Source organism: Capricornis sumatraensis, chromosome X (assembly GCF_032405125.1).
Source record: "Capricornis sumatraensis isolate serow.1 chromosome X, serow.2, whole genome shotgun sequence".
In the NCBI taxonomy this organism is placed as follows: domain Eukaryota; kingdom Metazoa; phylum Chordata; class Mammalia; order Artiodactyla; family Bovidae; genus Capricornis; species Capricornis sumatraensis.
The window spans coordinates 27,269,395-27,413,573 of NC_091092.1; the positions used below are offsets into that span (position 1 = coordinate 27,269,395).

At 43.9% G+C, this 144,179-nt stretch overlaps 3 protein-coding genes and 1 non-coding gene across 4 annotated transcripts; 3 read left to right on the plus strand and 1 right to left on the minus strand.

The window, feature by feature from the left end:
- Window positions 1-33,755: 33,755 nt before the first annotated feature.
- On the minus strand, window positions 33,756-34,154 carry LOC138071591 (protein FAM209-like). The gene has a single exon (XM_068963104.1). The coding sequence runs from the start codon at window positions 34,152-34,154 to the stop codon at window positions 33,756-33,758; it is 399 nt and encodes a 132-aa protein (XP_068819205.1).
- A 15,318-nt stretch (window positions 34,155-49,472) lies between these two features.
- SLC25A43 (solute carrier family 25 member 43) lies at window positions 49,473-91,850 on the plus strand. The gene is made up of 5 exons (XM_068962899.1): window positions 49,473-49,747; window positions 56,917-57,158; window positions 62,185-62,357; window positions 89,416-89,550; window positions 90,382-91,850. The coding sequence occupies exons 1-5, from the start codon at window positions 49,473-49,475 to the stop codon at window positions 90,580-90,582; spliced, it is 1,026 nt and encodes a 341-aa protein (XP_068819000.1). The 3' UTR covers window positions 90,583-91,850.
- Window positions 76,223-76,295, plus strand: TRNAE-UUC (transfer RNA glutamic acid (anticodon UUC)). The gene has a single exon. It is a non-coding gene; the product is annotated as a tRNA-Glu (tRNA).
- Window positions 91,851-102,046: 10,196 nt separating the features above from the next.
- SLC25A5 (solute carrier family 25 member 5) lies at window positions 102,047-104,775 on the plus strand. The gene is made up of 4 exons (XM_068962469.1): window positions 102,047-102,209; window positions 103,189-103,675; window positions 103,854-103,994; window positions 104,392-104,775. Exons 1-4 carry the CDS (start codon window positions 102,099-102,101, stop codon window positions 104,547-104,549), a joined length of 897 nt encoding a protein of 298 aa, XP_068818570.1. The 5' UTR covers window positions 102,047-102,098; the 3' UTR covers window positions 104,550-104,775.
- Window positions 104,776-144,179: the final 39,404 nt, after the last annotated feature.

Genomic DNA, 144,179 nt, shown 5'->3' on the forward strand with positions numbered 1-144,179 from the left:
TTGGGTTTCAGGAAAATACACCATATTCTCATAGCTAAAGTTAGCTCCTTTACTAGCAGCTAAAAATCCTTAATTCATTAGTCATTTAGAAACACATGAAGCTAGATCCTTATCTCACCTCCTACACAAAAATACATTCCAGATGGAGTTAAGATTTCAATTTAAAAATAAAATACCAGGAGTAAAATAAAATATAAGAATATTTTTACAACCTGGGAATCCAGAAATCAAAAAGGAAAAAATAGTTAAACATTTGGCTGTAAACAATTTTACGTATGTAAACAGCCAAAACATCGTCAACACACCCAAAAGGCACAAAATTGGGGGAAATCTGTGCAAAAAATGTAAAAAGCAAAGGACTAATATTAGTAATATACAAATAACTGCTATAAGTCAGTAAGAGAAGACAAAACAAAAGTAGACAAATTGGTAAAGAACAAAAATTGGTAAAGCACAGAAAACCAATTATAAACAGCCAACAAACAAATGCAAAGATGCTCAACCTCTTACTTCAGAAATAGATGAAAATTATAGATCAGCAAATATTTAAAAGATTCATAACCCTAGTGTTGACAAGCTTTTGAAAAAACACACACTCTCTTTTACCATTGGGAATGTAGTTTGGCAACGTCAATCAAAATTCTAAATGCACAAAACCATTTGACACCAGCAAATCTACTACTAGGAATTTACCCTACAAAACTATTTACATAATTCATGTAACACTATTTATGTTTATTATAAATGGTTTATAAAATATGCACATACCCAAATACCTATCACAGAGCATTGAATTTTAAAAACATACATATATATATATATATATATATATATATATATATATATATATATATATATAGAGAGAGAGAGAGAGAGAGAGAGAGAGAGAATATCCACAGAGTGTAATGTGCTGCAGAAATTAAAAAAGACTGAAGCAGGGACTTCCCTGGTGGCACAGTGGGTAAGAATCCGCCTGCCAATGCAGGGGACATGAGTTCAGTCTCTAGTCCGGGAGGATTCCACACGCTGTGGAGCAACAAAGCCCAGGCACCACAACTGCTGAGCCTGTGTGTCACAACTCCTGAAGCCCAAGTGCACTAGAGTTTGTGCTCCCGAACAAGAGAAGCCACCACAATGAGAAGCCTGCACACCACAGCAAAGAGTAGCCCCTGCTCATCACAACTAGAAAAAGTCTGCACACAGCAACAAAGACCCAGTTCAGCCAAAGATAAATAAATAAAAATTAAAAAAAGAAGTCCACATGTCTAAAAACATGATTGAGGAAGCATTGTATATGCTGACACAAAAAGTTACTCCAGAGATATTTACAGTGGAAAAGGTAAATTTCAGATCACAGGAAAAGCATGATCTTACATTTTTAAAGGGGAAAGTGAGGGGTGGGGGATAAATTAGGAGTGTGGGATTAACAGATACAAACTACTATACATAAAATAGATAAGCAATAAGGATTTACTGTAGAGAACAGGGAACAGCATTCAGTATTTTGTAATAACCTATAAAGGAAAATAATCTGAATTATATATATAACTGAATCCATTTGCTAGACACCTGAAACTATCATATTGTTAGCTAGCTATACTCCAATACAAAATAAAAAGTTTTAAAAAGAGGAGGGACTTATTTCAGTCTGTGTAATAGGCTCTAGGTTCATCCACCTCATTAGGACCTATTCAAATGTGTTCTTTTTTATAGCTGAGTGATAGTCCATTGCATATATGTACCACAATTTCTGTATGCATTCATCTGTTAAGAATCAATATGATATTATAAAGCAATTATCCTCCAGTTAAAAAAAAATCAAAACGTGGAGGGAGGGGAGGCTAAAACACCATGACCTAGTACCAGTGGTCACCTATGGGCAGTGGGAACGGGGCAGGTGCTGGGGACAAGCTTTTAACTTTTACTTTATACAGTTCTAAGCAGTTTAAACTGTCTGCAACAGACATTCATTCACTTTGCAATGTTTTAATAAAATATTTTTAGAAATCTTAGACAAAACCTTAAATAGAAAGGCATACCATGTTTTCAAATAGGAAGACACAACATCAAAACATGCCCATCCTTTCTTAACTTTACTTACAGATTTAACACGATCCCAGGAAAACTGCAGGGCTTCCCTGGAGGCTCAGTGGTAAAGAACCCACCTGTCAATGTTGGAGCTGCAGGAGATGATGCTCCCTGGGTCGGGAAGATCCCCTGGAGGAGGTTGTGGCAAGCCACTCCAGTATTCTTGCCTGGAGAATCCCATGGACAGAGGAGCCTGGTGGGCTACAGTCCATAGGGTCTCAAAGAGTTGGACATGACTGACGTGACTTAGTACACATACATGCAGTAAAACTGCTTACTTTGGGGGCTGGAGAAGCTTATTTAATATTCATATGGAAAAATAAACAAGGAAGAGTAACCAGAAAACTGCTGAAAGGGAAGAATAATGGGACAGAGGGGACTTGTCTTACTAGATATTAAACCATATGCAATATATATAAATAGCAAGGATATTTATTATGGCAATGTTTGTATTAGACACAAACTGTGAACCACTGAAATACTTACCAAATAAGACTAGCTAAAACATAGTATATCAACGTTATGGAGTACTAATTCTGTTCAGTTCAGTCACTCAGTCGTGTCCGAATCTTTGCCACTCCATGGACTGTGGCACGCCAGGCTTCCCTGTCCATCACCAACTCCCAGAGCTTGCTCAAACTCATGTCCATCGAGTCAGTGATGCCATCCAACCATCTCATCCTCTGTCGTCCCCTTCTCCTCCTGCCTTCAATTTTTCCCAGCATCAGGGTCTTTTCCAATGAGTCAGTTCTTCGCATTAGGTGGCCAAAGTATTGGAGCTTCGGCTTCAGCATCTGTCCTTCCAATGAATATTCAGGACTGATTTCCTTTAGGATAGACTGGTTGGATCTCCTGGCAGTCCAAGGGACTCTCAAGAGTCTTCTCCAACACCACAGTACAAAAGCATCAATTCTTTGATGCTCAGCTTTCTTTATGGTCCAACTCTCATGTCCATACATGACTACTGGAAAAATCACAGTTTTGTCTAGATGGACCTTTGTCAGCAAAGTAATATCTCTGCTTTTTAATATGCCGTCTAGGTTTGTCATAGCTTTTCTTCCAAGGAGCAAGCATCTTTTGAATTTCATGGTTGTAGTCACCATCTGCAATGATTTTCGAGCCCAAGAAAACAAAGTCTCTCACTGTTTCCATTGCTTCCCCATCTATTTGCCATGAAGTGATGGGACCAGATGCCATAATCTTAGTTTTCTGAATGTTGAGTTTTAAGCTAACTTTTTCACTCTCCTCTTTCACTTTCATCAAGAGACTCCTTAGTTCTTCTTTACTTTCTGCCATAAGGGTGGTGTCATCTGCATATCTGAGGTTACTGATATTCCTCCTGGCAATCTTGATTTCAGTTTGTGCTTCATCCATCCCAGCGTTTCTCATGTTGTACTCTGCATATAAGTTAAATAAGCAGTGTGACAATATACAGCCTTGATGTACTCCTTTCTCAATTTGGAATCAGTATGCTGTGTCCAATTTGAACTGTTGCTTCTTGACCTGCATACAGATTTCTCAGGAGGCAGGTCAGGTGATCTGGTATTCCCATCTCTTTAAGAATTTTCCACAGTTTTTTTGTGATCCACATAGTCAAAGGCTTTGGCATAATCAATAAAGCAGAAGTAGATGTTTTTCTGGAACTCCATTGCTTTTTCTATGGATCCAACAGATAATGGCAATTTGACCTCTGGTTCCTCTGCCTTTTCTAAATCCAACTTGAACATCTGAAAGTTTTCAGTTCACTACTGTTGAAGCATTGCTTGGAGAATTTTGAGCATTGCTTTGCTAGCGTGTGAGATGAGTGCAATTGTGTGGTAGTTTGAACATTCTTTGGTATTGCCTTTCTTTTAGATTTGAATGAAAAGTGACCTTTTCCAGTCCTGTGGCCACTGCTGAGTTTTCCAAATTTGCTGGCATATTGAGTGCAACACTTTAACAGCATCCTCTTTTAGGATGATCCTAAAAGATAAAAGATGGAGTACTAAGCAGTCATTAAAAATAATGAAGTAGATGTCTCGATGTGGAAACATGCTCAAAATATGTTGCTAAATCCAAAAAACAAGTTGCAAAACAGTAGACATAATGGAATCCCATTTATAAAAAGGAGGAAAGTCATATGCTTATAACAATACCCATTCTTCACATATATGTAAATATATGGAAAGTAGGTGGGAATTATGCCCACTGAACTGGTAACAGTGGTTACCTCTAATGGGGGGAACTGGGATTCAGATAGTGGCAGGGAAAGTAACAGGGACTTTTATTCTGTATACTTCTGGAATGTTTGAGTCTATTTTTAGAAAAGATTATTTATTTGGCTGTGCTGGGTCTTCATTGCTGCACGCAGGCTTTCCTCTAGTTGCAGTGAGTGGTGGCTACTCTTGGTTGCGGTTCACAGGCTTCTCATTGCGGTGGCCTCTCTTGCTGCAGAGCACAGGCTCTAGGCGGGTGAGCTTCAGTAGTTGTGATGCATGGGCTCAGTAGTTGTTGTCCACTGGCTTAGTTGCTCTGGGGCATGTGGGATCATCAAGGACCAGAGAATGAACCCATTCCCCTACATTGGCAGGTGGATTCTTAACCACTAGACCACCAGGGAAGCCCCTAGAATGTTTGACTCTTTTTTGATGAGAATATATTCGTGTAGTACCTGTGTCATTTTTTTTCAAAAGATGCCCAAAACTTTACTGTAAGAGCAGTTACAACCTGCCTTCTTGTGATACTTAGGCATATTGGACCACAAGCAAAGTTTATAAATGAATCTTCAGGGATTCATTCAATCACGTGTTCATTTCCTCATTCATTCAACATATATTAAAGTTCCTGTTATGTGCCAGGCACCTGCTGGGATCCAAAGCAGCTCACTTACCTGGTGATGGCTGAAGGCAGCTGTCACACAAAATGACTGAGACACAGCAGCAATTAACATGGCCCGGACCAAGTGTGGATGATGAATGGCACCAATAAAATAAGAAGTTAATGCCTATCACAAGACTGTCCAACAGTGAAACTGAACATGACAAAGGTGAAAAATTTGTATCTAATGATGCCAAAAGGAAGCAACTTTGAAAAATTCTAACATGTTTCTCATAAAACTTTTGCCTAAAGACTTTCTGGCTTTTGGAACCGACTATGGAATTGACTCTGCTCTTCCTTGTGCTTTGGGGGCTGCCAAAGTGGAAACGCTCCCTTAGCACTTGCATTTTTCTTCTGCATCATCACAGATTCATGGAGGAGAGAGTGGCAGAGTCTGGCCAGGGCAGCTGTGCGGACCTCAGAAACCCCAGATTTGTGGCTAAACATCTGAATCTTCCCTTCCTGGGGAGGATTGGATTTTATGGGGCCAGAACCAGAGTGTGAGGCTTCTAGCAGACACTGCCAGGCACCGGAAGACTGGGTCAAGTCAAAGACCATAGGAGAGAGCTGAGGTCTGATCACCAGGATGACCTCACACATGCCCAGATCCAAAGAGTCAGAAGCAGGAGTCCCACTGAGCCAGGCATTTGACATCACATCTCCCCTCAGCTCTCCGGCCCAGTCCCTCTGAGCTACCAAACTCCCTCCTCATATTCCCCTTCCTGTCCTCCCACAGCCTTTGGACTTAACGCACGGTTTGGACTCTCCTGCCAGAACCTTGGCTCTTCTCCACGTGATGCCTGGCTCTCTGCCTCAGGCTGCAGAAAAGTCCTGAGACAACCCAGATCCTGGGACCCTAATACCAGAAGTCAAGCCTGTGCCAGCACTCCCACCCACCCTATGTGCCCTGGCCTCTTTTTGGAGGGGGACCAGGACCCACATTGCGGGCAGGAGAATCTCACCAAAGGACCCCTGGGAAGGCATTGCCTGAGCAGCTGTCCCTTTCCAACCAACTCTCTTGGCAATATTTGCAATGCTTGGCAGGCATATTTCTCAGTGTAAGTTCCCAGATTGGTATTCTGGATTAGCAATCAACCTTTTGTAGATTTACACAAGGGAATTCTGACCCAGACCTGAACACTCCTGAGGATGCCAACAAGACAAAGTTTCGGAGTCCTCGAATTTGAGAAATGGATCCTAGGCCTCTGGAGGCCCTGCTCATACCGTCAGCTGGTTTCTTTCTTTATCACCTCATCATGACAACAGGCAGAGTCCAAGAGATGTTTCTGAAATGCAGGGCCCATGCTGGGAAGGTGGGTTTAAGGAGGACCTCCAGGAGGGCCTTTGGGCAAAGTCTAGAAGATATGCAAGCATATGGTGGTGGGGAAAGGTTGATGTTCAGAAGGGAGGTGCAAAGTAGCTAAGTAGTTAAGAATGTAGCCTCTGCCTATGTTTGCATCTCAGCCTGGCCACTTGCAAGCTGTGAGACTTGTTATTCGGTCACTAAGTCATGTCCTACTCTTTGCAATCCCATGAACTGCAACACACCAGGGTTCCCTGTCCTTCACCATCTCCTGGAGTTTGCTCAAATTTATATCCATTGAGTCAGTGATGCCATCCAACCATCTCATCCTCTGTCACCTCCTTCTCCTCCTGCCCTCAATCTTTCCCAGCATCAGGGTCTTTTCCAATGAGTCAGCTCTTCGTATCAGATGTAGGTACAGTGAATCTTCAGTTCCAAGGTTGATTTGTTTCCATTTCTTTGAGGCCAGTTCTCAGAACTGTGGCAGCTTATGTCATGGCTACAGTCTGGGCATCATGTAGTTAACTTAATCCATCTGGTAAGGGTTTCAATATCTATAAGGTATGGCTCAGAATATTACCTACAGATCTTGAGGAGGAACTAAAGGTCCTTGACTATGTTTAATGACTAAACTATTATTATTTGGTCTCCTTTGACTATTATGGTTTCTACATTTTCTCACTTCTCTGATGAAACTTATTCTTTGGCTAAAGTTTTTCCACAGACAAAAGGGCAAGCAGAGAATACAGAGGTGGGGGGAAGGATTATAGAGTCCAGCTCCACTTCATTTCTTGGGTTTAGGTTGCTAAGTTGAAAGTGGAGCTATTTGTTGTTAAATATAGTGTATTTAATCAGGGTGTCTGGAAGGTGGTCTTAGTCTATATGTGTTTTCTCTGAAATGGAACTAAGAGTAGCTGAAAATTATAACCTCAAGGAAACCATAAAGTTTAGAGTGCCTTCATTTTTTAACATTTCCAATAAGATGTTTTAATACATGCTTTTGTTAAAGAAAGAAAGATGGAAAGAAACACACAGGGAGAAGGCAGCCATGCAATGATGAGGCAGAGATTGGATTAATGCATCTATAAACCAAGAACACCAACCAGCTGTCAACTGCCAGCAAAAGACAGAAGCTAGAGAGAGGGGGAAGGAAGGATTCTTCCTTACAGGTTTCAAAAGGAGTATGGCCCTGCTGACAACTTGACTTCAGACTGCTAGCCTCCAGAACTGTCAGAGAATAAATTCCTGTTGCTTTAAGCTGCCCAGTTTGTGGTACTTTGCTGTAGCAGCCCAAGGAAACTACTCCAGAAAGTTCTCCCAAGCATGTCTATCTTGTGCTATCAAACCACTGTTTCCAAGGGTCCTGCCCACTTTCCTATTTCTATTTCTAATTAAAGAAAGCTTAAGCACAGCATTCTAAATTCCTAATTTAGTAATTTCATTAAATGATAAAAATGAATGCATGATATACCAGATATTCAGAAAATGTAAATTACTAGAAGATTGTTATAGCAACATCCATATTAATTAACATGTCTCAAGAAAGGCCATGCATGTTTCTCAACTAATTAGAATCACACAATCAAAAAAATAAAGAAGACTTCCTTGGGGATATAAAATAAATAAATAACCACAATATTTTCATTAAATAGCTGGCAATGTTCCTTTGAACCTATTTGAGTGTTAGAAATTGATGTATAAGTGAAATGCTTTTCTAGTTCAGATTTTATATTTAGAAGAGGCTTAGGCCATTAGAGAAAATTGTTTTAAAATGTTATCATATGTTTGAGAAAAGCTATCATGCTTATCATGCTATGTGAAGAAAATAAATGGTAACATTTCAAATCTTGAAGAAGAAAATGTTTTAGATATTTCCATACTCTTATGAGATCTGAAACATTATCAAAAGTTCAGAGGATTTGATTTAAAAACACACCAATTCCTAGATCATGGATTGCCAAGTATAACCCACAAGCCAAAATTCACCCCACCACTGGTTTGTATATAACCCATGAGCTAGGAATGACTTTTCTATATGTAAATGGTGGGGAAAAAAACTAAAGAAAAATATTTTGTGACACATGAAAATTACATGAAATTGGAACAACCTCCCATGCTCATTCATTTGTGCATTATCTCTGGCTACTTGTATTCATTGTGTATGGTTGTATGACAAAGTCTCACAAACTTAGTGGCTTTAAACAACACCATTTGATAACCTCACAGTTCCTGTAGGTCAGAAGTCTGGGCAGGACTTAGTTGGTTCCCATTCAAGGTCTCCCAAGGCTGAACTGAAGGGATTGGCTAGGGTGGCAGCCTCATCTGAGGCTCAAAGTCTTCTATCAAGTGGTTGTTGACAGAACTGTTCCTTACAGCTGTAAAACTGAGGCTGCTCTCAGTTCCTACAGGTCACCCACATTCCTTGTCACATGGCCCTCCTACCTCCAAAGCCAACAACAGGGACTCTCCCTCACAGTTGAGTCTCTTCTCTTATCTGATGGTTAAGCCTATCAGGGATAGTTTTAAAGTCAACTGATTTGGGACCTGATTTACATATCCAGAATTCTTTCACAGCAGCACCTAGATCAGTGTTTAGTTGAATAACTGGGATAAAGTGCATGTACATTAGGGCCAGGAAGCTTGAGGGCCATCTTAGAATTCTGCCCACCCCATTGCTTTCCATTGCTTTTTCCACAAAACTGAAAATATTTACGAGCTAGGCCCTAACAGAAAAAGTTGGCTGACTCCTGTCCCAAATGAAGCTGAGGTTCAAGTTCAAGAACTGTGTGATTCCCCATTCAGCAAATAATTCTGAAGCTGGATTGTATAAACAGAAAGAGGAGGCCATGAAGGTGGGAAAATAGTAGCATTAGCAAACTGGTTAAGCAGTTAACTCACACGTACCCAAACACAGATGATACTGAGCTAATGGTAATTTCTTCAAATGAATCATTTCAAGCACATACTAAGGGAATAATGAAGTTATTATTCATGTTGTATCATGATATTATCACTACCCACACATCTTTATCAAATTTTAATATATTTGTTTCTTATTAAAGTAACAAACCACTGAGAGTTGAAGCCTCCTGTTGTACCCTCTCCTAATCCCACGCCACTCCCTCCCACTTCAGAGTGAACCACTACCCTTTGACCACATGTCCATCTATTCATAGACAACATACAGCACAGTTTATCATATTTTGAAACTTTACATAAATGGAATTATATAACATGTATGCTGCAGTTTGCTAATTTTGCTCTCTGTGTTTATGAGATTCACCCACAATGATGTGTGCATACAGTTGTTCTCCCATATCTATAGGGAACTGGTTCCAGGACCTCCAATAAATATCAAAATCCATGGATGCTCAAGTGTTTTATATAAAATAGAGTAGTACTTGCATATAACCTACACACATCCTCCCCTGTACTTCAAATCATTTAAGTCCAAAATACTTAATATATTATAAATGCTATATGTGTCTCTGTTTGCTCAGTTGCTTTAGTCATGTCCAACTCTTTGTGACCTATGGACTGGAGCCCATCAGGCTCCTCAGTGCAAGGGATACTCCAAGCAAGAATACTGGAGTGGGTTGCCATTTCCTTCTCCAGGGAATCTTCCAGACCCAGGGATTGAACCCGCAGCTCCTGAGACTCCTGCATTGCAGGCAGACTCTTTACCCATTGAGCCACCAGGGAAGCCTTCAAATGCTATATACATAACTGTAAATACAATGTAAGTACTTTGCAAATAGTTGCTAGTGTGCAGCAAATTCAAGTTTTGCTTTTTGGAACTTTCTGAAATTTCATTTTGAATATTTTCAATCCAAGGTTGGTTGAATCTGTGAATGCAGAATCCTCAGTTATGGAGGGCCAGCTATAATTTGTTTATAGCTATAGACTATAGCTATTAGTTCAGCTCAGTTCACTTCAGTCACTCAGTCGTGTCCGACTCTTTGCGACCCCATGAATCGCAGCACCCCAGGCCTCCCTGTCCATCACCATCTCCCGGAGTTCACTCAGAATCATGTCCATCGAGTCCATGATGCCATCCAGCCATCTCATCCTCGGCTGTCCCCTTCTCCTCCTGCGCCCAATCCCTCCAAGCATCAGGGTCTTTTCCAATGAGTCAACTCTTCGCATGAGGTGCCCAAAGTACTGGAGCTTCAGCTTTAGCATCATTCCTTTCAAAGAAATCCCAGGGCTGATCTCCTTCAGAATGGACTGGTTGGATCTCCTTGCAGTCCAAGGGACTCTCAAGAGTCTTCTCCAACACCACACTTCAAAAGCATCAATTCTTCGGCACTCAGCCTTCTTCACAGTCCAACTCTCACATCCATACATGACCACTGGAAAAACCATAGCCTTGACTAGACGGACCATAGTCGGCAAAGTAATGTCTCTGCTTTTGAATATACTATCTAGGGTGGTCATAACTTTTCTTCCAAGGAGTAAGCATCTTTTAATTTCATGGCTGCAGTCACCATCTGCAGTGATTTTGGAGCCCAAAAAAATAAAGTCTGACACTGTTTCTACTGTTTCCCCATCTATTTCCCATGAAGTGATGGGACCAGATGCCATGATCTTCATTTTCTGAATGTTGAGCTTTAAGCCAACTTTTTCTCTCTCCTCTTTCACTTTCATCAAGAGGCTTTTTAGCTCCTCTTCACTTTCTGCCATAAGGGTGGTGTCATCTGCATATCTGAGGTGATTGATATTTCTCCCAGCAATCTTGATTCCAGCTTGTGTTTCTTCCAGTCCAGCCTTTCTCATGATATACTCTTATGGGACTATAAGTTAAATAAGCAGGGTGACAATATACAGCCTTGACGTACTCCTTTTCTTATTTGGAACCAGTCTGTTGTTCCATGTGCAGTTCTAACCATTCAATATCACAGTTATCCAAGTCTATGCCCCAACCAGTAACGCTGAAGAAACTGAAGTTGAACAGTTCTATGAAGACCTACAAGACCTTTTAGAGCTAACACCCAAAAAAGATGTCCTTTTCATTATAGGGGACTGGAATGCAAAAGTAGGAAGTCAAGAAACACCTGGAGTAACAGGCAAATTTGGCCTTGGAATGTGGAATGAAGCAGGGAAAAGACTAATAGAGTTTTGCCAAGAAAATGCACTGGTCATAGCAAACACCCTCTTCCAACAGCACAAGAGGAGACTCTACACATGGACATCACCAGATGGTCAACACCAAAATCAGATTGATTATAGTCTTTGCAGCCAAAGATGGAGAAGCTCTATACAGTCAACAAAAACAAGACCAGGAGCTGACTGTGGCTCAGATCATGAACTCCTTATTGCCAAATTCAGACTTAAATTGAAGAAAGTAGGGAAAACCGCTAGACCATTCAGGTATGACCTAAATCAAATCCCTTATGATTATACAGTGGAAGTGAGAAATAGATTTAAGGGACTAGATCTGATAGACAAAGTGCCTGATGAACTATGGACAGAGGTTTGGGACATTGTACAGAAGACAGGGATCAAGACCATCCCCATGGAAAAGAAATGCAAAACAGCAAAATGGCTGTCTGGGGAGGCCTTACAAATAGCTGTGAAAAGAAGAGAGGCGAAAAGCAAAGGAGAAAAGGAAAGATAAAAGCATCTGAATGTAGAGTTCCAAAGAATAGCAAGAAGAGATAAGAAAGCCTTCTTCAGCGATCAATGCAAAGAAATAGAGGAAAAGAACAAAATGGGAAAGACTAGAGATCTGTTCAAGAAAATTAGAGACACCAAGGGAACATTTCATGCAAAGATGGGCTCGATAAAGGACAGAAATGGTCTGGAACTAACAGAAGCAGAAGATATTAAGAAGAGGTGGCAAGAATACATGGAAGAACTGTACAAAAAAGATCTTCACGACCCAGATAATCATGATGCTGTGATCACTAATCTAGAGCCAGACATCTTGGAATGTGAAGTCAAGGGGGCCTTAGAAAGCATCACTAGGAACAAAGCTAGTGGAGGTGAAGGAATTCCAGTTGAGCTCTTTCAAATCCTGAAAGATGATGCTGTGAAAGTGCTGCACTCAATATGCCAGCAAGTTTGGAAAACTCAGCAGTGGCCACAGGACTGGAAAAGATCAGTTTTCATTCCAATTCCAAAGAAAGGCAATGCAGAAGAATGCTGAAACTATGGCACAATTGCACTCATCTCACACACTAGTAAAGTAATGCTCAAAATTCTCCAAGCCAGGATTCAGCAATATGTGAACCGTGAACTCCCTGATGTTCAAGCTGGTTTTAGAAAAGGCAGAGGAACCAGAGACCAAATTGCCAACATCCGCTGGATCATGGAAAAAGCAAGAGAGTTCCAGAAAAACATCTATTTCTGCTTTATTGAGTATGCCAAAGCCTTTGACTGTGTGGATCACAATAAACTGTGGAAAATTCTGAAAGAGATGGGAATACCAGACCACCTAACCTGCCTCTTGAGAAATAGACTATAGCTATAGCAATTTTTTATTGCTATAGACTATCCCATTTTATGACTACACCATGGTTTGTCTAGTCTACTGGTGGTATACATTTGGTTTATATCCAGTTGTTTGCTATTAAAACAATGCTACTATAAACATTCTTGTGTAGTCACTTGACTCAAATATTAAAAAGTACCTCTAACATGTTTATTTGGAAGTAGAATTTCTGGGTCTTAGGGTAAGTGCATGTGTTTGATTATTAGATATTTCCAAATTCTCCTCCAGGATGGTTGTGCCAATTTATGCTCCAACTAACAGTGAACAGAGTTCCTTTTTCCTTGACTCCTTCTTGACAATCTATTGAAAATCATTGAATTAGAATTTAATTAAATCTCTCAGCAGATTTAGGGAGACTTGACACCATTACTCACTAAGTTTCCATATGGGCAATATCAGACTTCTAATTTTTGCTAGTCTCTTGTGTGAAGTCATCGTTTAACTTTACATTTCCCTGATCGCAAATGATATTAAATCTCTTTCCATATTCTTATTGTCCCTTTAGGTGTCTTCTTCTGTGACCTGCCTATTCATAGACCTAAATAATTTTTCTATTGAGCCATGTGTTCAAAGTTTTCTCATGGATCTGTAGTTCTTTACGTATTCTGAATGCTAATCCCTTACCATCTATATTCATTTATTATCCACTCGAAAAGTACATATTAGTATACATCATGTGCTAGACATTGTTTGAGTGCTGAGAAATATGACAGCAAAACAAAGTCGCTGCTCTCAAGGAGTAGAGAGATGAGTAATAAATAAGTGAGCAAATAGACATAGAGTATCAGGTCGCAGTAAGTGCTATGAAGAGAAAACAGAGGAAGAAGGTGAAGCGACAGAGGTGTTATTTTCAATAGGGTGGACAGCAAGGCCTCTCTGAGGAGGTGACATGGGAACAGAGGCATTACTGAATTGACGGAGAGAGTGAAACCTGTATTTGGATGACGCTTGTTCCAGGCAGAGGATGATCAGGTGCCAGGGGTCTGAGGCAGGAGCAAGTGTATAGCAAATATCATTTCCTAGTCTGTGGCTTGGTTATTTTTCGTTGTTGTTGTTGTTCATTTTGTTCATGATTTATTTCTTTATACACAAATGTTTAAATTTCAATGTAGAAAAATTTTTCAAGTTTTTACTTATGGTTTATTTCTGCATTTTAAGAAATTCTTCCCTACCACAAGATCATAAAGGTATTTGCCTGTATTATCATCATCCAAAAGTTTAGAAGTACATGTCACATTTAAGTCATTAAACCTCTTTGAATCTGTTTTTGTATACAATGTACAATTGGGATCTAATTTAACTTTTTTTCATATGGTTAACCAATGGTTCCAGTAGCATCTGTTAAATAATTCTTCCTTTCCACACTGTTATATATCAAGTTTCCATTTATGCCTGGGTCTGTTTCTGGGTTCTCTGTAATATTCCACAGATCTAGTTCTTCTTCTCTGTACCATCCTAATTACTATAGCTTATAAGAAGTGTTGACATCTGGTAGGGTAGTTTGTGCTGCTTAATATTGTCTTTGCTCTTCCTGTTCCTATTTAGAATTTTAATTAGAATTTAATTAAACCTCTAAGTGAATTTAGGGAGACTTAACACCATTACTCACTAACTTTTCCTGTACATGAGCACAGTTATGTCCCTCCATTAACTCAGGTTTTCTTTAATGTCATTCGATAAAGATTTCTATTTTTCTCCACAGAGGTCTCACACATCTTTTATTAGATTTATTCCTGAGTGTCTTTTAGTTTTTGTTGCTACTGTAAGCTCTAACTGCTGCACTACTGATTTTTTTATAATTGCTCTTATATCCTCAAACCTTGCTAACTATTCTTACTTGTTTCAATAGCTTGCATCAGTTCAGTTCAGTCGCTCAGTCATGTCCAACTTTGTGACTGCAGCATGCCAGGCTTCCCTGTCCATCACCAACTCCCAGAGCTTACTCAAACTCATGTCCATCGAGTCGATGATGCCATCCAACCATCTCATCCTCTGTCGTCCCCTTCTCCTCCTGCCTTCAATCTTTCTCTTTTCCAATGAGTCAACTCTTCGCATGAGGTGGCCAAAGTACTGGAGCTTCAGCTTTAGCATCATTCCTTCCAAAGAAATCCCAGGGCTGATCTCCTTCAGAATGGACTGGTTGGATCTTCTTGCAGTCCAAGGGACTCTCAAGAGTCTTCTCCAACTCCACAGTTCAAAAGCATCAGTTCTTCGGCACTCAGCTTTCTTTATAGTCCAACTCTCACATCCATACATGACTACTGGAAAAACCATAGCTTTGACTAGACAGACCTTTGTTGGCAAAGTAATGTCTCTGCTTTTTAATATGCTAATGTCTCTGCTTTGTAATATGCTGTCTAGGTTAGTCCTAGCTTTTCTTCCAAGGAGCAAGCGTTTTTTAATTTCATGGCTGCAGTCACCATCAGCAGTGATTTTGGAGCCCCCAAAAATAAAGTATCTCACTGTTTCCATTGTTTCCCCATCTATTTGCCAGGAAATGATAGGACTGGATGCCATGATCTTAGTTTTCTGAATGTTGACTTTTAAGCCAACTTTTTCATTCTCCTCTTGCATAGTCTCTTGTATTTTCTATATAGACTATCATGTCACCTGTTAATAATCTTTGTTTCATCTTTGATATTTTTTATTTATTTTCTTTTTATTATGATACTGACTGGGACCCACAGTACAAGGTTGAATAGAAGTGCTAGTCTTGCCCCTTTATTCTACGATAGTGGTGATTTAGTAGATTTTTCTGATCCTAAAACATTCATACTCCTGAGATAAATGCAACTTGGCCATAATGCATTTTTAATACATTATTGCTTCTGATTTCTAGTAGTTTGTTTTGGATTTTTGCATGTATATTCATAAGTGAAGTTAGCCTGTAATTTTCCTTTCTCAATAGCCTTGTCTGGTTTGGTATCGAGATTATGCTAGCCTTGTAAAATGAGTTGGAGAGTATTTACTGCCACAGTCTATGTAGTATTGAGATGCTCTGCTCCTTGTATGTGCGTTGGAACTCACCCATACAGCCAGCTATTTCCTGGGACTGTGGTGATTTGTGTATGTGCTTCTTTGTTGGTTGCTTGATAGATTTTAATGACTGTTTCAATCTCATTAATAATCATAAGTCTGCTCAGTTTTCCCATTTCTTCCTGTGTCAGTTATGGCAAATTATATTGATAGTTTTATACGAAGTTGTCCATTTCATTTAAGTTTTCAAATTCACTGGCATAAAGCTGTTCATAACGATCTCTTATTGTTGTGTCAATATCCTATCTACTGTGTCAGTTGCCTTACACCCCATTCATTTTTATTACTTGTGCCTTCTCTCCTTTTTTCCAGATAATTGTCTGTTTTATTCACCTAGCTAGAGAATTGTGTGTTTTATTCATTTTTTTCAAACAACCAGGTGTTCATTTATTTCTCACTTGTAAATGCATTTACAAGAGAGACTTATGAAGGCTGAGTCATTTAATTCTCTATTTAATCAATAACATTTTTGAATAAAATTACATGAGAAGAAATACAAACTTTAACAAGAATAATTATCTGTTAATGTAACAGTTAACCATGTGAGATCAAGCCCTATCCTGGCACATTCAGCATGTATATTTGTCATGTTTATATTCATATAAAAAAACTGGAGTTTTATTTTGTTGTTCCTCTTGATTTGGCTTATTGTTCTATTTTATTAATTGCTGCTCTTACCATTTTGAAATTCTTTCCTTCTACTTTCTCATTTTCTTTCTAACTTCTTGGGTTACTTTTTAGCCTTTCACCTTTTCTAAGAATTTGAAGCTATATGTTTTCCTCTCAGGACCACCTTAGTTGCACCCTCACAAGCTCTGATATTTTGCATTTTTATTATCATTCAGTTCTAATATTTTCTAGTTTCCAGTACAATTTCTTCTCTGACCCATATGATATGTGATTATAAATATCCAAGTATCTGTGGCTTTAAAATTATCCTCTTGTTTATTATTTCTATATAATTTCACTGTGATCAAAGACTGATTTCCATGATAAATATTCATTGGTGTTTGTTATTTAGTTTGCAAGTTAAGGATCAATTTTTAAACTATTATATTTCTTGAAAAGAATATGTGTTACCTAATTGATAAATGCAAGGTTCTATATATGTCTAGGAGAGAAAGCCTTTTAATTGTACTTTTAAATCATTTATACACTACTAATTTCTTGTCTGCATAATCTCTCAAATACAAACAGAAGTATGTTAAAATTTCTCCTATTTGAGTGTACTTTTCCTTTTCTCTTTGTAATTTTGTCCATTTTTGCTTTTTTACAACAATATAATTAGATTACATACAGGCTTAGAATTTCTTTAACTTTTTCTTTTGTAATGGGTCATAGCCAACTGAGCTTCCCAGGTGCACTAGTGGTAAAGAACCTGCTTGCCAATGCAGGAGACATAAGAGACGCACATTCACTCCCTAGGTCGGGAAGATCCCCTGGGAAGAGGGTATGCCAATCCACCCCAGTACTCTTGCCTGGAGAATCCCATGGGTAGAGGAGCCTGTGGGCTACAGTCTGTAGGGTCACAAAGAGTCTGACACAACTGAAATGACTTAGCATAGCCAGTTAAGAACGTTGAGCTAGTTTCTGGTGAACATCAAAGGGACTCAGCCATACATATATGTGTATCCATTCTCCCCAAACTCCCCTCCCATCCAGGCTGCCACATAATATTGAGCAGAGTTCCCTGTGCTATACAGAAGGTCCTTGTTGGTTATCCATTTTAAATATAGCAGTGTGTACATGTCCATCCCACACTCCCTGACTATCCCTTCCCTGCATCCTTCCCCCTGGCAACCATAAGTTCATTCTCTAAGTCTGAGTCTCTTTCTGTTTTGCAAGTTCATTTGTACCATTTCTTTATAGATTATACATATAACGGGTATCATATGATATTTCTCTTTCTCTGACTTACTTCACTCAGTATGATAATCTCTAAGTCCATCCATGTTGCTGCAAGTGGCATTATTTTATTTTTCAATGGCTGCATAAAATTTTATTATGTATATGTATCACATTTTCTTTATCCATACCTCTGTTGCTGGACATTTAGTTTAGGTTGTTTCCATGTCTTGGCTGTTATAAACAGTGCTGCAGTGAATATTGCAGTGCATGTATCCTTTCGGATCATGGTTTTCTCCAGATATATGCCCAAGAGTGGGATTGCAGGGTCATATGGCAGTCTATTTTTAGTTTTTTAAGCAACCTCCATACTGTTCTCCACAGTGGCTGTACCAATTTACATTCCTACCAACAGTGTAGCAGGGTTCCCATCTCTCCACACCCTCTCCAGCATTTGTTGTTTCTGGATACTTTTTGATGATAGGCATTCTGACCGGTGTGAGGTGATATCTCATACTTGTGATTTGCATTTCTCTAACAGCTAGCGATGTTAAACATCTTTTCACATATCTATTGGCCATCTGTATATCTTCTTTGAAGAAATGTCTATTCAGGTCTCCCACCCATTTTTTGAGTGGTTGTTTGTTTTGATGATATTAAGCATCATAAGCTGTTTGCAAATTTTGGAGACTAATCCCTTATCAGTCTCATCATTTGCAAATATTTTCTCCCCACCTGTGGGTTGTCTTTTCATTTTGTTTATTGTTTCCTTTGCTGTGCAAAAAGCTTTTGGGTTTAAGTAGGCCCCATTTGTTTATTTTTGTTTTTATTTCCATTATTCTGGGAGACAGATCGAAAATGATATTGCTACGATTTATGTCAGGGAGTGTTCTGCCTATATTTTCCTCTAGGAGTTCTGTAGTGTCTGGTCTCACATTTAGGACCTTAATCCACTTCAGGTTTAGAATTTTTATATCTTCCCGATGGATTGTTCCCTTCATCATTATATAGTGACCATATTTATGCCTAATGTTTTCTACCATAAAGTTTATTTTTGTCTGATATTAACACGGTACCAGTTTTCTTTTGGTTATAATTTTCTGGGTATATTTTCTTCTGTCTTTTTCTTTCAAACTTTCTGTGTCTTTATATTTTAGGTATATCTCTTATAAACAGCATAGTTAGATCTTTAAAAACACAGTTTTTCAGGAATTCCCTGGTGGCCCAGTGGCTAAGACTCCATGCTCCTAAGGCAGGGGGCCTGTGTTTGATCCCTGGTCAGGGAACTAGAATCTGCAACTAAAGATCCTGCATGCCACAACTAAGACCCAGCACAGCCAAATAAAAATAAATACCAAAAAAATACAATTTTTCAGTATACGTTGTTTAACTTGTACATTTCATCTGTTTATACTTGTCATTGCTAGTTTATTGGATTTCCTTTTACTACTTGAATTTGTGCTTTCTACGTATTCTATTTTTTCTTTTTTGCGATTTATTTGCGCTTGAAGTATTAGTGTTATTTTTAATCTATAGCTGGGTTTGTGGGGAGGTTGAGCAGATGGGTATTTATTTTGCTTGTACAGGAATCATTTAATTCTATTTTTACATTTTGCAAGGGTTAAATTAAAATAAGATCATGTTATTCATGAATTCACTTAATTTGACATAGTGAATGGCAAAACCTTGCAATACACTAGAAGTAAAAGAATGAGTATGACACCACTGCCAAACCCTCTGGGTTGTGAAACTCCCATTCTTTTTTCAAGACATCTACTTTGTATCCTATGTCTGACACCTGTTGTCAGGCATAAGACTATGTCAGCATGCTCATGATGTCAATCCACAGGTTAAAAATCAATATCTTACTTCCTGGTTTAAAAATAAAAGTAGCTATTCTCATATTTTCATCCTCCTCTTCAAAAGGGTTGGAGTTAAGGGTTGAATCATAGCCCCTCAAAAGGTTTGTTGAAATCTTAACCCCCAGTACCTCCGAATGTGACCTTATTTGGAAGTAGGGTCTTTACAGAGGTAATCAAGGTAAAAATGAGGTCATTAGGATGGGCCTTAGTCTAATATAACTGGCATCCTTAAAAAGGGGTTGGGAGGTGGAATTTGGACACAACAGAAGGAGACTGAGGAAAAACGCCACGTAAGGATTAAGGCAGAGACTGGAGCAGCGGACCTCCAAGCCAAAGAACAGCAAAGAGTGCCAACAAACTGCCAGAGCTAGATGGAGGCGCTCAGCCGTGTCCGACTCTGCGACCCCATGGACTATAGCCCACCAGGCTCCTCCAGCCATGGGATTCTCCAGGCAAGAGTACTAAGAGACAGGCAATTCTGTCTCACGGCCCTCAGAAGAAATCAAATCTGCTGACACCTGATCTCAGCCTTCTAGCCTCTAGGACTGTAAGACAATAAATGTCTGCACCCAGACCCTGGTACTTTGTTACTGCTGTTGTTAGTGATGTTAATACTATCAATACAGTTGAGAAGCTTTGACCATGTCCACCATATTACTGGAGCTGGATGTCCTTAAGGACATTTCTCTATTTCCCCAATCCACAGTTTTAAAAAATGATTTTATTCAGTGACAGAAGACAACAAATTGTTGGAAATAATTTTAATACATTTCTTCATCTGATAAATATTGCACACTTGCTATATGGCACTTACTGGGGATACAGTAGGGAACATAGCAAGTTGGCTCCTCTCATGATGGTGCTTACACGCTAGTGAGGGAGAAAGACATAAATAAATATATAAGGACAAAAAATGATACAAAGGAAATATAGGGCACTATGAGAGAGTATACTCAAATACTTTGGCCACCTGACATGAAGAGCTGACACATTGGAAAAGACTCTGATGCTGGGAAAGATTGAGGGCAGGATGAGAAAGGGGTGACAGAGGATGAGGTGGCTGGATGGCATCACCGACTCAATGGACATGAGTCTGAGCAAACTCTGGGAGAAAGTGAAGGACAGGGAAGCCTGGTGTGCTGCAGTTCATGGGGTTGCAAAGAATCGAACATGACTGAGTGACTGAACAAGGAGTATAAGAGAGTGTTTGCAATAGTCCTCTCTGGAGAGAGAATCTTTAGGCTGAGAGTGAAGTAGAAGGATATACCTGACAGAGAAAGATCACTTCTGATAGAGGGAACTGCATATGGAAACACCTTGGCATATCTGAAGAACAGAAAGGATAGCAGAATTTATTAAGAAATAGATACTCATGGGAAATAAGGAAGAAGAGACAAAAATGGCATGGAAACTGGGTGAACAGTGAGAGCTATTTACTGAGATGAGGGAGACCTTAGGAAGAATAGATTGGATTAGGGTCAGAATCAAGTGTTCCATTTTGGACCTGTTGAATTAGAAATATACCAAGTTTTCAAGTGGAGACATCAATTGAATATTCAAGTTGGGAGCTCAGGGGAAGGTCTGGGCTCGATTTTTTTTGTTGTTTTTTGAGTCATCAGTTTAGTTCAATTCAGTTCAGTCGCTCAGTCATGTCCAACTCTTTGCAACCCCATGAACCGCAGCATGCCAGGCCTCCCTGTCTATCACCAACTTCCAGAGTTCACCCAAACTCATGAGCATCGAGTCAGTGATGCCATCCAGCCATCTCACCCTCTGTCATCCCCTTCTCCCCCTGGCCCCAATCCCTCCCAGCATCAGGGTCTTTTCCAATGAGTCAACTCTTCGCATAAGGTGGCCAAAGATTTGGAGTTTCAGCCTCAGCATCAGTCCTTCCAATGAACACCCAGGACTGGTCTCCTTAAGGATGGACTGGTTGGATCTCCTTGCTGTCCAAGGGACTCTCAAGAGTCTTCTCCAACACCACAGTTCAAAAGCATCAATTCTTCGGCACTCAGCTTTCTTCACAGTCCAACGCTCACATCTATACATGACCACTGGAAAAACCATAGCCTTAACTAGACGGACCTTTGTTGGCAAAGTAATATCTCTGCTTTTTAATATGCTACCTAGGTCGGTCATAACTTTCTTCCAAGGAGTAAGTATCTTTTAATTTCATGGCTGCAATCACCATCTGCAGTGATTTTGGAGTCCAAAAAAATTAGTCTGACACGGTTTCCACTGCTTCCCCATCTATTTGCCATGAAGTGATGGGACCAGATGCCATGATCTTCGTTTTCTGAATATTGAGCTTTAAGCTAACTTTTTCACTTTCCTCTTTCACTTTCACCAAGAAGCTTTTTAGTTCCTCTTCACTTTCTGCCATAAGGGTGGTATCATCTGCATATCTGAGGTTATTGATATTTCTCCCAGCAATCTTGATTCCAGCTTGTGCTTCTTCCAGCCCAGTGTTTCTCATGATGTACTCTGCATATAAGTTAAATAAGCAGGGTGACAATATACAGCCTTGACATACTCCTTTTCCTATTTGGAACCAGTCTGTTGTTCCATGTCCAGTTCTAACTGGTGCTTCCTGACCTGCATACAGGTTTCTCAAAAGGCAGGTCAGGGGGTCTGGGATTCCCATCTCTTTCAGAATTTTCCACAGTTTATCATGATCCACACAGTCAAAGGCTTTGGCATAGTCAGTAAAGCAGAAATAGATGTTTTTCTGGAACTCTCTTGCCTTTTCCATGATCCAGCCGATTTTGGCAATTTGATCTCTGGTTCCTCTGTCTTTTCTAAAACCAGTTTGAACATCTGGAAGTTCATGGTTCACGTATTGCTGAAGCCTAGCTTGGAGAATTTTGAGCATTTCTTTACTAGCGTGTGAGATGAGTGCAATTGTGTGGTAGTTTGAGCATTTTTGGCATTGTCTTTCTTTAGGATTGGAATGAAAACTGACATTTTCCAGTCCTGTGGTCATTGCTGAGTTTTCCAAATTTGCTGGCATATTGAGTGCAGCACTTTCACAGCGTCATCTTTCAGGATTTGAAATAGCTCAACTGGAATTCCATCACCTCCACTAGCTTTGTTCGTAGTGATGCTTCCTAAGGCCCACTTGACTTCACATTCCAGGATGTCTGGCTCTAGGTGAGTGATCACACCATCGTGACTATCTGGGTCGTGAAGATCTTTTTTGTACAGCTCTTCCATGTATTCTTGCCACCTCTTCTTAATATCTTCTGCTTCTGTTAGGTCCAGACCATTTCTGTCCTTTATCGAGCCCATCTTTGCATGAAATGTTCCCTTGGTATCTCTAATTTTCTTGAAGAGATCTCTAGTCTTTCCCATTCTGTTTTTTTCCTCTATTGCTTTGCATTGATCACTGAGGAAGGCTTGCTTATCTCTCCTTGCTGTTCTTTGGAACTAGGCATTCAAATGGGTATATCTTTCCTTTTCTCCTTTGCTTTTCGCTTCTCTTCTTTTCACAGCTATTTGTAAGGCCTCCTCAGACAGCCATTTTGCTTTTTTGCATTTCTTTTCCATGGGAATGGTCTTGATCCCTGTCTCCTGTACAATGTCACAAACCGCTGTCCATAGTTCATCTGGCACTTTGTCTATCAGATCTAGTCCCGTAAATCTATTTCTCACTTCCACTGTATAATCATAAGGGATTTGATTTAGGGCATACCTGAATGGTCTAGTGGTTTTCCCCACTTTCTTCAATTTCAGTCTGAATTTGGCAATAAGGAGTTCATGATCTGAGCCACAGTCAGCTCCCGGTCTTGTTTTTGTTGACTGTATAGAGCTTCTCCATCTTTGGCTGCAAAGACTATAATCAATCTGATTTTGGTGTTGACCATCTGGTGATGTCCATGTGTAGAGTCTTCTCTTGCGTTGTTGGAAGAGGGTGTTTGCTATGACCAGTGTGTTGGCAAAACTCTATTAGCCTTTGCCCTGCTTCATTCTGTACTCCAAGGCCAAATTTGCCTGTTACTCCAGGTGTTTCTTGACTTCCTACTTTTGCATTCCAGTCCCCTATAATGAAAAGGACATCTTTTTTGGGTGTTAGTTCTAAAAGGTCTTGTAGGTCTTCATAGAACTGTTCAACTTCAGCTTCTTCAGTGTTACTGGTTGGGGCATAGGCTTGGATCACTGTGATATTGAATGGTTTGCCTTGGAAATGAACAGAGATCATTCTGTCTTTTTTGAGATTGCATCCAAGTACTGCATTTCAGACTCTTTTCTTGACCATGACGGCTACTCCATTTCTTCTAAGGGATTCTTGCCCACAGTAGTAGATATAATGGTCATCTGAGTTAAATTCACCCATTCCAGTCCATTTTAGTTCGCTGATTCCTAGAATGTCGATGTTCACTCTTGCCATCTCCTGTTTGACCACTTCCAGTTTGCCTTGATTCATGGATCTGACATTCCAGGTTCCTATGCAATATTGCTCTTTACAGCATTGGACCTTGCTTCTATCACCAGTCACATCCACAACTGGGTATTGTTTTTGCTTTGGCTCCATCCCTTCATTCTTTCTGGAGTTATTTCTCCACTGATCTCCAGTAGTATATTGGGCACCTACTGACCTGGGGAGTTCCTCTTTCAGTATCCTATCATTTTGCCTTTTCATACTATTCATGGGGTTCTCAAGGCAAGAATACTGAAATGTTTTGCCTTTCCCTTTTCCAGTGGGCCACATTCTGTCAAACCTCTCTACCATGACCTTCCCATCTTGGGTGGCCCCACACGGCATGGCTTAGTTTCATTGAGTTGGACAAGGCTGTGGTCCATGTGATCAGATTGGCTAGTTTTCTGTGATTATGGTTTCAGTGTGTCTGCCCTCTGATGCCCTCTCTCAACACCTACCGTCTTACTTGGGTTTCTCTTACCTTGGACGTGAGGTATCTCTTCATGGCTGCCCCAGCAAAGCACAGCCGCTGCGCCTTACCTTGGATGAGATTGCCCCCTCCTGACCTTGAAAATGGAGTAGCTCCTCTCAGCCCTCTTGAGCCCACGCAGCCGCCACTCCTTGGACATGGGGTAGAGGTGGTATTTAAAGCCATGGGAATGGAAGAGATTATCAAGGGAGTAAGTTAAGCAGGAGGAAAGACTTGGACCAAGGACTGAGTCCTGGAGCATTCTAACATTTTTGAGATTAGACTGTCAGATCTGCCTTGTAATCTGAGACTCACCCTTCTCAATTCTCCTATTTAGTTTCTCTCTGTTCACAAGTGTCAGGTCTGCATTATGGCCTGTGGCATTTCCTGCCCAATCCTGTTTCTTCCCCTCTCGTATTTCACAGCTGCTACTGCTAAGTTGCTTCAGTCGTGTCCGACTCTGTGCGACCCCATAGACGGCAGCCCACCAGGCTCCCCGGTCCCTGGGATTCTCCAGGCAGGAACATTGGAGTGGGTTGCCATTTCATTCTCCAATGCATGAAAGTGAAAAGTGAAAGTGAAGTCACTCAGTCGTGTTTGACTCCTATCGACCCCATGGACTGCAGCCCACCAGGCTCCTCTGTCCATGGGATTTTCCAGGCAAGAGTACTGGAGTGGGTTGCCATTGCCTTCTCCGATTTCACAGCTAGTACCCCCAATAAACCTCTTGCACTCCAAACTCTCATATCTGCTTCCCAGAGGACCTGAACTGGCAACAACTGGTACTAGGATTGATCTGAGGAAGCAGCGGTAAGGTGGGGCTTTGGGACTGGATCACTTACTACGTGAAATGAAATGAGGACCTCATCCCAGCTGGTATGTGGGCCTAGGATAGTCCCTGGCACAAGATGGCCCAATTGCTAAAATGTTCACTAGTAGTGAGTTGACAGAATGCTCTGGTGAGAGAAAATGCTCTTGCAGATGCAATGAAAAGACGTGGATAATGTTGTTTACAAGGACAGTGGAATTGCCTGGCTGTTATTATTAATAAATTGCTTTGAAACCCTATGGAGGAATAATAAAATTCCTGAGGACAATTAACAACTGAAAACTAAGTGAATAGCCCAAGGGTAAACAGATTGATGCAGCTTCCCAGGTGGCTCTAGCAGTAAAGAACCCACCTGCCAATGCAGAAGACGTTAAGAGATGCAGGTTCAATCCCTGGGTTGGGAAGATCCCCTGAAGGAGGGCATGGCAACCCACTCCAATAATCTTGCCTGGAGAATCTCATGAACAGGGGAGCCCTGACGGGGTAGGAGGGGTGCTATAGTCCATAGGGTCACAAAGAGTTGGACACAACTGAAGTGACTTAGCATGCACGGATACAAACAGACAGCCAATAAGGATGTTGTTTAACAATACGATTTTTAAAAAGCAGCATGACCCAGCAATCCCACTGCTGGGCATACACACTGAGGAAACCAGAATTGAAAGAGACACATGTACCCCAATGTTCATTGCAGCACTGTTTATAATAGCCAGGACATGGAAACAACCTAGATGTCCATCAGCAGATGAATGGATAAGAAAGCTGTGGTACATATACACAATGGAGTATTACTCAGCCATTAAAAGGAATAAGTTTGAATCAGTTCTAATGAGATGGATGAATCTGGAGCTGATTATACAGAGTGAAATAAGCCAGAAAGAAAAACACCAATACAGTATACTGACACATATATATGGAATTTAGAAAGATGGTAATGATGACCCTGTATGCAAGACAGCAAAAGAGACACAGATGTATAGAACAGACTTTTCGACTGTGAGGGAGAAGGAGAGAGTGGGATGATTTGGGAGAATGGCATTGAAACATGTATACTATCATGTAAGGAATGAAGCGTCAGTCTATGTTCGATACAGGATACAGGATGTTTGGGGCTGGTGCACAGGGATGATCCAGAGAGATGATATGGGGTGGGAGGTGGGAGGGGAAATCAGGACTGGGAGCTCGTATACACCCGTAGCGGATTCATGTCAAGGTATGGCAAAACCAATACAGTATTGTAAAGTAAAATAAAGTAAAAATAAAATTTTTTTAAAAGCAGCAATAGAAAAGAGGCCAGGAGTTAACACCCCAATAAAAAGCCATGATACCCTACCCAGTTCCTGGACCTGAGTCAGTTTTCAGACCCAGAACCCCCTGGCTGAAGAAATGGCTAGGCCCCCAGGAGGAAGAACAATGCATCACCATGGCAATTACATACCATAATAATAGTTCCAGTCCTTTCCTGAAGGGATGTGTGGCCATTGACTTGGGTGACTCTATGCTAGGGAAAGGGGAGACATTTAGAGGATCACTGGACATTAATACCCAGAGACCTAAAGTGTCTCTCTAGTAAGGGGTTCCAGGTAATAAATAGGGAGGCAGAACACAGATTTGGATAAAAGATAGTTTATAAATATAGGAGTTTTCTTCTGGAATACAGGATTTAACACCCTGGCAAGGACCCTGAAAGATGATAGAAACACACATAGAAGGTTGGATCCTAGAAGCATGAAAAACATGTTGGTTGATATTAACTTTGCCTGAAATTAATAAATTAAAAATGCTCCAGTTGCCACAACAGTGATGAGAAGGCTCAGGAAGGTGGGCATGCTGGCATGGATGTGTTATCTGAGGTCAGAATACCCACTGCAGGATTATACTGTACAGAACAGCTCAGGGAACACACTGTTCATCAAGGCCATGTGGAATGTGCTGGTGAGAGCACCAGCGTCACTGAGAAGTGAAAGGGTAAGAGGCAGGAAGGCTAGGGGTCCCCAAACAGAGGAAACAGACTGCAAGTGTCAGATTCATTTCATCTATCTCTTAAGCGGCAGGAGGAAACAAACTACAAGTGTCAGATTTTTTCCCCTTCTCTATACAAAATTAAAAAGAGGTTTCTTTTAAAATTCTGTATTGCCATGACAACACCTGGTTCCACCTGAACTTAACTTTCCTCAAACCTTGATCTAACCAATGCATTTTTCTTATGGAAATGTTCTCTTAAGCTATGTTCATGAGACTATGTATTTGCTTGGAAACCTGCCTTTCTTCAAGATTCATGTCAATCGTTTTATGGCCTGGGATGACTCACTTTATGCCAATGTTATCTCAAAATGCATGCTGTGGGTGAGCGGCTCGGTGCCACTCTCTGAGTTTTGAAACTTTTCCTTTCTCTAATTAGCAGCCTGCTAGTAGGTATATAACTTCCTGCTAAAGACTAGCAGGGGGGCACTCTTTCTCCCCTCTTCTGATGTCTGTCAGAAGCTTTCTCTATTTCTTTTATACTTTAATAAAACTTTATTACACAAAAGCTCTGAGCAATCAAGCCTCGTCACTGGCCCCAGATTGAATTCTTCTCCTCCAGAGGCCAAGAATCCTGGCATCTTTCACGGCTCAGCAACAACCTTTCAGAAGTTCATGTGGCTCTCCTCTGCAGGCCAGGGCCAACAGTAGGCAGGGCAAACCCAGAACTGGGCTTATAACTAGCAAAAGGGATAACAGGGCCTCTTCCATTTAGGAAGGACCAGAAATTCACTCAGAGAAATGGAAATTTACTCTGGGTGTGGTTTTGCCTTAACTGCCCATAGATCCTCAGCCAGCACCACTTTATCTAGGGACTTAAGGAGTACCTGACCATTCACACCATGGAATAGCAACTAACCAAGGACTTGCTTCAAGGAAAGTGCGGGAGTGTGCCGTGACCACAGGACCCCCTGGCATGTTACCTTCCACACCATTCAGAAGATGCTGACCTCATAGAGCAATGGAATGGCCTGCTAAAGGTGCAGCTGAAGCACCAGCTCAGAAGCCATACTCTACAAGGATGTGGTACCATCCTCCAGTATATGATGTAAATGCTAAATCCAAGACCTTTCTATGGCTCCATATTCCCCAGAGGAAAAATACATGGGTGAACGAACCAAGGAAAGGAAGCAGAAGTGACCACGTACACAGTCATTCCCAATAACCTACTAGTAGGGAGACATTAGGCTTCCCAGGTGGCTCAGTGGGTGAAGAATCCACCTGCAATGCAAGAGATGCAGGCAGATGTGGAATCAATCCCTGGGGAAGATCCCCTGGAGAAGGGTACGGCAACCCACTCCAGTGTTCTTGCCTGGAGAATCCCATGGGCAGAGGAGCCCTGAAGGGTAGAGTCCATGGGGTTACAAAGAGTTGGACATGACTGAAGTGGCTGAGCACATATGCACACAGAGAGACATTGTGCTTTCAGTCCCCCATAGTTTTGAGCTCTACAGTGTAAGAGGTACTGGTACCCAGAGGGCACACTCTTACCAGGGGCATAGCAAGAGTCCCGTTGAACTATAAGCTGCCAGCAATGTCTTTGGACACCAGAGGGATGGGAGATGTGAATCAAAAATACTCTGTTATTCATATAACCACCTGTATTACACATAGGCTGCTGCTGCTAAATCACTTCAGTCGTGTCCGACTCTGTGTGACTCCACAGACGACAGCCCACCACGCTCCCCCGTCCCTGGGATTCTCCAGGCAAGAACACTGGAGTGGGTTGCCATTTCCTTCTCCAATGCATGAGAGTGAAAAGTGAAACTGAAGTCACTCAGTCGTGTCTGACTCTTAGCGACCCCATGGACTGCAGCCTACTAGGCTCCTATGTCCATGGGATTTTCCAGGCAAGAGTACTGGAGTGGGGTGCCATTGCCTTCTCCACACATAAGGCAGTATGGTATTATTTGAAGATGGACTTATATTAGTTTAAAATGTATATTGTAACTCTAGGGCAACAATTATAATCATGATACTAATAGAGGGGTAAAAAGGTGAAAAGCACACAGTAGAACTGTTATACTAAGAAAGAATTGGTATACTAAGAAAGGAAATAAAATGGAATCATATAAAAAGCTCAATTAAAGTCATAGAACACAGAAAAAGAGGTTGAGGAGGAAACAGAACAAATGCAACAAATAGATAACAGTTAGAAAGGTGATAGATATTAATCTAACTATATCAACAATCACTTTAAACACAAATGGTCTAAATGCACCAATTAGAAGACAGAAATTGTTAGAGTGGATTTTAAAAAGACCCAATTATAAAGACAGGTAGGTTAAAAAAAAAAAAAAGGATAGACAGAAATATACCAAAAAAACACTAACCAAAAGAAAGCTAGAGTAGCTACATTTTTATCAGACAAAGGAGGCTTCAGAACAATGAATACTATCAAGAATAAAGAGGAGCATTACATAATGATCAAGTGGTCAATTCTCAGGAAGACATAACAATCCTTAATGTATATGTACCTGACAACACAGAATCAAAATAAGTGAGACAAAAACAGACAAAACCAGGGACTTCCCTGGTGGTCCAGTGGTTAGGACTCTATGTTTCCACTGCAGTGGGCATGGGTTCGATCCTTGGTCAGGAAACTAAGATTTCATCCAAAAAAAAGAAAAAAAAACTGACAAACTGAAAGGAAAAATAGATATACCCAACTATCAGAATTTGAGATTTCAGCATCCTTTTGTTAGTAATTGATAGATCCAGAAGACAGAAAATCAATATGAATGGAGAAGGGAGAAGACGAGAATCAGTGGAAGCCCTGAGACAATTGCAGCAAGGTCTGTCCAGACTCTTCTTCTGTTTCCCCTCAGATACAGAGGCTCACAGAAATATTGTGCAGGTTTGGAGAAATGAATCAATGCAATGCAAAGGGAAGGCTGGGCAGGCATGGACGTGCATGGCTTAGATCACCTTTCAAGAAAGAATTTGCCATATATCTGTAAGGAGTGAAGTTAGCTGACAGGCTCAAACTACACTGTCTTCCAAGATCAGCTGCAGTATTCTTGACAAACCCATACTTTCCCTTGGAAGATTCCAGCCAACAACCTGGAATGGTGGTGATACTAGGGCCTGGCCATTTCTCTCCAACTTCGGACTCTTCTAACAGGCGATCTTTCCTCCAGAACTCTCCACTGGGTTGACCAAGACCTTGTCACATCTGTCTTGCAGCCTAAGGCATCTCTTCCCAATTTCCCTCCCTCCCTCGACCCTTTCACATGTGTTAGATCCACATTATGGCCCGTTAACCTAGTCTTGTTCCCTGCCCTTTTATCTTTCACAGGCTTTATCTCCAATTAACATCTTGCATTCCTAACTCCATATTAGCATCTGCTTCCCAGAGGACCCAAATTAACGCAATTAAGCATTCACCACTGCCATCCACTTTGAGAAACTCTGCAGGAGACACTTAATCAAGCATTTCAAGAGTCTCTCTGTTATGATCAACATGTTTTCAGCAAGTTCCTCAGTTTACTTCACAGCTAGGTAATTCAGACAATGAAAATCATTTACTACCCCAAACTCACAATCTCCATCAAAAGTCTATGTGCTACAGCTACAGTTTTTCCCATCACTGCATTCAGTCTCTCTTGCATGGTACCATAATGATGAAGCTCATCATAAAAGCATAAATTTGGGTTGTTCAAAGTCAATCTGAGCCATGCTTATAAATCATTCAAATTGAGGGGGTTTTTTTCACAGAAAGACACAGATTTTTCTTGAAACTCAAATAATCAAGTGATGACTTTTCCTTATGAAAGTCAGTGACTTTCTTGAGCAAAAGTCATAAAGCTGAGGGAAAAAACCCTTAACAGAACTGACAAGCATTAAGTGCTTCTCTTGCATCTCCATGTGTAGCTCCAGTGGAAAGAGTCTTCCTATGGACAGCGGTGTGTAGACAGACATGTTTGTCAGGGTAGGTTAGACTCTGCTGTAATAATAAACAAACCCTGAAATTTCACTGGCTTAATACAGAGATTTTTTTCTCACTCACACAAAGTCCTATGAGATGGTTCCTGTCTGAACAACTATTCTAGATAGGTTTCCTTTAAGTGGTGAAAGGAGATCAGTCCTGGGTGTTCATTGGAAGGACTGATGGTGAAGCTGAAACTCCAATACTTTGGCCACCTGATGCGAAGAGCTGACTCATTGGAAAAGACCCTGATGCTGGGAAAGATTGAGAGCAGGAGGAGAAGGGGACGACAGAGGATGAGATGGTTGGATGGCATCACCGACACAATGGATATGAGTTTGGGTGAACTCCAGGAGTTGGTGATGGACAGGGAAGCCTGGCGTGCTGCGGTCCATGGGCTCACAAAGAGTTGGACACAATTGAGCGAGTGAACTGAAGTGGTGAACTCAAGGATCCAGGTTTTTTGCATCATGCTATGCCATCTCAATTCCTTTGCTTCCAGCTGCATCAACATCAGAGTTTCAGCATGAAAAATTATGAGGGCTATTGAATGGGCCAGGCCTGAAGTGGCAGTTATCAATCCCATCATCCACTTCCATTGGTCATATCAAACCACATGATCCCACTTGGCTAAATGGAAAACCATAGGAAAATATAGAGGACCACATGAATACCGGTGTACAGTCTCTGCCATAGTAGACTTTGCTTTTGGTATAACAGTTTGAATACTTGAAACAAGCCCTCCAGTTGGATTTACTACAGTTTTAACATTCTTCATCTGGCGGCTCAGAGGGTAAATAACCTGCCTGCAATGCAGGAGGCCCAGGTTCAATCCCTGGGTCAGGAATCCCCTGGAGAAGGGAATGGTTACCCACTCCAGTATTCTCACCTGGAGAATTCCATGGACAGAGAAGGCTGGTGGGCTGCAGTTCATGGGGTTGCAAAGAGTCAGACACAACTGAGCGACTAACACTTTCCCTTCTCACTTTAACATCCTTCATACTACATACTTATACATTAATTCTAGTCTAAATTATTCTCATGATATCCTTCCCTATCTCTGTTAATTGCCGCGCTATCTACCCATTTCCTCCTTCCTTGCAAGTGTGCTCAGTTGTGTCCAATTCTTTGTGACCCCATGGACTATATGCAGCCCACCAGACTCCTCTGTCCATGGAATTTTCTAGGCAGAAATACTGGAGTGGGTTGCCATTTCCTACTCCAGAGGATCTTCCCAACCCAGGGATCGAACCCAGGTCTCCTGCATATCCTGCTTTGGTATGCAGTGCTTTACCACTGGGCCACCAGGGAAGCCTCTCTATCCATTTATAAGTCCAAAATTTAGAAGTTACCTTTGTTTCCTCTACATGGAAACTAGAAAAAAGAGAGCCAATGCATGGGTGATTCCAAAGCACCTTCCATGAATATTATGGTCTAATAGGAAGGCCAAAGAGTTGATGCCTTCGAACTGTGTGCTGGAGAAGACGTCTGAAAGTCCCTTGGACAACAAGGAGATCAAACCAGTCAATCTTAAGGAAGATCAACCCTGAATATTCACTGGAAGGACTGATGATGATGCTGAAGCTCCAGTATTTTGGTAAATCTGATGCAAACAGCTGACTCATTGGGAAAGTTCCTGATGCTGGGAAAGATTGAGGGCAGAAGAAGAAGAGGGTGTCAGAGGATGAGATGGCTGGATGGCATCACTGATGCCATGAACACGGACATGAACTTGGGCAAACTCCAGGAGATGGTGAGGGACAGGGAGGCCTGGTGTGCTGCAGTCCATGTGGTTGCAAAGAGTCAGAGACGACTGGGTGACTGAACAACAATGACAGTGAGATATAGAAATGTTACTCCTGTACAGTTCCATCTCCTCTTCCATTTTTTGTATTGTTTGCTCAGCAGCAAAACCTGCACTTCTTTACAGCATCCTTAAACTTGAACTTCCTCAGTCTCTATTCCAAATAAAGTTAGTCTCTTCAGGAGAGCTACATACCTCTGTTCATATGGCCTGACTCTCTCCCTCTGCAGAATTTCTGTGCTACTGCTCCAGAGATGGATCAGGAACTTTTATTCTATCAATGCCATTCTCATATAAGCAAGACTCTAGCCTGGGGGACAGGAGGGGATGGGGCATTGCTGGTCTTCTTGGCTTGTCTCTCCCAGTACGGAATCTCAGCTCTACAGGGAACCTGGTTTGAAGATTATTGAAGCCTAGTATTCTCAGCTTACTATGTCTGGAGTAGAGTTTCTGTCCTATGGATGTGAGCTGGGCGGAGGAAATGTCCTTTAATAGCTGAATGGATAAACAAACTATGGTACATCAATATAACAGAATATTATTCAAGAATAAAAAGAAATGAGCTATCAGATCACAGAAAGAAATGGATGAAACCTGAATGAATGTTATTAAGTAAATAAGCTAGTCTGGAAAAGGTTATACACTGCATGATGCCAATTATACAACATTCTGGAAAAGGTAAAACTTAGAGCAAATAAACAATTTCAGAGACTATTTTCTTTTACTTCAGAATAGTTTTATTAGTTTGGATACAGTATGTCAACGCTCAACAATTCCTCTCCTACTCTGACACACAAATCCACTCAATCAGAGTCTTCGTTGCCCCATAGCTCATATACTGTAATGTTACTGTGTGTGTCTGCAGGAACCTCAACACTGGGAGGGTCGCCGGTTGCCATGGCGAGTTTCAGATTATGCACCCTGGACACAAATTTCACAAGGTCCATCTCGAGCAGGGTTAAGGTATCAAACATATAGTCTTTGTCGGGGGAAGCCTTTTTCTCTTTCTTTCCCGGAGAGCCAGAGGAATCGCCCTGATGGGAAGGAGGAGTCTGCACATTACTCTCAGCACTCTCTCCTGCCAACTTCACTGACTCGTACAGCAGCACAATGAAGAAAAGCCAGAGCAACGTGATCTCAAGCCAATCTTGGGCATACTCCGGTAGATTCTGCCAAATTAGAAAGTGTCCTCCACAGAGCATCTTCCCCTGGAGTTCTTCAGCTTTCTTTCTCTGAGAAGTAAACAACACTGATAACACCCATGGATAAGCACAGGAACCATTTGAGGGACCACATGATGTGCCGAGAGGAAATGGCCCCTGGTGTTCTAGTCTGCCCTGGCACCTGGAGAGTGAGGACCAAGCAAGGTTGGGCCCTTGGTAACAGCATAGAGGGCCCCGCCCCAGCCAGAACCCATGTGGCCATTGTGATGACTTCAGGGCAGAGGATAAGGAGGCTTGCAGGGGCCAACTGGGAGTAGGGCTTAAAGGGAAATGGTGACATTTCCAGCAGGCAATCAAAAAAGAGGTGGGGAGTGACAGAATGCCATCTCCTTGCCAGTGTATTCTTTCTGAACCTGATGCTCTACTGAGAGAGGGGTTCAGTCTTCTATTTTTATTTTTCCATTTGTTAAATCCAGACACTGTGCTAAGCAGAGCAGACATGGGCATGTGGGCATGTGCCCCTGTGGAGCAGACAGCCAAGTGGGAAAGAAACATATTAAACCAGAGGCCACAAACTAGGAGCCACTGATGTATTTTGTGTGGCCTACACTGTTCCTAAAAATGACTGTGCTCAGTCACTAAGTCATATTTGACTCTTTAAGACCTCATGGACTGTAGCCCTCCAGGCTCCTCTGTCCTTGGGATTTCCCAGGCAAGAATACTTCTCCAAGCATAGAGGATGTTTTAGGGCAGTGAAACTATTCTGTATGATGTTATGGTAAATACATGATCCTACATATTTGTTAAAACCCATAGAACTTTACATACAGCACAAAAAGTGAATCAATGTATGCATATTAAAAAAATTTTTGATATCAAGAATGGAATGCAGAATTTGACTGAACAATCTAGTTATATTACAACTGTATGAAACCACCTCACTAAGATTCCCTGACTTAAATAACTTTAGAAATCTAGTTTGCAAGACTAAAAGCAAAAGATAAAAACACTGTAATCTAGTTGATAGTGTTCTTTCTTGTATGGGTATAGGTTAATAATCCTGATACGTTTATACATGTATGCTTGAATTGAACAGTTAAATAAATGGCACATGTGTATACATACATATATTTCTTTGTCTTGTTAGCTGAAAGGGTCTAAGAGAAATGATACTCCCAAAATCTGAAAGAAACAAATGTAGAAATAAGCACAGATCTTGGTTCCCAATACTATTTTCCAATAAAGGAACCAGGCTTCTTGGAGAAATTACTGATTGTAGGGCTCAGAGAGGAAATATAGAAGAGGAGGCTGAAAGATCTTATTGTGTCAGAAGGGAAGTGCTAAAAAATAAAAAAGCCCCGTGGAAATGGGGTTACATCAAAGAAGACAGGAATGAGCTCCCAATGGCCAAAGCTGTAACAAGATGAGCAAATAAATTAAGTAAGTAACCTTTTGGTACTATACCCCAAAGTATAAAATAAATATCTATGGGTCAAAACTGATATAAATAAACAATTGGATACATGTGAGAGAATACACCAATTTCCCATGCAGAAGAATTTCAGATATGTGACATAGGTAATTCGGCTCTCAGAGAGGTGGAGTGTAACTCCCTATCCCTGAAGAGTGAGTTACACGTAGTGAATTCCTTCCAAAAAAAATACAACAATATGGAATGAGAGAAAAAGAGTAACTTGACAGTGGAATAACTTGACAAACACTACTTCAGCTATGTGGTCAACATCAACATTAACAGGGATAAGGCATGTTGACAGTATCACACAATGAAAGGGATACTCAACCTCTGCAGTCTTCCTCCCCCAAAATCCATAGTCCCAGGCTAATAGGAAAAACATCAGACAAATCCAAGTTGAGGAACATTTTATAAAATACTTGACTAGTACTCCTCAAAACTATCAAGGTCATAAAAAATAAGGGAAGTCTGAGAAATTGTCACATCCAAGAAGTGCCTCAAGAGACACGGCTACTACATGCAATGTGGGATCAGGGATGGGTTCCTGGAACAGAAAAAGAACATTGGGTACAAAGAAAATCTTAGTAGAAAAAAATCTTAGAAATACAGTAAGCACTCTAGTTAATAACAATATGTGTGATATTTGGGAACTTTCTGATATACGGAAACTACCTTTGCTTTTTTGTAAATCTGAAATTGTTCTAAGATTTTTTAAAGTTTATCTTTAAAACATAGGGCAATAGAGGCAACATTATTTGCTGATGACATAATTGTATATCTGGAGACTTCAAGAGAAAAGTTCTATATACAGTCAGCCTTTCCTATCCATGGGTTTCACACCCAAGGATTCAACTAACTCTGGATTTAAAATATTTATTTTAATTAGCCTCCAATTAAATAAATTTATATTTAAAAAAATAAAAACTAAAAAAAAAAAAAAAACTCCAGAAAGTTCCAAAAAGCAAAATTCAAATTTACCATGTGCTGGCAACTACTTACATAGCATTTACATTGTATTTACAACTATTTATGAATCATTCACATTGTATTAGGTATTATAAGTAATCTAGAGATGATTTAAGGTATATGAGAAGATGTGTGTAGTTTATATGTAAACACTAAAATGCTACACTACTTTTTATAAGGGACTTGAACATCCATGCATTTGGGTATCTGATGGTTGGCGGTGGTGTCCTAGAACCAGTCTCCCACAGATATCAAGGGACAGCTGTACCTTAAGGGAATTGAGGTAGATGGCTGAATAAAAATAATAATATATAAACAAGTGTTCCTATACACTAACAACCAATTACATTTAGAATAGAAGACACTATTTATAATAGCTACAAACAGATAATTACTTAAGAATATATTTTAAAATAAATATGCAATAGCTATTTTAAGAAAATGCTGAAATGCTACTGAAAAACACAATGTAACGCCCGATGAAATGGAAAGATATCTATTTTGGGGGGGTATGAAAAATTTTATACAGATATCAATTTTCCTCAAATTATTCTATAATTGTGATAAGATCTCAACAAAAATACTAATATGATTGGTGTAGGAAATAAGCTAATTCTAAAATATACGTGGAAAAATAAACATGTAACAAGAGGCAGGACATTTCTGAAAAAGAAGACAAATGAGCATGGAAGGCAGTCCTTACTAGCTTTTAAAGCATATAGTTAAGACTACATAGTTACATAGAGAAGTACTGGTATAGGATTAGTACTGGTACATGGTTAGACTTACCGTTCGCTAGGTAAGAAGAGAATACAAAAATCAACCACACACACACGCATACACACAGAGCTTTTGTCTGAATGTGTTTCCCCCAAAATTCATGTCGAAAACCTAATGTCCAGTGTGATTGATATTACAAGGTAGGCCTTTGGGAGATAATTAGATCATGAGGGTGGAGTCCCCAAGAATGAGGATTAATGCTCGTACAATGAGAACTCACAGAGCTCCCTAGCTCCTTTTGCCTTGTCAGAATACACTAAGTCCCTTACACAGGAATCTTCAAATTGCAAACTTTCAAAGCTTAGAACTTGCATTCCCATTTGCAGTCACACAATTTGGTTCACGTGTCTGGTGGACATTGTCACATGCATCCATCCTCTACAAGTGGTTGTGCTTTTGCGTACTTTACTGCATAGTACAGCATAGAGCACATTAGTACAGTCTCTTTATTTCTAGCCCAGGATGTCCCAAAGCAAGTGTAAAAGCAGTAGTAAATAGCCAATTCTGTTAGTTGGGTACTAAGGCTAAGTTTTTTGGACTCACGTACAAATTGGGCTTACAAGCACACTTTCAAAATGGAACTCATTCATATGCAGAAGACTTCCTATAGGAGAGAAGTCTGCAACTCAGAAAAGGGCCTTCATCTGGCCATACTGGTACCTGATCTTGTACCTCTAGCCTTCAGAACTGTGAGAAGTAAATTTCTGTTGTTCACGAGCCCCTCTGTGCTTGGTATTTTGTTATAGCAGCCCAAATGGACACACATACACATTAAGAGTATGATAAAGGTAGAAGGTGTCATTTGACACTGGGAGAAGAAAGTTTGTTCAACAAATTGTGATGCAATTACATAGCAACCTTCTGAAAAAAATATAAACTTGAAGAATTCTTTTTCTATACCCCATAATTCACATATAAGTTCCCTACCTGAAATGTGTTTTATCTATCTTTGGCAATGCCCACTTGTCCTTCAAAATTCAATTCAAGACACCCCCCCCTTCTCCTTCTGTCTCTTGCTGAGTAAGTCATCATAAAGCAATTAGGTGAGATCAATCAAGACAAGCATCCATGACAGGGCAACATGGAGCTGACTCATTTGAAAAGACCCTGATGTTGGGAAACATTGAAGGCAGGAGGAGAAGGGGACGACAGAGGATGAGATGGTTAGATGGCATCACTGACTCAATGGATATGAGTTTGGGTAAACTCCGGGGGTTGGTGATGGACAAGGAGGCCTGGCGTGCTACAGTCCATGGGGTCACAAAGAGTCGAACATGACTGAGCGACTAAACTGAAATGAACTGAACCGAACCTGTAAAGAGTATCCTAATATTTCCCTAACTTCTCACTGTAGTGTGATAGCCCATTAAGACTTCCCTAAAGGGAAGAGGGTACCCTGAATATCTGATGTGAGTATTCAGATCTGCTTAGCAGTCATACTTCTCACAGCCAATTAAGAGACAGACATTCTGCTGATACTGATACATATATATCAGATATGAGTTATGAGTTGGTTCATTCATTCAACAAACATGTAATGAGTGCTTACTAACCTACTCTGTGCCACAACACTGTCTTAAGTGCCACAAATATAAAAGTATTCAAAATAAACAAAACTCCTGCCCTCATGGAGTTTACATTCTAGTGGGCTAAAGGTTTTTAAGGAAAATACATAGTATGTCAGATAGTGATAAACTCTAAAGACAAAAAGAAAGCAGGGAAGGGGACAGTGGTGGGCCTGTTAGGAGGAAATTCCGATAATGGAAGGGAGAGAGGATACATTTTAAAGAGAAAAATGAGTGTCAGATATAAGATTTTTGGCCTGAATTACAAAATAAAACAACAACAACAAAGAAGTTTTCATTTACTGACATGGGGACAACAAGGGGAGGAAAGGATTTGGTGGGGAAGACCAAGGGTTTGGTTTGAAGTACATTAGGCTTGAGATGCCCATTAGATGTCCTAGTAGAGCTAGATTCTCTAACTCTAGTAGAGAATCTAGAGTTCAAGGGGGCATTCCAAGCTGGAGATACCTATTTGAGAGTCATCAGGACAGAGATGGTATTTAAAGCCACAAGACTAGATCAATCACCATGGAAATTAGTTTAAACATAGAAGAGACTCAAGGACTGAGCCTAGAGCACTCCAATATTTAGAGATTGTGGGGATGAGGAAGAACCAGCAAAGGAGACTGAGAAGTGACCAGTAGTTATCAAGAGCTGGCCCCCAGGGACTTCCCGGGCAGTCCAGTGGTTAAGAGGCCACCTGCCAATGCAGGAAATGAGGGTTCGATCCCTGGTCCAGGAAAATTCCACATGCCTCAGGGCAACTAAGCCTGTGTTACAACTATGGAGCCTGAGCTTTAGAGCCCATGAGCTGCAACAAGTGAGCCTGCCTGCCCTAGAGTCCCTGCTCTGCAACAAGAGAAGCCACCACAATGAGAAGCCCTCGCACCCCAACTAGAGAGTAACCCCTGCTCGCTGCAACTAGAGAAAAGCCTGCACACGGCAACAAAGGCCCAGTACAACCAAAAATAATTAATTTTTTAAAAAAGAGTCAGCCCCCGGAATGAGCTTACCACAGGGTACACTGATAACACCGAATTTCTGGATCCACAAAGCTAAGGAATAGATAGCAGGGACCCCTACCAAGGTACTACTGTCCTGTGAAATCTGGCTGATTAGTCAGCCAGTTTTTCCCTTTGACATCTTTGAAATGCAACTAACCTCATGCAAATTACATGCAAAATAGCAGTAGCATGGCAATACTGTGGGAGATGTGGCTAGACTCTGGATGGGGACACTGAACACCAGAACTGTGGCTGCCAAACTTGCAAGAGGAGCTGAGCCCTGTGACCCTCCAACCAGGCCTTCAGGCTCAATCTTGAAGAACATCCAGAGAGACATTGAAAACCACTACCAGTGCCCTAAGGGCAAAGGGCTACAATGCTCATTGTAGCCAGTTGCTGCTATTTTCATTGCTGTTGCCAGCACCAGCTGATCTACACTTGATCTTAACCAAAAGGCCAAGAAGCAATCCAGCAGTTCTAGAAGTAAAGGAACACTCCATGACATCAGCTGAATCTCATCAGTACGTTAGGGTGAAGATGAGGGTTAAGTGGGTGTTAGGACTGGATTAAGGTTAGAACTTCCAGTCTATGATGGGCCAAGTCCAAGGAGGGGCTTCCCTGGTGGCTCAGTGGCAAAGAACCTGCCTGCCAACGCAGGAGATGCAAGTTTGATCCCTGGGTGGGGAAGATCCCCTGGAGGAGGAAATGGCAACCCACTCCAGTATTCTTACCTGGAGAATCCCATGGACAGAGGAGCCTGGCAGACCACAGTCCATGGGGTCACACAGATTGAGACATGACTTAGTGACTAAACAACAACAGGTCCCAATAGCCTTGAACCTCTCCTCAGGACGTTCCCTCCACATCCTACTGTAATTGAATCTTTCACTGTCTGATGACACCTCTAAAGCACAGGCTGTTTATTCTCTCGTCTCCCCATAGCTAAATTCCTTAGAGAGTGCCAAGTGATAGAGTTGGAACTCTCCTTGCACCCCAAGGCCATTTTCTGATTTTTGTTCCTCCCACTCTTGAGAAGTCTCTGGCTCCTCCTCCTTTCACACCTTCCTGTTATTTCACCCTCTACCCACCCTGGTGGTAGTCTTCTATAACCTTCCTGGTGATTGCCCTCATTCATATAGGCTTTCAGTTCAGTTCAGTTCAGCCACTCAGTCGTGTCTGACTCTTTGTGACCCCATGGACTGCAGCATGCCAGGCTTCTTTGTCCATCACCAACTGTCAGAGTTTGCTCAAACTCATGTCCATCGAGTCAGTGATGCCAGCCAACCATCTCATCCTCTGTCGTTCCCTTCTCCTCCCACCTTCAATCTTTCCCAGCATCAGGGTCTTTTCCAATGAGTCAGTTCTTTGCATCAGGTGGCCAAAGTATTAAGTTTCAGCTTCAACATCAGTCTTTCCAATGAATATTCAGGACTGATTTCCTTTAGGATGGACTGGTTGGATCTCCTTGCAGTCCCAGGGACTCTCAAGAGTCTTCTCCAACACCACAGTTCAAAAGCATCAATTCTTCAGTGCCCAGCTTTCTTTATAGTCCAACTCTCACATCCAAACATGACTACTGGAAAAACCATAGCTTTGACTAGATGGACGTTTGTTGGCATAGTAATGTCTCTGCTTTTTAATAAGCTGTCTAGGTTGGTCATAACTTTTCCTCCAAGGATCAAGCATCTTTTAATTTCATGGCTGCAGTCACCATCTGCAGTGATTTTGGAGCCCCCCCAAATAAAGCCTCTCACTGTTTCCATCGTTTCCCCATCTATTTGCCATGAGTGATGGGACCAGTTGCCATGATCTTCGTTTTCTGAATGTTGAGTTTTAAGCCAACTTTTTCACTCTCCTCTTTCACTTTCATCAAGAGGCTATTCAGTTCCTCTTCCCTTTCTGCCATAAGGGTGGTGTCATCTGCATTTCTGAGGTTATTGATATTTCTCCTGGCAATCTTGATTCCAGCGTGTGCTTCATCCAGCCTGGCATTTCTCATGATGTACTCTGCATATAAGTTAAATAAGCAGGGTGACAATATACAGCCTTGGTATACTCCTTTCCCGATTTGAAACCAGTCTGTTGTTCCATGTCCAGTTCTAACTATTGCTTCTTCACCTGCATACAGATTTCTCAGGAGGCAGGTAAGGTGGTCTGGCATTCCCATCTCTTGAAGAATTTTCCACAGTTTGTTGTGAGCCACACAGTCAAAGGCTTTGGTGTAATCAATAATGCATAAGTAGATGTTTTTTCTGGAGCTCTCTTGCTTTTTTGATGATCCAACGGATGTTGGCAATTTGATCTCTGGTTTCTCTGCCTTTTCTAAATCCAGCTTGAACATCTGGAAGTTCATGGTTCACGTACTGTTGAAGCCTGGCTTGGAAAATTTTGAGCATTACTTTGCTATGATCACATGGACCACAGCCTTGTCTAACTCAATGAAACTATGAGCCATGCCATGTAGGGCCACCCAAGACAGATGGGTCATGGTGGAGAGTTATGACAAAATGTGGTCCACTGGAGAAGGGAATGCAAACCACTTCAGTATTCTTACCTTGAGAACCCCATATAGGCTTTAGTTCTTAACTATCTGTCCTCTTTGTCCCAACTTTTCCCATCATTCTCAGTCACTTCAACATTCACATAGTCAACCACCCAGCACCCTGGTTTCTTGTTTCCTTATCTGCCCATTGCCAGGGACCACTGCCATGTCACAATCCAGAGCAGTAGTATGTGGCCCTGTATCTTGAAGGTCCATGCATTCTTTTCATTTACACATCAACGCATGATTTCCAGAAGCTGACAAATCTTTAGTACAGGATGTATGTAAAAGTATATATATATTTTTTAACTAGGAATTAGGCCTGTGCTTCATTCTTTTCAGTTTTGCTTTCCATAGAACTCACCATGGATCAGTGATTACAAATGGGATTTTAAAGTTTAACAGTAGATAAAAATAAACCCCCAATAATACAAAAATACACATGCACAAGGTTATTCATTGCAATATTTTTTATAATTGCAAAATACTGGAAACCACCTAAACACTCATTCCTAGGAGTGTGGCTAAATAAACTGTGGTACATCCGTGCAACTGTAAATAAATATTTTTTATCTAAATAAATAAATAAATATTTTGCCGCTGTAAATAAAAGTGAGAATGATATCTATAAACTGAGTTGGAGTAATACCTAAGACATAGTATACAATGAAAAAAGCAAGTACCAATGTTATATCTATAGAAAGTCACCTTTCATGTAACAAAAGGAGATATTTTCATACGAGCACCTATACACAAATGTTTTGTAGCAGCTCTATTCATAATAGCCAAAAACTGGAATCACCATAAATGTCTATAAATGGAAGACCAAATTATGTTACATCCACACAATGGAATATGACTTAGCAATTAAAAGGAAGAAACTACTGATGAACATGACAACATGGTTGAATTTCAAAGGCACCACACATGCTAAGTAAAAGAAGATGGTCTCAAAAGGTTATACAACCATGTGCATGCATGCTAAGTCACTTTGCCATGCCCTCCTCCAGGGGATCTTTGTGATCCAGGGTTCGAACCCATGTATCTTATGTCTCCTGCATTGGCAACTGGGTTCTTCACCACTAGTGCCACCTGGAAGCCCCTATATAACCATATGTTTTCATTTATATGACATTCTCAAAGGGAAAAACTATAAGAACAGATCAGTGGTTGCCAGAGTTGAGAGTCAGGGAGGCTTTGACTGCAGACAGACAGCACAGGAGAATTCTGGGGGCTGATGGAGCAGTTCTGTATTCTGATTGGGGCTAATTACACAGATCTATACCTGTGTTAGTACTCATATAACAAATTCTATACCAAAATAAGGTAATTTTACCATACACAAACGACAAAAAGTGTAGAGGTGGAGTTGGTGATTAAAATGTGATGAGTTCAGGGACTTCCCCAGTAGTCCAGTGCTGAGGGCTCTATGTTTCCACTGCAGGAGGCATGGGTTTGAACCCTGGTCAGAGAACTAAGATCCCACATGCCACACAGCAAGGCCAAAAAGAATGTAATGAATTTAGTCTTGTTGTAGCCACACGTTCTGAGAAACAAACTCACTCAGAAGGATAATGCAGATAGTGAAGTACAGTTTATTACACTGGCAGGCCCAAGGCAGAGTCTCCTCTTAGCCAAGGATGCTGACCAGCATTTGTGAAAACCTTATATACCCTAAGTGTACGTGCCCAAACCCACCTCCCCAAAGTCCGTGAAACTAGTCTGAACAAAGGAAGAGAAAGATACAATCAGAGTTGACCTGTGATTCATATGCCTTAAGCCTAGGCAGTTAACAGTGGACAATTATCAATAGGCCTGTGGTCATACCCCAACAAGCATAATAGAATTTATGATTCTATTTGGTTACACAGATAATTAGGGAATTCTTTTAGGCAATGGAGAGTGTAGGTATGAGCCCTGGGGTTCTTCCATCCGGGGGGTCTGATTTTCCAGTTGGTATGTCGTTTCCATAGATACTGGGCATACAGTCCACAGTCCAGCCCAATTCCACAGTCCAGCCCAAGATGGAGTCCTGCTTTCAAGATGGAGCCTGTTCTGTTTCCTCCTTCAGTCCTAGGTCTTCAGACATATATTAAAGATATATCATTTCATCACCTGGACCATTTCTTAGTGTTATAAAAATAACAAAGACACTAAACAAACCAGCAATAAAGAAACTAAAAGTATTATGTGACTACCATAAAAAAAAAACCACACACACACATTGAAATTTGGATTATCGTGGCTTGGTAATGGGAGCAAACTAAATTGCACTATGTGAAATATGTATCCCCAACCTAGTTCCTGATACAGAGTAACAATTCAGCAAACATCTGTGGAATGAATAAACGAGTGAGAAAATGAAAGAAGGAAAAGGCTTACACATTTTGATATGAAACCCTGTGTCTTCAACATCATCAAAAAGTTTGAAGCAGAATGGAAGGATATTCAAACATCGCTTAAAGCTAAAATACAGTGTGCCAAGGGAGAAAAATGAAAAAGCTGTGGAAGCCACACTTTATAGCGTTCTATTTAACCACAAAGGCCAGGGCTACTGAAGTCATTGTTGACACACTTGCCAAAACTTCTGCTCAAGACATGGTGAAAATGATGACTGGGTACAAAGAGTCTCTATCAGATATCACAGTTCACTTTAGAATTACAGATGTGGCTGGAAATTTAAAATGGCAAACATCCAATTTCTGACAAAACTGACAGTGTTTACTGGGAATTGATAAATCTACAAGCTTGTGAATCTAGCTCATCTTTTGAGTTTTTACCATGGTTTAAATCTAAATAAGTAATTTTGTAACGACATTATGTTCTGCTAATCTTTTCCAACTTGGAAAACTGAAGAAAGAAATTCCTTCACTGATCTAATGTTTACTGAGCACTAACTATGCACCAGCCAGTGTTCCAGGCACAGGGAACACAGTTGTGAACAAGAGACAAGATCCCTTCCCCTATGGAACTTACATTCTGGTAACTGGAAACAGACGATAAACCAAGAAAGAAAAATGGCAAATAGGGGAAAATGCCACACAGAGGATTGAAATGCGGCGATGTGGCAGAGTGAATGAGGGTGTGGAGACTGGGTGGGCTGGTTAGCCTTCTGACAGGAGCTAACATTTAAGCTGAGCTCAGAATGACAAGGAATCAGCTCTGCAAATATCTGAGGAAAGAACTTTCCAAGAAGAGGGAGCAGCTAGAGTAGTGGTTCTCAAAAGGAATGGTGCTGCTTCCTAGAGGGCATTTTGGAAGTTTGGGGGGAGGGAGCCCACAGAGACTGGAGGATTCCATTGGCATTTAATGGGCAGGGCAGGGATGCTGCAGAGCTTCAATGCACCAGACTGTCCTGCATCCTTCATGACTTTCAAAGATCCCACCAGGCACCCATATAAGTGGAAAAGCTGTTTCTCATTATCAGAGTTGAAAACCTAACTCTGCTTAACTCATAAAGACAAAACATTTTTTGCACAGTGTTTATGCACATGGAACTTCCTAGGAATGCAATTACCATGTAAATAGAAAGCAGATTGTATTCTATTTCATCCAGAACTTCACCAAGAGTTGTTCAACATTTCAAAGCCAACACCTCCAGGAAGGGAAGGCAAATGTCACCTAATGAGAAACACTGCACCTAATGGGAAAGGCTTCGGGGAAAATTGATGATGGTGGAGAGATTTTATTTTAATGGATAAGACATACCCAAGGTAAAATGAAAAGAGGGGAAAAAAGAAAGCAGTACAAAAGGGCACATAGTCAAAAGTTGATCTCCCTTCCACCTCCGTTCCCACCATTCCCAGTTTTCTTCCCTAGAGATAATCTGATTATCAGGGTTTTTTTACAGTGGCTTTATCTCTCTTTTTTTTTTTTTTTTGTTTAGAAGGAAGGGAGGGAGAGAGGGGGGAATACTCATACAAATGAATATTTGTTTGAACATTAAAAAAAAAAGATGAGGAAAGATACACCCAGAAGAGAGGGTATAGCTCAGTGGTAGAACATTTGACTGCAGAAAAGGTGTGTGTGTGTGTGTGCACGCATACACACATCAAGCTCTTAATGCTGGCTTCTCTAATGTTACCTCAGAGGATGTCCAGGGAGACAGTTTTTTAAATACACTTCTGTACTGTTTTCCTTGGTATGACAGGTATATTCTACATTTGCAATTTACAAAATCCCATAAGGTTAAAAGAATAAAATACAAATTAGAGCAGGAATCCACTAACATTGGCATAAATATAGCAAGATCAATTATAATCTTAGAAACATCAGCAAGCTAAACTAAGGTAATATATTGAGAGATTTCACTCTGTGAGAAGAGAAACAAAAAGTGAGTGCTGAAGAATCCAAAACCGTGAGCATCTCCCAACATCTGCTGAGAAGGACAGGAGGCTGCCTACTGGCCTGAATCAGCTAGCCACCCTTTTTCCTCAAGTTACAATACTGCCTACTGGCCTGAATCAGCTAGCCACCCTTTTTCCTCAAGTTACAATACTACTTCTAAGTTATCATACATTTATTTTTAACACAGCACCCCAGTTTCATATTGTGTGTCTTTTCCAAAGTTGGAGATCCTTAACTTAATATATTCTTCACAGACTTTTCAACAAATATGAAGAGGCACTGAGGTTAACAAGTCTATAAGTGGCAATCCAAATACATGACATCCTCAAGGACTGATTTATGTTTAAGATTAATCTACATAATATTCCCAAGGTTTAGCAAATGAATGAGACTCTAGCTGAGTAAAATAGGAACAAACCTTGTTCTGTTTGCACATAGCCATGAAAAGACAGAAGGCAGCAAAGAAAATATTCTGCGGTTACTCATTTTACTGTGCAAGGTACCTACTGTGAAAAATTACTTTTGAGGTTAAAATAGACCATCTACTCACGATCTCTCCTGGCCCACAGCTGGGAAGACTGAAATGATTCTTCTTGCCTCTGGCTCACTAGAACATCGTATTCCTGGTGAAGACAAAAAGAACAGCAGTGCTCAAGAAAAAAGGATAGCTGGTTCCCGAGGTGGGTGCAGTTGAAATGCTCATATAAGTTGCCTTAAAGCCAAACAAAACCAGTACAACCCAGTCAAGCCAAACTCCACACAATGTGGTGGTTCCATCAACTGTTCCATTCCCAGGGCCGAGCTCCCTGAAGGACCTTTAGAATCTAGTCCTGTTGTCCAACAGAGTGCTTTAGGACAGGACTAGTAACTGAAGGTTTCCTTACTGTAGTCCCCCAGTTCCAATTCAAACCCTGTGAAATTCATGTCCTCTGGTCTTCAGAGTCATAAACCTACTTTCCTCAACCTCCCACAGCCATGAAATTAGCTTACAAGACAGGAGAATTCACAAAACAAGAAAAACAAGCATCCCAAATGGCTGAGAGCAGAGCAAGGCTTCTATAACTAGAACAGGTCCTCTTTTCCATTTCCTTTTTCTAAATTGAGGTATAGTTGATTCAGAATGTTGTGTTTATTTTTATTGTACAGCAAAGGGATTCAGTTACATACATATGCATTCTTTTTCACATTCTGTTCCATGATTGTTTATCATAGGATATTGAATATAGTTCCTTGTACTCTACGGTAGGACCTTGTTTATCCATTTTCTATAGGATAGTTTGCATAAGCCCATCCCAAATCCCCAAGCCATCCCTCCCCCACTCCCTATCCCCCTTGGCAACCAGTCTATTCTCGCTGTCTGTGAGTCTGTTGCTGTTTAATAAATAGGTAGAACAAGTTCCCCTAATCAAAACCCCGCAACAGCTTTTAGAAAAGGATCGTTATATCATCATGTGTGTCAGTAAATGTAGAAAATAACAATACAAGCCTAAAAGCAACTGGGATGTCTTATACTAACAGACTGCTGGACTACCTTTCCATTATTATTACTGAAATGGCTTTTTAAGAAGAGAAAACAGGGAGAAATTTTGAATTTTTTAAAACTTATCAAAATCCTTCTTAGACTCTGGCCAAGCCACTGACTGCTAAGCTTTCTTTGCCCCTGTGGTCCCCTTAGCTCACAAAACCACCGAAAATGTCTCTACTCGAGAGACACTCTGCTGTCCCAGTGGACGTTTAGTGTAGCTGTTGGGAATGTTGTCACAAAACAGACCTGAATCCAGATGGCGTCTAGCCGCTGTGTGCCTAGAACAAGTCAGTCTCTCTCTTTGTTTCCTCTTCCTTCTTCCTGTTGTTGTAAAAACAACATCTAATCATAGCTAACACATCTGTAGTACTTACCTGTATCATTTTTCATTTACTACTTACAACAACCCCTAGAGGGGGAAAAAAAAAAAAAAAACTATAGATGAAGCAAGTGAGGCATAGAGAGGTTGAGTGACTTCCTCAAGGTCACACAGCTGGTAAACTGCAGGGCTCAGATGCTAACGCAGGTTGGAGTCGAAGCTCTAACCACCGTACCTACGACCTCTCGAATTGAGAGTAATAAATGGGGACACACCTACTAAGCACTGTTTTGAAAACTAAATAAGACAATGTACGAAAAGCCTGATACTTGTCAAGTGTTGGATGTCGTGTGTATGTTATAGAAGGTTTTTTCCTTCTGCCCTGAGAAATCTGTAAAGCTTTCCCTAGGGACAGACAAAAGGTCGCAGGGATGAGAACAGAGGCAAGGGAAGGAAGGGGGCAAGGTGGAACTCGGAAAGGGAGAAAGGGTATAAATAAGGCGGGGGGGCGGGGGCTAAATATTCAGAACACAAATAAGGCGGCCTAGGCCTTGAAAGAACGCGGTGAGTGTTTCTCAACTGCAAACAGAAACGTCTTGGCCGAAAATCAGACACTAAACCGGCGCGGCCACAGCCTCAACCCCGGACCAGCCTCCTCAACCCCACCTCAGCCCCAGGCCCGCTCGGGCCCGGCCGCGGACCGGCTTCCCGTCCGGTCCGCGGGTCCGCCCTACGCCGGGCGGAGCCTGGCCCGCCCCCTGCGCTGGAGCCCGGGAGCCCCAGGCCCGAGCCACGCGATCGGCCGGCCGCCCGGGGCTCGGGCCGCGGACACACGATGGCGACTTGGCGGCGGGACGGCCGGCTGACGGGCAGCCAGCGGCTGCTATGCGCCGGGCTGGCGGGGGCGCTCAGCCTCAGCCTCACCGCGCCGCTGGAGCTCGTCACCGTACTGGCCCAGGTCGGCGTCGTGCGCGGCCGCGCCCGGGGGCCGTGGGCCGCGGGGCTCCGCGTGTGGCGTGCCGAGGGGCCCCGCGCCCTGTGGAAGGGGAACGCGGTGGCCTGCCTGCGCCTCTTCCCCTGCAGCGCCGTCCAGCTAGCCGCCTACCGCAAGTAAGAGCCGGGCGTGGGCGGGGCCGGGGCCCGGGAGGCCGCCGCCGGGTATCCCGCGGCCCACGCCGCCGGGGTGCTGGGGATCGGGCCGGCGGTGCGCCCCCGCCTCTTTCCGGATCTCATGGGAGCCCCTTGGGCCAGAAGGCGACCTCTTCGGCCCCCAGAGTGCAGTCCCCACCTTTTCTTCTTCACCTTTTCTGGGTATTTCTGCAGTTTGAGGGGGACGCAGCTGTGGCCCAGAGAGGCTGACGGGGCTGGACGGGCCAGGAGGCGGAAGAGGGTGAAAGGAGATTTTGGGGGGAAGAAGAGAAGAAATCTCCGGATAGATGGCTCCTAACCCCCTTCCCACTGTCCACCAACTTGGAAATTTTGCTCTGGCTGGCTTGGGAGAGAGACCTCTGAAGATACATGTATGGAAGAGGGTCTGTGTGACCAGAACCCCCAGAAGACAGTGCTTGCTAGGGACAGAGGGCCCAATCTACTGTCACCAAAAGGCCGTGGAGTTCGGCTCCCTGCCCTCCCCCCCAAGAAGCTTGCCTTTGGGGTCCTACAGAGGCTGCCCCACCCTCACTGCTCACTGGCCTCCTTTTAACACCTCCCACAAAAAACAGCTGCTGTTTAGAAAAACTTCTAAAGATGTAAATTAGCCTGATAAGTCTTGAAGCTTCCTCAAGAACTCAGAGATATTTGCATTTTAACTGGAAACACAGGCTAAAAGAATGAAGTGGTAGAGATGGGGTTTCAGGTAAAGATGTTTCTGTAGTTGGGGGGATGGTCGCGGGTTCCCCATTCACTGGGAACAGCAGCCAACTCTGAAGCCTGGCGTTGGCTCAGAATTAGAGAAACACAACCCACAGTCTTGACCACTGTAGGTCTGCCTTGCAGACTGACAGTCAAAGGATTTTGCCTTTGGCTCAGGGAGGCTGGAGCTGGAAGTCTCATCCGACAACTGACAAGCCCAGTGGAATCTTCCTTATCACTGATTCCTCGAGGCCAGCGCTTATTTCACTTATGCCTGGGAATAGCGTTGCCTCTCTTAACTCTGGGAAAGGAGGGTAGTGAGATGATGGGGAATCTCTGTCAAGGCTCTCTTTCCTCCCCAGCCCCCTTGCTCTCAGCAACATCTGGCCTGCAGCCTGTAAACATTTCTCCTCTGAGTTTTAATGACTCAATTTCTCCCCACTTTACTGTATTGTCCACAAAGTATGGAACTCCTCCTTTGGAATGTGTACCAAGGAGAGGGAAGCAGAACTTCAAAGGCTGGTTTAAGTACTGTGGCTTTGCTGCTAACCCTCTCCAATATATACAGACATCCCTCCATATCAGGGAGGGGATTGGTTTCAGGACAACCTCCACCTGCCCCCCACTCCCCAACCCGCCCGTTGCTCAAGTCTCTTCTATGAAATGGAGTAGTATTTGCATGTAACCTGCACAATCCTCCTGGATACTTTAAATCATCTCTTGGTTGGTTATACTACTCAATACAATGTAAATACCATGGAAATAGTTGTAAATATAATGTGAATGCTATGTAAATTGTTGATACTGTGCAGCAACGTCAAGGTTTGCTTTTTTGGAACTTCCTGGAATTTTTTCTGAATATTTTCAATCTGCAGTTAGTTCTGGAACCCATGGATACAGAGGGATGACTGTATATCATTGGATTTTTAAGATTTTGAGATATCATTGACATGAAAAATTATCTATGTTTAAGGTGTACAAGTTGATGCTTTGATATATGTATATATTGTGAAATGATTGCCACAATCAAGCTAATTAACATCCATTACCTCTACCTAGTTACCATTTCATGTGTGTATGTATGTGTGTGTAAATCATTGGATATTTACAACACCTGTCTCCTTCCCTGTACCATCCACAGGACAGGAAGTATGCCCACTTTACAGATGCACTGTTGGGCTCAGATTGGCCACACCACTCATCAGTGACAGAGCTGAACTCCACCACCTGGCCTTCCGACTCTAATACCCATGCCCTATTACTTCATACTGCCTTTCTGTCTGCATTCATTAAGTGCCCACTGTATGCATGATGCTGGGGACAATGCAAGGATGAAAGGGGCATGGTCCCTGTGTCCCGGAGCTTCCAGAGCAATAGAATAAAACTAGTGTGCCCATAGCATGTGACTGCCAAGGATAGAGTGCTATAGAAATTCACACCTCTGATGAGGGAGGAGATGTGAAGATGTCGCAGTGGAGAAAAACCATCCAAGTTTGGTCTTGGGAAAATGAGTAGGAGTTTTTTGGCAAAGATGGGGAGAAAGATATTGTAGGTAATGCCATAAGCAAAGGCACAGCAGTGGGAAGGCATGCGGCATGACTGGAGCATAAGGTGTGCCTCTGGCTGTAATGGAAAATACAGCCAGAAAAGCAGGTTGGAATGAGATCTTGGAGGGGCAAATTAGAGAGTTTGGACTTCACTTGGAATGCAAGGGTAACTGTGGGGGATTTTTGATGGGGGAGTGCTGTGATTAAAGCAATTCAACAGGAATTGTCACCTGGTAGCTACAGAGGATATCTAAAGAGGAAGAAGGCTGGGGGCAGCAGGACCAGTTAGGAACCAGTTGCACTAGTCCATGTGGTGGCTGAGAGCATCTGAAATGGGCTGATGACAGTGGGAATGGAGAAAAGGAGATGTGTGAGAGAGGAAGAACACATAGCTACTCAGGCTAGGTTTGCTAATAATGTTCTCCTGAAAGGTTAGTTTCTTTCTGAAAATTAAAAGGAAATATTTCAGTGATAGGCAGCAAAGTGGTTGATCAATCATGATGCCAGCCTTCCTACATTAAGACAATACCTTGGATCCATCATTATACTGAATTTGCAGAACAGTTAGTTGTGGGTAATGGTACAGCCTATGATTGTGGGTTTGAATAAAAAACATAAACATACAGAATTTTCAGAAAATGCAGTGGTTCAGGGTTTCCCTGGTGGCTCAGTTGTAAAGAATCCACCAATGCAGGAGACACAGGTTTGATCCCTGGTCCAGGAACGTCCCACATGCCACAAGTATTGAACCTGTGCTCTAGAGCCTGGGAATTCTAGAGCCTATGCTCTGCAGTGAGAAGCTACCGAAATGAGAAGCCCATGCACTCCAGCTAGAGAGTAGCCCCCACTCGCTGCAACTCAGGAAAAGCCCATGCAGCAACAAAGACCCAGCACAGACAAAAATAAATAAAAATTTAAAAAAAGAAAATGCAGTAGTTCAGTGACTTGCTCACAAACACAATTAATGGCAGAGCTGGAGCTTGAAACCGGGTCTTCTGCTTAGTCCAGTGCTCAGCTTAACGTTGTGATGATGACGTATCTCCTTACATGGATTTACAATGAAAAGAATCCACTCAGAGTCTGGGAGGAGCTAGGTCCTTGTACTAAACAAATAAAATCTAACACAATGGGTGGCCATCAGATGTAGACCCTCACCCAACTTTATGCTACCACTGTTTGTCTAGCTGTATAAGCATCGTTTTGGGTCCCTGAAACTCTGAAATTGTTCACCACCAACACCATTTCCTTATTGTGTAACCAATTCACAAGCTTGAGTTGGGCTGCCAACTTGTGTTAGATTGAAGTGTTGGCAGTTCTAACTACATACATCAAGGGTGTGTGTAATCTCCGTGTGCCTGAAATGAAGGGGTTACTGCCATGCATCAGCTTATCCAGTCTTGCTGGAAAAGCTTATGTGCAGTGTGTGGGAGTGCAAGGAAGAGCAGAAAGGGGAACACTGCTGCCCCAGCCAATCAGACAAGCACTTAAGATGTGCGCATTCAGATGACATCATAGATGGCCTATCAGGGTTGCCCTGCTTTGACTCTGTAAGAGGAACGATCTGTAGTCTTCACCTCTGTATAGTAAGAGTCTGAGAAAAAGGGCTTTCCTTGGTTCTTCTTTTCGATTTTGTATGTTTGTCAGCAAAACCCTCTTTATAAAGCAAACTTATAGAACAGGGTTCTTCCTAGTTCATCAAGTCATTCAGAGACCCTAATTTCTCTCGGGCCGCCCCTATCAGACGTCTCTCTGGCAGGTCCGTTGAACTCTCATGATCTTATGCTGAAAGCTCACACAGTGTATATATTCAGTGACTGGGGAATGAATGCATGCACGAGTGCCCTGGGATGGCGAATAAGGGGGAGGCAATGAGAATGAATGGTATTTCTTCAAACTCCTCCTTCTTCTAGATTTTTCCAGCATGCTGCAGACCACCCCTCTAGCCAAGCATTTCCACTTCCTCTGTCTCCCCTCCCTCTGCTAAGGTTCCCCTCCCACTCGACTGGCCAGGGGAGAGAGGAGGGAGGAAGGACTCAAGAAGGGTGCAGGCAGTGAAACCAAGGCAGACGGCCCACTAGGGAGAACCAGCTTGGTTTACCCATATCTTTAGAAGGTCGCGCTGTTTCGCTCAAATGGCTATTAAGTGAGGCTGACAAAATGAAGTCCAGACTTTCCTACAGCTTGAAGGAGATGTTTTTAATAGATAAGTGTTTACTTGAGAGCAAAGGAGCCAATCTAGGACTCTCTCAGTGGTTTCACCTGAACACTTATTCAGCAGCCAGGGGGCCCTGGCCTGCTGCCAAACTGAAAAAGCAGGAAATACACATCTTCGCTGGAGCTTTGGAAGCCAAAGTATTCAGGATGCTCTCATTTTAAAAAAGATAAAATACTTTTAGCTAGCTCTGTTCACCTTCCTTTTATTCAGATCCTTGTTATACCTCTCCTGCACCCCCTACCCACTCTCTCACAGAAAATCTTATTTTTCCTGGTTTCCAAGTCCTCTTTTATTTTCTCCACATTTCCCAAGAATGAATAAAATTCCTTTGCTTCCTGGCCCGGGAACGTGCACCATGTAAACGTCCTCTTAGAACAATTTCTGCCAACGTAGGCTCTCATGACTGGGGATGTACTGCTTCCAGAAAGAGGAATTGTAACAGAGTGGTTTCTAGTTTGCCAATAGAAAAGTCCACCCAAAACCATTTGGGACTAAATTGTGAAACTGCAGCAAAACACAAAGAATGGTCTAGCAAACACTCATATACCCACGGTGCAGAATTGACAGCATAAAAGAGAATTAGCTTAAAAGATACAAGAAATAAAAAAGATACTTGAAAAAAAAAAAAGATACTTGAAGTATCTTTTAAGCTAATTGTGACCCCATGGACTGTAGCCCACCAGGCTCTTCTGTCCATGGGATTCTCTAGGCAAGAATACTGGGGTGGGTTGCCATTTCCTTCTCCAGGGGATCTTCCCGACCCAGGGGTTGAACCTGGGTCTCCTGCATTAGGGGCAGACTCTTTACCAACTGAGCCACCAGGGAAGACCTAGTACAAGAAATAAAATATTACAGATAATGGTAAAGTCCCCTTCATTCTCTTTTTCAGTCCCATCTGCTCTCCACCTTCTTGGGGGTCTGTTTTATACTTTTTTTTTACATATCTATATCTATCCATAATTACTTTACGATATGGTTTTGTAGATGTATTTCTTGATTTAAATGTAGTCAGCCCTCTGTATCTTCAGGTTCTGTATCCACTGATTCAACCAACCACAGGTTGGAAATACTGTGTTCAGGGGAAAAAATTCCAGAAAGTTCCAAAAAGCAAAACTAGAATTTGCCATGCCCCAGCAACTTTTTACATATCATTTACACTGTATTAAGTATTATAAGTAACCTAGAGATGATTTAAAGTATGCGTGTGTACCTGATATGTTGCTTCAGTTTTGTGTCCAACTCTTTGTGACCCCGTGGACTGTAGCCCGCCAGGCTCCTCTGTCCATGGGATTCTCCAGTCAAGGATACTGGAATGGGTTGCCATTCCCTTCTCCAGGGTATCTTCCTGAACCAGGGATCAAACCCAGGTCTCCTGCATTGCAGGCAGAGTCTTTACCGTTTGAGCCAGTGGGGAAGCCCCTGACTTAAAGTATACTAGAGGGCAAATAATACACTGTTTTATATGAAGGACTTGAGCATCCACAGATGTTGGTATCTGTTGGGGTTTCTGAAACAGAGAAATGACCGTAGATAGTTACCATACACTATAGGTCATTCTGCAGCTTGCTTTTTTCACTTAACTTTATGCTTTTGTGATTTATCCATGTAAATACACAGTTCTAAGTGTATTCATTTATGGTATCATTATATGACTTCCACAATTTATCCATTCCTCTACCAGTGGACTTTTAGATTATTCAATTTCACTTACAAACAATGTGTTAATAATAAGTGTCCCCAGCCAGGGGTTGAACCTGCGCCCCCTGCATTGGAAGCTCAGAATCTTAACCACTGGACCACCAGGGAAGTCCCTTGAGTTTTTAAAATATATTGGTTTAATAATTGTAAGAGAAGATGCATGACCCCACCAACTGTCAGAGAAATAACAAATAAAAATAGTAACAAGATACCATTTTTCACCCAACAGACTGGCAAAGATGAAAAAGTCTAACACCAAGTGATGGTGAGATAGTATGGAAACAGGAATGCTCACCCACTGCTGGGAGAGGTGTACATTGGCAGGTCACTTTGCAGTATCTAGTAAAATTGGAAGAAAGCCTACTTTCATCCCAGCAATTCCATTTCTCAGTGCGTATCCTAGAGAAACTCTTGTATATATGAAGACACAAGATGTACTTGGAGACTCCTTCCTGCAGTCAGATGGGGAGTGTGTGGGACTGCCTTCCTGTCAGCTGGGTGAGAAATGATATTTTGTTACTGTTACCTGAGGCAGCCAAAAACAAAAAACCTCAATTACTGGGAACGCTTAAAGTCATTGTTTCAAGCAATTTCACTGAAGTTGCAACCGAATCAAAGGAGCACATTCCAGTTCAGTATTTATCGAGTATTTCTGTTCATTTACACCCCACAGGCAAGCCGGGGTTGATAGTTATGCAAATAAAAGGGGAAAATGCTTAAGATGAAGTAAATCGACTTAGGGTTAGACGTAAATAAGAAGGTTAGATATCTCTTCCTTAGAGCTAAGTAGAATTACATAAATATAGTAGAATTGAATGTGTTACTCATTTATCTTAATACATTAGTATAGTAATTTTTGCTTCATAAAGCATTTCCAAACGTGGGGAAATGTTGCAATCAGTAGCGTTGAACACTCCAAAACAATCCATAGCTGATTCCCTTGGGCCTTTCTCCCTGTTTTCTCCCAGGTTTGTCGTGCTGTTCACAGATGACCTGGGCCATATTTCCCAGTGGAGCTCCATCATGGCTGGGAGTCTCGCAGGGATGGTTTCCACCGTTGTGACATATCCTACAGACCTCGTCAAAACCCGGTTAATTGTGCAGAACATGCTGGAACCATCCTACAGGGGGATCCTCCATGCATTTTCTACTATTTATCAACAGGAAGGGTTCCTGGCCCTTTATCGAGGGGTTTCCCTTACTGTTTTAGGTAAGACGGAACTTGTCACCTTGTCCAAGAGAAGGCTGTGTTCTTGGATCTATACAAATGATTTTTATATCTTTGTTGGTAACCAGTGAAATCTACTTTACTGAGTTCAAGGGATATATATGAATGTATTGTATATCCTTGTAACCCATTAAATTCATTTAACTGAGTTCAAGGTCCGTTCAGTTCAGTTCAGTCACTCAGTCGTGTTCGACTCTTTGTGACCCCACGGACTGCAGGATGCCAGGCCGTCCTGTCTAACACCAACTCCCTGAGTCTATTCAATCTCATGTCCATTGAGCCAGTGATGCCATCCAACCATCTCATCCTCTGTCGTTCCCTTCTCCTCCCGCCTGCAATATTTCCCAGCATCAGGGTCTTTTCCAATGAGTCAGTTCTTCACATCAGATGGCCAAAGTATTGGAGTTTCATCTTCAACATCAGTCCTTCCAATGAATATTCAGGACTGATTTCCTTTAGGATGGACTGGTTGGATCTCCTTGCAGTCCAAAGGACTCTCAAGAGTCTTCTCCAACACCACAGTTCATAAGCATCAATTCTTCAGTGCTCAGCTTACTTTATAGTACAACTCTCACATCCATCCATGACTACTGGAAAAAACCATAGCTTTGACTAGATGGACCTTTGTCGGCAAAGTAATGTCTCTGCTGTTTAATATGCTGTCTAGGTTGGTCATAATTTTCTTCCAAGGAGCAAGTATCTTTTAATTTCATGGTTACAGTCACCATCTGCAGTGATTTTGGAGTCCAAAAAAATAAAGTCTGTCACTGTTCCCCCATCTATTTGCCATGAAGTGATGGGACCAGATGCCATGATCTTAGTTTTCTGGATGTTGAGCTTTAAGCCAACATTTTTACTCTCCTCTTTCACTTTCATCAAGAGGCTCTTTAGTTCTTCACTTTCTATCTAAAGGATGGTATCATCTGCATATCTGAGGTTATTGATATTTCTCCTGGAAATCTTGATTCCAGCTTCTGCTTCATCCAGCCCAGAGTTTCTCATGATGTACTCTGCATATAAGTTAAATAAGCAGGGTGACAATATACAGCCTTGACGTACTCCTTTTCCTATTTGGAACCAGTCTGTTGTTCCATGTCCAGTTCTAACAGTTGCTTCCTGACCTGCATACAGATTTCTCAAAAGGCAGGTCAGGTGGTCTGGTATTCCCATCTCTTGAAGAATTTTCCAGTTTATTGTGATCCACACAGTCAAAGGCTTTGGCATAGTCAATAAAGCAGAAATTGATGTTTTTCTGGGACTCACTTGCTTTTTCCGTAATCCAATTGTTGGCAATTTGATCTCTGGTTCCTCTACCTTTTCTAAAACCAGCTTGAACATCTGGAAGTTCAGGGTTCATGTACTGTTGAAGCCTGGGTTGGAGAATTTTGAGCATTACTTTACTAGCGTGTGAGATGAGTGCAACTGTGTGGTAGTTTGAGCATTCTTTGGCATTGCCTTTCTTTGGGATTGGAATGAAAACTGACCTTTACCAGTCCTGTGGCCACTGCTGCATTTCCCAAATTTGCTGGCATATTGAGGGAAGCACTTTCACAGCATTATCTTTTAGGATTTGAAATAGCTCAACTGGAATTCTATCACCTTCACTAGCTTTGTTTGTAGTGATGCTTTCTAAGGCCCACTTGACCTCACATTCCAGGATGTCTGGCTCTAGGTGAGTGATCACACCATTGTGATTATCTGGGTCATAAAGATCTTTTTTGTATACTTATTCTGTGTATTCTTGCCACCTCTTCTTAATAGCTTCTGCTTCAAAAATGACAGAATGATCTGAGTTCAAGGTCATATGGATTCAATATATAGTTGATTAGCTTTGTTCTATTCCATAGCCATACACCGCACTCCTAACTTTGGCCTGGGAGGGAGCAGGACAGCCTGCAGGTGGCTCGGCACAAATTGACAGGCAAACAGTCCCACACACTCCCCATATGACTGCAGGAAGGAGTCTCCGAGTACATCCATACATGTATGAGCACAACCAGGGTAGCAACTGTAGCTTCTGTGATCTTCAGAACCTTTGCCAGGGCTACACCTGCACAAGTCACCAGGACCCCCAATTGCCAATCCAGTAGACTTGCCTTTTATCTGACCTTTGTTGCAGTATCTGATGAGATCCACCACCCTTTATTCTAGAAACCTGTCTTCCAGGATCCCACTGTCTCTAGCTGTCTTTTCCCACCTCTCTTCGGCTCTTTCTTGTGTGGCTCATCTGATGCTGCCAGCCCTCTACCTGTCGCTATTCCCCGGTTCCTTTCTGAGTTTTCTTCTCACTCTTCATTCCCTCCCTGGGTGGCCTCATCTAAGTTAGTGGCTTAAACAAACATGGTTATACTCTAATGACTCCCAATCTCACCTCTGTAATAACAGTGACTAACATCTATTGCTCTTTATTATGTGCCAGGCACTGTCCTAAACGTTTTGCACACAGCTCCTCATTTAAGCCACATTTTACCGGTGAAATAGATGCTTGCCACATTTTACCAGTGAAACAGATGCTTAGGGAAGCTAAGCAACTTGCCCAAGACCACATAGATAGCAGAAGATCTAGCAATACAACCCCAGAGCCATCTCTCTTAGCCACTGACTACCAGTGGTAGTATGAATGCCTGCAGTTGGACACCCCCACCTGCTGTTCCCTTGATACATCAGTCAGGACTAAACCTGATGTCCTCATTAGTTGCATGCCTGCTCCCTTCCTGTGTCCCTGTGAACAAGACTGCCTTTCTTTCACCCAGTGGCCTAAGCCAGAAGAAACCTATAATCTCCTCAACTTGGACTCCTCCTCTCACTCCATGCCCACTTCAGCCCCAAGTGCTGTCAATTTCACCTTTTTAAACTCTCAAGCCTGCCCCTTCTCCATCCGCATCTTCTCTGCCCCAGGTCACTCTCTCATCTTTCCTGCAGACACGAGAGGCTCCTACCTGGTCCCAGTCCTGGGTCTCTCCTGCCCTGGTCCACCCTGTACCTTGCTGCCAGGGGTGTGGTGAGCTTTCTAAGTGCAAGTTAATCATTTCATCAACCTCTTCCTACTGCCCTCCTTAAAAGCCTTCGCTGACTCCTGTGAGCTACAGGGAAAAACCCAGATCCTTCTGGCATACTAGCGCCTTCAGACCTGGCCCTGCCAGCCAGTCCCTACCTCATCTGCTACCATGCTCTACCTGCACTCCTGTTTTGGCCATCCAGAAATACTGGCATTTCTTGGAAATGCCACTCTCTGTATATGCTGTTCCTCTGCTTGCTCTGTCAGTGTCTGATGAACTCCTGCTCGTTCCTGAAGACCCAGTTGAAACGTTCTCTCTTCTGTGAAGTCCTTCTTGATTCCCTCAGGCAAAATGGATCCCTCTGATCCTTGTGCACTTTGTATAGCCCTCCTGGCCCCACTACTATGACTCGTTATCTGTCTGTCTCTCCCACTAGACGGTGAGCATCTCCAGGAATTAGCCTGCTCACTCCTCTTTGTATTCCTGGCACCTGGCAAAGGGCCCATCACATAGCATTAGCTCCAAAGATGTTTTCTGAATGAAAATACAGTGTTGGTATGTCATTTTTGTTTTTATTAAATAAATACTACATTTTTCTAAAGATGAGCAACCCAACTAGTGTTAGGCCCTCTTTTAAATCTCATCTTAAGGGAGAAATTTAGTCCCTGTGTAAACTTCAGATGGGTCCAAAATTTTCTGGAAGCTTCAAAGTGCCAACTACTGCACTATTTGCTCACCATCTTTTCCTAGAAAGGTGAGGCTGCTGGGTGGGAGGGGAGTTTGGTGGAGAATGGATACATGTATATGTATGGTTGAGTCCCTTCACTGATCACCTGAAATTACCACATCGTTAATCAGCTATACCCCAATACAAAATAAAAAGTTAAAAAGAAAACTAATAAGGACCTACTGGATAGCACAGGGAACCGTCCTCAGTACTCTGTAATGTCCTATATGGAAAAAGAGTCTAAAGAAGAGTGAATATATGTATATGTATAACTGATTTACTTTGCTGTATGGCAGAAGCTAACACAACATTGTAAATCAACTCTACTCCAATATAAATTTTTTCAAAAAAAGAAAGGTGAGACTGCCACACAGTGCAGGGTGCCCACTGGGCCCTGATATGGCCACGTCATTCCCAGAAGCAAGGTCAAGTAACCTCCCTCCCTCACCACTACAATCTCACTCTTCAGTTTTCACAGAATGTTATACCTTCTCAGCTGGAGATCAGTATCCCCTAAACTCCAAAGCTTGATTAAGTACCTCCCACTAACTTTTTATTTAGGATTGATTTTTTTTCCCCTAACACTCTATTTTTTTTTTTTATTTCAAACACCCCAAAATGTTAAGAGAATTGGAAATACCCTGGATAAACAAGGTCTTACTGTATAGCACAGGAAACTCTATTCAATATCCTGTAATAAACGATAACAGAAATAAATATGAAAAAGACTATATAACTGAATCACTTTGCTGTACATCACTTTACTGTGCTGAAGCTAATACAACATTATAAATCAACTATACATAAATAAATTTTTTAAAAAAGAATTGGAAATACCCATATACCCAGCATATACCAGGTCCTTCAATGAATGTTTTGGTTTATCATTTATCTGTCCATCCCTCTAGCCATTCATCAGTCATGTATTTTTTGATGATTTTCATGTAAATTGCAAACATCGATACACTTCACCCCTCAGCCTTTCAGCATGCATATTATTAACTAGAGTTCGATATTTGTTTATGATTCTTTTAAAAGTGAAATGGACATAGAATACACAAACCTGCAGGGAATCATTCCATGCATTGTGATCAATGACACAAACCCGATCAAAATATACCACGTTACCATTACCCAAGAAAGTGCCTGCTGCTTCTGTTGGAGTGATTTTTCACAAGCGCAGAGCTGGTCCTGTTGCTTTCCCCAGGGTTCCCTACTGGCATTTATGTTCTCAATCCAGTGTCTCCTGAGCCATCACAGCCTCCCTGGCCTTGTTTTTCAGGTGCTCTCCCTTTTTCTGCTGGCTCCCTTCTAGTTTACATGAACCTGGAGAAAATCTGGAATGGACCCCGGGATCGGTTCTCTCTCCTCCAGAACTTTGCCAATGTCTGCCTGGCTGCCGCAGTGACCCAGACCCTCTCCTTCCCCTTTGACACGGTGAAGAGGAAGATGCAGGTGAGGAGTTGTGTTTGGGCAGACCTTGCCTTGTTTGTGGGTGGGTAAAAACAGCAAAGAACACAGAACCTGAGCGAGACCAGGATCCAAAATGCTCATGACTGCTCAAACAAACCTTCTGCAAAGCCCCACTCCGCAGCATTTCTGCTGTAACTTCAGGGCAATGGGCATGGGCCCACGGCACCTCCCCATTCCCACCCTCTGCTCTCTTAGGTCTACAGAGAAGTGGACCTACAGGTGAGGTCCACTTTTCTTCCCTCACTTTATAGCTGCACTGCCTGTCACATCAAGGTGGCTTCCACAGTGAGGACAGGTCACTCTGGCCTTAACAGCCTGTCCTTACTTCAGTGAAACAGCCTGGAAAGAACCAAACTAAGCCAGGAACCGTCACTAACAAGGGGCCAGTAGTCCCTGATTCCCCTGCTGAGGAAGTAACTGCATTTGAAATGAGTCAGTGTGTTAGTGGGCTTGGCCCTGCATTTTCCTAATTGTGACCTAGGAAAACTCAGTTTCTCTACAGACCACAGAGGCAAAAGCCTGATAGCCAAGGTCTCATAGTGAGGAACTGAGCCTAGAATCAGCCAATTCTGATCGAAGAAAACTCAGAATGGTCCAAGTAAGGATGAGGATTACAGGCAGATTCACACCAAATGGGGCTTTGCATCTGCCCTGAACCATGCTCCTTCTCTGCTAGCCTCCCCTCAGACTCCACATCAAAAGGCTTACCTGCCTTCCTGGACTTTTCTGGGCAAATCTGGATTTATACAGTTGATGTATCCTGAAGAGCTGCTCAGATATTCATTTGGGGCCAGTTGAATCCAATTTGAAATGATCAGCCCCAGCTGAGTTTGTTTTTCCTCATGTCTGTAACTTCTCCCCCTATTGTCTCAGTGGCCCCTGGCTTTCCCATGTGCCTTTTTTGGCTGAGCCAGGCCTCACTTTCCTCAGCACCAAAAAGCCTGCAAGTATTTATCTCAACCTATAAAGAAAAGCTGCCTTCAGGACAACATACATCACAGTTACACCCAATTCTGCTGCTCCAGCCAATCAAACTTTTCATCTCTCTGGATTGTGTTCCTTTCCTGTCCTTTGTCCAAACAAATTTTTGAAATTGTCACATTATTGTAATTGTCATGTCGATGCAAGCTGAGAGCCTGCCTAATGTATGTTTATTGATAAAAACTGTTATCCCTCATTTTAAGAATAATACATACACTTCAAAATGGTTAAAATGGTCAAGCTTTCTGTTATGTGTGTTTTACCACAGTAAAAAAAAAAAGGAATGCACATAGATTATAGAAAACTTGGGAAATACAGAAAAGCATGACAAAGAAAAGAATTACCTATAAGCCCAATAGTTATGCATTATGTGATTGAGTTTTACTTCTGTGCGTTCATATGTATATGCAAATGTGTATGCATAAATATATATGTATATGGAAAGTTATTTTTTCATAAAATTGCATTCCTACTGTATGTAAAAATTATATAATAAATGAAAAATTATCTGCTTTTATCACTTATTATTGAATGGATATTGCCTCAGGCCATCAAGTATTAAGAACATCTTTTCTAATTATCACATAATATTCTACCATTTGGATATGCCATAATTATTTTCCATTTTCATGTTTTTTTTAACTAGAGGATAATTGCTTTACAATGTTGTGTTAGTTTCTGCTGTACAACATCGTGAATGAATCATAAATATATATATATATTTGTGTGTATATATATCCCCTCCGTCGTGAGCCTCCCCCGCGTCCTGCACCTTTTAAGTTGTCACAGAGCGCCAGGCTGGGCTCCCTGTGTTACACAGCAGCTTCCCACTAGCTGGCTGTCTTCCACATGATAGTGTATATATGGCAGTGCCACTTTCTCAATTCGTCCCGCCCTCTCCTTCCCCTGCTGCGTCCACAAGTCTGCTCTCTACATCTGTATCTTCATTCCTTCCCTGCAGTTGGGTTCATCAGTGTCATCTTTCTAGATTCCATATATATGCTTTAATATACAAGATGTGTTTTTCCCTTTTTGACTTACTTCACTCTGTAGGACAGGCTCTTGGTTCATCCATCTCACTACCACTGACTCAAATTCATTTCTTTTCCTTTTTATGACTGAGTAATATAATATTCCATTGTATATATATGTAGCACAACTTCTTTTGGGTGTGCCATAATTTTTAAAAAAACAGATTTATTCTCTCAAAGTTTTGGAGCCTAGAAATTTACTACCAAGATGTTGGCAGGGCCATACCCCTTTCGAAGCCTCTAGGAGAGGAATCTTCCTTGTCTCTCTCAGCTTCTGGTAGCCCTAAGTGTTCCTTGGTTTGTGGCAGTATAATTTCAATCTCTGCTTCCATTGTACCATACATAACAATTTCTCCAAGTTTAAATGTTTAGGCTGTTTCTAATTCTTCAGTACAATAATACTGCAGTGAAAGCCCTTGTATTTTTTTCACATCTATAATGACACTGTTTAGCTGTATTCCTAGAAATACAGGCCACAAAATAAAAATAAGTCTAAGGTCTTAATGAAGTTTGCACCCCAGAAAGGCTGTTAGGTGACACCTGCAACAGCAGTGAGTAGGGTGGTTTCACTTTCTGAATCCTTGTGAACCTAACAGCTGAAAAATGTTGCCATGTTGCTTTAATTTGAATTTCACTGATTACAAGCAAATTGCATGTTTTTCATATATAAATTTGTCATTAGTATTTCTTTGTAAACTTTCTGTCTGTACCCATTGCCTATTTTTCTAGACTATTTAGCTTTTTTTCTTTTCACTAATTGGGAAGAAGTCTTTATATCTTAAAGCTATTAACCCTTTGTCGTTTACTGCATCCATTTGACATTTGGCTTCTAATGCTATTTATGCTGTTATTGTACATATTTTACAATTTTTATGCAATTATATATACATGTTACTATTCTGGGGTTTTTAACTTTGCTCTTCTGTGTAAAAGACCTACCCCATCCCACAATCATACGACTATTCGCTGATATATTTCTTTAAATATTTTATTGTAATTGTTACACTTATCACTTTAATGTGTTTAGAATTTACCTGTGTGAAATAATATCTTTTCCCACTACTTTGTTCTATGACTTTTGGCCCATCCAATGGCACCCCACTCCAGTACTCTTGCCTGGGAAATCCCATGGACAGAGGAGCCTCGTAAGCTACAGTCCATGATGTCGCTAGAGTCAGACACACTGAGCGACTTCACTTTCACTTTTCACTTTCATGCACTGGAGAAGGAAATGGCAACCCACTCCAGTGTTCTTGCCTGGAGAATCCCAGGGACAGAGGAGCCTGGTGGGCTTCTGTCTCTGGGGTCACACAGAGTCGGACACGACTGAAGTGACTTAGCAGCAGCAGCAGATGTATATATGTCATAGGGTCTGTCTCAGGGCTGTGTGTCCTGAACTGTAGATTTGTCGGCCTGTCCTCGTGCCGGTGCCACACTATTGCAATTCCTAAAGCTTTATAAGAGCCTTTTATGTCTGGCAAGGCATCTACCCCCTCAACACTCTTCAATCTTCCCTGATTATTCTCAGTCATTTGTTGTTTCTGATGAACTTTAGTACTGCCTTGTGATTATGACCGGACTTATGTTAAACTTATATACTCAGAATAATTTACATAAAATATTCTGTCTTTATTGAGGAATACAGTATATCTCCCCTTTAGTTTCAGTCTTCTTTTTTTAACACTGAACCATATGACACTGCCAACAGCCTTTTTGACATACCCAAAGGGCAACTTCATATGGTCAATTCTTAGAAAAGTTGATTTCTTCATATGATAATTATTCAGTTCAGTCTCTCAGTTGTGTCTGACTCTTTGCAACCCCATGAACAGCAGCACACCAGGCTTCCCTGTCCATCACCAACTCCTGGAGCTTGCTCAAACTCATGTCCTTGAGTCAGTGATGCCATCCAACATCTCATCCTCTGTTCCCTTCTCCTCCTGCCTTCAATCTTTCCCAGCATCGGGGTCTTTTCCAATGAGTCCGTTCTTCACATCAGGTGGCCAAAGTATGGTCTTTCTAAAAAAGATAGCTCCTTTAAAAAATCCAGAGTGAAGTTGAGTGGGAAAGAAGTATGATATACTACAAGCTTTTTATTCATTTTTTAATATCCTGACCCTCAGAATTTCTTTTCCTGTAAGGAGTGAAAATGGGCTTTCGCTGGTTGGCCATCAAAAGATGGATGAGACTAAGGCTGCTTATATCACTGGCTTCCATGCTTTGAGGATCACTTTTTGAAATAGTAAAGCCAGAGGCATCTACCCAGCACCTTCTGGAACCTCTTACAATTTAGTGTTCCTTATGCAGAGTTCAAGGTTTCATGACCTCACTTCCTCCCTAGAGCAAGCCTTCCCAAACCCAGGACCTAGAGGTTAGGATGTGTGTGCTCAGTCACTCAGTTGTGTCTGATTCTTTGAGACCCCATGGACTGTAGCCCACCAGGCTCCTCTGTCCATGGAATTATCCAGGCAAGAATACTAGAGTGGGGTGCCATTCCCTTCTCCAGGAGATCTTCCTGACCCAGGGATTGAACCCACGTCTCTCGTGTCTCCTGCATTGCCATGCAGATTCTTTACCACTAGTACCACCTGGGAAGCCCAGGGTTTGGGGCGGTCAGTGGAAAGGGGTTAGATTCTAGGACCAACTCCAGTGTGTGGGTTTTTTCCCCGCATACCAAGCAAGTCTCCAGTGGCACATGGGAGTCCTACAATTCCACTCAGTTCAGACACTCTCAGAGACAGCATCAGATTCCTTGGGTTAAGGGCTCAGTCCCACCAGACTGCCCCCTACTTCAGAAGCCGATCTCAAGTCTAGGCTGTCACCCGAGCTTCTGAAGTATAGATTAGAGGTTCACACAGCCTTGAATCCGATTAACTTGCTAGAGTGGCTCACAGAACTCAGGAAACTAGTTTATTCACTGGATTACTGGCAACCGGACTCCATCCATTTCGACACTTTCCAAAAGTCACTGTATTAACATAAACTCAGGTGTGACTGAAAGGGGTTTGTTATGAATACCAAGGCACCTTTATTGCTCTCATCACTTAGGAAATGTCAAGTTAATATTATAGGAGCTCTGTGCCAGAAATGGGGACGAAGATCAAGTATATATTTATTGTAAATCACAGTATCGCAAAGGGTTTCAGATGAAATTCAATGAATAGAGGTTTCAATTTTCTCTGTAAACTTTCAGCATTCCTTTCATTACCCAAGAGCTAGAACAGTGACCTCTTATGGGGAAATCCAGCCACCACCACCATTCTACTCTAGAATATATATTTACCACAACAATTTACTATATAGAGGAAATGGGTTGTTGTCATTTAGTCCCTAAGTCATGTCTGACTCTTTGCGACCCCATGTACTGTGGCCCGCCAGGCTCCTCTGTCCATGGGATTTTCCAGGCAAGAAGTAGTTTGCCATTTCCTTCTCCGGGGATCTTCCCAACCCAGGGATTGAACCGTCATGTCCTGTATTGTCAGGTGGATTCTTTACCATGAGCCACCAGGGAAGCCCAGAACTGGGTATTTGGAGGAAAATTTGATCATCTTTTCCCTTCAATAGAAACCTTCTTCATAATGCATACACAGAGCTCCAACAAGAAGCTTTAAAATAGTGCAAAGTCATGATGGTTGTAACAAAAAAATTCAAAGAGGCAATTACTTGGTTTTCATAAAATATGATTAACATCCAGTTATGGATGACAACATAAATGTCATCCAAAGATTCAGGAAGTGAATTCTTAGGGTTGCAGTCAAAATGTTATTTTACAGCAGTTAATAAGCAATAATGGGGCTTCCCTGACTGCCTGCAGTGCAGGAGACACGGATTCAATTCCTGGATCTGGAAGATCCCCCGGAGAAGGAAGTGATAACCCACTCTAGTATTCTTGCCTGGTGGGCTACAGTCCATGGAATTTTAAGAGAGTCTGACATGACTTAGCGACTAACCAACAACAACAATAAACAATAGTACCCCGTCCAACCTACATTATTTTTAAAATTAATCTATTTATTTTAATTGGAAGCGAATTACTTTACAATATTGTAGTGGTTTCTGCCATACATTGACATGAATCAGCCATGGGTTTACATGTGTCCCCCATCCTGAACCCCCCTCCCACCTCCCCCCCAATCCCATCCCTCAGGGTCCTCCCAGTGCACCGGCCCTGAGCGCCCTGTCTCATGCATTGAACCTGGACTGGCGATCTATTTCATATATAGTAATATACATGTTATTATTTTCAATGCTATTCTCTCAAAACATCCCACCCTCGCATTCTCCCACACAATCCATTCTGTTCTTTATATCTGTGTCTCTTTTGCTGTCTTGTGTGTAGAGTCATCATTACCATCTTTCTAAATTCCATATATGACAACCTACTTTAAAAAAAATTAACCTGAGGCAGAGCTGCAGGCTGCTTTTAAATGCAAATATGCATTGCTTTCTCTGGCCATTAGATGTCGCTGCAGTAACGGAGCGTATCTGAGCACTACCTGAGGGTATGGAAGTCTTGCAGCTGGTGATTATTGTCCAGTTTACAACCTCCTGATCCCAGCTCAAAATACATCTTCAGTTTGAAGGATAAGGAACCTAGAAACAACAGGCTAGCACTAAATTCTGTTGTGGTTGTTTGTTCCTGCAAAGTACTCAATCCAACTTCTCCAAGAAGAGAGAGTGTTCCTAAGTCTCCCTCCACCTCCCCCCGGGGAGCAGGCAAGGTCTGCCAGCTGAATGTATAAGGAGAGAGCTTTGCAGGGCAGCCAGGCTTCTCTGACCTGAGCACACTTAATGGTAACATTTCCATTCCATTGGCTTTCCTCCTTACACTTGTCCATCAGGAAGCAAATCAACATCAGGTGTGCATTAGATAACCAGCTGGATAGGAAATTTCCTCACCCCCACGCTGACTGGCCACTTTGTCTGAAGGTCTTGTTCTTCTAATATATATGCTTTATCCAGACACACACATACACACACAATCTGTCCATTTAATGCCACTTCGGGTTGGAACTCTTTTGAGCACTAATGACAGTAATCAGAAGTCTTGTTTAACCAGCTGAGCCCTTCCTTCACCGTGCTTACACTCATTTTATTCCTTTTTCTTTCTCTTACCCTGGCTCCTGGCTGGCATGCTAGAGACTGGAGAGGTAAATAAAATTATGCATGTGCATGTTCTGATGGGATCGCTGCTGGTGGGAAGGGGGTGAGTCAGCCCTGTGCACACATAGGATGAGGTGCCCCCCACCTCGTATGCCCTCGTGGCCCCCAAGACCACCGTGCCTGAAATGCCCTTGGCCACACTTCAGCACATTTCAACTCAAGCTCTTCCAGGTACACCCAGCCTTGCCACCTTTGCCTGTCCCACACCTAACCCAGAGCTTGGGACTGAAGAGGCTGGCAGCACTTAGTGTATTGAGAGAACAAGTAGAAGGGAAACAAGTAGATGGAGATTGATTTGCCTCCATGAGGACCAGGGAGTCCTGAGCAAATGGTTCTCTGAACAGTTCATGTGGAAAAAAAGAGAGAGAGAAGCTGCCCGGAAAATCTAGGGAGCAGCTGAAAAGGTGGAGCTTTGGAACACGGTGGGCCTTCTGAGAGGATCAGGAGGAAGGCGCCAGCCACAAGCTGGGTCCCCCACAATTCTGCCTGACCTCCCCCTCTCCCTGCAGTCCATATTAGGTGTCTCCGTTTCATCAAACATAAAACCAAGTGTTAGCCTATCACTTTTTACACAGGGGACTTTGACCTCATCAGGGCTCACAAGGCAAGCAGGATTAGGCCCGGTCAGCATTTGAACTAAAAGCACATAAGATGAAGGACAAAGGTGGTATCCAAGTGGCACAGCTGACTGAGCAGAATATGCACAGTCTCTGGGTCAAGAGAGTCCCCAGCTGTTCAAACCAAGATGCTGAACTGAGCCCAGAGCTTCATCCATTCCCTCCAGGGTGCCTCTCCCCTCTCTGGGTTCCTCATGTTCATAACCCACATCCTCTGCCCTGAGCCATATTTCCCCAGCCCTGCTCCTGCACTTCTCATCGCTTGCTGGACACTGCTGTTTGGCCGCCACCTCTCCAGGGTCACCTTGAAGTATGTATCAAACTGACCTCTTCCTCCCCTGAAACTGTCTTCCCAGGGTTGTCCATTTCAGTGCGGTCATTCCCCTCTTACCCAGGCTGCAGACCCGGAAGTTGTCTCTCTTCCCCCTCCCCCAGTCAGCCTTGAACCCAGTTGGGTCTTCATTCCTAACACTCCCATGTTGGTCTTTGTCACTGTCCCTTCCCTCCTCTAGGACCTTATCAGCTCATATGTCGACTACTGCAATTGATCTCAGGATTCATTCTAAAAATGATCATAAGCATTGGGCACTGATGTACCAACCAGGCACTGTGCTACATGCTGTATGCTCATTATCTCATTTTAATCCTGGCAACAGAGCTGCCAGATTGGTACTGTTCTTATCAAGCCCATTTTACAGAGGAGAAAAGTGAGGCACTAAGAGGTTCCATAGCCCGCCCAAGTCCACACACTCAGTAACTGAGTAACTTGCATCACCAGGGTCAATATTCATTTCTGCCTCCTCCAGCCCAGCCTATGGGCTTCTGGATTTTCTTAAGATCTGCCTGTGTCGTGCCCTTCATTGCCCTGAGAGAATAAAGGCTGGGCCCCTTGGCCCGGCAGGCTGCCCTTACCAACTTTGCCACCCTTGTTGCACCGAGGCCCCCTCTATCAGGAGTTGCACAATCAGATGCTGGCAGGAACTTGGAAGTAATGGAAAAAAGAGAAAGTAGGGAAACCCGGATAATATAAGTAACACTCACCTCCAAAAGAATAAGCTTGCAAATGCACTCTGAGCCATCCTGGCTTTCAGAAGCATTCTGGAGAGCTAACTGCACTGTGCTTACAAAATGTGATCAGCATCTAAATACGAATCTCAGCATGAAACAAAGTGGCCAGAGGAGGCTGCAGTGAGTTCCCCTTCTCCAAACGGTAGATGCCTTTTAGAAATGTGGACCCCTTTTTCAAGGGAGCCTAAAATCCAGATTTTCCTGTGAGATCCCCCAATCTTTCAACGTTGCCAAATACAAGTTGTCAGATTTTACCTGAGCTAAACAAAACAGGACTTTTTTTTTTAACCTCTGCCTGTTCCAGCCTCCAGTTCAATCAAAATTATCTCCTTAGCCCCTCTCCTCCATCCCCCTGAAGAATAAGTGTATTTCACATTCCTAATCACCTCAGCCTGGAGCATCCACCTCCATCTCACCTGAGATGTGCCTCGTGGTGGCTGGCTCTTATCAAGTTGTTGTTTAGCTAATTCATGTCCAACTCTTTTGTGACCCTATGGGCTGTAGCCCACCAGGTTCTTATGTCCTTGGGATTTTCCAGGAAAGAATACTAGAGTGGGTTGCCATTTCCTACTCCAGGTGATATTCCCAACCCAGGGATCAAATCTGCATCTCCTGCTTTGGCAGGCGGATTCTTTACTGCTGAGTCACCTGGGAAGCGCTCTTTTGACTTACAACAGCACATATATGTTGATCTCATTTGATAAATAAGTTCACTTTTCCTACCCCTCAAACAGCGGTCCTATTGTGGTGGATCAAGACATCCATCTTGTGTTTTGCCTCTGTAAAACCACAAATGAGGGTGTTCCAAACCACTTCAGAGGGCGTTTGGGGGTAGGAGAATCCAAGTTAACTAAAAGTGCGGTCTGTCAATAACTATAGATGCTGTCTTCACTGTTACTACCCCCACCCCCAAGGGCATATTTTGCTCCAGAAGCTTTGTGGTTAAACAGCCCCTTTTAGGTGCTTCCCTGGTGGCTCAGATAGTAAAAAAAAAAAAATCTGCTTGTGATAGGGGAGACCCAGGTTCAATCCCTGGGCTGGCAAGATCTCCTGGAGAAGGAAATGGCTGCCCACTCCAGCATTCTTAGGGCTTCCCTGGTAGCTCAGATGGTAAAGAATCTGCCTGCCAATGCAGGAGACCTGGGTTCAACTGCTGGGTGGGGAAGATCCCCTGGATAAGAAAATGGCAACCCACTCCAGTGTTCTTGCCTGGAGAATTGCATGGACAGAGAAACCTGATGGGCTACCATCCACAAGGTCGCAAAGAGTCAGATACAACCGAGCAACTAACCCTTTCATTTTCACTTTTCAACCTCTTTTAAATAATACACTTAGCCTGTGTGTACACTCTGGTCCAGCTGGTTTAGTTTCCATAGCATTTCTCCACATGCCCTACCTCCTACCATCTCTCCACCATTGCTGCACGCCTCCACCCTTCCCTCCTGAAACCTTCTCTCACCTTCTCAAGAGGAAAGAGGTTCCCGGTTCTGAACGCCCATAGCTCCCTCTCTATAGCTTGCAGGCCCATGTCACATGCTTCCTTGTGTCATAATCTTCTGTGTTCATGATTCCTTCCAGACAGCTCCTTGCCTGTGGGACGTGTGTCTTACACATCTGTTTGTCCCCACAGCACATAACCTCATATTTCAGGCACTTGATACTTGTTTTAAAGTGAATAAAGTTCAGGGCTGGCTTCTGAATTCCCACTGCCTTGTGAGTACAGAATTGAACCTTAGCTGCCACTGAGTGAGCCCCAAGCCTGTGTGCTCATCCCTGCCCTGTGCTGAAGGTAAGAACAGCCTGCCTTTTCCTCCCTGCTGACCTAGGGAAACCTCGGCTTTGTCCCCTGCCTCAAACTGCCTCCAATCCTTGCTCTGATAACACACTATCTCCTACCCCCGGCCTTACCTCTCCTGTTCTGTGTATCTCAGCTCCAACACCTGTTACCATTTCAAGATAAGTAAATATGCTAAAAGGACAGAGAAAAACAGTCTTGATGGACACCCCCTCTTCACAACAGCCTCCCACCACTTTGTGCTTGATGAATCAGCATCATAGTGTTTGTACTTGCATGTTGATTTCAGTAAACGTGATATGAAGGAGCAGATCTAGATCTGGCATAAGGATGGGGACAAAATATGTCTGGAGGAGAAAACCACAGGGAAGTAAATAAGAAATGACAATAATGTGATAATAACTACATTTATTCATCATGTAATGTGGACCAGGCCGTGTATCATCCCATCCTCTTCATCTACCCTATTAAGTAAGTATAGTTAGTATCCCTAGTTTCTAGGTGAGGAAATGAGGCATGAGGCACAGAGAGGGTAAGTTACCTGCCCAGCATTCACTTAGCTACCAAGTGGCTCAGGGGCTAGGAAATCAGGTCTCTCCTTCAGGCCCATGCTTTATCCACCAGGGCTCCAGGGGTCTGTTCCTGCTGCTGCTGCTAAGTCACTTCAGTTGTGTCCGACTCTGTGCGACCCCATAGACGGCAGCCCACTAGGCTCTGCGTCCCTGGGATTCTCCAGGCAAGAACACTGGAGTGAGTTGCCATTGCCTTCTCTGGGGCTTGTTCCTAGATGCTAGGTAATCAGTTAGGGTTTGTTTTTTTTTTTTCAGTTCAGGATGACAGAGAATGAAACCTAATTTTGAGATTTGGGAACGCTGGGCCTCAGTTGAAAAAAAAAAAAACAGCACGCAAGCTCAAAAATGGGCATGAGAGTGGCTTTGGCCAAGGAATGGTTAACTCATTTGGAAAGGGAAAAAAAAATCTTTAGAAAACCAGGCTGTTGGGCGCCCTGGCTTTCTTTGGTCGCTGGCAGCCTGACAACGGAAAGCTTGAAGCCTGCAGATTGAAATGAGGAGCAGAGAACATTCAGCAGCCGTGGACCTTTGGCCGCCTCAGACTGGCCATGCCGCTCAGACAGACCGGGAAGAAAGCCCCAACAGCTCGCCGAGCCCATGGCAGAGCAGGTGCAAAGCCCCAGCGTGAGAAATTGTAGATTATTCTCATCACACCTGCCAGGAAGCACTACATGAGTTTCAGGTGTTCTGCCTAGTTCAGCATTTCTTGGTTGACATGGCATCTAGTCTCAGGAGGACTAGAGTTCTGTTTCCCCAGCACAGCCAACTCGCCCGCTGGTCCAGAAATACAAACACTGCTGGGTTCTCAACTCTCGGGGTCATGGGAGAGGATGGGAGCGTTACCTTGAGTTCACTGCATCTTTAACTCCTTGCCATCATTTTGCTTTGGGCGCTGGGCCCTTTGGGAACTGACAGCTTCTGCCTCGGTCAGTAGCATTGCCTTGGCATTCTGAGGGGAAAAAAAGGACATTTTTCATATCCAGGTAGAGGTCTGGACATCCTTCAGGCCAGGTGGCTTTGTTTGAGTATCATCATTAAGGTGTAAGGAAAGAAGTCTCCCCTTTGTTTTCTCCAAAGGTGTAGAGTGCCCTAAATACTTTAGGGATGGCAGTTGTTGATCATGGAAACAAGACTCTTCCCTAGAGGGCAGGCACGGGGCGGGGCAGAGGGGTGGGGGGTGGGCCCGGGGCCACAGGGAGGAGCCTTCCTAATTCCACTCATTGTAAAATCGCTCTGCCCTTTCCTCCTGACTTGCACTGTCTTAATCCTTCCAAGAGATAAAGTCTGGGAATCAAAATAGCCAGCCTCTGCTAAGCAGACTTCTTTGAGTTCCAGCTGGACAATAACAGCAGCTAAAACGGGAGCTCCCCTTCCCCCTGCCTCCAGGGTTGGGGTGAAGAGAGACAGGGGAAGGGAGGGGAGTCCCAGGAAAGGCCCACAGCTGTGAGCACTCATCTGTAGGCCCTGCTGTCAGGGGGAGATGCACACTGGGGTTTGTGAATTCCTCTGCTGGCATCAAGCCAGCTTTAGAAAGGCAGCACCAGTTTTTACCTCCTTTCCCTCACATAGATGTTATTCATTTGTTTTGGAGATTTGTTTGTCTCTTTTTTTTGTCGTTTGTTTGTTTTTGGCCACGCCATGTGGCCTATGGGATCTTAGTTCCCCGACCAGGGATTGAAATCGTGCCTCCTGTATAGGGAGCTTGGAGTCTTAACCATTGGAACACCAGGGAAGTCCCTGTTCATTTGTTAGGGGAGGTGGGTGGTGGTTTTTAATAATTTATTTACTTGTTTTTGGCTGTGCAGGGTCTTCATTGTTGCATAGGCTTTTTTTCTTTAGTTGCAGCTCACAGGCTCTAGAGCACAGACTCAATAGTTGGAGGCGCACAGGCTTAGTTGCCCCGCGGCATGTGGGATCCTCCTGGATCAAACCTGTGTCTCTGCATTGGTAGACAGATTCTTTACCAATGAGTAAAAGTTCCCCTGCTCATTTGCTTTTGATGGCTGTGTTTATCTTAAAGCTTTCATTGGCAGACTAGCTCTGTGGTCCAGAGTGTGGGCTTTAGATGCCAGCCCTGCCCCTTACTCTTTGTGTGAACTTGGGTAAACCACGTCACCTCTCTGAACCTCATCTTTCCTCCTCTGTAAAACACGGGGAGAAGCCTAGTGCCTGGTTCATATTCCTGTGGAGAAGACTGAATGGGGTTAATGCAGACACAGAGCCAGATACATGATAAATACTCAGTAAAGCTAAGGTACTATTTTTATTCTTGAAGCATCTCTTCAGAATCTACTCAGGCATCGAAGGCCTGATTAAAGCTACAAAAGCCGGGCCAGGTGTGTTTATGTGTTTTCTATGATCACTGTAAACACCCAAATGAGCTAACATCACAAGACCTCAAAAGATCTTCCATCTCTATAGATAATGGTGAGAAGGGGTGGTAGTGGAGTGGATCATTCATTTGTTGGGTTAATTTAACAGGTGTTTACCCAGAGGCCACTGGGTGCAGCTACTGCATATGCCTGTGTATTCCCAGCCTGCTGAAAACTGGCATGTGCCAAATCTTTTCCCGCAAGCTTCCTACGCAGTCTCACTCCCTGTCAAGATGACACTAGGGACACCCCTGATGGTCCAGTGGTTAGGACTTGGTGCTTTCACTGCCAAGGGCCCAGGTTCAATCCCTGGTCAGGAAATTAAGATTCTGCAAGCTGTGGGGTGTGGCCAAAAAAGTAAACACAAAATTTTAGAAGGTAACTCTAAAAGTTGGCTCTGCCCTGCACACACTCCCACGGCCACCCTCGGCTGCTCCCGTGCCTGCATCTCAATTGCTTTCTCGAGTCTGGTCCAGCTGCACTTTTCCCCACCTCCACCCCCAGCTGGTACATGGAAACTATTTATCTTCTCTTCCCAAGAAAAATGCTAGCCCGCTGTCCATTTCCTCGCTGCCCCCGTGTTATTGCAGGCTTTCCGAGTAGGTCATTATGGGGGATGGCTTGTAGGCCTGCCAAGCTGGGAGCAGCTGCCTATTCCTGCTTGCATGGACATCCCCCCCCACCCAAGGAGCCAGGGTGTTTCTCAGCTGTATGAGGACAATTTGGGGGGACCTAGCACTGCCAAGAGAAACTTGAGCCATGTGGCTCACAAGACATAAAGGCCCTTTTACTTTAATACCACTGGCTTTTTTAGCTTGTTTGACTCCTCGGGATTTGCCAACAGACAGAAGCCTCTTAGCCCAACTACCTTCCACGAATATACATTCTCAGACGGCTTGGAAACTGGATGGTGTGGTCTTCAGGTTGTGCCCTATATTACTGCAGAAGTTAGAAGTTGTTTCCAAATAACAAGTGAAAGGTTATGAGCTCCTGTTGGCTCCAACTAGCAGACTCTTTTCTTCTTTTTTGTGGATTCTTTCTTTGGTCTCTCCTTTTTAATACTCTTTTTTTAAATGAAGACTTTGGGTTTTTTTAGAGCAGTTTTAGGTTTACAGCAAAATGGAGAGGAAGATACAGAGATTTTCTATAGACCCTCTGCTTCCACACCTGCACAGCCTCCCCCAGTATCAACATCCTCCACCAGAGTGGTACACTTGTTACAACTGATGAACCTACCGCGACACAACATAACCACCCAAAGTCCAAAGTTTACCTTAGGGTTCACTCTCAGTGTTGTCCATTCTATGGATTTGTGCAAACGTATAATGACGTCTTAAGTATCCTCTGTCTCTTCGTGGCTTGATAACTCATACCTTTCTCAATTTAGTAATATTTCATTGTCTGATACTGGTTCATTTATCCATTCACACACTGAAGGACATCTTGTTGCTTCTAAGCTTTGGAAATGAAGAATAAAGCTGCTTTAAACAACTATGTGCAGGTTTTTGTGAGGACATAAATTTTTAACCTCCTTTAGGTAAATACCAATATCTAATCAGCACAATTGCTGGCTCCTATGGTATGAGTATATTTAGTGTTGTAAGAAACCACCGACCTGTCTTCCAGAGTGACTGTACCATTGTGCATGCCCACCAGTAATGAATGAGAGTTCCTGTTGTCCCCACATCCTCACCAATATCTGTTGCCCTCAGTGTTCTGGATTGTGGCTATTCTAGTTGATATGTAGTGGTAATTTGGTTGTTTCTTATCGTTGAGTTTTAAGAGTTCTCTCTATGGTCCCTTATCAGATATGACTTTTGCCGATATTTTCTCCTAGCCTGTGGTTTGTCTTCTTATTGTCTTGATTAATGCTCTTTTACAATTAACATTCTACCTTTTGCCTAGGGAACATTCGCATTTGAAACAAAATCCAAGAGGTACAAATAATGTCCATTAAAAAGTTAGTCTTCCCCAACCTTTGTCCCTTGACCCCTCCAGTTCTCTACAGAGAAAACCCTATTGTTTCCAGTTTTTTACCTAGTCATTCCAAAGATGGTCTATCCAAAGATATCCATAAATATGCATATTTATATTCTTTTTGTTTTTAGAAAATAAGCAGCATGCATATATCTCTTCTACACTGGTTTTTTTTTTTTTTCCCCACCTAAAATGTATCTTGGAGATGGCACCTTATCAGTCCAGGTTTAACTGCCACATACTTTTAAATGGTGACATAGTGTTCCATAGTATGACATACTATCTTTTTGATAGACATTCAGATCATTTCCAGTTTGTTGCTCTTATCAACAATGCCGCAACAAAAATGCTTGTAACATACATCATTTCCCACATGGGCAAATGTATCTATAGGATAGATTCCTAAAATTAAGATTGCGCTAATCAAGGAAATATGAGTTTACATCTTCACAAGTATTATTTAATTATTTCAGTACTCATGGAAAGAATGAAAAACCTAAAACGTTGCCTCTGGTAGAAGACCTCTGGGGAGTTTATCACAGAAACAGTCAAGCACATTGCTTTGAAGTGTTTACCTATCATTTCCATTGACTGCAAATCCGATCCTTCTTTCCTTCAATATGTATTAAGCACATTCTGGGTGCTGAGCATATTGGTAGCCTTTGGGAACAAAACCATAAACAAGATAGACATAGTCACTGCCCTCATGGTATTTAGCCTGTGCGGTATGGGGGGTGGGGAGACATGAAATAATTATACACTGAAAGTGAAAATGTTAGTTGCTCAGTCATGTCTAACTCTTTGCAACCCCATGAACTGTAGCTCTCCTCTGTCTGTTGGATTCTCCAAGCAAGAATACTGGAATGGGTTGCCATTTCCTTCTCCAGGGGATCTTCCTAACTCAGGGATCGGACCCAGGCCTCCCACATTGCAGGCAGATTCTTTACCGTCTGAGCCACCAGGGAAGCACTATACACTAGATCATTACAAACTGTATCACATGCCATGAAAGAGAAGTACGGGGTGCCCAAAAGTGTTTACTGGGCTCCTGACTTAGGCTGGAGATCTGGGAAGACTTCCCTGCAGAAGTAATGTTTAGTCTCATTGGTGAGAAAGACTTAGCTAGGCAAAGGGAAGCACAGATTTGAAGTCCTAGGGGCAGGAAGGAGTGTGGAGTAGGACCAGCAGCGTGGATTAGAGGAGCAAGAAAGAGCCTTCAAGGTCATTTAGTTTCAGCCTCCTGACGTGAAGAAAGGAAGGTTCAAGGAATTCAAGGACTTGGTCAGGGTGAGGCAAATGGTGGCAGAGCCAGATGTAGGACTCAGCTTTCTCAAGTGGTGTCTGCTGTAGAACACTGCATGTCCATTCTGGCAGATCTGAACTGACACCACAGGATAGTCGCCTGGGTGTGTATGGAGGGAGGATTTAAGAACAGGGCCTTGTGGTTAGTAACCTGATATGCTTTGTGTCTCTTTACTAGTAAGATACAGTTTGGGCAAATGGCAGTCTAGCATTCTAGGCTCCTGGGTTGGTTTAGTCTTCAGTATACTTCTCTCTTCTCCAAGCTTTGGGAGGTTTTGGGGTTTTTTTGTTGTTGTTGTTGCTGTTGTTGTTTGGGTATTTGGGGGAGTTTTTTAGGTTTGGGGGGTTTTCTGTTTTGGCCATGCTGCACAACTTGTGGTATCTTAGTTCCCCAACCAGGGACCGAACCTGAGCTCTTGGAAGTGAAAGCACAGACTCATAACCACTGGACTGCCAGGGAATTCCCTCTTCTCCAAGCTGAAATACTCTATAGTAATGATAATGGTGGTTACTATTTGTCAAATGCTGTTCTAAGCACTTTACATGTATTTCATTTAATCTTGACAACAATCCTATAAGATAGGCATTATTATTATTATCCCATTTTACAGATGAGGAAATTGAGGCTCAGGTAGGCCAAGGCAATTGCTCAAAGTCCCAGGGTTAGTGAGTGGCAAACTGATGTCTCAGTCTAAGCAGTCTGGCCTCAGTGCCCATGTGTTCTCACTGCCCAGGCACTCTCACTGTCAGCAGCTGGAGGGTGGGCTCAGGTCTTAGCCTTAGCTGCTGTGTGCTATGAAGGGCCCACGCCAGTGAAACAAACTGTCTGCCTATCAGACTCATGTGGGGAGCTTGCCAAAAATGCTGACATCCAGACCTCACCCCAAGTCAGTTAAATCACAGTCTCCAGGGGTGATTCCAATCATTGATGGTTTTGAAAAGCTTCCATGTTTAGTCTAATATGTAGCTAAAGGTTGAGAAGCATGGCTATATAGCCAGACCATTCTTTCTTTCTTTGGGGATATCTTAATCCGAGCTGCTATAACAGAAATACTATAGATTAGGTGAATTGACAAGCACTTACGTCTCACAGTTCTAGAGACTGGAAAGTCCAAGATCAAGGTGCCAGCAGGTTTGGTATCTGGTGAGAAGCCACTCCCTGGTTTGCAAATAGCCACTTTCTTGCTGTCTTCTCCCATGGTGGAGTGAGAGACATTATTTCTCTTGTGTGTCTCCTTATAAGAGCACTAATCCCATTGATGAGGGCTCCACCCTCATAACCTAATCACCTGCCACCTCCAAATACCATCACAGTAGGGATGAGGGATCCAACATATGAATTTTGGGGACACACAGACATTGAGTCCAGGGGGCAAGCAGCAATATGATTTTGCCTTTGCAATCTGGGTGTCTGTTTTTTTTTAATTAAATAAAGTTTTTATTTTGTATTGGAGTACAGCTGATTAATGATATTGTGATAGTTTCAGGTGCACAGCAAAGAGACTCAGCCATACATGTACATGTATCCAATCTCTCCCAGACTCCTCTCCCATCAAGGCTGTCACATAATATTGAACAGAGTTCCATATACTATACAATAGGACCTTGTTGGTTATCCATTTTCTGGGTATCTGTTTACTGTGATCCTTGTAGAGGCATTTATTCATACCACACCATGGGCAAACTCATGACTTTGAGCAAACTCCAGGAGATAGTGAAGCCTGGCACACTGCAGTCCATGGGGTCACAAAGAGCCAGACATGACTCAACACCACTTCCATGAGCTCCAGTCCTAGCATAAAGCATTCATTCATTGTATGCTGTGGCACCCACATTCGAGGTTGATATGTGGTAACAGGTTTGCAGAGGGCTGAGGTAGCAATCTAACTGGAAATAGTGTAGCTTAGTGGGGTAGAGCTTCAATCTGACCCAGATTCAAGTTGATGCTTTTTTCAAGCAGTCTGTGATTTTGAAATTTTCTCTTTTCTCAGCCTCTATTTTGCCATCCATAAAACTGGGCTAGTAAGATAATACTGCCTATTTCATGAGGCTTCTGTGAGGATTAAATGAACTAGTCCATGTCAAGTGCTCAGTGTAATGCCTGACACCTATAACTCTGTAAATATTGGCCATTATTTTATTTCCTGGCCATACATGTGGCTTATTTGAGCCTGGTCACAGGTAAACAGTTGTATTGGGGAAAGCTACTAGTGACACTGATATTGAGGGGAATTTTGTTTGACATTTGACGAGTGCCTGGTATGTGCAATGAAGGTTATTAAACCCTGAAGAGCTGAGACAGTGAGGACTGCCTAGTGTCTGCTCCCATGAGCTTGCTGGCTGCCAGCCCAGAGATTGCATCCAGATAACTTATACCAGGTAGCCTAGCCCATGGCAGAGGTCTAACCAGTACCTCAGGGAGCACAAAACAGGAAAAGAAAAGACTGGACATGTTTCAGTTCAAGTCCAACGGTGGACTGCAGGCAGAATTCCGTTTCTCAGGGCACCTCAGTCAGTCTTTTTCCCTCTAAAGGCCTTCAACTAATTAGATGAGGCCTACCCACAAACTATCTTCCCTGGTGGCTTAGACGGTTAAGCGTCTGTTTACAATGTGGGAGACACAGGTTCAGTCACTGGGTCGGGAAGATCCCCTGGAGAAGGAAATGGCAATCCACTCCAGTACTATTGCCTGGAAAATCCCACGGACAGAGGAGCCTGGTAGGCTACAGTCCATGGGGTCGCAAAGAGTCGGACACAACTGAGCGACTTCACTTCACTTACCCACAAACTAAGACCATGGCATCTGGTTCCATCACTTCATGGGAAATAGATGGGGAAACAGTGGAAACAGTGTCAGACTTTACTTTTTGAGGCTCCAAAATCACTGCAGATGGTGACTGCAGCCATGAAATTAAAAGACGCTTACTCCTTGGAAGAAAAGTTATGACCAACCTAGATAGCATATTCAAAAGCAGAGACATTACTTTGCCAACAAAGGTCCGTCTAGTCAAGGCTATGGTTTTTCCAGTAGTCATGTATGGATGTGAGAGTTGGACTGTGAAGAAAGCTGAGTGCCGAAGAATTGATGCTTTTGGACTGTGATGTTGGAGAAGACTCTTGAGAGTCCCTTGGACTGCAAGGAGATCCAACCAGTCCATTCTGAAGGAGATCAGTCCTGGGTGTTCTTTGGAAGGAATGATGCTAAAGCTGAAACTCCAATACTTTGGCCGCCTCATGCGAAGAGCTGACTCATTGGAAAAGACTTTGATGCTGGGAGGGATTGGGGGCAGGAGGAAAACGGGACGACAGAGGATGAGATGGCTGGATGGCATCAGTGACTTGATGGACATGAGTCTGAGTGAACGCCAGGAGTTGGTGATGGACAGGGAGGCCTGGCGTGCTGCGATTCATAGGGTTGCAAAGAGTCAGACACGACTGAGTGACTGAACTGAACTGAACTGAACTACCCACATTATGAAGGGTAATTTGCTTTACTCAAAAGCCTAGTGATTTTTTTTAATTGAAGTATAATTGGTTTACAATGTTGTGTTAGTTTCAGGTGTACAGCAAAGTGATTCAGTTATATATATATATGTACACATATATTTATATTCTTTTTCAGATTCCTTTTTATTATAGGTTATTACAAAATATTGAGTATAGTTATCTGGGCTATGCAGTAGGTCTTTGTTGTTTATTTTATATACAGTAGTGTGTATATATTAATCGCAAACTCCTAATTTATCAAATTAACAAAGTCTAGTGACTTAAATGTTAATCACATCTACAAAATACCTTTACAGTAATATCCCAACTGGTATTTAACCAAATATCTGGGTACTGACCATGGCCTAGCCAAGCTGACACATGAAACTAACCCATCATGGGGTGATATTGGGAAATGATGCTGGGAAGATAGGTGGGGGCCAAACTGTAGAGAGTTTTGAATTCTATTAAGTTTTCTTTGGAAAACACTCCTTCTGGAAGTTTTCCTTTGGAAAATTGGTGATTGGTGAAGGTTTCGAAGCAAAGCAATGACAGTATCTGATGAGTTTTGAGTGGTATACACGAGGGGTGAAGAGAACGTAAGGGTAACTCCAATTTGGGGCCTGAGCAAAGAGGTCAAAACACATATACAGTTTGTGGTTTTTATTAGACTTTTAAGTGGAGAGATGTCAAGTAGACAGTTGGTTACATGATCCTCTGGCTCAAAGGAGAGAGGGGACCAGAGGAGAACAGGAAGAAGGCCAGTGCAGTTGAAGTGTAGTGGCGCAAGATGAAAACTGAAAATACGTACTGGGGCAGGTCACGCAGGGCCTGAGCCTTCACGTCATGGGTTCAGCCAGCTCCTACCAGCTCAAGAGAGCTGATTATTAAATTGCAGCAAATTTGGGTGCTGGTTGACCTCACAGTTGGTAGCCTGCAATCTGCCATGGTAGGAGTATTTACAACATTGAAATGAAGAAATGCTACAACCCAGGGCTTCTTCCACCCACAAAACCAGTTGTTAAATATTTACTACAATATTACCACTACAGCTTACAGACAGCAGTGAAAATTTTATATTTATTCTCAGTGGCTTTAATAAAGTCATTAAAATATTTTAAGCCGGTGAGTAAAAAGATTTGATTTTTTTTTAATCACTCTGGCTGCTCTGTAGAGACAGAAGGCAAGAAGTCTCAAACTTTTTCTGTCCCAAAGAGACCACTAAGGATGCTGCTGCAATGGTCCATGTGAACACTGAAGGTGGAGTGAAGGAAAGACATCTGAAAGATTGTTAGGGTCCCAAGATTGACCATAGATGGCCCCTGATTCATCACAAATTGACTATAGCTGAACCTGTTATATAATTCATGTAACTTGGTTAGTGTTTTTTGTTTTAGTGGTGGTAGGGGACCCCAGCGGAGAAGACAATGGCACCCCACTCCAGAACTCTTGCCTGGAAAATCCCATGGACGGAGGAGCCTGGTAGGCTGCAGTCCATGGGGTCGCAGAGTCGGACACGACTGAGCGACTTCACTTTCACTTTTCACTTTCATGCATTGGAAAAGGAAATGGCAACCCACTCCAGTGTTCTTGCCTGGAGAATTCCAGGGACGGAGGAGCCTGGTGGGCTGCCATCTATGGGGTCACACAGAGTCAGACACGACCGAAGTGACTTAGCAGCAGCAACAGCAGGGGACCTCAGGTTGCAAATTACCTTGACTCATAACTGGGGGCTTTTTGCTATTTTACTGGAAACCAGCAGAAGATAAATCAATAATATTATGACAGTTAATTTCCTGCATGAGCACAATCTCCTCTTTTTAATATTTCAATCTTTCAGTAGCAGGAGGTGCTTCAAACCTTGCAATTAGGCTGATTCTAAGGGAAAGGAGGCTTAATATCTCTTTGACGGCAGTTCTTTCTCAATGGGATAGGAGGGAAAAGAGGACATGTCGGAACAGTGCTAAGATGAACACTTTAAAGACATTCACCAAAGACCCCTGACCATTTTTTGGTTCCTGTAACTAGGCTGGAGACTCAGCTTGTTCATTTCACATTCCTTTTCTCATACTCTGTCTGTGCTTGGTTGCTATTATACCTCAAGGGGAAGGCCTAACCCCAAAGTTCACTCTTTGCCTTGAAGGAGAACAGAAATCCCTTTCCTACAGAGCTGAAATTCTAGTTGGGGGTAGGAGCAACCAATAAAGAAAATAAGTAATTATACCAACTATGAAAGAGCAAGGAAAGGAGATAGGCCTGGCCACGATCAGTTCAGCAGGGTAATGGAGACAGGTGCTAAACTGAGTGGGTAGAGTGGGGAGGTGGGAAGAGAGGAAGTGGAGTCAGCCAGAGTAGACAGCTATTTCAAGAAGTGCAGATGGAAAGGGAGAGACATGTCCATCCACAGCTAGATGGATAAGCAAATTATGATACGTCTGCACAATGGAATCTGACTCAGCAGTAAAAAAAAAACAAAAAAACTATTGATGAACACAACATGGATGACTCTCAAAGGCATAATGCTGAGTGAAAGAAGCCCATCTCAAAACAGTTACAAGCTCTATGTTTCCATTTTTATGACAGTCTCAGGGAGCAAAACTATAGGAACAGAACAGATCAGTGGTTGCCCTGGGTTAGGGTGGGGGTGACTGTGATTATAAAGGAGCAGGAAAATTCTGGGGGCTAGTGGAGCAGTTCTATGTCCTGATTACAGGGGTGGTCACACAGATCTATACACGTGCATGCATGTATCCTCAGTCCTCAGTCGTATCTGACTCTTGCAACCCCATGGACTGTAGCCTGCCAGGCTCCTCTCTCCATGGAATTTACCAGGCAAGCATACTGGAGTGGGTTGCCATTTCCTCCTCCAGGGGATCTGACTCAGGGATTGAACCTGCGTCTCCTGCATTGACACGCGGATTCTTTATCACTGAGCCACCAGGGAAGCCCATCTATACATGTGTCTATACTCATGTAACTAACTACACCCAAACAAGGTAATTTTACTGTATGTTACTTGGGGAACACGAGATTGGGCAGAGTCTAAAAGACAAAGATTGGAGGAAGGAGTCATTTTTTCATATGGGAGGGACTTGAGTTTATTCATTTACTAAGGGAGGAAATCAGGTCTCTTGGGAAAGGTGGCCAAGAGGAATTCAAAGGTGTGAGATCCAAGGCACCAGTAGGAAGGAAAAATGATCTGTTCTCCCCACAAACTGTGCGGCACAACACAAACTCCGTCTGGGACGGAGGACACAGTGTGGTGTGCAGGGCATTGTGTTTGGTGAGGTTGGGAAGAGCCCCTGGGAGGAATGGGAAATGATGCTTCCAGAGCTCGCCCTGCAGTATGATGGTCCAGCAGAGGCTAGAGACCTCAAAGCTTCAGTGGCGCCGACTGTCCCTTTGTGGATTCGTGTTCAGCAGCTTGGTGCAGAGAAGAGGTTGGTGGGGAAGGGGGATGGAGATCAGCTGAAGGACGAAGGGCAAGGATTTTAAGATGAGGAACAAAAAGAAGGGCTGGGAAGACAAGAAACGGAGGACCATGAAGCCAACAGGGAACTAATGGCATGGGAGACAAGGGAGAGGGCATGTGATTAGATCAGTTAGTGATCCGAATGATTATGGTTAACAGGCATCAGGGAGCGGGGGAGCTGGATGGATGAGGACACTGGTCCAAGCAGTTCTGAAGTGGAGACAGAGGACTCATATGTCAGGTTAGGGGTTTGACTGATATTTAGAATACTTTCTACAGAATAGTCACAGCAGGACTTCCCCAGTGGTTCAGATGGTAAATAATCTGCCTGCAGTGCATGAGACACATGTTCAATCCCTGGGTTGGGAAGATCCCCTGGAAAAGGAAATGGCAACACACTCCAGTATTTTTGCCTGGAGAATTCCATGGACAGAGGAGCCCAGCGGGCTACAGTCCATAAGGTTGGAGAGAGTCCGACATGACTGAGCAACTAACACTTTGACTTTCAGCTCATATTTATTGATCCTTGCCATGTGCCTGACACCAGTACTTTGCATGCACATCTTATTCATTCTCACAGCACATACTATCCCTGTTTTCTAAATAAGGAAACCGAGGCTCGAAAAGATTAGATGAGTTACCCAGGGTCACATAACCAGTAAGTGGAGCAGTGATGGACTAGAACCCAACCTGTTTGACTCCAGGGTTTATGTTTCTCTGACTCATATACTCTATTGCTTCTCCCACATGGAAAAGCTTGATTCCATCATAATAAAATGCTATATTGACCTCAACTAGACATCTCAGAAATGAACCAAAGTAGGTGCATTGCTTGATGTAAATGTGTCAGCATTTCTGAAAGCCAGCTATAAGGGGCTGTCCCTCTCACACTGGATCAGTTCAGTTCAGTTCAGTTGCTCAGTCGTGTCCGACTCTTTGTGACCCCATGAATCGCAGCACGCCAGGCCTCCCTGTCCATCACCAACTCCCAGAGTTCACTCAGACTCATGTCCATCAAATCAGTGATGCCATCCAGCCATCTCATCCTCTGTCGTCTCCTTCTCCTCCTGCCCCCAGTCCCTCCCGGCATCAGAGTCCTTTCCAATGAGTCAACTCTTCGCATGAGGTGGCCAAAGTATTGGAGTTTCAGCTTTAGCATCATTCCTTCCAAAGAAATCCCAGGGCTGATCTCCTTCAGAATGGACTGGTTGGATCTCCTTGCAGTCCAAGGGACTCTCAAGAGTCTTCTCCAACATCACAGTTCAAAAGCATCAATTCTTCGGCACTCAGCTTTCTTCACAGTCCAACTCTCACATCCATACATGACCACTGGAAAAACCATAGCCTTGACTAGACGGACCTTTGTCGGCAAAGTAATGTCTCTGCTTTTCAATATGCTGTCTAGGTTGGTCATAACTTTTCTTCCAAGGAGTAAGCGTCTTTTAATTTCATGGCTGCAGTCACCATCTGCAGTGATTTTGGAGCCCAAAAAACTAAAGTCTGACCCTGTTTCCACTGTTTCCCCATCTATTTGCCATGAAGTGATGGGACCAGATGCCATGATCTTCGTTTTCTGAATGTTGAGCTTTAAGTCAACTTTTCACTCTCTGCTTTCACTTTCATCAAGAGGCTTTTTAGTTCCTCTTCACCTTCTGCCATAAGGGTGGTGTCATCTGTATATCTGAGGTTATTGGTATTTCTCCCAGCAATCTTGATTCCAGCTTGTGCTTCCTCCAGCCCAACGTTTCTCATGATGTACTCTGCATATAAGTTAAATAAGCAGGGTGACAATATACAGTCTTGATGTACTCCTTTTCCTATTTGGACCCAGTCTGTTGTTCCAAGTCTAGTTCTAACTGTTGCTTCCTGACCTGCATATAGGTTTCTCAAAAGGCAAGTCAGGGGGTCTGGTATTCCCATCTCTTTCAGAATTTTCCACAGTCTATTGTGATCCACACAGGCAAAGGCTTTGGCATAGTCAATAAAGCAGAAATAGATGTTTTTCTGGAACTCTCTTGCTTTTTCCATGATCCAGCGGATGTTGGCAATTTGATGCCTTTTCTAAAACCAGCTTGAACATGTGGAAGTTCACGGTTCACATATTGCTGAAGCCTGGCTTGGAGAATTTTGAGCATTACTTTACTAGCGTGTGAGATGAGTGCAACTGTGCAGTAGTTTGAGCATTGACACACTGGATGAGTGGTGTCAATTCTGCCTGTAGATTGTATATTGAAAAGTTCTTTCATTTGATCATAAAAATTATTTTGTTAAAGGACAAAAAATTACTTTCAGAGATGGGGCATTTTGGTGGTCAGCCAGAATGGTACTGGGAGTGGTGACGAAATCCATCGGGTAACCAAAGGAGTGGGTGGTCAAAGGGGTGTCAAGGTGAGGATCACTGATGCCTATGTCTAGAAATAAGGTATAAGATGGGATGACTATAGATGCTAAAGTTCCCTATGATGGTGGTGAGTGTGGAAGAGGGGGAGCTACTAGGTGTCACAGGCCTCAGTGAGTGTAGAAGGAGGCCAGTAGCTGAAAACAGCAACGAGTGTGGTTTAGTGCCACCAGCCCCAGCTGAGAGCTTTTGACATGAGAGTGGCCAGGGTCTGAGAACAGAAAGCGGGAGCTGGAAGAATGCCCTTCCCTCTGCTGCCCATTTTGGGACATCTGTGAGGTGGGGAAATGAGCAGCCCCCACTTGAGGGCTTCACAGAGGAGGGATCATTTAAGACAAGGAAACAGAAGGCACTTAAAAAAGATTAAAGTCTCTGTTAGAACCCGTTTAATGTAAAACAGTATCCTTGGCAGCTTGCAGCTGTTTATGAGTATAGTATGTGTTAAATCCTTATAGCTAATAAAGAAGACAAATGAAAATGAAAAAAAAAAAAAAAGATTAAAGGCCTGAGAGGTGTCTATCATGTCCAGAGGGTATAGATTGAGAGGCAGTGGTGAGTGTGAAGTGGAGTCTGTCCAGAATAGCTGCTTCCTTCCAAGAACAATAGCCCCAAATATGTGAATAGGGTGTCATGGCTTTCCTGCCCACTAATACTCATTCTAAGCCTACAGGAAAGATAGAGTCCTGTGGCGGCCATTCTTCATCATCATCTTGGCCAGGACATTGAATCTTGAGACCCTGGCTGCTTGACAAAACCATTATTTCCCGGTGACTAAATCACCTCACCCATCTTCTCTTTCCTACCAGGCTCAGAGCCCCTACCTTCCCCATCGTGGAGGGGTGGATGTCCATTTCTCAGGAGCAGTGGACTGCTTCCGGCAGATAGTGAAAGCCCAAGGGGTCCTAGGGCTCTGGAATGGATTGGCAGCCAACCTACTGAAGGTGAGAGGAATGGTCAGTCTCCCGCTTGTCCGCCTCGGCCACTGCCACCCTGTTCTACACCTTTGCCGCTCCCTCTGCGGTTTGCCTGCAAACACCTCCTCTAGCACAAAGCCTGTGAGTGCAGGCTGGCTGTCGGCCCTGAAGAGTGGGGACCCTGTGCAGTGTTGGGACATCTGATACCCCATCCCAGAGGAGCTAAGCACTTAGTGTTAAGGTTCCCAAAAGGGAGGTTCATAGACTCCTAAAAGGACTGTAACCCCCTATCCTAAAATTGTATGAAAAAATGTGTCCATTTGGGCATATGTGCATCTCTCTGGGGAAAGGATCCATAACTTATATCATTTTCCAAAAGAACTTCATGACTTTAAAAAAAAAAAAGGTTAAGAACTGTGGACTAACCTTGCACTAGTTGGCACAGAAGTGATTCCAATCAAGACAAGATTATGTTAGGAATTGCCCAGCTGTCCAGTGGTTAGGACTGAGCATTTTCACTACTGAGTTCAATCCTTGGTCAGGGAACTAAGATCCCACAAACCATGCATGGCATGGCCACAAAAAGGCAAGTGTATGTTGACAGGCAGTGTTAAGATTGTCTACATGCATATCAACCCACACCTAGGCTTCCCCAGGGCAGGCCCTTCAGTGGCTCTGCCACTCCTCTCCCCAACCAACATTGGGCCGGCTTGCATTTTTCCATCTTCCCTGATTCCAAAAAGAATGACCATGTTGTATTGTCCACAGCTTTTATCTCAGTTTACCCTGATCCAAGTTGATTGCAGATGCATTGATGTTTTAAGATTTTCACATGATTTTCATTTTCTTTCTCTACAGATAGTTCCATATTTTGCAGTTATGTTTGGCACCTTTGAGTTCTGCAAGAGAATCTGTCTTTACCAAAATGGTTACATCATGTCTCCTCTGAGCTATAAATTGACCCCAGGGGTGGATCAGAGTTTGAAGCCCCAGGAGTTACGGGAATTAAATAAGTTCTTCAAAACTGGACAACTAAAGTCTAAAAAACCAACTCTTTAAAACTGAATGGAACTAGAGGTGCATTGATTGAAGGCGTGTTGCAATCAGAGAGGAATGTAGCCTCAGAACTGTGCACGCATGGAGTAACGAGAGGGTGCTCCTGTCTGCTGCTCTTGGAAATGAGAAGATTCAGCCACACCTGAGCTCCAGAGTAATGGCCCTGTGAACACCTGCACCACCGTGATTTTATAACAAAACCTAGCAGTAATAAAATGTACAGTTTACACTGTGGATATAAATAGGCAATGTCAGTCAGTCAGTTCAGTCACTCAGTCATGTCCAACTCTGCGACCCCATGGACTGCAACATGCCAGGCTTCCCTGTCCATTACCAACTCCCAGAGCTTGCTCAAACTCATGTCCATCAAGTCGGTGATGCCATCCAACCATCTCATCCTCGGTCGTCCCCTTCTCCTCTTGCCTTCAATCTTTCCCAGCATCAGGGTCTTTCCCAATGACTCAGTTCTTCAAATCAGGCGGCCAAAGTATTGGAGCTTCAGCTTCAACATCAGTCCTTCCAATGAATATTCAGGATTCATTCTCTTTAGGATTGACTGGTTTGATCTCCTTGCAGTCCAAGGTACTCTCAAGAGTCTTCTCCAACACCACAGTTCAAAAGCATCAAATAGTTCAAAAGCATCAAATAGGCAGTGTACACAACACCAAAGGGCATGGCCATGACCTCTCAGAGCAACGTGCTGTTGAAGTGACTGGGCAGACAGCATACTGGAGCTCCACAACAGGCTCACAGCTTACACTAACCCATGGCAGCCTAGTTTCACCCAGATTCACTTGAGACTTCCCGATCCAGTCATTCTAGAACTCACAATCCTGGCTGACTTTGGAGTGCACACACCATGATGTAAATTATGCCTTACCAGAAACTAAATGAAAAACATTTAACATTTAAAAGTTACCACCGTCATAGTAGATCCAGCCTTCTTTATTTAAATTTGAAGCCTTCTTGTGTTTCTAGAAGGTAGTTTATAGCATGACTGCTTTGTTATGCCCCAGAGGACCTTCTTTCAGTTAGTCATGTATAGTCCAAATGGCCTGAATTCTCTGCCTTTTTAACTTGCTTTGCAAGCCTACCCAGAAAATAAATTATTTAGTCAACTTATTCTCACAGCATGTCCCAGTTGCCTAGAGAGGATCAAATAGAACATTTGACATGCACACAGACCCACAATGTAACTAAAAAAGCACTTTGGGCTAATCATGTCTACTAGATTTTTTTTAAATCAAATTTTGGGTTTATTCCACCTTGGGGATTCTATGTCAAGTTTATGTAATTGTACCTTTTGAATAGCCTATCTATGCATTAAAAAGCAATATCTAATATTAAGTTGTTAATTTATACACAAACAGAAAGAGACTTTCAGTATGTTGGAAGTATTTTTCCCTATTAAATTTATTTTCCAAAGAAAAATGATGTGTTGGTCAATTATTACTAATTTGAGTTAGAAAACTATTGCCAAAATCTTTAAGCTCTCAGAAACTTGTCCTATTGGAATATATCAAAATAACTCATTTTTTCAGCCACTGGGGCAGACTGTGTTTTATGGAAAAGAGAAGTTAATACACACAAGAAAATCTCATCTGTAGCCCAATCAGTTACTGTTTCAGTTCAGTTCAGTCACTCAGTCGTGTCTGACTCAGTCAATTGCAACCCCATGGACTGCAGCACTCCAGGCTTCCCTGTCCATCACCAACTCCCAGAGCTTGCTCAAACTCATATCCATCGAGTCAGTGATGCCATCCAGCTATCTCATCCTCCATCATCCCCTTCTTCTTCTGCCTTCAATCTTTCCCAGCATCAAGGTCTTTTCCAAGAAATCAGTTCTTTTCATCAGGTGAGTTTAGAGGTGACAGGTGAGTTTAACAGATTCTTAACCCAGAGTGAATAGTTCATGTTAGTTACTCTTGATTTTCCTTGAGGTGAACAACTTTTTAAAAAATTCTGAAAGCTGTAAAAAAATGATTTTTAAAACTCTAGTACTGTTCCTAAAACAAATTTCCAACTTCTTATATTTTCCCAGAGGTATGAAGGAAGTGTTCTGCTTTTCTGCTTTATGGTTTGCAATGGGCACCACCAAACTGGGCTAAGTACTTTGGGAGGATTATAAAGATATGTAATGCAATACTGAGCCAGGAGTAACTTCTAGTTTTCAGGAACAAAACATACCTATACATATGAAATGACTATAATTACAAAGCAAATACAAGCAAGGGCATGATAATATAGCAGCAACCATTAACAAGATTACCAAGGGGCTCCATAATTGATTCACTTAGTGAATCAATGATTTAAAGTATAATTGAAAAAAAGAAGTCTTTTTTAACATGGTGGTGGTGGTTTAGTCACTAAGTTGTGTCGGACTCTGCGACCCCATGGACTGTAGCCTGCCAGGCTCCTGTGTCCATGTGATTTCCCAGGCAAGAATACTGGAGTGGGTTGCCATTTCCTTCTCCAGGGGATCTTCCTGACCCAGGGATCTAACCCAAGTCTCCTGCAATAGTTATTATTTATTTGGCTACTCCAGGTCTTAGTTGTGGTACGTGGGATCTTTGATCTTTGTTGCAGCATATGGCATCTTTAGTTGCTGCATGCAAATGCTTAGTTTCAGCATGTGGGATCTAGTTCCCTGACCAGGGATCAAACCTGAGCCCCCTGCATTGGGAGCTCAGAGTCTTAGCCACTAGACCACCAGGGAAGTCCTGGGAAGGAATGAGTCTTACATTACATTTTGAAGGAAGTAAAAGGATAATAGTTGGTGCAGAATAAGTTGAGGGGAGAATATGTTGCAGGCTGAAGGTAGCGTATGTGGTATCACAGAGGTGGAAGGAAGCAAAAGGTATCTGCAAAAGAGTGTGAAGACGGGCTTCATGCATTCATTCAATGACAGCTTGCACTCTGGGCATCATGGTACACCAGGCAGCTCAGGTCCTTGCCCATGTTCTAGTGAGGGGGGCAGTCAAAAAACTAATTAACAAGTGAGGTATAGATTGTAATGTTATGAGGGGAATAAACAGGGTGCTTTATTAGAGAATTACATGGGAGGTAAGGGAAGTATTTTTGATCAAGCACCCAGAGAAAGCCACTATGAGAGGTGATATTTGAAGTGAGACCTGAAAAATAAAAATGAGTCAACCACGTAAGGAACTAGGGAGAAGAGCATTCTTGACAGGCAGAACGGAAGGTGCAACAGTGGTACTGGTAGTGGGAAAGGCTGGATGAACGACAAAGAAGTGAGCACAGCCAGTGTGGTGAGTGAGAACAGATGAGATGTGGTTGGACAGAGGTCCAGGTCATATGTGGCCACTTGGGCCATAGTAAAATGTTTAATTTGAAAATAAATGAGTAAAACAAGTTTAATTCTAAGTGCAGCAGGGAGTCATTGAAAGCTTTTATGCAGAGATGCTATATAATCTGATTTTCATTTTTGAAATATCCCTCTGGTTGCTATGTGGATAACAGATGGGAAGGAAGCAAGGCTGTGAGTAGGAAAACCAGTTAAGAGGCTACTACAAAGTCCAAGTAAGAAATGATGACTTATGGGGAATTCCCTGGAAGTCCAGTAGTTAAGACTTGGTGCTTTCACTGCCATGGGCCCAGGTTCAATCCCTGGTCTAGATCCTGCAAGTGACATAGCCAAAAAATTAAAAATTTTTTTAAAAATTTAAGCGATGGCTTGGACTAGAAAGGTGGCCATAAGGATGAGAGGAGTGAATAGGTTCAAGATAGATTTTTCAGTTTGGGATCAGCAGGATGTGCTGAGCAATTGAATGTAGGGAATAAAAGAAAGAAATCAAGGATGGCACCTAGGTTTTTCACTTTTGACTTATTAAAAAGGTAGATAATGTTGCCATTTGCTAAGGTGGGGAAGACTGGTGGGGGCCCAAGTTTTGGTGGAGAAGGAATTAAAAGTTCTGTTTTGGACATGTTAAATTTGAAATGCCCATGAGACATCCGAGTAGAGAAGTCAAGTAGGCAGTTGGCTGGACCATAGGCTGTTCATGTAATTGTCCAAACCAGTTGTGGTAGACAGAATAATGAACCCCCCATCAAGGGTGTCCACACCCTAATACCTAAGAACCTGTAAATATTTACCTTACACAGCAAAAGGGACTTACATGATTAAGGATAAGGATATTCAGATGGAAAAATTATCATAGTTTATCGGGGCTTCCCAGGTGGCGCTACTGGTTAAAAAAAAAAAAAAAAAACCAACCCACATGATCCCCTGGAGAAGGAAATGGCAACCCACTCCAGTATCCTTGCCTGGAAAATCCCATGGACAGAGGAGCCTGGTGGGCTACAGTCCATGGGGTCACAAAAAGTCAAACATGACTGAAGCAATTTAGCACTTAGCATCTGGGTAGGGCCAGATAAAGTGGAAGAGGAAGGTGGAAGAGAGATTCGAGGTTGCAAAATAAGGCAGAAGAAATTGGGAACAAGAAGGACTTGGCTGACTTTGAATACAAAGATGCCCAAGAGCCAGGAAATGGGGATTTCCGTCCTACAACCACAAGGAACTGAATTCAGCCAACAACCTGAATGAGCCAGGAAATGGACTTTCCCCCAGAGCCTTCAGAAAGCATTGCAATCTTGCCAGATACCTTGATTTAAGCCAAGTAAGACCTGTATGAGACTTCTGATCTCTATAACTGTTAAGATAATAAATTTGTGTTGCTTAAGCCACTGACTTTGCAGTAATTTGTTACAGCAGCAATAGAAAACTAATATACCAGAACATTATTGATAATTATGTCAGGATACAAAGCATACCTGGGCTGTCCTGGCCAAACAGGACAAGTCTGGAGCTCAGGAGGGAGTGGTGGCTGGAAGTAGAAATGTGGGTGTGGTCAGCAGATAGATGGCATGTAAAGCCACGAGGCTGAATGAGACAACCAAAGGAGGAGATGGAAAGAAACTCCTGGGGGAGGAGGTGTGTGTGCTAAGTCACTCCAGTCGTGTCCCACTTTTTTCGACCCCATGGACGATAGCCCACCAGCCTCCTCTATCCATAGGATTTTCCAGGCAAGAATACTAGAGTGGGTTGCCATGCCCTCCTCCAGGGGATCTTCCTGACCCAGGGACCGAACCCATGACTCTTAAGTCTCTTGCATTGGCAGGCAAGTTATTTACCACTAGCACCACCTGGGAAGCCCTGGGGGAGAGGGAAGCAACAAGAAATGACATTGAGATGTTAGCTAAGGAAAGGCCTCGAGATGTGGAGGAACTGGAACTCTTATACTCTGCTATTGGTACAATCATTTTGAAAACAGTCTGGAAATTCCTCAACTGGTTTAACATGGAGTTAACCATATGACCTAGCAATTCCACTTCTAGGTATCTACCCCAGAGAAATGAAAACATATGTCCACACAAAAACTTGTACAGGAATGTTTATAGAAGTATCATTCATAATAGGCAAAAAGTAGAAATGACCCAAATGTCTATCAACTGATGAATGGCTAAACAAAATGTTATATAGCCATACAATGGAGCTACTTAGCAATATAAAGGAATTGACTTTGTGAACACACAAAACACATGGGTGAATCTCAGGGTATATATATATATATAATGAGAGAAGCCAGATGCCCCCATCCCCAAAAGAATGGTATCATACTATATGATTCCATTCATAGGAAATTCTAGGAAATGCACACTGATCTATAGTGATAGAAAGATTAGTGGTTGCTTGGGGAGGGATTACAATAGGGTTCTAGAAAAACTGGTGATGGATAGGTTCACCATCTTACCTGCAGTGATAATTTCATAGGTGTTTATGTATGTTAAAAGTTTTAAATATATAAGTTTCATTGCATATGATTATACCTCAATAAGACTGATATTTTGTTTTATCTGAAGCAGTTATCCAGGGCTGGAATATATCAAACACTTTCTGAGTCTGCTCAAAGGGGCCAAAAACAAAGCCCTTGGGTGAGGTGGAGGGGCTTCAAATGCTAGCCTGCAGAGTTCAGGATTGATCCACTAAGCAGAAGAAAGTCACTGGTTTCTTGAGCAACACAGGTGATATGATGAAAACTGGATGTGAACAAGATTGTTCAAGAAGCTGAAACAGAAATGAGACATTAAAGACAGGAAGACTGGCCAGCAAATGAGAACTTGGTGGTTTGGTTTTTTGTGTTTGTTTGTTTGTTTCGGCCTCAGGCTTGCAGGATATCCCCGACCAGGGATTGAAACTGGAGCCTTGGCAGTCAGACTTCTGAGTCCTAACCACTGGACTGCCAGGGAATTCCCAAGTAGCTCATGTTTTAGAAAGTCGTTTCTTGTTCAGTTGAAGTCTGCCTTCATGATACTTCTACCAGCTGCCATTGATTCTACACAGGATGTCTAATTCTCTTCCATCTGACAGACAGTCCTTCAATTAGGAAGAGAGTCATGATGGCCCTCCTTCACCCAAAGCCCTTTCCCAGTTAAATCTCTCTTATTCATTCAGCCATTTCTCATATGACATGATTTGAAGGACCTTTACTTTCCTAACTGTCTTTTTTAAACATGTCCCAATTTGTTAATGTTCTCTTAAAATGGCATCCAGAAGTGAGCACAAAGCTCTATGCGCCAACAGCAGAGGCCCAAATGGGACTGAAAGTCCCCTGATCTGTTTAGGACCATCATCTTGACCCATCTCAAGACTCATTAGCATCTTTTGGCATTGCCAACTTACAGTCAAGTAAGACCCTCAGTTCTTTTCACACATGCTCTAGCTCCTTATCCTTAAATGTCCTGCACTAAACAGAACATTAGAAACCTTTATTGTGGTCCTTCCCATTTTATAAGCCTCGGTTTATTCTGGACTTTAGCCCTTCTGACTCAGTTCCTAGAGATTTGTGATACTCTTTAGTCTTTGTCCTTGGAAGTCTAGCCTTCATTCTGTCATCTATATATGTACTTTAAAAATTTGAGCTCATCAGAGAAGAATCTGGAAGGACAGCTTAATTTACTAGATATCTCTCCTTTTTAAATTTCTCATTGGAATTTTTGCAAATTGTATGGATCTGAATTTTATCTTTGGAATCTTTCACTCTCCTGAGCTATCTTTCTATTTGGAGTTTGAACAAGAGATCACATTTATCTTTTTTTTGATCCTTTTGACTTTTAAAACACACACACACACACACACACACTCTCTCTCTCTCTCACACTCACACACACACACACACACAGGTTAGTTAACCTATCTAACTATGCCCAGCATTCCTTTGTTCAACAGATCCAGATCAGTCAGTCTTGGTCTGTTTCCCTAAGATTCTTGTCGCTTTCACTTTACTATGAGATCTTCCTTATTTATTATCAGGAGTAAGCCTAGTTTAGCAATTTACCTCATTGCTTCTTCAGTTTTCTGAGAACTATAATTATCAGCAAGAGAGTCAAGTATTTATCAGTGTGTTGCTATCAGAATAATGAAACTTGTAGCAGATACTCAGATGGTTTTTGTCTCTGATCAACATTTCTCCCCAAGATGATGACTTCATGAAGTACTATTCATAGCTTTTATCTATATGGGCAGTCTCTTGTATGCTTTCACAATGACATTCACTTTCATTTGTCCCTTTTATTTTCATGGAATGCTTTTCACCCTCCTACCAATGAATTACTGGCTATACTTTCTTGATATATTACTACTCTGCTCTCCCATATGGTATCTCTCTGAACCAGCTTTACCCTTCTTTTTACTGATGCCAGTCAGAAGTCCCATTCTACCAAGTTTGAACAATACCTATAAAATTGTCTTTTCTTGCTTGTATTAACATTTTACATTCACTTTATTACTCATACAGTGGGTGTGTGAGTACATAGATAACTGAGGCATTAAGTATCATTTCTGACCTTCTTCCTTGTTTTTTCTGAGACAGTAGGCACTGCCTTAGCTCTGTTTTCTCTTCCTTAATTGCATGTGTATTCTACACAACTTCCAGAAACATAGTAGTTACTAAGAGCTCCCACTATGTTTCAATGAAGGCATTTCTTTTTAATGAATTGACTAGTCTATATCATTATCAACATCATCATCATTATCATTGACATTAGTCCCTGTTTGCCTGGACTCTTGCTCCTGGTTTCTTTTCTTTTTCCTCTTTTTTTTTTCTTTTGACTTTTTAATTTTTTTAACTTTCAGAAATAAAAATGTTGCCCACACACACAAAAAAAAACAGTATAAAGAATTTCCATGTATCCTGCACTCAGCTTCTTCAAATGGTAACATCTTATATAACCACTGTAACTAAAAATAGTATTGGTAGAATATTATTAACTAATCTACAGATTATATGTCCAAATCTCACCAATAGTACCACCATGTCCTTTTTCTGGTCCAGGATCCAATCCAGGATCACACATTGTATTAACCTGTCTTTCTCCTTAGTCTCCTTTAATCTGTGACAGTTCCTCAGTCTCTTTTTCTTTCATGACCTTGACACTTTTGAGAACATCCAACTCCTTTAAGTATACCTGGTCATAAGCAGCCAGGAGAGCTCCAGCTCACAGTGAATTCAGCAAAATACCAAGTCATGGCATGGAGTCACTCTTAAATGTATTTCCCCTTCAGTAAAACTACACTTAAGCACCCAAAGACTGCTGCTGCTGCTGCTGCTGCTGCTAAGTCACTTCAGTTGTGTCCGACTCTGTGCGACCCCATAAATGGCAGCCCACCAGGCTCCTCCGCCCATGGGATTTTCCAGGCAAGAGTACTGGAGTGGGGTGCCATTGCCTTCTCCGACCCAAAGACTGAGAAGGGGCAAATTTTATGTAATTATTTGATCATCTTTTTGTGGAGAGCAAAATGTAACAGAACAGTAAACGTGGAGATCCTTGAAACAATAAAAGAGTTTTGGAGTTGAATATGGCAGGCATATCATGCTCAACGGAAGTAGCAGATGTGGCCAAGGAAAAGTTAAAAAAGAAAAGGGTACATAGGTGATAGTGAGCTAGGTCAGAGTAATTAATATTTGAATAAAAATGCATTCATCAGAATGTCAAGAGTTCAGACTAGAAAGGTTTTGAATTGTATAGTGAAATGCATTCAAAAACCACCTCCCTCTAAACAAAATGCTGTTGATGTTTTGTTTTCACTGTTCACTCACCAGTCGAGGTAGAGGATTGGCTATCACTTTCAGAGAACACACTCTATCATTGAAACTGCACAGCAAGGTCATTTCTGTATCCAGCTGCATTTCTATTATAATCAACTAATGAGAAACAAGTAGCCTCTCCAGAACACTGGTCAAAGATAGCCCCCAGGATCAACAAAGCTGGAGTGAAAATTGCTCTTCTCTGAACATGTGCGGTGTGTGCTCATCACTTTGGATTGCTCGGGTTCATGGAAAGACTAATGAATTGCAAAGTATACTTAGAGAAAGAACCTGACATGCCCAGAGGAATCTTAGAGTTGGGTCCTTTAACAGGCAGATCTGGGTCCTTTAACAGGCAGATCTGGAGAAGGCGGGAGAGGGCAAGAAACTGAGTGGCATGCCATCTATGTTTTCAGTGTGCTGGGTACCTAGGGCTCAGCTACAGTGAGTATTTTCAACAGTTATTTTTGTAAACATGGCTGTGATGACTTAGACATAGGATTTGTGAGGACACCTTCAGCTTCTTTTCTAAATCTGAGGAAGGGCATTTAAGCTAACAAGTAGGTTTTTAAGGACATGTGTGGCAAACATTTTCCCAGTGCAGAGATTAAGGGAGTCAACAAGCCCTTGTCTCTTGACAACAATGGGTGTGTCAATCTAGTTCTGTTGATTCCTCTAAACTTTTCTGGAGATTAGCAATCCACTCAATGCAAGAGTGCTTTACCTGGGCCCAGAGACCCAAATACCAATCCAGTTCACACAACCTCTTAACCTTAACGATATACCCTCTATGCTTTGGCTTCTGGCTCAAATAATTTCCCAACCCTCCAGCCCAGTCCTTTTGAACACTCCTCTGCCAATTCCCCGCAAGATCTTTGATAAACTGTATTTGCAAACCAGGGTCTGGGGCATGCAGACAGTGTCCCAGCTCTGCTGCTCCTCCAGTTTCCTCTGGCTTCACCAGCAGTCCCATCACTTCATGGCAAATAGATGGGGAAACAGTGGAAACAGTGGGTGACTACTTTTCTGGGCTCCAAAATCACTGCAGATGGTGATTGCAGCCATGAAATTAAAAGACACTTACTCCTTGGAAGGAAAGTTATGACCAAACTAGAAAGCATATTAAAAAGCAGAGACATCACTTTGCCAACAAAAGTCTGTCTAGTCAAGGCTATGGTTTTTCCAGTGGTCATGTTTGGATGTGAGAGTTGGACTATAAAGAAAGCTGAGTGCTGAAGAATTGATGCTTTTGAACTGTACTGTTGGAGAAGACTCTTGAGAGTCCCTTGGATTGCAAGGAGATCCAACCAGTCCATCCTAAAGGAGATCAGTCCTGGGTGTTCACTGGAAGGACTGATGTTGAAGCTGAAACTCCAATACTTTGGCCACCTCATGCGAAGAGCTGACTCATTGGAAAAGACCCTGATGCTGGGAAAGATCGAGGGCAGGAGGAGAAGGGGACAATAGAGGATGAGATGGTTGGATGGCATCACCGACTCGATGGACATGGGTTTGGGTGGACTCCAGGAGTTGGTGATGGACAGGGAGGCCTGGCATGCTGCGGTTCATGGGGTCACAAAGAGTCAGACACGACTGAGTGACTGAACTGAACTGAACAGAACACCGGCGAAGTTCCAGGCCAGGGCTAGACTTAGAGTGAGGGGAGTGAGGTACTTGCCCGGGCGCCAAATGTTAGCGGACACCAAACAACTCAGGAATCAAAATGAATGATTCTTTTTAATGCACCATTTTAAAAATCCAAAGGAATGCAAAAATCCTTGATGAACATTTCAAATTTCTGAATAAAGACAGGCTCCCTTCTTGCACTGGCAGGGCCCTGCCTCACTTGCCTCACCATCACCCTAGCCCTGGGGCTCCAAGTAAACTTGATTTACAAAAACAGGCGACCGACCAGCGCGCCACAGTTTATCTATATGAATTTTTAAAATATTGCATTCAATATTATTTCTCTTGACAACCAAATTCGGGTAGCGAAGGGGGGTTATGTTTTTTGTTGGTTCTTTAGGGTCCCCTTGAATACCGCGCCTCACCCTGGTCCAGGCACACTGTGACCTCTCCCCCTCCGCGCCCCGGAGCCTCCCCTGGGGTCCAGCGTCCGGGTCAGGTACTCTGGGGCCGCCGCCTCCTCCGGCCGGGTCAGGTGCTGCGGGCGAGCCCGGGCAGCGCGGAGGGCGGCCCCTGCCGCACTCCACGGCTCCTCCCTCCGCGCGCTCAGCCACTCAGCGGCCCCGCCGCCCTGCGCGCCGGGGCTCAGGGCCCGCCCCCGACGCCGGCCGCCCGGGCGCCGGCTCCCCCTATATAAATCAGCCATTTGCTTCGCTCCGCCCCAGAGCCCCGGAGTCCAAGCCGGTTCCTCGTCGATCTTTCAGTCGTCCGCTTACTCTTCCTTCCAAGATGACAGATGCCGCCGTGTCCTTCGCCAAGGACTTCCTGGCAGGTGGAGTGGCGGCGGCCATCTCCAAGACCGCGGTCGCGCCCATCGAGCGGGTGAAGCTGCTGCTGCAGGTATGTCTCGGAATCCGAGAGCCTGACCAGGAAGTGGGGGGAGGGGCCGCGCGGGAAGCGGTGGTCCGGAGCCTGGGGGGAACCAGCCCTCGAGATCTGCCCAGGGAAGTGGCAGCGTGGGAGCAGGGGTGGCCGCGGGGTAGGACCAAAAAAGGCAGACTTGAGAGAGGTGTTTTAGTGATCTGAACTTCAGGATCTCGGAAAGGGTCGGGGGCGGAGGGTGGGCGGAGGAAGACCAGGGCCTGGGCATCCCAGAGGCAGCGAACTCGGATGGGGCAGCCCAGGAGTGACTGGCTCCCGGGCCTTGTGTCAAGGGCGAAGACGCTGAAAAGAGGGACACCTGCCCGTACCGAGGACCTCAGGGTCGTGGGAAGGAGATAACAGCCTGGGGGAGGCCACGCGGTCGGTGGAGCGGCCTCGCAGCCGGCAGCCGCGCTCAGACCGGCCGGGCCGGAAGCCGGCGCTGGGAAGCGCGTGTCCCTTGTGCGTCTGCCCCCGCGCGGCCGCTGGCGCGTTCCCGCGGCCTGGCGGCGCGCTCTGCTACTCCGGCTCTAGAGGGCGCGCCCGCACAGGCTGACGGGTGGTGGCCCTCAGGTCACCTCCAGGAGAGGGGGACCCGAGCGGGAGGGAAGCTGCTCCTAGGGACCTTAGGCGAAGACCACGGTCACCAGGGTGACCGCGCCTGACGTGGGACGCGCCCTAATGTCTCTGAACCAGGGTCTGAGATAATGACCTTTCTTCCAGGTCTAAAGGTCACAGCTCCGCTTGAGGGTGGCACCTCCTCACCCAGAGGGGTGGAGGCTTAATGCTTCTAGCTGTGACAGCGGCAGAAGGTTAGGAGGGTCCCACCTGTGGGATCTAGAAGGCCAGACTTGGGGCAGGTGGGAGCCAGCTAACCTTTAAGGGTGTCCGTTGAGATGCTATATTCTCTTCCCTTCTTGTGATTATCACTCTTCCTGTTGGCCTCCTTGTCTGTCAGGTGCAGCATGCCAGCAAGCAAATCACTGCAGATAAGCAGTACAAGGGCATCATAGACTGCGTGGTTCGTATCCCCAAGGAGCAGGGAGTCCTGTCCTTCTGGCGTGGTAACCTGGCCAATGTGATCAGATACTTCCCCACCCAGGCTCTCAACTTTGCCTTCAAAGATAAATACAAGCAGATCTTCCTGGGTGGTGTGGACAAGAGGACCCAGTTTTGGCGCTACTTTGCAGGAAATCTGGCATCAGGTGGTGCCGCCGGGGCCACGTCCCTGTGTTTCGTGTACCCTCTCGACTTTGCCCGTACCCGTCTAGCAGCCGACGTGGGCAAAGCTGGAGCTGAAAGGGAATTCAGAGGCCTCGGTGACTGCCTGGTTAAGATCTACAAATCTGATGGGATTAGAGGCCTGTACCAAGGCTTTAACGTGTCTGTGCAGGGTATTATCATCTACCGAGCTGCCTACTTCGGTATATATGACACTGCGAAGGGTAAGTTTGCCCGTGGGCTTCAGAACTGTCCATGTGAGAACTTGTAAAGGGTTGTCTGAAGGCAGCCAGTGTCACCCCGTACAGCCCTTTGTGTACAGAGATGTTGGGGGTGGGGGACATGGAAAACAAGTCAGGAAGACTCTGCTTACTGGTAAAAGTGTCTCTCTTCTATTCTCAGGAATGCTTCCAGATCCCAAGAACACTCATATCTTCATCAGCTGGATGATCGCACAGTCAGTCACGGCGGTTGCTGGGTTGACTTCCTATCCGTTCGACACTGTGCGTCGCCGCATGATGATGCAGTCAGGGCGCAAAGGAAGTAAGTTCCACTGGAGCAAAAGATACAGATGTGGGCATGGCACATGGGCACAGACCAGCCATGCCTGCCTTTGAAAATGGCAGTCTGTTGAGATCCCAGGTGGGGTTGATTGGTCTGCGTCCACTGCACAGTCTCCTTTCAGCAGGCCCTTTGGGTGCCTATGCGCAAGGGGGCTTGCCTGGTGTTAGAGGTTAAGGCCAGCAGGTTGTTTGCACCTCCCCGTTGTCCTTTAGTCACCATATTAAGATTGCAGTATTGGCCACACTAATGTGTAAATGTTGGATTTTTAAAAACTGACAATAGCTCTTAGAGGTGGGGCTCTGGGTTAGTCTGGTTAAACTTAAGGACTTTTCACCTCAGCCTCAGGTCACCAACCCTTTGTCTTTGTCCTTTGCAGCTGATATCATGTACACAGGCACGCTTGACTGCTGGAGGAAGATTGCTCGTGACGAAGGAGCCAAAGCCTTTTTCAAAGGCGCGTGGTCCAATGTTCTCAGAGGCATGGGCGGGGCTTTTGTGCTTGTCCTGTATGATGAAATCAAGAAGTTCACCTAAGTTATTTCCTAGTTTTTCTCCTGTGACTAGGCATGTTGTATTATATAACATATCTTGAGCATTCCTGACAGACTGTTAGCTGTCTATTTATCTATGGCAACTATTTACTGGTTGAAAATGGGAAGCAATAATATTCACCTGACCAGTTTTCTCTTAAAGCCATTTCCATGATGACGATGGGACCCAGTTTTTTATTTCAGTCACTCCTGGCAAATAACAAATTTGAAGAAATAAAAAATACCTGGAATAGTTTTGTTTGTGGTTTATTTTCATTTAAAAGTACATTAGATAATTTAGTAAGGGCTATGTTTGAGTAAATGCTGCAGTATATCCTGAGGTGATGAGCTTTCTTCTAAAACCAATCTTCAGCCATCCACTTAACAAAGAATACCTTGGCCGTGTGACCCATTGACATTCCAGACCCAGAGCAACCGAAAACTGTTGGTCCATTGCCTGTGGACAGTGACAGCTAATGAGCTTTCTCTGAAAAGCACTCTGGAACCACCTTTCCTATCTTGTGCTTATTAATGAAATACTAGCTGAATTTTACACTTGAATTTCATCTCATTTCATGATGAAATTCATTCCTCCATGAGTTTCATCTCATTTAAACAAAAGTGTTGTGAAAGTGAAGTCGCTCAGTCGTGTCCAACTCTTTGCGACCCCATAGACTGTAGCCTACCAGGCTCCTCTGTCCATGGGATTTTCCAGGCAATAGTACTGGAGTGGATTGCCATTTCCTTCAGGGGATTTTCCTGACCCAGGGATCAAACCCAGGCCTATATTGCAGGTGGATTCTTTACTGTCAGCCACCAGGGAAGCCCATAAGGTGGTAACAGCAATTTTTGTCCAATTGCCTTCCCTCCTCCTTCTTCACCTGTCTCAAGTCAATCTAATCCTGTTCAAAGCAGAGGATTAGAACTGGCATAGTTAGGCAGTGCTGAGATGGCAATACTGTTAAAGATTATGGAGAGACCTGCCAAGAACCCAAATCTCACTACAAAAAGGAAACCGCATCTACATTTTGGCTGGCATTTTAATGTTAATGGAGGATGCGTGTTTCTTTTGGAAAAGTCCTTCCTTGGGATCCACATGAGAGTGTGTTTGCAATTTCTGCAGCTCTTGAAGCCTCAGAAATACAGGGATTTTACCTAAAACATGAGGTTTGTAGGAAGCACCATGGCTGGCAAACCACAACATTCAAAGTAGAAAATGATAGGTAATCCACTTGCACAGGTGAAAGTTCCTGAGGAATGCGACATACACTAGCATGTTTATCTGCCACTCATAGATAGGGTCTGCATGGCAGGCATTATTGCCCACAGGATCCTAGTGTTTTTTGTTATGTGCCACCTGGCCAAGCACCTGAGTCAACACAATGTACACATACCAAGTTATATACCTTAAATATACACAATGTTTTTATATAGTGGATTTATCACTTACCTTCAGTGATACTGACAATAAAAAATATCTTAGTAAAGTTGCTAAAAAAAAACCCACAAGACTACTGGTATCAAGCCTGGATTCTGCCACAACTGTGCCGTTGGGGAAGTTAATTTCAAGCCTCAGTTTTCCTCATCTATAAAATGAGGATACTAATAATGCCTGCCTTTGAGAGTTGTTTCAAGGATTAAAGGAGATTCCATTTCACTCCCTGGGTCAGGAAGATTCCCTGCAGAAGGAAATGGCAACCCACTCCAATATTCTTGCCTGGAGAATTCCATGGACAGAGGAACCGGGCGGGCTACAGTCCAAGGTGTCACAAAGAGTTGTACATGACTGAGTGAATACCACCACATCTACCATAGAACATACATAATGTTGTAAGTGGTAACTATGATAATTATTAAGAGACAGTTAAGGTTTCAGGGGCTCCAAAGTCAGAAGTACCTGGATTTGAATCCCAGCTCTGCTGCTTACTTAACTGTATGGCCTTGGGCAAGTCACTTATCCTGGGTCTCAGTTTCTTCATCTGTAAAATGGGGATATAACCGTGCTAGCCATATTTCCTTGGAGTCTTGGGAGTGAGAGTTAAATAACATAAAGCATGTAAAGCAATCAATGTAGTGCCCGGCATCTAGTAAGCTCTCTGATGTGAGTTTTTCATAATTAGACATCCATTTTGTGGAATGAAGATCTGCCTAAGCAGAGAACTACTTAAGAATGAACTCAAACCCACTTCTCTTTTCTCTGCAACAGCTTAGATATACTATTTTGTGTAGGATTTATATAAAATAAACTTCAGATCGGGTCTTTTTTCAGAGAATTTGATCCTGTAAGGGGATAAGAGGCTCTTCACTTAGGGCTGCAAACCATAATACAAGAGAACCCAAGCCTCCTTTATGGTTATTACAATAGATGTGGGCTCACTGAGCTGGCAGCTATTAAAATAAACCTAGGACCAAGCGTTAATGATCAGAAAGAAAGAAGTGGTGCTTCCTACAATTGGGTGGCTGACATAGATGAGGTGTGTTTTTTTCCCCCTCTTTCTATTCTTGTTCAATGATTTTTGAAATTTAATTTAAAGACAAAGTGGTTTTAATCTCTCCAGGCTGTGCAGGATAGTGCTATAGAATTCATTATGTCCATTATGCTCATGCGAACATTGATAGTACACAATCTTAGCAACCCCCTAATTTATGCCATTGTTTTGTTACTATTCAAAGCCTAACAGAATCTGTGAAGCCCGATTCCAGGTGAGAGAGCCAGTATACAGGTCAGCTTGCACACAGCCTCGCTCTCCATTCCAGGGGCCACTCGGCTCAGTCACCGGAGGCAGTGCTCCGGGTGCTCCAACCACCACCGCCGGATAAAGAAACCAGGGGTGTCTTCCCACGGGGCAGTTGTCGTGGACGGTAAGTCATTTAAGCCATTATTTTGTATTAAAAGAGATGTGGATATGTTAGCGAGTCTATTGCACAATTTGAATGTATTTTAAAGCTGTAGAAAGAGTTCTGGCACTGCCCTCAGACCCCAGGGGGAACCCTTTCAACCTCCTCTGCCATTACAGATACTAAGGTACAAAAAAATTCTAAAGTACCGCCATGCCGGATGCTAGATTTTCAAGGGTCTGTGTTCCTGCGGTACGTTTCCTTTTTCCTAGGAGGTTTGTAAGCATAGTATTTCTAATTTGTTTTGGCGGTTTTTAACATAGTTAGTATCTGTACATGGTCCTCAAAGTTGAACAGTAAAGATGTAAAATGAACAGTAAGCGTTTCCTCTGTCCCATCCCTAACTCTTGTCTTCAAAAGTAACCATTATGAACAGCTTCTTGTCTATTCAGACAAAAAATTTTGTAATGCATATTGTTGTGAGAGTAGCTGATTTGTTTTTTTATCTGAATCCTATTCTGACGGCTTGGATTCAAAATGGCATGATTCTTTTAGACCAGTGTCGGACTCTGGGGACCAGGACTTACAGACGCTGTCGGAGGCAGGAGGGTGGGGAACGGGTAGTTTCTGGATTCTGAGCAAGAATTTCTAAATGTGATCCTTTATTAAAACCTTAAAAGGAAGCCAGTATTTTCCTTTGCGGTTTTAGCTTTGGTTGCTGAGTGACCTGGGGGCAAGTCACTTTTCACATCAGAACCTTAATTTCTCCTTTAAAGTTCCTTCCAGTTGAGATGTTCTCTGGCTCCATCATTTTTACATAAAGCAGAATCAGTGAAAGGACTGGGATTAGGTGATTTAATCCTCCCCGAGAACATTTTAAACTATCTAACACAGTTGTAAGTTGAATAGTCTCTGACTCAGAACAGTCATTTGCAGACTGTGTGGGTGGGTTGGTGTTGGCAAGTAAAATTGCAAATGTAAAGATTTACATTAATTTCGAGACCAAGAAGCTGAGCAACAAAATTACAGCTTGGAGTTTGGGTCAAAGGAGGTTTGATTTACCTCAAAATAGTTAATATCCGTCTTTTCAAAGCCTCATCTTATTATCTGTAATATGCACTTTGGTATGCGAGTGGTGATTTATTTGAACAACAAATACTGGATGCTACAATTTCTGGACACAAAAAAAGTACTTTGTGTTCCACTCAAAATTTTTTTGGAGGAGATTTCCCATCATTTCAGTCATTTATTTGGTTTAAATGCAGGTGAACAAGTTCAGATGCATGGTGTTCTTCTTAGCCAAAGGCTTAAAAGAGCCTTTGGTATCCCGGCAACAAATATAAACAACGTTCAAGTGACAGATTGGGCAGTATTTTCACTATACCCTCTTCAGAGACACAACTGAGTTACAGGCTAAAAGTATTAATTCATAACTGTCAGTTTAAGAGAGGTGCCCATCCTGGGATTTCATTTCCTTGGGTGACTTTTGTAATGAGGGGAGGAAATTTAGCACTGTTGAGATTTAAGGGAACTTCTGGGATCTAATCACAAGACACGTTTCACCGTCTCTAATGTTTTCACTCCCACAATGGAGATGGTTGTGGCCATAAAGACATAACCAGGGCAAAGTCTTTGCTAGACTGCTATTGACAGATCAGCTTCCTAGGGCTTCGTGTTTGGGAGTGCAAAGGGAAATGCTTCTGTCTAAATGAGTTTCCAATGCCCTGCTGGGTGAGAAGCAAATGTACTCTCTCCTGATGGAGAGAGACGTGCCAAGAACCTAACGATGCTTCAGCCTTGAAGCCACCCGTTGCATGGGCCCCTTCCCAGCCCTGAGAGGTGCCACAGCGATGTATTCATTTTGTCATTGGGTTTTGTAAAATGTTCAAAAGATATGTTTGTGTTTTTTAAAAGGGGGCACCCAAATAATATAATTATATAAATTGATATCCCCACAAAACCTGCATCTACACGTGCTGGTGGAGCTGGAATAGATGAAGGAATTTGGAGGCAACCCTGTACATGAAGGCAGAGGCATTACCCAGGTCTGGGACTTCCTTGTCACCTGGTCTCCTCACTGTTCCCCATCTTCTCGCCCAGGACTTGCTCATAAGACTCTTCTGGACTGGAGGTCTCATTTTTTTTTTTTTTAATTCAAGTATAGTTGCTTTGAGGGCTTCCTCAGTGGCTCAGATGATAAAAAAATCTGCCTTCAATGCAGGAGACCCAGGTTCGATCCCTGGGTGGGGAAGATCCCCTGGAGAAGGAGATGGCAACCCACCCCAGTATTCTTGCCTGGAGAATTCCATGGACGGAGGAGCCTGGAGAGCTACACTCCATGGGGTCGCAAAGAGTCAGACACGACTAAGCAACTAATACACACACAACACACATTGTTGCTTTACCGTTGTGTTAGTTTCTGCTGAGGTCTCATTTTCAAAGACCAAACTTTCTCACTTGACAACTCTCCAATTTGTACCTAACTGCTTTCTGCCTCAGTTTCCCCATCTATCATACACAGATAACAACACTACCTCATGAAAATTAACAGGGTTAATATGTGTAAAGTGCTTAGAACAATGTGGACAGCTGCTTTACACAATTTTGCTGACTGTTACTGGGCTTCCCTGGTAGCTCAGTGGTAAAGAATCTGCCTGCCATTCTATCATGTATACTATCATGTAAGAATTGAATCGCCAGTCTATGTCTGACGCAGGATACAGCATGCTTGGGGCCGGTGCATGGGGATGACCCACAGAGATGTTATGGGGAGGGAGGTGGGAGGGGGGTTCATGTTTGGGAACACATGTAAGAATTAAAGATTTTAAAATTAAATTAAAAAAATTAAAAAAAAAAAAAAAAAGAATCTGCCTGCCAATGCAGAAGACATGGGTTTGATCTCTGGGTAGATCCCCTGGAGAAGGAAATGGCAACTCACTCCAGTATTCTTCCCTGAGAAATCCCATGGACAGAGGAGCCTGGTGGGCTACAGTCCATGGGGACACAAACAGTCGTACATGACTTAGCAACTAAACAACAATGACTGTTACTGTTTTATTGGAATGCCTTAAATGAGTTTTGTTTCATCCATGGGATACTGATGTAATAGATTTATCCCTGACCTACAGATTTCTAAAACAGTTGTGAAAATGCCACATGTCCCATAGAAAGTGAATCTCTCTCTCTCACAAAGAAAGAAAAGGTTGCAAAGAAAGAAAAAAAAAAACACTTGGAATGCACTAAATAGGAATGTGTGGTTATGGTGGTAATCCTGAACTCTTAAGTTAGAGCACTTATTTTACAATTCTGGTTATTCAAGGGAGCAGAAGCCAAAAAAAATCCATCCTGCCTCACTCCCAGACCCCTACTGCCCTGCTGGCCCAGGAGAGCTATGTGATCATCAGGGTTCCCTTTGTTCTTACAGTATTTCAAGGAATCCACGAGGTCCCTGCCTGATTACCCAAGTCTATGATGTGACTCCCTAGGGAAAGAAGCTGCTGGGGAGAGGCAACACTGAGACTTTTGGAAGCAAAGAATCTCCTTTCACTTTTGCAATTCAGTTCAGGAGTTAAGAGTCCCTTTATTATAAAAACTGAGCCTTGTTGTGGGCTGACCCTAGAAGTGAAGGTCGGAGGCTGGGGGCTTGGACTTCTGGGTAAAAGTGTGCTGCTTGCCAGTTAGGATAGAAAGCTGGGGGTTTGGCCATGGAAATTCTAATCCCACTTCAGCTCCATGCTTCCCTGTCTCTCTTAGGTCACATCAGAGCTCATCATGGATTAGTCCCTCAGTCTGTCTACCAGGAGAATTGGAGATCAACTTTTCTTGTTTGGGTTACAATGTCATTTTCATTTATTTGTTTGTTTTTGGCTGGATCTCCATTGCTGTGCATGGACTTTCTCTAGTTGCGGCATGCAGGGGCTACTCTCTGGTTGCAGTGCACAGGCTTCTCATTGCGGTGGCTTTTCTCGTTGTGGAGCACAGGTTCTAGGGTGCACTGGTTTCAGTAGTTGGGGCACACAGGCTTTGTTGCCCCACAGCATGTAGGATCTTCCCCGACCACAGATCAAACCTGTGTTCCCTGCATTGGTAGATGGATTCTTAACCACTGGATAACCAGGAAAGTCCCCATTAAAAAATCCTTTTTGTTGAAATATAGCTGATTTACCATGTTGTATTAGTTTCAGATGTACAGTAAAGTGATTCAGTTATACACACACATATGTGTTTGTGTGTGTTTTAACAGTATCAGCTGCAACATCATTTCTTAAATCTTCTACCAAATCTCTTTTCAGAATTTCAAGAGCTAGACAGATTGGATTGTTAAGCCTGCTTCTGCTGATTAAACAATCAATACAACCAAATACTATGATTTCTCTAAACTACAGAATCACGATCATAGCTAATTATTTTGACCTCCTATATGCCAATGTTGTGCTATTCACTTTGCCTGGATTAACTCTCCTGTTCTCTCAATAGTCCTGAGAGGTAGGTATTATAAGCTCCATTTTACAGCTGATGAAACTGAGGCTTTAAGAGGTGAGGTAACACACTCTGAGCTGTCCTTGACTTTCAAAGAGAACTTTAAGGTGAGCCTATCCAACTATTTATTTTGAGTCATCATATATTAAAATATGAAAACTGACTAGTTTCAACCACAGACAACCACCTGACAAATATTAAATAGAAACTGTAATAACCAAAGCACTGTTTACAGAGTTCAGTTTTAGAATATGAGTTATTTACTATTCCAGCCAATTTAAGAATTATTGTTCAAGAATAATTACTTTAACCTAAAGATACATTTGATTTATTCACATCTCCTTAACTTTTTCAGGACAGACCCTCTTAAAAGAAGGCTCTTAGCAAGGAATGCTGAGACCCCTACTAAGGTTACTTGCCTGCAGCGGGGGCTATTGTGTTATTGGACTATTGGGTAAGGCTCAACCCAACTAACACAACCACATGACCAGGTGGTGTTTGACGCCCCCTCACCTCTTGCCAAGGGTTGGGGGCAGGTCTCAGAAAAATGTTGACACCAGGGCGCTGGTCTATTTTAGCTGAACGAACCATCTATGGAGAAACAGTAACTTGTGCCTTTTGTTCTGCTACATCCGTGCATGCTCCAAAGTCCCAAACCAAACCACTTGCCATTCCCTCACCAAGTGTTCGTGCTCGTATTTCTAAGCTTTGTGGTACTATGACTGCAGTAAAACCACAACCTAAAAGGTGTGAGGTATGTTTTATTCAGGGGCCTTTTTGAGGACCATACTTGAGGAGATGGCCTCTCAGATAGCTAGCTCCTAGGAAATGTTCCAGAAAGGCAAAGGAGGAGCCAGGATATAATGGAGTTTTTGCTGGGAAAAAATATGTAGTCAAACATCAGAAGATTACTGCTAATTACAAAAAAACAGATATCTCAAGTTAATGATTGTAGCACTTTCGTGTGTATAGAAGATGCAAGAATCTGGGCTCATTGAAATTATTCCTCAGATATGCATCTAGGGTTGGTATCTTCTTTTTTAGCCATTCTGAATTCCCCCTCAGGGCACACCACGGTGGGAGGGTGGCAACTGCAGTGGCTGATGGCTTGATGGCAGCAACATTCTTTGTTTACTGAAATGGAGAGCAGTTTTGTCCAGTTACTCGCCCCCCCCCAACAAGCTGCCATTCCTTACCTCTCTGCCAAGGCACAGTCCTTCAAGATCCAGCTGAGATCACCCTTTTTTCCACAAGTCTTCCCAGACTCCACTAGTCAGTGCTTGCTGCCCTTTCCTCTGAACTGCTAAAGTATTTATGCTCAATTCATGGTTGTATCCCCAGTGCCTGGAACAGTGCCTGGCACATAGTAGGTACTCAAGAAATAATTAAGTGAATGAACTCTAATGTTTGTGTCATTGTATAATGACTAAGTGTCTGGCCCCATTAGGGGCTGTGTCTTGTTCCTCTTTACATTCCTGACATGGAGCAGAAAACTTTGTGTGGTAAATGTCCATTGGAGGGAGAAATGAATGAACGTGTGAACTTAGCTCCTTGCCTATTGATCTGCAGGAGTAAATTTTGACTGGATCCAGCCTCTTGCACCCTGGGAACAACTCTGCAGTAATATGTTGAACTGGGCCTTCTTGACTGGCATCTATTGTTTGCCCAGCTCCTGGGCTTAGAGGGAGGCTCTGGATACAGCAGGGGGTTGGGGAATCACCGTGTTTCTGTATTGCTGCTATGTGGTCCATGCTAGAGCCAGGGCTTTAGAAACCCCCTGTCCCCAAATCTATGTGAAAAATAGATATGACTCCACAGCAAGTGCCCCTAGCTTCCTGGGAATATATGCTGCCTATTCGATCATGAACCCCAAACACAGATCCTTCCATCAAGTAAATACTTGATGGATATCTGGTTGTGATGGTGACAGTGCTGAACACTGACTGCCACACAACATGACTCAGGCCACTCCAAGGGGAGAGGAATAGGCATGTTACTGGGGCACCTGAGGACGCTGCCATCAGAGCTGTACCGACTGCACACCCACGTGATATATTAGGGCTGATTAGACCAGACATACTCCTGTGCCTGGGCCTGATGTTCCCCGCTTCCAAGACAGCCCTGGCCACAGAAAGCCGAAGAGAACCCTAGAGTGAAGGTGACCCTCTGATCTACTCTGAAGGCAAGTGGGTTTGCTCCCTGTTTTGAAAGTGGGTGGGAAGCCCCCAGGGATTCGGTCTCTTATTGCTCACCCATTGTCATTTCTTGAACTTTTCATTGTGGGCCAGACACTCTTCCAGTGGTGTATGGGTTCTCTTATTTAATCCTTTCAGCTGCTTTTTGATGCAGGTGCTGTGATTACCATTTTCCAGATGAGGATAACTGAGGCAAGCCTTATATGTTTATAAATAGCACCTGCAGCTAAAAACCCTGAAAGCAGAGCTCCGCCCGACCCCACCCCCCGCCCCCCACATAAGTGAGAGCCAGGAGATGCTGTGGTTCCTGGAAAATGACCAGGGAGACCCGAGGAAGGAGAGCGGTGTGTAGGGAACCATCCGCCTGGGTGGGGAAGGACCCGATGTCTGCAGCGTCAGGAGACACCTTGGTGTAGTGGTTAGAGGAGGGCTCTGCCTCTTTCCAGGTGTGAGGCCAGGAGGTGGACAAGGTCCTAAGTTCTCAGTGCCTTAGCTTGCTGAGCGGTAAACTAGGGTCAAGAACAGCACTATTGTGCAGATTAAATGAGTTAGTACTTGCGAGGCTCCTGGAACTGAGCTGGGCACAGAATTTGTGCTTAGATGTGAAATGACCACGGGGTTCTCTGGAGACCACCAGCCTCGTCCGTTTAGGTGCCGGATTTTTCAAGGGAAACACTGTAGTGGGCGCTTTCGGCGTGTTGGCAACAATAGTCTTTGCGGCGGATGGGGAGTGGAGGGAGTAGCAGAGGGAGATGTCCCCTCCTGCCACGGAGGCGACTGCAGGCAACTAAGAGAGAGGAGGGCTGGGCACGCCCTGAGGGGAAAACGAGGCTGCCGTGGGCCTGATGGCGACTGAAAGCTGCTGAAAATGCAAGGCTGGCTGACAGATACAGGGTGGGAGACCCGCCGCGCAGCCGCCGCCGCAACCAATGGCGAACTCGCCTCTCCGGGCTCAATAGCCTGCTCGCAGCTGCCTGCAGAGGGCGCGCTACGTCTCTGCTCTACCCGGCACTGCTGCCTGGGTGGTGGTGGTGGGGCTCCGGGGGGTTGCGGCGCCCTCCACGCCAGCTGCTCTCCACCCAGCTTGGGCCAGCCCACTTCCTCCAAGTATCCTGCTCTGACCACTGTGGCCATACCCTTCCTCCCCTGATCCCCTAAAGCATCATCCACGCTTGCATAATTTAGAACTCGGATATGTGCCGGCCGGCTCGCTAAGTGTGTCTGGTGTACTGGGAAGTCTTGGCTCCACAACAATATCATAAGGGTTGAAATATCAGCCCTCCTCACCACCACACATGGCTCCTGGCACACTGGTAGCCACAGAGCGAGTGCCCAGAGAACACTTGACTCACCTCCATGAAGTCCCACTGTAATGACTCCCCAGGGGAGTGTCGGGGTCCTCGATGTCAGAGCACGGAGGTGGCAGAAAGGGCGCCTAGCAGGATGCCTGTGTGTCCTCAATTGACACCTTAGCCTTCACTAACTGGGTGGGGCCGGTATAGCCCTCCTCCAGAGGCAGTGAGTGCCTTGTGCAGAGGAAACCGGTGTGTGGGAAAGCCCACTGATAATGGAAATATCCGCTGAGTCCCAGCTTCAGTGAAGAGCCCTGTGCACAGCACCCGGGAGACAGATATGTAACCAGGGTCCTTTTCTTCATGGGATGCAGCGTGGAAAAACGGAAACAAGAGATTTAGAGTCAGAAAATCGCCACACACTCGCTCTGTGACCTTGGTCACTTCTCTGAGCCTTGGTGTCTTCATCTGTATCTCTAAGAGAACCTGGAATGGGAAGGCATAGGGGAGGTCAACGAGTATGGTAGCCAGACCTATAGTATTTCCACTTTCATGAGGAGAATATATTTATTAAGTAATCTAAATTACCATTTCTAAGTCAAAAAACAAAATGGAAGTGGTAGCATTTTGTGACAATCAAATGATAAATTATTTATGAAAACTTTTTGTTAATTCAAAGAGGCTCCACAAAGGTTTATCACTTTCTGCACTGCTAAAAATACATAGTAGGTGCTCGGATAAATGCTTCTTGAGGAGTGAAAATGTTTCCCATTATGAGACGAACAGTCAAGTTGTTATAGACTCTAAGCTCACTCAACCCGCCGCACAACAGGCCAATGAATCCAAGAGATGAGGTGTTGAGGCAAGGAAGATACTTTAATCGGGGAGCCAGCAGACTGAGAAGATGGCAGGCTAGCGCCTCAAAATAACCGTCTTATTGGGGTCTGGATGCCAGGTTATTTGATAGATCAGAGATGAGGGTAGGGGAGGAAGCAAAGTAAAAAGGCCATTAATTTTGCAAACATCTCCTAGAATGGCAAGCTTCAGGCAGGGGATGTGTTAATTTCTTCCTTCCTGCCAGGTACACAGGGTTCTGAACAAAGGCACTTTAGTTTAACAGTTAGGCAGAGGGGGAGGATTCTCTGAGGCTAACCATTCTGTGTGATTAGCAATGAAAAGCAAGTCAAAGAAACAGTTTCAACATGGAGTCAGAATTGGCTTGCTCCCTGCAACAAAGTCAGGGTTACAAGATCCATGCATAAATGTGGAAGTTAAGGATACAAGAAGGTCTTGCATGTGTCAAGTGACTTGTTCAGATGGTAAGTGTTGAATGACACCAGCAAGCACTATGGGTGGATGGTCAGGCAAGGCTCTCCGGCAGGCACGAGACTCAGACTCGAGATCAGCTTTGAGGATTGGATTGGATTTTGGTAAAGAAATACAAGGAAGAAAGACCATCTAGACAGAGGAATGGCCTGAGTAGAGGGGTGAGGCAGGAAGGATTGAATGGTTGCAAACTGCAAGTGCCAGGGGGTAGTTTTTTCCTCACTATTGTCTCCCCAGTGACTAGCACAATCCTTGGCACATAGTGTAGTAAGATCTTGATAAGTGTGGAGGGAAGGGCGGGAGGAAAGAAGGAGGGGTGGAAGGGAGGGGAGAAAGGGAGGGAGATGAATAAATTGGGCCAAGTTGAGACCAAAGCTTCCCACACCTCACAAGTCAGATGGAGATTAGAGGAACACAGACTTGTCTAACATCTGTGAGCCTCATTTTCCATTCTGATAATAATCCTGGAGATTCAAGGATAGAATGTGTATAAATTGCCTGTGGCAACCCTCAGAAACTGTTGGTAGCCATTGTGATCCCAGCCCTGAGGCTGGAACAGATTTCTGAGGAGCACTTTAAGAATTGATGCGTTTGAACTGTGGTGTTGGAGAAGACTCTTGAGAGTCCCTTGGACTGCAAGGAGATCCAACCAGTCCATTCTGAAGGAGATCAGCCCTGGGATTTCTTTGAAAGGAATGATGCTAAAGCTGAAACTCTAGTACTTTGGCCACCTCATGTGAAGTATTGACTCATTGGAAAAGACTCTGATGCTGATTGGGGGCAGGAGGAGAAGGGGACAACAGAGGATGAGATGGCTGGATGGCATCACCGACTCGATGGACATGAGTTTGAGTGAACTCCGGGAGTTGGTGATGGACAGGGAGGCCTGGCGTGCTGCGATTCATGGGGTCGCAAAGAGTCGGACATGACTGAGCGACTGAACTGAGCTTGTATACAATAGGCCATCAGTCAGTAATTTCGGCTAAGGGGAAGGTTGGGGATTTTGAACTTGAACCCTGTTGACAGCGTGAACCTCCTATGCAAAGTGGGGTGAGGTGAGGGTTGCAGGGCAGGAGGGGAGGAGGTGCAGGCGTGGAGGCTGCTCTAACTGGCAGGGGATTAGGACAAGCTAGGGCGGGGGCAGTGGAGACGAAAGGAAAGGGATGATGGGAAAAGGAGCAGGAAGGGGACTTATTATTTTTGAAAGAAGACTGCTGAGAGCTGGCTGCAGACTAAAACGGGAGACAGGTATGAGCTCAAAAAGATGCAGAGACCTGCTAAGTGGGTTTAACTGCAAAGTGTGAGGAGCCAGGTGCTGTCGGGAGCCCCAGTCAGAGTAGAAGAACCCAGAAAGCTCACAAGGGCTTCTGTTGTCCCTGGTCAATGAAAATCACCAGTTCTCAGACCCTGCAAGATTTTCAGACAATGGTATTTTCCCAGGAATTTTAGAGACTGCATCTATTTTCCTGTCCTCTTCTCCCCAAGTGTCGGAGAAGCACAGTCCACAAGGGGGCAGATGATGTCTGGCAGAGTCTGGTTGCCGTTGAAATGTAAGTGATATTAAAAGGTGATCTTCCCGCATAGATACCCCAGCTGTCCAAACAAGCACAAGCACGAACAGGATGTTGGTGTCATTTATTTTCCCTGCTTCATTAGCTGCACTGCCAGAGGTGTGCAAGTGTGATGTGGTCACGAGGTGAGCAGCAGGAAGCCACAGAGCCATTGCCTGACTTCAGGGGGGTCATTGGTCATTGCTCACACTTGACACTGCCTCCTGCTTCTAGCTCCTGGCTGCCTTGCTGTTTGCATCTCCCTCTCTGAGCTGAATAGAAGCAGAGGCTGATGCCCAGCAGGGTGTGATGGTGAGAGCAGAGCTCCTGCAAACTGAGATCAATCAGGCAGCCCACTCCAAGCAGAGCCCAGGACTGGGTGTTTGGAGGAAAAATCCCGAAGAAACAAAAGACTCCCTTAATGAACTGAATCTAATGGAAGAGAACAGGTAAACTCACATTACTTTAAAGAATGCCTCTGGGATCAGAGAGACCTAGGTTTAGATCCAGCTCTACCAGTTATTAGCTCTACGTCCTAGGACAAGACATTTAATTTCCCTGAGTCTTAGTTTCCTCATCTGGAAAATGGGGAGAGTAATTGTTATTGTACCTGTCTTATAGTGTGGCTGTGGGATTTCAATGAGATAATGTGTAAATGAAAGAAAGTCTAACAACAGCTCTCAATGAATGTTAGCTGAAGTCCTTGGGATTTTTGTGTTGTTTTCTTTTGTTTTTGTCTGGTTGGTTTTTTTGACTGCATCATGCAGCATGTGAAATCTTATTTGACCAGGGATCAAACCCATGTCCCCTGCAGTAGAAGTATGGATTCTTAACCACTGGACCACTAGGGAAATCCCCTGAAGACCTTGTTATTGTTAATAGTAATCATAAAGCAATGGGCTACATATTGAATACAGAAGAAACTTGGAAGACACATGGCAGGTGCATAGGAGGTAGGTTTTACCCTGAGTCATTGAAGGTGAAGAGGCAGGAGTGGTGAGAGCAGCGTGGGGAAGGCATTCCAGGAAAAGGGAAAGAGTGAACGTCCTCAGACTTGGTGGGCGAGGTCACAGATCAGCCCACTGTGTCTGTGCTAGCAAGGACAGAGCAGCTGCCCTGGGGTCGGAGCAGCAGGACCCTCGGGCCAGACAGGGAGGCAGTTGAGTCCTTCCCTCAGCAGGAAGAAGTCAGGGAAGAGATATGAAGGAAAGAGTGTCTCCAGTGACTATTGCTAGAAAAGTCCCTTGGTGTCCAGCCTCAGCATGTTAGAAGATGAATGCAAATCCATGAGAGTAAGTCTATTAGTCTGGGTTCTCCAGAGAATCAGAATGTGTGTATTATAATAGACATTGGCTCATGTGATCCCTGGTGACTCAGATGGTAAAGAATCTGCCTGCAATGCAGGAGACCCAGGTTCAGTCCCTGGGTCAGGAAGATCCCCTGGAGGAAAGAATGGCTACCCACTCCAGTATTCTTGCCTGGAGAATTCCATACAGAGAGAAGCCTGGCAGGCTACAGTCCATGAGGTCACAAAGAGTTAGACACGACTGAGCAACTAACACTTTTTCACCTTCATGTGATTATGGAGGCCAAGAAGTCCCAAGACCTTCCATCTGCATACTGGTGATGTAACTCAGTTCGAGTCTTAAGACCTGAGAGCCAGGTGGCCAATGGCATAAGTCTAGGTCCAAGTCTAAAAGCCCAAGAACCAGGAGCATCAGTGTCTGAGCCCAGTAGAAGATGGACGAATCAAAAGGAGCAAATTTGACTTTTTTTCCTGCCTTTTGTCCTTTTGGTGGGGAGAGTGGGATACCTTCAACAGATTGGATAATGCCCGCCTACACTGGGGAGGGTTGCCTTCTTTACTTCTACAACTGATTCAAATGCTAATCTCTTCCAGAGACACTCTAACAGACACATCCAGAAACAATGTTTCACTAGCTGTCCCTCAGCCTAATCTACACAGAATTAACCACCAGGACAGCAAGCTAAGAAGAAGAGTCCCAGGGACTGTCTGTCTGCAGGAATACCCACTGTAGGACTAAACGGAGAATACAGAATAAGGAAGTCAGAAAGTTTCTTTGTTCTGAATCCTAAATGCGCATCTACAATTCCAAGGTGATGACCCAATGGGACCTAGAAGTTGGCTTCTCTCCCACAAAAGCTTCAGCTATCAGCTACAAAATACTCATCCCCAGGCAGAACCCTCCCCACCCCAAGCAAGGGGCAATAAACTGGAAAGATGCTCTTGGCATTTTTTAGTCCCTGGGGCCTGGTCTAAAGACTTTCATGCTGATCTTATAAAGAGATCTTTTTTCAGGCCCTGATTCAGGGCCAGCTGAGCTGGGCTCATTTCCTGTCTATCCAAATGGTATGCACCCATATAACCCTTGGGTACCTAGGCCCTTGGAAAAAAGCCTTGGCCTAAATAGCCCCAAAAAAGAAGTCACAGAAAAACTTTTATATTTAACTTTAGGATATCATAAGTGATTTTTTGGCAGCACACTTCCCTTCCTAAATAGGGTTGGATTAGGCTAATATTAAAATTAACTTTATGAGAGGCAGTACCACAGAGTGCTTAAAAGCCTTAATAGCGCAGTGATTACGGGCTTGTAACCACTGTCTGGTCACCACCACTTACTAGCTGTTTGTCTCTCTGAGTCTGAGTCTCTTCATCTATAAAGCCAAGAGGGCCACAGTCCCTTCCTCACTGGGTGTTTGTGAGGACTGGGTGAAATACAATACATGTAAAGCACTTAGCCTGAGCCTGGCCCACGAAAGCGTTCCGTAAGGGTAGTGATCATAGTGAGAAAGGAAGCCGGCAGGTAGCAAGGGGCATGTGAGGGAAAGTCAGACCAGGATTGAAGACTGTCAGCATACAATCCAGAAAAGACGTACTCCACACTAGAAAATTGACAGTGTCCATTTGTTATCCTGAAAACCACCAGAACCTGCTTTCTTGACCCTTGTTCTCAGGCTTGGGCCAGCTCCTCAGCCTGGTGAGGCTCGGTGAGCAGGCAGCATTGGCCGACGACCAGCCAGACACCCAGCCTGTTGAGAGACACTTCTCTGTGCCTGGGGCAGGCCTGGCTGGGGAGCCGTGTGTGTTTGCCAGGTGAATGGTTCTTACCACGCAGTCACCTTTGTCCACGAAGCAGGGAGGAGGAGGCCGAAGCTGTGGAAGGACGAAATCCCTTCTGCCTTGGGCAGGCCTCACCTGCCTCCACATTCTTGTCAGGTTAGTAGTTTCTTCATAGGACATGTTTGGGGGCAGGGGGCGGGAGACTAGAAAACACACTTTTTTTTTACTTTAGTGAGGACATTGTTAAAAAAAAAACCTCTTGAAAGTAACTGGCATGGCCAAAGCCTGGCCTATGTCCCAAACCAGGAAGACAAATTGGTAAATTCAGTCTTTCTGTCCTGGTTCTTCCATTACCCACAACCCACAGCTCTTTGAACATGTCCTTGTGGGCCCTTATCCTGCTGTTGACTTTCCTATTTACTCATCTTCATGTTTCTCTCTCCCTCTTATGTTATTTATTTTTTGCAGAGGTCATATACAGGTAACATGTGCCTCTGAGACAAAACTCACAAGGCAGAAAGGGTTTGCAGTGGCAACATGGTCACCCTCCCACCACGGGTCCCTAACTACCGCCAAGTGATCTCTGTCCCCAGATCCCACCGATAACCCCCCCAACCAGGGATCATCTTTGTAGACATGAGCATGCAAGAGGTCAGCACAAATGGTAGCATTCTTACTCACGTTTGTATTCCCAGTGCCCAGAAGAGGGCCAAACACACAGGCCTGCCAAAAAAGTATGTTGGTTGCAGGATTGTTTGCTCCGAAGTTTGTTGCCCTCACCCATGCCCTGGGAGTCCATTCTGTCTAGTTGAGGTTCTCACAGGCGTACCGACATGCTACCCATTGGGCTCTGACTGTGCTTTCGCAGGACTGAGCTTTATGAAGAGGTCACTGGGGCCTTGCTGACTATAAACAGCAGGTCACCTTTCACATCCGAGCTCAGAAACGCCATCCTGGTGCACTCACTTTCTTCCCTGCTGTTTATTTGTCAAGCCAAAGCTTAGCTCTGGCTGCTCTTTGGTGGTGGTTGTTGCCTGAGGCTAGGGTTAAAGAGATGCCATGCTCATCTCTGGGGAGTCTCTAAGCACATTCAGCTCAGCATTTTGGCTCAGGAAATAAAATGCAGGAGTTTTGGAACCATGGCGGTATGTCTCAGCCCCTGCTAGAGCTGGCTTTTCCAGAAGCATCCAAGCATTCAGAGAGTGCCTTCATTCGCATTCTCTCTCACACACACACTCTTGCTCTCTCACTCACTCCTCCTCAGGTGACTAGCGGACAGGCTGGACTCCACTTGATCTATAATGAAAGTGCCCAAGGAAGAAAGAGTGCTGAGGGAGAAGGCCCACTCCTTGTCCTGCTCTGTTCTCACAAGGTTCGCAAACCCAGGGGGGCAGCAGGACAAAAGGGTAAAGAGAACAGGGTCTGGGGTCACACTATCTGGGCTGGAGTCCTGACTCTGCCATTGATCAGCTGTGTGATCTCAGGCAAGTTATGTAACCTCTCTGCGCCTCGGTTTTCTTCAACTGTAAAAATGAGGATGATAACTGTACTTACTTTAAAAGATTGTCTTGAGAATGTAATGAGTTAGATTGTGAAGCATTTAAAACAGTCCCTGGCATACTGTAAATGCTATATAAGTGCTTTTGAAATAAAAAATAAAACTTTTAATGTTAGCAGTTCCCGTGTTATATCTATTTTCCTGAATTTAGCCATTCCCTAGCTGTAAGTTTCAAGAGTTTCACTTAACTGATCTTGGGCCCCTGAGTGCATTTTTTTTCCTACTGGGAAAAAACTGAGTGCTGCCTTACATAGAGAGGAAAACCTAAAGAACAGCCGGTATCTAGGCTAAAATTTCAGCATAAAGGTGGAGTTGTCTCACTACACTGACGCCTGCCTGGGGATGCTTTTGAGGCTCCATTCTGCCTTTAGGGGGCTGAGCTGAGCATTCTCCAGAGCTTTGCCAGCCAGTGCCTTCTGGGAAGAGTTGCTGTAGTTGCCAAGCTGGGGGCATGGCTCAGCCTCCCCAAAGATGTAGGTACTGCTATGGCAACAGACCTCCACTCTGAGGGACTGCTGAGCAAGATGAAAGCCTGGAATCCAGGTCCAGATCTGGGCAGTCATCAGAGGTCATTCTGCCCGAGTGGCAGGCTAAGCTTCAGACAAAGGGACGGGTGGTCAGCCCAGCTCCTCCTAGGCTGTCTCGCGAGGTCTCTCCTGTTTCCACATCAACCCAACCACAGAGCAGCATGCTTTCCGAATGATCTAGCACCAGAAAGGCATCCAAGATCAGCTTGCCAACTGTGTATAGTTCAGCCAGGAGCTCCTGGGAAGGGTCCCTGGGAGGAGCCAGGGACTGTCATCTGGGAAGGCTTCAGGCCTCAGGATGGGTCCCTGACAGCCGTCGGTCACTCTCAGAGTCGCACTCAGTAACAAGAACCCTGGTGATCCCCACCACAGGCCCCTGCATTCCCTGCGCCTTGTGACCAGGCAGGGCTGGGCCCAGCTGGGCCAGAAGAGTGGGGGTACAAAGGGCACAGCACGTGGTTCACAGGCGTTGCCCACAGAGTTCAGTGCAGTTCTGTGGAAAGGGAATAAACACGTTTCCTTAACGACCAGTATACACATGAGGACTCATTCAGCAAAGGTTCTTTCCACGCCTGTTACAAAACGAGGCCCCGTGCCAAGTACTAAGGGGAGGGGCAGAAGATACAGAGATGAATTAAGTGTGGTCCTTGCCCTTAAAGACTTTGTCCTCTACCAGAGAAGCCGGCTATATAGGTAACTAGCTGTAATACGAGACCCAACTCTTTAACTGCTTTGACATTTGCTGGATATATCTTCTGGGCGGGGCACAGCAGAGAAGGAGAAAGAGAAAGTTCTACGCTTGACAAGTTCGTATCCCAATGAGGGAAGCAGAGAAGTAAGAAGACAATGATAATATAACATGACAAGGATGCTGATGGGGTTAGCAGACAGAGCATTGGAAGCAAAGAGCAGGATTGCCTAACTGACACTTGGGGAATCTGGGAAAGCTTCCAGCAGGAACTTCTGAGAAACTAAGACCCACGGCTGCCACTGGACATGGCTACAATGTAAAGGGTCCCCCCTGGAGTTGCACACCACCATTTGTGGTAGCCCAGACTGAAGGGTGAATAGGAATTAGCCAAGAGCCCTTAGCAGATGTGAAAGTGAAAGTCGCTCAGTCATGTCCGACCCTTTGTGCCCTCATGGACTATACAGTCCATGAAATTTTCCAGGCCAGAATACTTCAGTGGGTAGCCTATCCCTTCTCCAGGGGATCTTCCTGACCCAGGAATCGAATCTGGGTTTCCTGCATTGCAGGTGGATTTGTTACCAACTGAGCTATCAGGGAAGCTCTTGGCAGGTGTGGTGAACCAAAAGTGGTTCAAAATGGTTAGAGTGGTAAATTTTATTATATTTTTTAATTAATTTACTTTTTATTTTTTTGCCAAACCGTAGCATGGTGGGGGTCTTAGTTTCCTGATCAGGGATTGAACTGGTGCCCCCTGAGTGGAAGCACAGAGTCTTAACCACTGGACCGCTAGTGAAGTTCCCTAGAGAGTGGTAAATTTTTAAATTAAAATTTTGTCCTGTTTCCTTTATCATCTGGGCTCTCTCTCCACACACACGTTTTAAAATACAGTTGACCCTGGTAAATGTGGATGGAGGGAGTGTGGAAGCTGGAAATGCATCATTTTACAGCAATCATTATAGAGATTAGATTGGACAAAAACCATCCATAGCTGCTAAATTTAGTGGAGATTTTTAATGAGAAGCAGGATATTTGCATAAAGTGTCTCCCCATAGGCTGCTTATTATGGGCAAGGGAGAGATTGAAGAGTAGCTAAAAAGTCAAGTGTCACTGACTCAATGGACATGAGTTTGAGCAAACTCTGGGAGTTGGTAATGGACTGGGAAGCCTGGTGTGCTGCAGTCCATGGGGTCACAAAGAGTCAGACATGACTGAGCAACTAAACAACAGAGTAGAGAAATCGGGCACCACCTTGAACTGGTGATCAAAATTAGCATCGCCAATGAGAGACAGACGTACACTGAGTACCTCCACATCAGAAAGCATATTAGCTCCACAGCAGCGTGCCAGCAGAGAGGCACGACCCCAGTTGACTCATGAGGAAACAACACAAGGAGCATTCATTCTGTTAAAAGTGCTAGCAGGAGAAGGAACTGTATGTAGTCTTCAGAAATCACTGGGTCATAAAAGACCCCAAAAATGCTGTGGAATGTTCCAGTTTAATGAAAGCTAAAGAAGGAGCAACTCAGTTCAATACCTGACCCTAGAGTAACTCTGGTACTAGACAGGGAGGAATGTCCTGGAGGACATCAGTGTGTCACCTGACAGAAGAAAAATATGGACAGTAGAGGCAAGTATTGTGACCGTGTTCAGTTCATGAACTGAGAGCTGGGCCATGGCTATGGCAGAGGAGACACAAACTGAAGTGGAGGCCTCAGAAAAAGTGTGTATGAGTGTGTAAAAGATGGATATACAAATAGGTGTATATGTGTATGCTGTGTGACCATATACTATATATACATAATTAAGTGTGCATATATGGATAGAGAAAGAGAGAGAGAGGCAGAAACAGAGAGAGCCCTTGAAGATGTACAGTTGGCCTATGAACAACATATGTTTGACCTGCATGGATTCATTTATATGGGGATGTTTTTCAAAAGTAAAAACTACCATACTACACAGTTCTTGGGTGTAGAACTGCAGACACAGAGGAAACACATATATGTATAAGTTATACAGATACTCTAAGTTATACATGGATTTTCAGATTTTTTGACTGCTCAGATGGTCAGTGCCCCTAACCCTATGTTTTTCAAGGGTCAACTGTACATACAGTGTGTGTGTGGAGAGAAAAGCCAAATGATAATGGAAACAGGATAAAATTTTAACAATAGGTGACTCTGGGTAAAGGGTATACAAGTGTTCCTAGTGCTATTTTTATTTGAAATTATTTCCAAATAATAAAACAATTATGATCAGGTGTCGCAGACAGAGGACCAGGGTATAGGACATGATGGTTTGGTGTACTTTCTTATCGCAAAGTGATTACCCTCACTAGTGTTAGCTAATGCTCCCATCATGTTATATAATTACCATTTCGTTTTTGTGGTGAGAACATTTAAGATCTATTTTCTTAACAATTTTCAAGTTTATAATACACTATGATTAGCCATAGTCAGCAGGCAGTATGTTAGATCCCCAGAACTGACTCATACCTGGAAATTCGTACCCTTTGACCAACATCTCCCCATTTGGCAGCAGCCAAATCTTGAACTGACTTAAGTGCCACAGTGGGAATCTGGGCTTTATCTGGAGGACAATGAGATACACACAACAGAAATACTTTTTAAAAAAAGACCTTGCACCACAATGTTGATTCATGTTTGGATTTATAATTTGCAGCTTTTGGTAGTTTACAGATTTGGAATCATTGTCACATACACTGTATAACAGGGCTGGGAGGGAAGGTAAAAAGTATATTCTTGAGACTTTCCTGGTACTCTACTGGTTAAGTCTCCATGCTTCCACTGCAGGGGGACACAGGTTAAATCCCTAGTCAGGGAACTAGGATCCCACATGCCATGCAGTGCAGCCAAAAAAAAAAAAATTTTTTTTTTTAAAAAAGATAATCTCAACAGAGGTCAGGGAAGGGGCTTGGCTTCAGAGGATGCTCAAGGATGGAGAGGAAAAGGCAGCATGCTGTAGGCTGAGCAGAGGGAGGCATAGGGCTAATTTTCTGAGTGCCTGTTATGTTTAGGTGACACTTCACCCTAGAGGTCCAAAGATGAGCATGGTGGTCCCTTCCCGAGAAGTTCAGTGGTGTCACCTTGCTGGAGGACTGGCGGGGTGGTGTCCTGGATCTGTCTGGGCAGCCAAGGAGGGCTTGGGCTTCAACCTGATCTTGCAGGACTATAGTAAGGGGCTGGCGGGGCTGTTGTTGTAGGTGGCTGTCTCTCTGGCAGACCTAGAGGATGGGGGTTGGGAAGAGAGCCTTGTGTTTTGTGAAGACTTACCAGGAAAGAAAGGCCGAGATGCCTCCTTCAGACTCTGAGAATCAGGCCCCACCTACCCAGAGCAGAAATGTGGGGCTCTTACCTCCTGAGGTCAGAAGTCTCAGGGGGAGAATGGGAACTGCTTTTCCAGCCTCACCCTCAATTTCCTCTCCCCCATTCTTCCCTCTCTTCTGAAAGGAAGCCCGAAACCACATTCTGGAAGATCTGAGCACCTTCCCTCTGGGAAATCTTCAGTGACTCCACCCCAGAAAGACCTGGAGCTCCCGTCACTGCGGGAGCTGCCCACCTGAGACCTCTCCGTTGCCAGGGTAGTCTTCCTTCTCAGTGGTCCCTGCAGGACCCAGGCTACCCCTTTTCTGGAAGCCACTTCCCCAAATCCCAGAAATGCCCTCTGGCTCTGTGGACAGGTGCATCACCCTATTCTGGGCATGCTCCCGACTTCCTCACTGGTGTCAAAACTTCCTTTCCACTTCATCTTCTGTCCTTACTGTCCAGGAAAATCTGATGTCAGCAGGATAAATCATATAAACTGGGCTGTGGTCAAGCGTGAGCTAGCTGTGAAGTCAGCGTCTGTCCCCAGAATTGACTGGAACTTCAGGTACCTGAGACTCCAAGATAAAGACCTATTCAGTCAGGCAGGGCCTTCTTCCTGTTGCCTTAGGTGCGCCATTCAGGACTGGTTATGGACAGGGTGGAGAATGGAGGTGGGTGGGTAGGGATGATGGGGGGTCTGGAGGCAGGAAAACACATCAAGAGGCCGAGACTGCACATCCAGGTGATGGTGGCCTGACCTCAAGTCTTGCCAGGGTGTGCAGGGCTAGGCTGGTGAAGTGAAAATGTGCAGAATGGAAGAGGCCTGACTTGGTGCCCAGACATGTGGACAAGTGGGATGAGAGAGGTGCCCAGGTTTCCTGCTTGGCCACATAAATGAGCATCAGTGACTTTATCGAGAAAGGGCTCATTGGGAGGGACAGACTGTGGGTTTGAGGGGGAGAGAAAGGATTCTAGTGTGGTTGGGGCTATCAGATTTGAGTTGCCTCTGGGACAGCCAAGCGGGGCTGGCCAGGAGGTGCTTGAATTGAAGCCACAGTGTGTGGTCTGGAGCACAGGGGCAAAGTTTGGCCTGGAAACAGAAAGTTTTAATATTTTAACCCAGACACGCACACCAGAACTTCCAACTTGGTACACTCCCCAGGTCATTCAGCCCAGGGCCTGCTGATAGAAGAAGGCATGGTTTTACAATGTCTCCTTAATAGTGGTGTGGAGCCATAAGCGCAACGGTTCTAGTGACCCGGAGACGTGGGAGTCCAGAGAGTCATGCCTCTCTGCAAACTACACAGCCGGCCTCTCCTTTTCTCCAAACCCCCATGAATGGTGTGCTCAGAAGGCACCGGCTGGAAGATGTGTTGTGGGGGGTAGTTTGGGTGGGACATGGGTGCCCGGCAGAGAGTGGGACTTTTGTAAATCTGTTTGAACCCTCCCCTTTCAGAGCCTATTGAGCCCTCCTGTCTGCATCAGCACCCTCGCCAGTTCCCATCCCCTATACCACAGGAGGGCAGCACCGCGCTCTCAGCTGCCCAGGATGTTCTCAGGCTGATGCCAAGAGCAGATGGCTCCCAGTGAGCACTTCCGTTGGCCTTGGAGGGCACAGGATGGAGTGGGGGCTGGGGAGGGGTGCAGGGGATGGTGGCAGAGGTGACTTTTCTCCTAGGTTGGAAGAGTAACAATTGGTGTCTGAACTTCCCGCTTACAGAACATCTGCCTGCATGCTAAGTCGCTTCCGTCATGTCCGACATAGCCCACCAGGCTCCTCTGTCCATGGGACTCTCCAGGCAAGAATACTGGAGTGGGTTGCTATGCCCTCCTCCAGAGCCCACTGCTCTACTTCCTGCTGCTGGCTCTCCTGATTGGCCTAGGCTAGTTTGGCACCTACACCCGACAAGTAGACAGAATGAAAAGAAATTGAGGGGTGGGGTGGAGAGAACAGAGGCAATGAGGGAGATCCAGAAAAATACAACCTAAATGGGAAACCATTTGGCTTGGGAAGAAAAGTACGTCAGTTTTCCGACTGGATGTCTATGGATATTTCCGGTTTTACCTACCACCTAGTAGCTGTGATACCTTAAACAAGTCACTTCATGTCTCTAATTGTCAGTCTCAGTTCAGTTCAGCTGCTCAGTCATGTCCGACTCTTTGTGACCCCATAGACTGCAGCATGCCGGGCTTTCCTGTTTATCATCAACTCCCAGAGCTTGCTCAAACTCATGTCCATCGAGTCGGTGATACCATCCAACCATCTCATCCTCTGTCATCCCCTTCTCCTCCTGCCTTCAGTCTTTCCCAGTATCAGGGTCTTTTCCAATGAGTCAGTTCTTCACATCAGGTGGCCAAAGTATTGGAGCTTCAGCTTCAGCATCAGTCCTTCCAATGAATATTCAGGACTAAGTTCCTTTACGATTGACTGGTGGGATCTCCTTGCAGTCCAAGGGACTCTCAAGAGTCTTCTCCAACACCACAGTTCAAAAGCACCAATTCTTCAGTGCTCAGCTTTCTTTATGGTCCAACTCTCACATCTATACATGACCACTGGAAAAACCATAGCTTTGACTAAATGGACCTTTGTTGGCAAAGTAATATCTCTGCTTTTTAATATGCTGTCTAGGTTGGTCATAGCTTTTCTTCCAAGGAGCAAGCGTCTTTTAATTTCATGGCTGCAGTCACCATCTGCAGTGATTTTGGAGTCCAAGAAAATTAAGTCTGTCACTGTTTCCATTGTTTCCCCATCTATTTCCCATGAAGTGATGGGACTGGATGCCATGATCTTAGTTTTTTGAATGTTGAGTTTTAAGCCAGCTTTTAGAAAATTATCTAAAGGGGCTCTTCTAGAAGATCTCCTTGGTTTCCTCCAGCCATGCTGTGTACTGCTGACACACACACCTGCAATCTAGTGGGCAGAGGGGAAGGCTGATACCCTAGGAAAAGGGCATCATGTGAAGTTTGGGAGAGGTGTGGTTTTTTTGTTTGGCTTTGGTTTTTTGGAAGGGAGGATGGCTGTGGCACACAGCATGTGGGACCCTAATTCCCCAACTGGGGATGGAACCCCTCTGCATTGGGAGCATCAAGTCTTAACCACAGGATAACAAGGGAAGTCCTGAGAGGTGTTTTTAAGAAAATAATTTCTTTAGAAGGAAGCAAACATGCGGAAAACATCCCAGTTGGTGAGAGAGGCTGAAAAAGACAAGTTTCTGAAAGACTTGGGTAAATTCATGGCTGACAGTTTACTGAAGGACTCAAGGACCATGGTGGGGTCTTTGCATTCCATGATGCCCTCGTCTGGGTTAGAAAAGTGGAGTCTCACCCACAGGGTGGCATTTTTATACCCTTGTGTTCTCACGTCCTTCAAACACCCTGGCTCACGTCCTTGCTGCAGTATAGACATACCCACACCTTTTCCCACATCCTGAAACCACTGCCCAAAGACAGGCAAGGTGATCTGAAAATGAAGCCCAGCAGCTTCCAGGGTGCAGAGAGGATTCCTCCCAGTCCCTCCTCCCTCTTGCTACTTCCGGTCCCCAATTGCAGTCTGGGCTCAAGTCCTGATGAGCCAGCCCTTGGCCTCTTGCCCTGCCTGTGCTTTATGATGTTCATAATAACCCTGTGGAAACGAGAAGGCTGGCCTTTTTCAATCCTGCCTCTGCACTGCAACCTTCCCTAATAGTGTTTTTCTCCTGCTACTCTTCTATTCAGAATGCCTCCAACTGCCTGCTCCCTTGAGTCCCAATTCATGGCCTGACATTCAAAGAGAAGTTACCATTAATTTGGCACTTACAGTGTGCCAGGTATTAAATCTAAGCATCATGTGCCCTGATTCTGGTAGCAAGTCTAGGACAGGACTTGCTAGGACCTCTGCTATTTGTCAAATGGGGATGAGTAAGTGGTCAGGACAACCCTGAAAAGCAGGTATTATTCCCCATGATACTAATTATGAGAGTGAGGCTTAGGGGAGGGAAGTAACTTGCCCAAGGTCATGATTAATAAAAGGACATGTCAGGATTCAAACCCAGGTCCTGATTCTAAATCCTGGGGATGTTTATATAGATGGCTCTTCAAGTCTCCCCCACCTGCAGCGTCCCTCACCCAGGAAGGTTCTGGCCCAGTGGACAAGCCTTGTGATATATATTTTTGGTTACAGTTATTCCTGTGGAGATGACCACAGCCTTCCAGACACAGGGCACGTGGGATAGGTGCTCCACCTACAGGCAGCTGTTTAGCAGCTCAGTCGTGTCTGACTCTGAAACACTATGGACTGTAGCCCCCCAGGCTCCTCTGTCCCCGAGATTCTCCAGGCAAGAATACTGGAGTGGGTTGCCATGTCCTTCTCCAGGGATCTTCCCGACCCAGGGATAGAACCCACATCTCCTACATTGGCAGGTGGGTTCTTTACCTCTGAGTCACCTGGGAAGCCCGCACCTACAGGAACTACCTGCCACAACTGGCTCATCATGTCCTGAGGATTGGCCATACAAGAAGGCAGCTGCCCCTGGAAACTTCTACAGCCTTCCCAGGAGAGGCACATCCCTGGCCTGGCACAACTCCTGATCTGTCTGGGGAGGAGGCACATCCTGGAAAGGCTGTTATCACAGAGAAGAGCTCCACCTGCCACTGCCGTGGAGCCGCCTTCAGGTACCCCCTCTGCTCCAATAGACCCTACTGACCTCTGGTGGGCAGAGTGTAAAGGTACTGCGCTGGCTGGGCAGCCTTAGAGGGCTTGGCTCTCAGGCTGTGCTCTCACATCTTCTGGTGTGGGGGAAGCCAGCTACTCCTACCAGGTTGATTCATCTATGCCAGTACTGCAGTGGGTAGGTCTCAACCTCACTAATGCCTCAGTTTCTTCATCTGTGAAACAGGGATAAACAAAGTCCCCTCCACCATACCTGAAAACCTGAGACAAAGCTTTAACTGGGGGGGAAGATGGATGGGTTAATTCAAGACGCCAAGGCCCCAGGGGGGCACTTGTGAAATTCTTGGTACTTGACCAGAAGGATTAGATATGATTTATTAATAACAATGTGAAGCAACTTTTTTCATGTCGCAGCACACAGAGAACTTTTGTCTAGCACCCTGGGATAAAAAGGAAGAGACGTCTCAGGCTCCGCCCAAAACCGCCCCCACCCCCCTGCCGCCCAAAGGCTGAGAGCACCAACATCTCAACATTGCTGGAATCCTTTTGCCACCTGGGTGGCAAGCGCCGTCTGCTGTATACGAAAGTTGTTGCAAAAGCAGTGGTGAGCCTTGTCAGGATTCAAATTCCCTTCTTTCCACATGAAGACAGTCAGCCAAGGGTTTGGTGGGTGGCCCTGCCAGTGACCATAGGTGCAGGTGGGAATGGCCACTGAGCAGCAGGAAAGGGTTTTCTATGCCTGCCTTGGCCCCCAGGCAGAGCTCTGCAGACTCGGCTTTACCTGGGCTCCTTTTCTGAGGCAGAGAGGCAACAAGATCACAGCCACCCCACAGACCTCTGGGCCAATGCAGATTGCATCTGGGGATAATGTGCGCAGAGCAGAGACCAAAGACATGGTATCTGCTCAGAGCAGAATCGTGGGGCCAGGGCATCTGCTGTCTGCCGCCCCACAAGCTGCTTCTCTGTCCTCTTTCTGCTACACTTGGGCCTTGTTGACTTGTTCATCCCCGAAGTCCTTAATGAGGGGCAGCCCACTGCCAAATACCATGTCAAGTACTGGGACCACAGGCTGGGACTGTTGGCTTCCAGCAACTCACCCAGGTAGAAAGAAAGACATGGAAAGAGGGGCAGTGAATAGGGAATGTCTATAAAGAGGACGGAAGGCACAGGAGGGCCTAAGACAGCCTCAGGGAGTCGGGAAAGTTTGCAAGGACACTCAAAGAATAAATGGGGATGGGGGAGGGAAGAGTAACTGGGGAGTAATGAGGCAGTTTTCCAGAGAGAAGGACATGTGCAAAGGAAGCTTTGAGACGGGGAGAGTGAGGCATGTTCAAAGCACGTCAAGAAGCCCAGTTGTGCTAGGTGGGAGTAGGGGTAGGGTGATGGAGCCAGGCTGGCAGCAGCCAGACCAGAGAGATGCCAGTGAGAGGAGTTTTTGAAAACTTATTTTTATCATTCTTATTTTATTTTTTAATATTTTGGCCACACCATGCAGCACGTGGTATCTCAGTTTCCTGACCAGGGATTGAACCCATGCCCCCTACGTTGGGATTGTGTAGTCTTAACCACTGGGCAACCTTGGAAGTCCCTGAAAGGAGTTTTTAATTCATTCTGAAGGCAATGAGGGGTGTGGGGGGGGGGGTCGCTGGAGCATTCTGAATAGGGGAGCACTGTGATCCAAGGCACTATTAAGCAACACAGTTCTGGCAGCAGAGAGACGGGCAGGCTGTGAAGGACCTGCTGAGGAGGCCACTGCAGTTGTCTAGATTCTGTGGCTTCAAAGCCTGAATAAGGACGTTGTCAGGGAGGGTATAAAGGAGGGATTCAAGAGCCCTGAAATAAGCAGAATCAACAGAATGTGGTGGGTGTACAGAAGTAGGTGATAAGGGAGAGATCATGACAAAAGAGGGCTCCCCACGTGGCGCCAATGCAGGAGACATAAGAGACGTGGATTGGATCCCTGGGTGGGGAAGATCCCCTGGAGGAGTTCATGGCAAACCACCCCAGTATTCTTGCCTGGAGAATCCCATGGACAGAGGGGCCTGGCGGGCTACAGTCCATGGGGTCGCACAGAGTCAGACACAACCAAAGCAACTTAGCATGCACGCACAAGTATGTAAGGGGAGCTGAAGCCATGGTCATGAATGAGATGAGGAATAGAATTATGACTAAGAAGAGAAGAGGCCTAAGGATGGAACTCTGGAGCTAGTGCACAGGCACTTAAAGCACGAAAAGGAAATGAGAGAGCCAAGTGACCTAGCAATGAAGGGAGGAGAGAATGGCTGTCAGAGCCAGGTGTACCAGAAAAGAGAGCAGGGACATGAGGAGAGACATTTCAGCAGTGATGGAGGCAGGAGCCACACTGCAGACAGCTGATTCCAGCAGCTGAGACTGAAGGGCAAGAAGTGACCAAAGCTGCAAGGGAGCTCTGTGTCAAAGGAGGTTTTTGTTGAAGGTATTTATTCAAATCTCCACGTTGAGGGGGAGAGATGGAGAGAGAGGGAGAGCTTAAAGCTACAGGGAAGAGAGATGACATAAGTGAAGGAGCACGGCCCAAGGAGAGGCCAGGGGACTGGACCTGAGTACATGGGGGAGGTAGTTCTCGACTGTGGGCAGGACGAGGGGTTCAGGGTAGGGCTATGAGGGAGTTCTCCTGGGAGCGCCACCTGAGGATGGGAAGGAATGCAAGCAGGACTGGGCTGCAAAGCAGGTTGGACAAAGGCCTCAGCGAGCCCCATTGGGAAGCTCTGAAGCTAGGAGCTGAGACCAGGGGCTGGACCTTTACACCCCCTCATCAGTCATTCACTGGGTACAGGCTGCCCCAGGAAGTTGGCTGGCCTTTGGGCAAAGCAGCTCTCTTCCGTGGAGGCAGTCCCCAGAGGGGTCTGCCAGCTGAGGCCTGTGGGCTTAGGCACTGAGTCCTTCCATCATGAAGAGGGTCCAGGGAAGTACATACAATGCCCGCCACAGAGAGGAAGGGAGTGCCATCGCACTTGAGTTGAATCTGTGGGCCAGTCGGGTTGAGGCTGAAGTTTTACACTGTTGGCCTGAATTTTGCTCCATGAAAATGGAAACAGGTCGTTCTGCTGAAAGGGGGTGCTGGCGGGGGTTGTGGGCTGGAGGCAAATGAAATGAATGGTGGGGGGATGGCTGCTTCGGGACCCGGAAGAGGACCTGCCCAGGGGCAGAGGGCTGGATCGCCAGGTGGCGTTGGGGTCTGTGAAACTAGAGAAAGAATCATTTTGGCAGGCTCAAATAGCATTCAGGTTTCAGGGTCCCTCATCCTCAGCTATATGGCTCTGTCCTCCCTTGGATTTAATTAGTTTGTACTAGGAAACGTCTATATATCATTTAGAGAACAATATTATGTTGCACCATGTTCCTAAATTCAGAAACTTTTTACCTCAACTATTTTCTAAACAAGGGCTTCCCTAGTAGCTCAGCTGGTAAAGAATCCATCTGCAATGCAGAAGACCCCAGTTCCATTCCTGGGGTGGGGAGATCCGCTGGAGAAGGGATAGGCTACCAACTTCAGTATTCTTGGGATTCCCTGGTGGCTCAGCTGGTAAAGAATCCGCCTAAACAAAACCTAAATTCAAGAATGCTGGTATCTAACTCATTTTTGTTATGATAATAGTTAATTATGCTAATGGCAACAATCTGGCTAACCGGAAATAAAACAATGTGGATAGTAAACATTGCAAACCAATCAGAAAACTCTTTCAGAGTTGACAATAAAGAAAATAAACAAGTCTATGAGCAGACGAATGAAAATTACAGGAGTCAGGATTAAATCTAATTAGTAGGCAAATCCAAAATGTAGGAAAATTCAAAGGAAAATTAATTAGGAAGTCACAAAAGCAAAGCCATTGCTGTGATGATGAAATCAGAACAGGTAGCTTGTCAGGTATTAGAGTGACAAAAAACAAGTACACAGCTCAATTAAATGGGCTTTGAAAATCCATGCAGGAAGTATGTGGAGAGTTATTAAAAAATGACGCTTTGCTTTTCAGAGAAGAGAGGGTCCCCACACAATGGGGAGTGGTTAGAATGAGAACTCACTCAGCTGAGAGTGTGGGCTACACTGCCAACTGTGCCTCTCACAGGAAACCAGCTTGTCATCCACGAGTAACTGTGAGTGAGTAGCAACAACTTGTGTAACTGGCAGTAGCAATATGACTCCTAGGAAATAAATGACACAGCCAAAATATAGAACAAAGTCAACATTTGAGATGGGGCCTCCCCCTGCTTCCCCACACAGACTTGTTACTGAGCACAAGTTTTTTCTGGATAGCTCCTACAGCTCCTTCAGCAGCCTGTCAGATCCAGGCAAGAGTTCCAATATCTCCAACCACTGTCCACCATCCCCCAGCCTCTAGTCTCAGAAACACACATGCACAGAGTATAATGATAACGCCTACTTGATCATGCTCCACACAGTCTATTAAGGGCTTTGCTTTTTTAAAAAACTATTACTTGTTTATTTGGGGCTGTGCTGGGTTTTCATTGCTGTGTAAGCTTTTCTCTAGTTGCAGTGAGCAGGGGCTACTCTCTAGTTGCGGTGTGCAGGCTTCTCATTGCAGTGGTTTCTCTTGTTGTGGAGCACAGGCTCTAGGCCTTGCAGGCTTCAGTAGCTGGGACACGTGGTCTCAGTAGCTGTGACTCCCAGGCTCTAGAGCACAGGCTCAGTAGCTGTGGTGCATGGGCTTAGTTGCCCTTCAGTATCTGGGTTCTTTCCAGATTAGGGAGCAAACCCGTGTCTCCTGCATTGGCAGGCAAATTCTTTACCACTGAGCCACCAGGGAAGCCCCAGGGGTGTGCCTTCATGATGTCATTTTTTTTTTTCTCTGAAGAACTCTATACAGCAGGTATAGGCAGACTTTGCTTTTTTTTTTAATTTTTCAATTAAAAATTGGGGTATAGTTGATTTACAATGTTGTGTTAGTTTCAGATGTATACCAAGTGAATCAGTTATATATATATACACCCACTCTTTTTTAGATTCTTTTCCCATATAGGCCATTACAGAGTAAAGTTCCCTGTGCTATACAGTTGGTCCTTATTAGTTATCTATTTTATATATAGTAGTGTGTATGTGTCAATCCCAATCTTCTAATTTATCCCTCCTCTCCCTTACCCCCTGGTAACCATGTTTATTTTCTACATTTGTAACTCTATTTATGTTTTGTAGATAACTTCATTGGCAGCCTTTTTTAAGGTTCCACATATAAGTGATATCATATGGTATTTGTCTTTGTCTGACTTGCTTCACTCAGTATGACGATCTCTAGGTCCATCCATGTTGCTGCAAATGGCACTATTTCCTTGGCCGAATGATATTCCGTTGTGAATATGCACCACATCTTCTTCACCCATTTCTCTGTCAGTGGACATCTATGTTGCTTCCATAGTATTGCAAGGAACACTGGGGCATATATCTGGGGAAAACCAGACCTTGTTTTATTGTGCTTCACTTGAGTGCACTTTGAAGATACTAGGGGGAGAGGTTGTTGTTGTCATTGTTGTTTTTGCCGGCTCTGCATGTAGGATCTTAGTCCCCTAATCAGGGATTGAAACCATAGGCCCTGCAATGGAAGTGTGGAGTCTTAACTGAACCACCAGGGAAATCCTGCAGACACTGTGTTTTTTGGTAGATTGAAGGTTTGTGACCACCCTTCACTGAGCAAGGGCTTCCCAAGTGGCTCAGTCATAAAGAATCCACCTGCCAATGTAGGAGACAGAAGAGACTCAAGTTCAATCTCTGGGTCAGGAAGATACCCTGGAGTAAGAAAAGGCAACCCACTCTAGGATTCTTGCCTGGAAAATTCCATGGACAGAGGACACTGGTGGGTTACAGTCCATGGGATCTCAGATAGTGGGACACGACTGAGCCACTGAGCATGCATTGAGCAAGTCTGCTGGTGCCATTTTTCTAAGAGCAAATTGCTCACTGCATGTCTCTGTGTCACATCTGGATATTTCTTGAAATATTTCATATTTTTCATTATTATATGTGTTACTGTGATCCATCATCAGTGATCTTGATGTTACTACTGCAAAAAGATTATGACTCAATGGAGGCTCAGATGCTGGTTAGTATTTTTAGAAATAAAGTCTTTTTAAATTGAAGTATGTACATGTTTTTATTTTAGACATAATGCTATTGTACACTTAAGGGACTACAGTATAATGTAGAAATAACTTTTATATGCACTGGTAAACCAAAAAATTCATATGACTCACTTCACTGCAATATTTGCTTTATCGCAGTGATCTGGAACCAAACCCACAGTATCTCCAAGGTGTGACTGTACTATTATCTTCACTTTCTAGATGAGGACATTGACACATTAAGAGGTAAAGTGACTTGGTCAAGGTCACAGGCAGTACGTGATAGCACCCAAACAATCTGATGGCAAGGTTGTACGTTTCCCAGGAGGGCTATGATACCTCCCACATTTTGAGGACTACACCAGTGATTTTTTAAAATTAACTAATCTACTTATTTGACTGCACTGGGTCTTAGTTCAATCCCTGGGTCAGGAAGATCCCCTGGAGTAAGAAATGGCCACCCACCACAATCACAGAAAACTAACCAAACTGATCACATGGGTCATAGCCTTGTCTAACTCAGTGAAACTATGAGCCATGCCATGCAGGGCCACCCGAGATGGATGGGTCATGGTGGAGAGTTCTGACAAAACGAGGTCCACTGGAGAAGGGAATGGCAAACCACGTCAGTAATCTTGCCTTGAGAACCCCATGAACAGTATGAAAAGGCAAAAAGATATGATACTGAAAGATGAACTCCCCAGGTCGGTAAGTGCCCAATATGCTACTGGAGAAGGGTGGAGAAATAGCTCCAGAAAGAATGAAGAGACAGAGCCAAAGCAAAAACAACACCCAGTTGTGGATGTGACTGGTGATGGAAGTAAAGTCCAATGCTGTAAAGAACAATATTGCATAGGAACCTGGAATGTTAGGTCCATGAATCAAGGTAAATTGGAAGTGGTCAAGCAGGAGATGGCAAGAGTGAACACTGACATTTTAGGAATCAGTGAACTAAAATAGACTGGAATGGGCAAATGTAATTCAGATGACCATTTTATCTACTACTGTGGGCAAGAATCCCTTAGAAGAAATGGAGTAGCCCTCACAGTCAACAAAAGAGTGCAAAATACAATACTTGGGCACAATCTCAAAAATGACAAAATAATCTCTGTTCATTTCCAAGGCAAACCATTCAATATCACAGTAATCCAAGTCTATGCCCCAACCACCAATGCTGAAGAAGCTGATGACCTACAAGACTTTCTAGGACTAACACCAAAAAAAAAATGTCCTTTTCATCATAGGGGACTGGAATGCAAAAGTAGGAAGTCAAGAGATACCGGGCCTTGTTTGGCCTTGGAGTACAAAATGAAGCAGAGCAAAGGTTAACAGAGTTTTGCCAAGAGAATGCACTGGTCATAGCAGACACCCTCTTCCAATAACACAAGAGAGGACTCTACACATGGACATCACCAGATGGTCAATACCGAAATCAGATTGATTACATTCTTTGCAGCCAAAGGTAGAGAAGCTCTATACAGTCAGCAAAAACAAGACTGGGAGCTGACTGTGGCTCAGATCATGTACTCTTTATTTCAAAATTCAGACTTAAATTGAAGAAAGTAGGGAAAACCACTAGATCATTCAGGTATGACCTAAATCAAATCCCTTACAATTATACAGTGGAAGTGACAAATAGATTCAAGGGATTACATTTGATAGACAGAAGGCCTGAAGAACTATGGAATGAAGTTTGTGACATTTTACAGGAGGTGGTGATCAAAACCATCCTGAGAAAAAGAAATGCAAAAAGGCATAATGGTTGTCTGAGGAGGCTTTACAAATAGGTGAGAAAAGAAGAGAAGTGAAAGGCAAAGGAGGAAAGGAAGGATATATCCATCCTTTGCAGAGTTCCAAAGAATAGCAAGGAGAGATAAGTAAAGCCTTCCTAAGTGATCAATGCAAAGAAAGAGAGGAGAACAATAGAATGGGAAAGACTAGAGATCTCTTTAAGAAAATTAGAGATACCAAGGGAACATTTCATGCACAGATGGGCTCGATAAAGGACAGAAATGGTATAGACATAAATGAAGAAGAAGATATTAAGAAGAGATGGCAAGAATACACAGAAGAACTATACGAAAAAGATCTTAATGACCCAGATAACCACAGTCGTGTGATCACTCAGCTAGAGCCAGAAATCCTGGATTGTGAAGTCAAGTGGGCCTTAGGAAGCATCACCAAGGACAAAGCTAGTGGAGGTGATGGAGTTCCAGCTGAGCTATTTCAAATCCTAAAAGATGATGCTGTGAAAGTGCTGCATTCAATATGCCAGCAAATTTGGAAAACTCAGCAGTGGTCACAGGACTGGAAAAGATCAGTTTTGATTCCAATCCCAAAGAAAGGCAATGCCAAAGATTCTTCAAACTACCACACAATTGTACTCATCTCACATGTTAGCAAAATAATGTTCAAAATTCTCCAAGCCAGGCTTCAATAGTATGTGAGCTGAGAACTTCCAGATGTTCAAGCTGAATTTAGAAAAGGCAGAGGAACCAGAACTCAAATTGCCAATGTCCACTGGAGCATAGAAAAAGCAAGAGAATTCCAGAAAAACTTCTGCTTCGTTGACTACATTAAAGCCTTTGACTGTGTGGATCACAACCAACTGTGGAAAATTCTTCAAGAGATGGGAATACCAGACCACCTGACCTGCTTCCTAAGAAATCTGTATACAGTTCAAGAAGCAACAGTTAGAACCGGACATGGAACAACGGACTGGTTCCAAATTGGGAAAGGAGTACGTCAAGGCTGTATATTGTCATCCTGTTTATTTAACTTCTATGCAGAGTACATCATGAGAAATGCTGGGCTGGAAGAAGCACAAGCTGGAATCAAGATTGCCGGGAGAAATATCAATAACCTCAGATATGCAGATGACACCCCACTTATGGCAGAAAGTGAAGAGGAACTAAAAAGCTTCTTGATGAAAATGAAAGAAGAGAGTGAAAAAGCTGGCTTAAAACTCAACATTCAAAAAACTAAGATCGTGTCATCTGGTCCCATCACTTCATGGGAAATAGATGGGGAAACAGTGGAAACAGTGTCAGACTTTATTTTGGGGGGCTCCAAAATCACTGCAGATGGTGACTGCAGCCATGAAATTAAAAGACGCTTACTCCTTGGAAGAAAAGTTATGATCAACCTAGATAGCATATTGAAAAGCAGAGACATTACTTTGCCAACAAAGGTCCATCTAGTCAAGGCTATGGTTTTTCCAGTAGTCATGTATGGATGTGAGAGTTGGACTGTGAAGAAGGCTGAGCACCGAAGAATTGATGCTTTTGGACTGTGGTGTTGGAGAAGACTCTTGAGAGTCCCTTGGACTGCAAGGAGATCCAACCAGTCCATTCTAAAGGAGATCAGCCCTGGGATTTCTTTGGAAGGAATGATGCTAAAGCTGAAACTCCAGTACTTTGGCCACCTCATGCGAAGAGCTAACTCATTGGAAAAGACTCTGATGCTGGGAGGGATTGGGGGCAGGAGAAGAAGGGGACGACAGAGGATGAGATGGCTGGATGGCATCACCGACTCGATGGACGTGAATCTGAGTGAACTCCGGGAGTTGGTGATGGCCAGGGAGGCCTGGTGTGCTGCGATTCATGGGGTTGCAAAGAGTCGGACACGACTGAGCGACTGAACTGAACTGAACCCACCCCTGGCCTGCAGACAATAAGAAAGCGCTAAGCTTTTTCACAAAGGGATCAGGGCACCATGCCCCAAATGTAAAAACAGAGATGGAGGGAAATGAAGCTCCCTGGCAGAGCAGATGAAAACTAGGGACACCAAGGGTGCCACAAGCACTGCTACAGGGCGGAAATGGAGATCAAGTCAGGAAAGGATACAAGAGGACACAGACAGAAACCTGCTCTGAGGGTGGCCAGCCTGGGTGCTGTGGTTTGGTCTCCATTTGTTTTGCTGAAAGTCTCAGGTTCAAAGGATTTGTTAACAAAATAAGTGACTCGTTATATACAAATAAATAATACAGATATTTATTAGAGAATTATCTAGCTTACATTCAACATACTAACATTAAAAGAAAAGAGAAACAGAAAGAGCAGAGAATACATCACCAAATTGGGTTTTGACCAACATCCATACTTAAAGTCCCATGTCACAGCACATCTGGAGTCCAGATTGGGAAAAGGATCCCAGGCAGCGTGTCTGCTCAATGAGTAAGATTTCAAAGATCACAGTTCAGAGTTCCTGCTTACAATCCCTGGACAGACAAAAACTGATATCATCATCAACCTGTGACCAAACTGTAAGCCTGATTTCCTGTTAATGATGTTTGTTTTGTTTTGTTTTGTTTTGTAAAACTTGGAATGCAGCTATGCCTGGGGCTTGGTTGGCCAGGCCCCCTCCAGGGGCTCAACAATCTCAAGATGTCTCCCCCATCTTATCTATAGTGCTGTGAGTCTTGCACTCAAAGCAGGCAGTCACTCCCAATCAGGGCAGTGTCCAGGCAGGTTAGAAGCAAGGTCAGAAGCCTGCTCTGCTTGCCTCTGAAGCCTAAACAAGACTACTTTAAAAAAAATTTCACTAACACCATTAAATTCAGTCGATTTGAGCTGTCCCAGAGCTAGAGACACATGGGATTCACGTTTAAGCTTAGCACAGGTGGGGGTGCCCATCACTGCAGTTCATTCATTCTAGCAATAGCTAGTATTTAGCATGTGTCTATTTATCAGACACTTACCATGTGCCAAGTGCTATTCTAAGCACTTTGCAATATTAACCCACTTCATTCTCATAACCCCATGAGAGGGGTATTGCTATTGTCTCCATTTTCCAGATGGAAAGTCTGAAGCACAAGCAATATTAAGTGACTTGCCCCAGATTATACAGGTAGTAAGTGGCAGAGCTGGGATTCAAACTCGGGCACTCTGGCCCGCAGTGCCCGTGCTCCTTGGTGAGTGTGGTCCAGGGCCTGGGCTAGTACACAGCGAGAGAGGTTAGAGCCGTGAGCAGCACAGACTTGGCCCCTGCCCCGTGCTCACCTTCTAGCGTGGCCCCAGGGTGGTTGATGGGTGATACAGCGCATGGTGACGAGCCCCTAGGTCAGGGTGGGCATGCTGTGACACTGCTGCAGAGGGCCCAGTGGCGGGGCTCCAGTGCAGCAGCCAACAGGTTACAGGGACTCCTTTCTCAGGCCCAGCTTCAAAGAAGCCAAACAGAAGTCAGGGACCCATTTCTGGTGGTGCAGTCTCCTGTTCGGCCCCCACTCTGAAACCTGGAAACCAAACCACTGTGAGCGGGGCTGCCATCAGGAACTGCAGGAGTGCAGGAACCAAGCAAGGATTCTTCCTCGTGTCTGGGGTCTCACAATGGGGGCTCCCAACAGACCTGCTTCCTTGTCGCTCTTTCCTTGAAGAGACAGCAAACTCCCTGAGGAGCCAAGGCCTGCATCTTTCTCAATCATACCCTCAGCATCCAGCACAGGCGGGGACCTAGTCAGCACTCAATAAGCGCTGATTCATTCATTCAACCATTATTTATTGAGCATCTCCTACATTACCAGGAACTACTAGGCTCTGAGATACAACAGTGACCCCCCCAAAACACATCCGTCCTCACTGTGGGAGTGCTGGACAGTAAACAAAATGAGCAGCAAAAATACACAGGAGGGCTTCCCTGGTGGCTCAGTGGTGAAGAATCTGCCTGCCAGTGCAGGAGAAACGGATTCAATCCCTGGTCCAGGAAGATCCCACTTGCCAAGGAGCAACTAAGCCCATGTGCCACAATGACTGAGCCCACAGGCCCTAGAGCCTGTGCTCCGCAACAAGAGAAGCCACTGCAGTGAGAAGCCCGTGCACCGCAACTGGAGAGTAGCCCCCATAGTAACAAAGGCCCAGCACAGCCAAAAATAAATAAGCAAATAAAATACACAGGCTCTGAAGGGAAAAGGAAATCAAGGAAGGAAGATAGGAGGTATTGGGGGGCGGGTAATGAAATTTTAGATAGAATGGGCAGCAAAGAGCTCTCTGAGAAAATGACATCTAAGTCAAGACCTG

Coding starts and splice junctions, on each gene's coding strand:
- SLC25A5 (XM_068962469.1), top strand. CDS start 102,099: ATGACAGATGCCGCCGTGTCCTTCGCCAAGGACTTCCTGGCAGGTGGA. Junction 103,676..103,853: donor TATATATGACACTGCGAAGG/GTAAGTTTGCCC, acceptor TTCTATTCTCAG/GAATGCTTCCAGATCCCAAG. Junction 103,995..104,391: donor GCAGTCAGGGCGCAAAGGAA/GTAAGTTCCACT, acceptor TGTCCTTTGCAG/CTGATATCATGTACACAGGC.
- SLC25A43 (XM_068962899.1), top strand. CDS start 49,473: ATGGCGACTTGGCGGCGGGACGGCCGGCTGACGGGCAGCCAGCGGCTG. Junction 62,358..89,415: donor CGGTGAAGAGGAAGATGCAG/GTGAGGAGTTGT, acceptor CTTTCCTACCAG/GCTCAGAGCCCCTACCTTCC. Junction 89,551..90,381: donor TGGCAGCCAACCTACTGAAG/GTGAGAGGAATG, acceptor CTTTCTCTACAG/ATAGTTCCATATTTTGCAGT.
- LOC138071591 (XM_068963104.1), bottom strand. CDS start 34,154: ATGCTCTGTGGAGGACACTTTCTAATTTGGCAGAATCTACCGGAGTAT.